Here is a 144,179-nt window from a genome sequence, read left to right as displayed (position 1 = left end):
GTCTGATACTCCTTCCATTTCAATATTATCGCTTGCACAGTGCTCCTTGGGATGTTTAAAGCTTGGGAAATCTTTTTGTATCCAAATCCGGCTTTAAACTTCTTCACAACAGTATCTCGGACCTGCCTGGTGTGTTCCTTGTTCTTCATGATGCTCTCTGCGCTTTTAACGGACCTCTGAGACTATCACAGTGCAGGTGCATTTATACGGAGACTTGATTACACACAGGTGGATTGTATTTATCATCATTAGTCATTTAGGTCAACATTGGATCAGTTTTTGATATGTTAAAAAAGTTTGAAATATCCAATAAATGTCGTTCCACTTCATGATTGTGTCCCACTTGTTGTTGATTCTTCACAAAAAAATACAGTTTTATATCTTTATGTTTGAAGCCTGAAATGTGGCAAAAGGTCGCAAAGTTCAAGGGGGCCGAATACTTTCGCAAGGCACTGTAAATAAAGGTTAAATAAAAATACCAAAAATGGCCCAATCAGCATAACTTAAAACCCAACATAAGTACATAATAGATAAATTATAGTTACAACATGAAGGCCATTCCCAGCCTGGAGACTGTGGTCAGATGGTCCTCCCTCTCTTACATCACAACATGACTCAGTCACCTATGGTAACGTTAAGAGAAATAGAGGATAGAGCTGCAAGGGTTTCATTAAGGTCACATTAATTCAACAGTTCCACTGGAATCCCTTCGGAGCTGGGTGGGGAGAAGGGATGAATTCATTCAAAATATGAGTAGAGAGGGAAGGAGGGAGGGAGAAGGACAGAGGACAGAGAAAGGGTACGGTAGGCACCTATCCTATTCTCAATGGTTTCTTTTAGGGACTGAGCTTGTGTCAGTCTATGAAATTATTAAATCAGGAAGTGAGAGAAAGAGTGGGACTGGATAATGGGGAGAAAGGAGCGTAGGAGACCTAAAGAAACTGAAAAGGGGATAAAAGAGGCAGAGAGGGAAGAATGAGAAAGAGAGCAAGAGAAAGAGAGCAAGAGAGAGAGAGAGAGCGAGCGAGAGGGAGATGCTTTCAGAGTGCTAGCTACTGTGACCCTAGTTTCAATCATAAAGTTGGACAGGTGAGGGTTTTTTAACAAGGCTGAGGTGTTTATCCTTTATTTCAACAAGCATTTGAAAATGTTCTCACAGAGAAACAATGATTACATTTTCTATCAAAAACAGCTTGAATCAAGGGCTTTAATCTCTAATTAATCTCATTCAAGCTGTTTTCCTGAAAACAGTTTGTGTATTTGGCTCTGATTTTCACAGCAGCAAAGCAGTTTAATCGATTCCTTTTCATCTCTCGCCATATACAAATTACTCATATTTGATAAATAGGCATATAAAGTGCTTGGAGGAGGGATTCATATTAAAATGGATTTTACACAGACAAAATATCAATATGCATTTCAATACACATCAATACACGGTGCTATATATCAGCAATGAGATACTGTATAACTGAAAAACAGAGTGGAATTTCAAACAGACCGGAACATTTCAGATCAGATTCATAGTTGTGACATTTACATTATCGGTAGGAATTTCAATCACCTGGTACTCTCCATATTCACTTCGCACTCTCTACGCACAGCACACACACTATCTTGAGTTACACGGCTGTCATAATAAGAATAATTTAATACGCACTTCACTCTCTGGCCTATGGCAGTCATTGACCGGCAGTCAAACATCACGAAGTGGGTATGATGCACACAGTGAGACACATAGTGAGGCACACAAGTGTGTTCCTTCATTCAGAGATCCTATCTGGCTCTGCAACTGAAGTAATTTAATGTAAATACTATATGACTGAGCTGTCTTTGAATGATGGTTCGCTGATGAAGGCACTGCATCTCAATGTGGCAGCAACCAATGAAGTCATTGTCAGTGGCAAGTAACTGCTTTGCTTTATCTTGGCCAGGTCGCAATTGTAAATGAGAACTTGTTCTCAACTTGCCTACCTGGTTAAATAAAGGTAAAATAAAATAAATAAATAAATAAATAAAGTATTAATGGATGCCAAGGGAAGCCAGGCTTCCACCAAAAATGTAACACTTTTTTTTCAGCATTTATCTTTTGTCTCTCTGTGTTTCATCATGTTCATTCAATTCACAAAAGGCTCAATGTATCTCACCGGAGAAAACATCCGATCGAGTGAAACAGTCTCAGTATGCCCCTCTGTCTCAGTATGTGTATCACATCTATCTGATGCTGTCTGGTCAAAAAGAGTATGGCATTTTTGCACCCGTAGCATTGAATGCAAGGGAAGCCAGCAAGCATTTGGCCTCTGATGATAAAATGTATATACATTTGAAGTCGGAAGTTTACATACACCGTAGCCAAATACATTTAAACTCCTGACATTTAATCCTAGTAAAAATTCCCTGTCTTAGGTCAGTTAGGATCACCACTTTATTTTAAGAATGTCAGAATAATAGTAGAGAGAATAATTTATTTCAGCTTTTATTTCTTTCATCACATTCCCAGTGGGTCAGAAATGCACTCAATTAGTATTTGGTAGCATTGCCTTAAATTGTTTAACTTGGGTCAAACGTTTCAGGTTAGCCTTCCACAAGCTTCCCACAATAAATTGGGTGAATTTTGGCCCATTCCTCCTGACAGAGCTGGTTTGTAGGCCTCCTTGCTTACACACGCTTTTTCAGTTCTGCCCACAAATGTTCTATAAGATTGAGGTCAGGGATTTGTGATGGCCACTCCAATACCTTGACTTTGCCACAACTTTGGAAGTATGCTTGGGGTCATTGTCCATTTGGAAGACCCTTTTGTGACCAAGCTTTACCTACCTGACTGATGTCTTGAGATGTTTCTTCAATATATCCACATAATTTTGCACCCTCATGATGCCATCTATTTTGTGAAGGGCACCAGTCCCTCCTGCAGCAAAGCACCCCCACAACATGATGCTGCCCCCGCCGTGCTTCACAGTTGGGATGGTGTTCTTCGGCTTGCAAGTATCCCCCTTTTCCTCCAAACATAACGATAGTCGTTATGGCCAAACAGTTCTATTTTTGTTTCATGAGACCAGAGGACATTTCTCTAAAAAGTATGATCTTTGTGTCCATGTGCAGTTGCAAACTGTAGTCTGGCTTTTATATGGCGGTTTTGGAGCAGTGGCTTCTTTCATGCTGAGCGGCCTATCAGGTTATGTCGATATAGGACTCGTTTCACTGTGGATATAGATACTTTTGTACCCGTTTCCTCCAGCATCTTCACAAGGTAATTTGCTGTTGTTCTGGGCTTCATTTGCACTTTTCGCACCAAAGTACATTCATCTCTAGGAGACAGAATGCATCTCCTTCCTGAGCGGTATGATGTCTGCGTGGACCCATGGTGTTCTATCTCAAGGCCATCAGACTGTTAAAAAGCCACCACTAACATTGAGTGGCTGCTGCCAACACACTGTGTTACGGTTTTCATCCGTCGAAAGAGAGTCAGACCAAAATGCAGCGTGGTTAGTTCGATACATCTTTAATAGGTGAAAAACCACAAACAATAAACGTAACGTGAAAACCTAAACAGTCTATCTTGTGCTAACACACACAGAGACATGAACAATCACCCACGAAACATTCAAAGAATATGGCTGCCTAAATATGGTTCCCAATCAGAGACAACGAGAATCACCTGCCTCTGATTGAGAACTGCCTCAGGCAACCATAGACTTTGCTAGAACACCCCACTAAGCCATAATTCCAAAACCTACAAAGAAAAAACATAAACACAACACAAAATAAACCCATGTCACACCCTGGCCTGACCAAATAAATAAAGAAAACACAAAATACTAAGACCAGGGCGTGACACACTGACTCAACTTCAGCCACTTTAATAATGGAAATTGATGGAAATTGATGTGAAAATATATCACTAGCCACTTTAAACAATGCTACTTAATATAATGTTTACATACCCTACATTACTCATCTCATATGTATATGTATATACTGTACTCTATATCATCTACTGCATCTTTATATAATACATGTATCACTAGCCACTTTAAACTATGCCACTTTGTTTACATACCCTACATTACTCATCTCATATACTGTACTCGATACCATCTACTGCATCTTGCCTATGCCGTTCTGTACCATCACTCATTCATAGATATTTATGTACATATTCTTCATCCCTTTACACTTGTCTGTACAAGGTAATAGTTTTGGAATTGTTAGGTTAGATTACTTGTTGGTTATTACTGCATTGTCGGAACTAGAAGCACAAGTATTTCGCTACACTCGCATTAACATTTGCTAACCATGTGTATGTGACAAATATATTTGATTTGATTTGATTTATACTTGCATACTATTGTTTGTACAGATGAACGTGGTACTTTCAGGCATTTGGAAATTGCTCCCAAGGATGAACCAGACTTGTGGAGGTCTACAATTGTTTTTCTGAGGTCTTGGCTGATATCTTTTGATTTTCCCATGATGTCAAGCAAAGAGGCACTGAGTTTGAAGGTAGGCCTTGAAATACATCCACAGGTACACCTCCAATTGACTCAAATGACGTCAATTATCAGAAGCTTCTAAAGCCATGACATCATTTTCTGGAATTTTCCAAACTGTTTAAAGGCACAGTCAACTTCTGACCCACTGGAATTGTGATTCAGTTAATTATACGTGAAATAATCTGTCTGTAAACAATTGTTGGAAACATTACTTGTGTCATGCACAAAGTAGATGTCCAAACCGACTTGCTGTAGTTTGTTAACAAGAAATGTGTGGAGTGGTTGAAAAATGAGTTTTAATGATTCCAACCTAAGTGTATGTAAACTTCAGACTTGTTGTATATATATAATAGCCAATCAGTGTTGAGCTAAACTGACTAAATTCAACTGTGAATGGTCCTGGTGCACCAATAAAAAGTGTCAAGGGAAGCCAGTTTGGATTTGGCTTCACACCAATCACATCACAGCAAAACGTAATTGACAGATTGTTTTATTTATTGTTACCCTCTTGTTGGGTCGTTGTCCTCTGGGGGCTAGCAAAAATGTTTTAATAATCAGCCCCTTCCTAAATAGCCATGGGATGGAGATAGGGTTTAACCATAAATTCATACATTGTGCCCCTGGCCTGATAGGATGGAAGTTCAACATGTAGCTAGATGTATACTGAACAACAACAAAAAAAACAAATGTGTAAAGTGTTGGTCCCATGTTTCATGAACTGAAATAAACTATCCCAGAAAATGTCCATACCCACAAAAAGCATATTTCTCTCAAATGATGTGCACAAATTTGTTTATGTCCCTGTTAATGAGCATTTTTCCTTTGTCAAGATAATCCATCCACCTGGCAGGTGTGGCATATAAAGAAGCTGATTACACAGGTACACCTTGTGCTGGGGAACATAAAAGGCCACTCTAAAATGTGCAGTTTTGTCACACAACACTATGCCACAGGTGTCTCAAGTTTTGAGGGAGCATGCAATTGGCATGCTGACTGCAGGAATGTCCACCAGAACATTTGCCATAGAGTTAAATGTTCATTTCTCTACCATAAGCTGCCTCCAACATCGTTTTAGAGAATTTAGCAGTATGTCCAACCGGCCTCAACCGCAGACCACCTGTAACCACGCCAGCCCAGGATCTCCACATCCGGCTTCTTCACCTGCAAGATCGTCTGAGACCAGCCACCCGGACAACGGATGAAACAGAAGTATTTCAGTCTGTAATAAAGCCCTTTTGTGGGGAAAAACTAATTCTGATTGGCTGGGTCTGGCTCCCAAGTGGGTGGACCTATGCCCTCCCAGGCCCATCCATGGCTGCGCCCCTACCTAGTCATATGAAATCCATAGATTAAGGCCTAATGAATTTATTTCAATTGACTGATTTCCTTATATGAACTGTAACTCAGGAAAATTTTTGAAATTGTTGCATGTTGCTTTTATATTTTTGTTCAGTAGTTCAACATGTAGTTAGACTGCCCATGAAAGGAAGTTGGGCTAGCGAGTAAGCATTTTAGTCATAGACCTTTTCAGTAACATTTTTATTTATTTATTTTACCTTTATTTAACCAGGTAGGCAAGTTGAGAACAAGTTCTCATTTACAATTGCGACCTGGCCAAGATAAAGCAAAGCAGTTCGACAGATAAAACGACACAGAGTTACACATGGAGTAAAAACAAACATACAGTCAATAATGCAGTATAAACAAGTCTATATACAATGTGAGCAAATGAGGTGAGAAGGGAGGTAAAGGCAAAAAAAGGCCATGATGGCAAAGTAAATACAATATAGCAAGTAAAATACTGGAATGGTAGTTTTGCAATGGAAGAATGTGCAAAGTAGAAATAAAAAAATAATGGGGTGCATCCTCTCATGAAAGAGAGGAGAATGGTATTGGCATTTCTCTACAAGTAGGGGGAGTCAACAAGTTTTTTCTACTTGCACACACACACACACCCTAGGGTTAAATGGCAGGAACCAGGTTATCGAGATTTACCGGGAATTAATGCCCAAAACCATTCTCTTTTCCTGGGATAAATAACTGTGAGAAACCGGTAAATTATTTATATGAACAGCATGGCGTGAATTGGAACTTTTAAATTATGTGTGATGTCTAAATCTGGCTTCTCTATGGACTCTGCATGATGAATCATCAACGCTCAGGGTGGTGGCAGACAGCCCATCTCAATATGTAGGCCTATCATCTTATGGTAACTTTTTTTTCTTGTGACAGGTAGGCCACGTTTGCTTCAGCATAGACTATGCTATAGTAATATCAATGTAAGTACCGACGCCGGGGATGAGAAGCAGGTACAGGGAGTCAAACATTTAATAGGAACAGACAGCTAACATGACAGAAACAGCATTGGCACACTGGTATACAAGGACATATGAACATTAATGCTGAAGCGGGGAACAAGACAGATATAGGGAAGGTAATGATTGAGTCCAGGCGAGTTCAATAGTTGCTGATGCTCGTGACGGGGGGAATGCAGGTGTGCGCAATGCTGGGGAGAGGAGCGGTAGCAAGCGTGACAATAAGTACAGAATGCGCCTCTAATTTACCCATCTCCATCTGGCTTTCAGGGGTCACCTTATTTGTTTATTGTAAAGATGATTATTTTTTACATTTCAGCTGCAGTTTTAAAACAGACTATCACTCAAGTATAGTTGCTTTACATCAGTGCACTCAGGAGCACTCTCTTGCAGTCTTTCTCTCTCTCTCCATCAACTCCATTGAAGTTGCATCCAAAATATATAATCCTGATCTAGCTGGATATATAGCTCTATATAGAGATGTCCTAGACTACATCTACATCAATGCAGTATTGGCCTTATATTTAGCTAATTAACAATGGGTTATGCATAATAAGCTTCTAACTTAGAGCCTCTGTCTCTAGCGCAATGTGCATGCACCTGTGCTCTTCTGGCCTCCCCTTAAAAAAATGCTTATTTTCAAGAAGATTGAATGGTTACTGGATGTGTCTGAATAAATAACTGCTATAGCCTACTGCCATTTTCTCTTCTTTCAAACTCCCCGTTAGTTTTATTGGCTGTTTTATTTAAAATTCGGCAACAGCTTGTTGATTGTTACCAATAAAACTCACGGGTAGTTTTAAAGAAGAGAAAATGGCGGTAGGCTATAGCAGTTATTTATTCAGACAGTAACCATTCAATCTTCTTGAAAATAATTGAAAGCCATCTAATTATAGTCCTATATTATTCAAGGATGTTATTAGAATGATGAAGATAAATGAAGTAAGTTTAGTTGTCCTTAACTGTTGAAAGCGATGAAGGAATAAAGCAACAATAGAGAGAGGAAGAGGAGGTAGCCTAATAACATTAGAGGAAATATTATGAACGGTATATATGCGTCAGTCTACTAATAATTCAATTAAGCACTATTTAAAAACTAGCCTATTGGGGCGGCAGGTAGCCTAGTGGTTAGAGTTTTGGGCCAGTAACTGAAATGTTGCTGGATCGAATCCCCAAGCTGACAAGGTAAAAATCTGTCGTTCTACCTCTGAACAAGGCAGTTAACCCACTGTTCCACTGTAGGCCATCATTGTAAATTAGAATTTGTTCTTAACTGACTTGCCTATGTAACCAATGTGAAATGGCTAGCTAGTTAGCGGGGTGCACGCTAATAGCGTTCCCCTTGCTCTGCAAGGGCTGTCGCTTTACTGGAGTGATGCTTCCAGGGTGACTGTTGTCTGTGTGCAGAGGGGCGAGGAGAGGGATGGAAGCTATACCATTACACCTAGTTAAATAAAGGTTACATTTAAATACTGCACAAGAATCGCACATTCTCCCCCTGCTTTACCATGGTTTGAACGATGTGCGTAATTCCAGTCCATATAATACAATACAGTAATACAGTTCACACTCAAAAAGATTAGCCTACTGGAGCTAGTTTAATTTATTTATCCAAGAGAACATATAGCTAGCTACATCTATGGGCTTGTATGTTTTTCTGTCGTGCGTAATGTGCAGTAGAATATAACATATACATATTGGATAAAGGCACAATCATTTGGGCTTTTTTTGGGGCTTGGGTTCATTAAAAATACTTTAATGTAGGCCTCATAAAACATAAAATATGTATTGCTCATCGGGCTCAGGTAGCGTTGGTATTGAATTTGTGATCAAAGCTCTAATCAAATCCAGACAGGCCTATTTAGAGTATATTCTTTATAATGCTTTTGAATGACACTTCCAGCTTTGGCGGGAAATACCAGGTTACTTGGAAGAATAGTGATTTATTCTCGGGATGGAACATTTGTAAAATACCAAGAAAATATTCAATCCTAACACACACACACACACTTCACCAGACAGATTTTGCTCACCGTCTTTGTGATGAAACAAAGGTGTGGTTGAATTTCTTATTATTGTCTCTGCCTTAGGCCTATCAAGGTATCAAGGCATATGAACTAACAGGTTATATAGCAAACAATGCAATTATCACAACACATACAGTGGGAAGAAAAAGTATGTGAACACTTTAGAATTCCCAGGATTTCTGCATAAATTGGTCATAACATTTTATCTGATCTTCATCTAAGTCACAACAATAGACAAACACAGTCTGCTTAAACTAATAACACACAAACAATTATAAATGTTAATATATTTATTGAACACACCATGTAAACATTCACAGTGCAGGGTGGAAAAAGTATGTGAACCCTCTTTACAAAACTGTTTCAGTTCAGCAATATTCTTGGGATGTCTGGTTTCAGGATCTCAATCGGGATGAGGTCAGGACTGACTGGGCCACTCCAGAAGGCGTATTTTCTTCTGTTGTTGATTTGGGTTGTTGTCCTGTTGCATCACCTAACTTCTAACACCTTCTGTTGAGCTTCAATTGGCAGACAGATAGCCTTACATTCTCCCGCAAAATGTCTTGATAAACTTGGGAATTCATTTTTCCGTCGATGATAGCAAGCTGTCCAGGCCCTGAGGCAGCAAAGCAGCCCCAAACCATGATGCTCCCTCCAACATAGTTTACAGTTGGGATGAGGTTTTGATGTTGGTGTGCTGTGTCTTTTTTTCTCCTCACATAGTGTTGTGTGTTCCTTCCAAACAACACAACTTTAGTTATCTGTCCACAGAATAATTTGCCAGTAGCGCTGTGGAACATCCAGGTGCTTTTTATGAATACCTCAGATGTGCAGCAATGTTTTTTTGGACAGCAGTGGCTTCTTCCATGGTGTCCTCCCATAAACACCATTCTTGTTTAGTGTTTTACATATTGTAGACTTGTCAACGATGTCACGACTTCCGCCGAAGTCAGTCCCTCTCCTTGTTCGGGCGGTGTTCGGCCTTCGATGTCACCGACCTTCTAGCCATCACAGATCCCTTTTTCATTTTCCATTGGTTTTGTCTTGTCTTCCTTCACACCTGGTTCCAATCCCATCAATTACATGTTGTGTATTTAACCCTCTGTTTCCCCCATGTCCTTGTCGAAGATTGTTTTGTTTGTATGTGATGTGCTATTCAGTGTTGGTGCGCGACGGGTTTTGTACCCACTTTGTTATTATGTACATTTTGGTTGTTTTGGAGTTGTCGGCATTTATTAACTTCTTGGTGACAGGGGGCAGTATTTTCACGTCCGGATGAACTGCATGCCCAAATTCAACTGCCTGCTACTCATCCCCAGAAGATAAGATATGCATATTATTAGTAGATTTGGATAGAAAACACTCTGAAGTATCTAAAACTGTTTGAATCATGTCTGTGAGTATAACAGAACTTATTTAGCAGGTGAAACCCAGAGGACAAACCATTCAGATGTTGTTTTTTAGGTCACTCTCTTTTCGATGAGTTTTCATTGGGAATCCAGATTCCTAAGGGACCTTCTTGCAGTTCCTACCGCTTCCACTGGATGTCACCAGTCTTTAGAAAGTGGTTGAGGTTTTTCCTTTGTGTAATGAAGAAGTAGCCCTGTTCAGAACGAGGTTCACTTGTAGTGTACTGTTAGATAGAGGCGCGTGTCCAGAAAGCTAGCTACAATTTGTTTTCCTCCGGTAATGAACACAGATCATCCTGTCGATTATAATTATCGATTATTTACATAAAAAAATACCTAAAGTTGTATTACAAAAGTAGTTTGAAATGTTTTGGCAAAGTTTACAGGTAACTTTTGAGATATTTTGTAGTCACGTTGCGCAAGTTGGAACCGATGTTTTTCTGGATCAAACGTGCCAAATACATGGACATTTTGGACATATATCGACAAAATTAATCGAACAAAAGGACCATTTGTGATGTTTATGGGACATATTGGTATGCCTACAAAAGAAGCTCGCCAAAGGTAAGGCATGAATTATATTTTTATTTCTGCCTTTTTTCTCTCTTTGTTTACGGAGGTGCTATCCTCAGATAATAGCATCGTTTACTTTCGCCAAAAAGCCTTTTTGAAATCGGACATATTGGCTGGATTCACAACAAGTGTAGCTTCAATTTGCTATCTTGCATGTGTGATTTAATGAAAGTTAGATTTTTATAGTAATATATTTGAATTTGGCGCTCTGCATTTTCCCAGAGAGGTTAAAAAAACTCTGCAGTTCATTCTCCTGCGCCTGACTTCCCTGCCACCAACATGCACCCCTTACAAACAAAGATGTTAGTATCTTCCAGAGATTTCTGTAAGTCTTCAGCTGACACTCTAGGATTCTTCTTAACCTCATTGAGCATTCTTGCAATCATCTTTGCAGGATGGCCAATCCTAGGGAGAGTAGCAACAGTGCTAAACTTCCTCCATTTATAGACAATTTGTCTTACTGTGGACTGATGAACATCAAGGCCTTTAGAGATACTTTTGTAACCCTTTCCATCTTTTGCAAGTCAACAAATCTTAATCTCAGGTCTTCTGAGTTCTCATTTGTTTGAGGTGTGGTTCACACGAAGCAATGCTTCTTGTGAATAGCAAAATCAAATTTTGTGAGTTTTTTTATAGGGCAAGGCAGCTCTAACCAACATCTCCAATCTCGTCTCATTGACTACAGGTTAGCTGACTCCTGACTCCAATTAGCTTTTGGAAAAGTCATTAGCCTTGGGGTTCACATACTTTTTCCAACCTACACTGTGAATGTTAAAATTATGTATTCAATATAGACAAGAAAAATACAATAATTTGTGTGTTATTAGTTGAAGCACACTGTGTTTGTCTATTGTGACTTAGATGAAGGTCAGATCAAATTTTATGTCAAATTTATGCAGAAATCCAGGTAATTCCAAAGGGTTCACATACCTTTTCTTACCACTGTAGGTTGTAATATGGCATTTTATTCCTGGCTTTGCTTCCCCGGTGATTTTACCCATGCAACGCTATTGTCAGCAGTGGACAGTTTGATTGTTTGGTTACAACTTCAAAGGAGTGTCACATTCTGACCTTAGTTCTTTTGTTATGTCTATGTTTTACTATGGTCAGGGTGTGAATTGGGTGGGTTGTCTATTTGTTTTTCTATGAGTTGGTATTTCTGTGTTTGGCCTGGTATGGTTCTCAATCAGAGGCAGCTGTCAATCGTTGTCCCTGATTGAGAACCATACTTAGGTAGCCTAAGGTAGCCCACCCCTGATTTGTGGGTGATTATTTTCTGTGTCTGTGTTCCACACGGAACTGTTTCGGTTTTTATTATTTCACATTATTTTGTATTTTTCTGTGTTCTATTAAAAGTATCATGAACACTTACCACGCTGCGCATTGGTCCTCCGATCCTTCCTTCTACTCCTCATCAGAGGAGGAAGAAGACCGTTACAGGGAGTGCATGCGAGTTTGCGGACACGCAACTCAGGACACAACACACACACAGGTACTAATGTAATGTTTCGCACACACGTACGTCAGTCTAGTTATTAGGTCATTTGTGTGTTTGCCTGGGAAGTAATGTAACACAAACCTTTTAATCGGGAAAGGTTTTCCTCTCTAATGTCTGCAGTGCTCAGCCGTTAAAAGAGGAGCTTTAACCTCACATGGTAACTATGAGATGAAAAACAGATTTACTCTCGGTCCAGATTCAAGGATCTATTGGACACTTTTCAGAAAGCAAAACAGGATAATAATTCCAATGTCCTTACATGGATAATGCTTTTACTCCTTCAAAAACACAATTTATATCTGGTATCCAGTAAACCCAGTATTAACAGTATGTACAGTATATCCAGTTAAACATCTCGGGAGCCATTTGACATGTTATAAATCATGCACTTTGGCTAAGCAGTAGTGGAGGTTATACAGAATTACTGGTATAACAATTAAGCTAGAGCAGAGCTGGGAAGAGTCTTACAATGCTGTCTTTGCTCCAAGGTCCCTCCGTATAGCCCAGTGAGGAGCCCAGCACCAGTCCAGTGACAGTCTTAAATGTCAAGAGGTTTATGAGCCCAGAGGCAAGCATCAGAGATCTGACAGGTTATTCTCTATCGTATATGTTCAACTGGCTTTGATACTCTGAATGCTCTCTTCAAAGCAGTGTTACACAACCGGTGGGTCACGGCTAGTTCCAGTCTCTGTCCCACAGCTAAAGTCTCAGGGATATATTCCTAGAAATATTGTTTTATTTATCAGTACATTTTTTTTTATTAATTGAGAAGGGTTGCAGCTTCAAAGGTTTAGGAGACCCTGCTGTAGGGGTGTCTCTTAACAAAGGTCGGTGGTTCACAAGGACTCAGCCCGTTTCATTTGTGACTCTTTTACTTGTGTGCAATCACTATGGTTATTTAAGGGATAGTTCACCCAAATGACAAAATTACACAATCATGGATTGCTGTCATTCCTTGTCCATAGACTGCTTACAGGGTATGGAAACCAATGTATAATTTTGTAATTTGGTTGAACTAATCTAATCTCCCTTTAAAGAGTCTCAAATGTTCCACCCTAGACCTTCAAATCAACATTTCTTTAAGTCTTAAATAGTTCATCAAAAAGCAATATGCTCCAAGGAGAGGATGGTCAACCATAATGAGAGCTTACCACAGCTGCGGCCCATCAAAAGCTACAACAACTGAACCAAACAGACACCAAAACAAAAGACCAATAGTACTGAGTGGGGAGTCCTAAGTGGTTTAAAAGTTTAAACAGGCTTCCTCTGTCATTGTCTCCTATCCTCCATCTCTTCACTGACATGAAAGCCCAGCCTCAGTCAAAGCAATATGGAGGATGATGTTTGTTAAAGGGAAACTCTTTGGGTTGTTTTTCCATTCGTCCTACCTAATTAAAAGTGATGAGAGGGTGATTCAGACATAATTATGCACTATAGTTTGTATTTTTCATGCCGGGAGAGTTCAACCAATGATGTCAATGGTTGATTGAGCTTGCCCTCTGATCTACAAATGAATGGAGCCACGTTTTGTAGCAATTATTGTGGCCTTTGTGTTTCGCCGATTGCACAATCACACAAGCAGTGAGTAGATATGGTTATCCTTGTTCAATAGAGCCACTGGACTTGTCTCAACGACGTCCCTATCTGCAAGGACATTACAGGATATCTAGGTTGACTAGTTTTCCCTGGCTTTGTGAAGACTACAGCCTGACGGGAGCCATACTTCCTTGTTACCAGCCTTAAAGGCAGGCTTTTCAAAACAGAGGTGTTTACAGGTTCACAGGAGCTACAGTATGTTATCGTGCACTGTCTCTCAGAGATTGCTAAATAATTAGCTACAATGACTTCTTCTGAAAAATGTTCTTTCCAAGAGGTAGACGACAAAACATTTGTTTTATGTTCTTTTACGTAGGAACATACAGCCCTATTTATTTGAGCCGGAATACACTGAAGACAAGTTGAGACTGCAAGAAAAATTATTGCAAGACCAGCAAGCAGTGGCGGCAGCCTAGACCAGCTGGACCAGGACTAAATGACAAACGAGTAAGTTGTTTTGCTGTCAGTAGCTACATATATAAGCTCTCTTTTTACACACTGTTTAGTACAGTACACTCATGTCACTCCGTATCCCCCTAGCCAACATGCGTTATGCTACTCTTCTCAGTGCATACGCACCAACGTTACCATCTGGAAATGAGGCAAAGGACTGCTTCTACCAGTCACTAGATTAGGTCCTTCACCACATTCCCAGGAATGACAAGATCTTTCTGCTGGGTGACTTCAAAGTTAGGGTGGGACAGAACAACAGGATATGGAGCGCTGGGTAGGCATGGTGTTGGCCAGTTCAATGAGAACAGCATGAGACTGCTAACTCTATGTGCCGAGCATTGTCACTAACACCTTGTTCCAGCAGAAGAACAAATATAAGACATCATGGATGCACCCACGCTCCAAACACTGGAACCTGATTGACTACATCAGGACTGGTTCGATGAGAACTCTGACACCATCACAGCCTTACTGGACAATATGCACAAAGTGCACAGGGCTACTCTCAACAGCCCCACATCTGCTACCCTTAGCAAGCAATGGCTTGCATCGTGCAAGGAAGTGCAAACAACCTTGCGTGCAATGCAGAACAAATTGTGGACAAACAAGGCACAGGAAATCCTAAATTTATGCCAACAAAAACGTCATGCACAATTTCTACAACTCAACTAAAGCTCTCTATGGCCCTAGAAGTCGCTCCATCACCCCAATGAAAACAGCTGATGGTCTGACTCTCTAGCATGGACTACTATGGGGCATTCTACTCAAATTTGGCTGTCGGGTGGCCATAGGAGGGCAGGAGTCCGTGCCCTTTGGAGTAAGCATCGGTGTGTGCTGGCTCCGGTACTCTTCAACATCTTCCTCCTATGTGTCACCCAGCTTCTCCACAAGGAGCTTGAGGACAGCAGCGGTGTTGCGATGGACTTCAGGCTGGATGGAAACCTATTTGACATCGGGAGGTTCCAAGCAACCACCAAGGTTTTGACGGAGTGGATTCTTGAGCTGCACTATGCTGATGACTGTGTTCTTGTGGCCAACACTCCGGAAGACCTTCTGCCCGTCCTTGTAGCGGCTGTGAGGGTCTATAGTAGGATGGGACTGTATCAACACCAGCAAGACAGAGGTGGTCTGCCAATGGAGATCCAGCCCTTTACTCACCATGTCTGTCTTTACCATTGAACACATATGACTGGCAATAGTTCTGTCCTTCAAATACCTGGGCATCAATCTCTCTGAGGACTGCAGCATGGACTTCGAAATTCAAAATAAGATCAAGCAAGCATCAGCTGCCTTCGGGAAACTCAGGTGCAGGGTCTTCCAAAACAGAGATCTCCACCTCCACACCAAAGTTGCCGTCTATCAAGCCGTCTGCATCACCACACTTCTTAACAGCTGTAAAGCTTTACTTACTTACTGACTTTATTGTCCCCATGGGGAAATTTTGTTGCAGTGTCAAGTATTTAAAGTGGCATTTAAATACAAAACTAAATTGACAATACAACTTTCATAACAGTTACATACCAATACATGTTGTTTTAAAGACTAGCCTGCTGGCCTTACTGAGTTGATAGGAACATTAGCCTGAGCTATTTAGGAGGGATATCACACCTGGCACAAATAATTGTCTAGTTCTGTTTTTCCTGCTGAGGGGTGCCTGGGTCACTTACAGTCACCACAACAAGCAGCTTGAGCGATTCCACATAAGATGCCTGCAGTACATCCTGGGAATCACCTGGTGCACCAAGTGCCCCATACAGAAATACTTGATAAGACCAACTGCAAGAGTATGGAGGCCATGGTCACCGAACACCAACTGCGCTGGCTTGGGCATGTCATTAGAATATCTCAGGAGCGCTTGACGTGGAGGATTCTGTATGGCCAGCTACATCTTGGCCAGCGGTCTGTAGGGGGGCAGATAAGCACTACAAGGACCAGCTGAAAACGTCGCTGAAGAAGTGCAACATCAAACCCACAGACCTGCTGCCAACCATGCCTGCCCCCGCCAACACAGACTGCATATGCTCCACCTGAAATAAAGTTTGTGGATCTCGGCTTGGACTCTACAGTTACCAAATAATTCACCATTAACTCAGAAGCGGAAGTCATCATCGAATACGATGGACTACCATAAGCAAAGTAAGCCCCTGACTATCCGCAAACAAAAAATATAAAAATATTTAGCTGTCTTCTTTTCTTAATATAAGCAATTTGACATGATTTATACTTTTACTGTTGATACTTAGGTACATTTTTGCAATTATATTTACTTTTGATACTGAAGTGTGTGTGTGTGTGTGTATGTATGTGTGTGTATATATATATATATATATATACATATATATATTAGTTGAAGTCGGAAGTTTACATACACTTAGGTTCGAGTCATTAAAACTTGTTTTTCAACCCTCCACAAATTACTTGTTATCAAACTATTGTTTGGCAAATCAGTTAGGACATCTACTTTGTGCATGACACAAGTAATTTTTCCAACAATTGTTTACAGTCAGATTATTTCACATCATTCACTGTATCATAATTCCAGTGGGTCAGAAGTTTACATACACTAAGTTGACTGTGCCTTTAAACAGATTGGAAAATTCCAGAAAATTATGTCATGACTTTAGAAGCTTCTGATAGGCTAATTGACATAATTTGAGTCAATTGAAGGTGTACTTTGGTGAGAAAAGTGAAAATCAATCCCAGAACAACAGCAAAGGACCTTGTGAAGATGCTGGTGAAAAACAGGTACGAAAGTATCTATATCCACAGTAAAACAAGTCCTATAACGACATAACCTGAAAGGCTGCTCAGCAAGGAAGAAGCCACTGCTCTAAAACTGGCATAAAAAGCCAGACTACGGTTTGGAACTGCACATGGGGACAAAGATCATACTTTTTGGAGAAATGTCCTCTGGTCTCATGAAACAAATAGAACTGCTAGGCCATGATGACCATCGTTATGTTTGTAGGAAAAAGGGGGAGGCTTGCAAGCCGAAGAACACCATCCCAACTGTGAAACACCGGGGTGGCAGCATCATGTTGTTGGGGTGCTTTGCTGCAGGAGGAATTGGTGCACTTCACAAAACAGATGGCATCATGAGGGTGAAAAATTATGTGGATATATTGAAGCAACATCTCAAGACATCAGTCAGTAATTTAAAGCTTGGTCGCAAATGGGTCTTCCAAATGAACAATGACCCCATGTCACGGGTGTCGTAAGAAGTCGACCAAAGTGTACGCTCATCACGCTGCATTTTCCTTTATTGTGGAATGAAGCCAACAAAACAAGATAAACAACCATGACACTTACGAGGGCTAATTGCCACTAACACAAGTCAGCTACCCACACTGAAAGGTGGGCAAAAGGGCTACCTAAGTAGGATTCCCAATCAGAGACAACGATAGACAGCTGTCCCTGATTGAGAACCATACCCGGCCAAAACATAGAAATAAAGAAACATAGAAAACAAAACGTATAATGACCACCCCAAATCACACCCTGACCTAACCAAATAGAGAAATAAAACGACTCTCTAAGGTCAGGGCGTGACACCCCAAGAATATTTCCAAAGTTGTGGCAAAATGGCTTAAGGACAACAAAGTCAAGGTATTGGAGTGGCCATCACAAAGCCCTGACCTCAATCCCATAGAACATTTGTGGGCAGAACTGAAAAAGCGTGTGCGAGCAAGGAGGCCTACAAACCTGACTCAGTTACACCAGCTCTGTCAGGAGGAATGGGCCAAAATTCACCCAACTTATTGTGGGAAGCTTGTGGAAAGCTACCTTAAACATTTGACCCAAGTTAAACTATTTAAAGGCAATGCTACCAAATACTAATTGAGTGTATGTAAACTTCTGACCCACTGGGAATGTGATGAAAGAAATAAAAGCTGAAATAAATCATTCTCTCTACTATTATTCTGACATTTCACATTCTTAAAATAAAGTGGTGATCCTAACTGATCCTAACCTAAAACAGGGAATTTTTACTCAGACTAAATGTCAGGAATTGTGAACATCTGAGTTTAAATGTATTTGGTTAAGGTGTAAGTACATTTGACTTCAACTGTATATATATATATATATCACATATATAAAACCAAATACTGTTAGACTTCTACTCAAATGCTGGAGTATTTTACTGGGTGACTTTCACTTTTATTTGAGTCATTTTCTATTAAGGCATCTTTACTTTTACTCAAGTATGAGAATTGGGCACTTTTTTCACCACTGAGTACAGTACAATTTGGTGGTCGATTCGGCCATAACGAGGCATGGCTAGACTCATTGCTTCTCATTAGGAGCAAAACTGGAGAAATGTTTTTATGATGATGGCGGAAAGTATAGGAATGGCTTTGGCTTGATGACTCAAATAAGTCTTGGAGTAACTGTACCTGTGTGTTTTAACTAGCTAGCCAATGTGTGTCTGTGAGACATCTCATTCTACACCATGCTGCTACAGGAGGAATAAAGACAGTACACAACGATTGCCCATGAATGTGTAATAGCGTTTTTGTCTTTCTCTCCCAGACAATACCGCTTGGATACAAAGAAGTTGATGACTCCCAAGAGGAGATGTAAAAGGTCCCATAACAACAATCTCCCCTTATATCAAAGTGACTCAGAACACCTCACTGCACCATCCAAACACACCATATGCAAGTATTCTCTTCTAGAACTGTGGTATTTATTATAAGCTTTAGAAGTATATTTTTCTTCTACTGTATATACACCGGCCAGTTTATTAGGTACACACATGTTCTGGAGGTAAAGCTCCGACTCCCCTTTGCCTCCAGAACAGCCTGAATTATTCAGGGCATTCTGAAGGTGTTGGAAACGTTCCACAGGGATGTTGGTCCATGCTGACACAATGGCATCACAGTTGCTGCAGGTCGGACGTCGGTACAGTCATGCTGCGAACAGCCCGTTCCATCTCATCCCAAAGATGCTCTATTGGGTTGAGGTCTGGGGACTATGCAGGTCACTCAAGTAAACTGAACTCGCTGTTATGTTCCAGGCAATGTTTTCCACTCCTCAATTTCACAGTGCTGGTGATTGCATGCTCACTGGAGCTTCTTCTTGTTTTAAGCTGATAGGAGTGGAACTAAGTGTGATCTCAAAAAGGATGGGCAAGTTGTGCATTCCGAGATGTCGTTTTGAACACCACTGTTGTACTGCACCGCTATTTGTCTGTTTGTGGCCCGCCTTTTAGCTTGCACGATTCTTGCAATTACCTTCAACCTCTCTCATCAACGAGCTGTTTTTGCCTACAGGACTGGCACTGACTGGATGTTTTTTGTTTGTTACACTATTTTTTGTAAATCCTATACACGGACGTGGTGAAAAACCCAGGAGGGCGGTCGTTTCTGAGATACTGGATCCGGGGCGCTTGGCACCGACGATCATACCAAGCTCAAAGTCGCCGAGGTCACTTGTTATGCCCATTCTAACGTTCAATTGAACAGTAACTGGATGCCTGCTGTAGGAGAGATCCACTTTTGTGAAAGGAGTAGTGTACCTGATAAACTGTGTATATCATAAGTGTATATCATACATTGCCATAACTGTTCCTGCATACTGCTGTGTAAACTCACTTCGGTCTCCAAAGCAAATAAACTTGTCTTTAATCAAAGCCATGACTAATTATTTTCTATATGAAGACATTCATCTACTGTTTTATTAAAACATGTTTACGTGGCAACAAATTAAATAATAAACCAACTGTCTGCATAATTTGTTTTAGCAGTAAGACTGAAGCTGTCATGCCCTGACCATAGAGAGCCTTTTTATACTCTATTTTGGTTAGGTCTGGGTGTGACTAGGGTGGTTGATCTAGTGCATTTATTTCTATGTTGGCCTGGTATGGTTCCCAATCAGATGCAGCTGTTTATCGTTGTCTCTGATTGGGTATCATATTTATGCAGCCATTTCCCCACTGGTTTTTGTGGGATCTTGTTTCGTTGTAGTTTCCTGTGAGCACTGCTTGGACTACACGTTTCGTTTGCTGTTTTTGTGAGTTTCCCTTATTAAACATGTGGAACCCAAATCACGCTGCACGTTGGTATATTTCCAGTTCGTACGACGATCGTGACAGAAGCTAGTTTATCCAAATAATTGAATGAATATCACAATGATTTGATCAAGAAGTTGAAGTTAACACTTTTTGGGGTTTCTTGTAAAAAAATATATAAAAACACCATTATACTGTATACACTGAACAAAAATATAATTTTACTGAGTTAAAGTTTATATAAGAAAATAAGTCAATTTCAATAAATGAGGCCCTAATATATGGATTTCACATGACTGGGAATACAGATTAGCATCTTGGTCACAGATAGGGGCATGGATCAATTGATCAGGCTGTTGCTTGTGGAATGTTGTCCCACTCCTCTTCAATGGCTGTGCGAAGTTGGATTTTGGCAGGAACTGGATCATGCTGTCGTACATGTCCGATTCCGGGGCATCCCAAACATGCTCAATGGGTGACATGTCTGGTGAGTATGCAGGCCATGGAAGAACTGGGACATTTTCAGCTTCCAGGAATTGTGTACAGATCCTTGTGACATGGGGCCATGCATTATCATGCTGAAACATGAGGTGATGGCGGAGGATGAATTGCACAACAATGAGCCTCGATCTCGTCATAGCATCTCTGTGCATTTAAAATGCCATTGATAAAATGCAATTGTGTTCGTTGTCCATAGCTTATGCCTGCCCATACCATAACCCCACTGCCACCATGGGGCACTCTTCAAAGTTGACACCAGCAAACAGGTCACCCATCTGCCCGGTCCAGATGAAACCAGGATTCCTCTGTAAAGAGCACACTTCTCCAGTATGCCAGTGGCCATCGAAGGTGAGCATTTGCCCACTGAAGTTGGTTACGATGCCAAACTGCTGTCAGGTCAAGACCCTGGTGAGGACAACAAGCATGAAGATGAGCTTCCCTGAGACAGTCTGACAGTTTGTGTACAAACCCACAGTTTCATCAGCTGTCCAGGTGGTTGTTCTCAGATGATCCTGCAGGTGAAGAAGCCCGTGTGGAGGTCCTGGGCTGGCGTGGTTACACATGGTTTGCGGTTGTGAGGCCAGTTGGATACACTGCCAAATTCTTTTTTTTAAATGGAGGCGGCTTATGGTAGAGAAATGGACATTCAGTTCCCTGGCAACAGCCCTGGTGGACATTTGTGCAGTTAGCATGCCAATTGCACACACCCTCAACTTGAGACAGTGGCATACTGCACATTTTAGAGCAGCCTTGTCAGATTTGAACTTTTGAGAAAAATGAGCTTTTTGTGCATATGGACATTTTCTGGGATCTTTTATTTCAGCTCATGAAACATAGGACCAACACTTTACATGTGTTTAAATATATATTTGTTCAGTATATATATATATATATATATATATATATTTGTACAACAGCTAGCACTATCTATACCAAAATTCAGTTGTGAGCATACTAGGGTTTCTATATTATACTACAATATCAGTCTGACTATGGTTGGTTGAATGTTCCAGGCAAGTTCCAGAATGTTCTTCAGCTGGTGAACCTCTTGTGTTTGGTAATGGCAACTGGTTTAGGCTGTGGTGATGTTGGCAGGGATGTTAGGATTGGGGGGCAGTGACTCTGGCTCCTTGTAGACAACCGTCTGGTCCTTTCTGCACTCCACAGCCAGGTGGACAAGCCTCTCATACACTCTTCACCACCCACTACTCAACCTCTTGCAGAAGATGTGTTTGTACTTGCAAGTCTCCTGGAAAGACATGAAGACTGATCATGAGGATGTGTAGCCATACAATAAACCATGTTAATCTGTAAACAATGGGTAGAATGTGTTTTCTTACACTCAGTCAATAATGGGGCATTGAGATGGGCTGTTTGCAAATATGTGAAAATTTGAAGGGGGCTTGACTCATAGACAGTCTAGTCATATGTGTATGAGCACCTACAGTTGAGTAGACTAGAACTGCCAGAAATAGAAGGAATAGGCTAGAAGAGTATAGTAACAGCCCCTCTCCCCCAAGCCAAATAAATGACTAAGGGTGTGAAAAGTTTGAGGAGCACTTGTCTGGTAGACAGTTTAGTGTCTACAAGACAATAGATCATGCATGCTAACCTTCACACACACACACACACACACACACACTTGCCCCAACAGACAAGTGAGTCACCCACACCATCCCCTCCCTACTAATACCTAATTTTGCATGAACAATCAATTAAAACTCCATAATAGAAAAAAAAATGACAGAAGTTGTAGCGTAGCCTTCTTGTAAACACACCAACTATGACAAGACACAGACCATGTTTATGCCTAGTTCTAGTATATTTATTTACTCATGAAGTCATGGAAAGATTAAGTAGATTTTAGAAGGTGACTTACACTAGTTCCTGGTGCTGAGCTTGTTGTTGATGCCTCTACAGATTGATGGGATCAGACTAAATAGAACAGTCACGTCGTTTGCCTCTGGCTCTGCAGTAGTTAGTTAGCTACCTAGCTAACGTAACCTAAGGAAGTGTAACAGAGATGCTGAGAGATGAGAAGCAGGTGAAACATTTAATAAAACAGCAAACGTGGAACGAGACAACATAACAGTATTGTCTATGCATAAACACAGGAAAAATACTGACTGGTGAAATAAATAACCTAAAGTAGTGCCAGATATAGGGGAGGTAATGGAGTCCATGTGTGCCTCATGATGACGTGCAGGTGTGCGTAATGATGGATCCCAGGACCGGTGGTTAGTATACCTGCGGACTTTGAATGCTGGAAGGGAGGAGCGGGAGTAGACGCGACACGAAGCCAATGCTAGATTGCAAAGTAACAAGTCACACGTTGACAGACAAGTCATACGTTGACAAGTCACACGACTTTGAATGCCGGAGGGGAGGAGCGGGAGTAGACGCGACACAAATCTAATGTTAGATTGCAAAGTAACAAGTCACACGTTGACGATCCTGCAGGTGAATCAAATCAAATCAAATGTATTTATATAGCCCTTCGTACATCAGCTGATATCTCAAAGTGCTGTACAGAAACCCAGCCTAAAACCCCAAACAGCAAGCAATGCAGGTGTAGAAGCACGGTGGCTAGGAAAAACTCCCTAGAAAGGCCAATACCTAGGAAGAAACCTAGAGAGGAACCAGGCTATGTGGGGTGGCCAGTCCTCTTCTGGCTGTGCCGGGTGGAGATTATAACAGAACATGGCCAAGATGTTCAAATGTTCATAAATGACCAGCATGGTCGAATAATAATAAGGCAGAACAGTTGAAACTGGAGCAGCAGCACAGTCAGGTGGAAGTTGAAACTGGAGCAGCAGCATGGCCAGGTGGACTGGGGACAGCAAGGAGTCATCATGTCAGGTAGTCCTGGGGCATGGTCCTAGGGCTCAGGTCAGTTGAAACTGGAACAGCAGCATGGCCAGGTGGACTGGGGACAGCAAGGAGTCATCATGTCAGGTAGTCCTGGGGCATGGTCCTAGGGCTCAGGTCCTCCGAGAGAGAGAAAGAAAGAGAGAAGGAGAGAATTAGAGAACGCACACTTAGATTCACACAGGACACCGAATAGGACAGGAGAAGTACTCCAGATATAACAAACTGACCCCAGCCCCCCGACACATAAACTACTGCAGCATAAATACTGGAGGCTGAGACAGGAGGGGTCAGGAGACACTGTGGCCCCATCCGAGGACACCCCCGGACAGGGCCAAACAGGAAGGATATAACCCCACCCACTTTGCCAAAGCACAGCCCCCACACCACTAGAGGGATATCTTCAACCACCAACTTACCATCCTGAGACAAGGCTAAGTATAGCCCACAAAGATCTCCGCCACGGCACAACCCAAGGGGGGGGCGCCAACCCAGACAGGATGACCACAACAGTGAATCAACCCACTCAGGTGACGCACCCCCTCCAGGGACGGCATGAGAGAGCCCCAGCAAGCCAGTGACTCAGCCCCTGTAATAGGGTTAGAGGCAGAGAATCCCAGTGGAAAGAGGGGAACCGGCCAGGCAGAGACAGCAAGGGCGGTTCGTTGCTCCAGAGCCTTTCCGTTCACCTTCCCACTCCTGGGCCAGACTACACTCAATCATATGACCCACTGAAGAGATGAGTCTTCAGTAAAGACTTAAAGGTTGAGACCGAGTTTGCGTCTCTGACATGGGTAGGCAGACCGTTCCATAAAAATGGAGCTCTATAGGAGAAAGCCCTGCCTCCAGCTGTTTGCTTAGAAATTCTAGGGACAATTAGGAGGCCTGCGTCTTGTGACCGTAGCGTACGTGTAGGTATGTACGGCAGGACCAAATCAGAGAGATAGGTAGGAGCAAGCCCATGTAATGCTTTGTAGGTTAGCAGTAAAACCTTGAAATCAGCCCTTGCTTTGACAGGAAGCCAGTGTAGAGAGGCTAGCACTGGAGTAATATGATCAAATTTTGGGGTTCTAGTCAGGATTCTAGCAGCCGTATTTAGCACTAACTGAAGTTTATTTAGTGCTTTATCCGGGTAGCCGGAAAATAGAGCATTGCAGTAGTCTAACCTAGAAGTGACAAAAGCATGGATAAATTTTTCTGCATCATTTTTGGACAGAAAGTTTCTGATTTTTGCAATGTTACGTAGATGGAAAAAAGCTGTCCTCGAAATGGTCTTGATATGTTCTTCAAAAGAGAGATCAGGGTCCAGAGTAACGCCGAGGTCCTTCACAGTTTTATTTGAGACGACTGTACAACCATTAAGATTAATTGTCAGATTCAACAGAAGATCTCTTTTGTTTCTTGGGACCTAGAACAAGCATCTCTGTTTTGTCCGAGTTTAATAGTAGAAAGTTTGCAGCCATCCACTTCCTTATGTCTGAAACACATGCTTCTAGCGAGGGCAATTTTGGGGCTTCACCATGTTTCATTGAAATGTACAGCTGTGTGTCATCCGCATAGCAGTGAAAGTTTACATTATGTTTTCGAATAACATCCCCAAGAGGTAAAATATATAGTGAAAACAATAGTGGTCCTAAAACGGAACCTTGAGGAACACCGAAATTTACAGTTGATTTGTCAGAGGACAAACCATTCACAGAGACAAACTGATATCTTTCCGACAGATAAGATCTAAACCAGGCCAGAACATGTCCGTGTAGACCAATTTGGGTTTCCAATCTCTCCAAAAGAATGTGGTGATCGATGGTATCAAAAGCAGCACTAAGGTCTAGGAGCACGAGGACAGATGCAGAGCCTCGGTCCGATGCCATTAAAATGTCATTTACCACCTTCACAAGTGCCGTCTCAGTGCTATGATGGGGTCTAAAACCAGACTGAAGCATTTCGTATACATTGTTTGTCTTCAGGAAGGCAGTGAGTTGCTGCGCAACAGCCTTCTCTAAAATGTTTGAGAGGAATGGAAGATTCGATATAGGCCGATAGTTTTTTATATTTTCTGGGTCAAGTTTGGCTTTTTCAAGAGAGGCTTTATTACTGCCACTTTTAGTGAGTTTGGTACACATCCAGTGGATAGAGAGCCGTTTATTATGTTCAACATAGGAGGGCCAAGCACAGGAAGCAGCTCTTTCAGTAGTTTAGTTGGAATAGGGTCCAGTATGCAGCTTGAAGGTTTAGAGGCCATGATTATTTTCATCATTGTGTCAAGAGATATAGTACTAAAACACTTGAGCGTCTCTCTTGATCCTAGGTCCTGGCAGAGTTGTGCAGACTCAGGACAACTGAGGTTTGGAGGAATACGCAGGTTTAAAGAGGAGTCCGTAATTTGCTTTCTAATAATCATAATCTTTTCCTCAAAGAAGTTCATTAATTTATCACTGCTAAAGTGAAAGTCATCCTCTCTTGGGGAATGCTGCTTTTTAGTTAGCTTTGCGACAGTATTAAAAAGGAATTTCGGATTGTTCTTATTTTCCTCAATTAAGTTAGAAAAATAGGATGATCGAGCAGCAGTAAGGGCTCTACGGTACTGCACGGTACCGTCCTTCCAAGCTAGTCGGAAGACTTCCAGTTTGGTGTGGCGCCATTTCCGTTCCAACTTTCTGGAAGCTTGCTTCAGAGCTCGGGTATTTTCTGTGTACCAGGGAGCTAGTTTCTTATGAGACATTTTTTTAGTTTTTAGGGGTGCAACTGCATCTAGGGTATTGCGCAAGGTTAAATTGAGATCCTCAGTTAGGTGGTTAACTGATTTTTGTCCTCTGGCGTCCTTGGGTAGGCAGAGGGAGTCTGGAAGGGCATCAAGGAATCTTTGTGTTGTCTGTGAATTTATAGCACGACTTTTGATGTTCCTTGGTTGGGGTCTAAGAAGATTATTTGTTGCAATTGCAAACGTAATAAAATGGTGGTCCGATAGTCCAGGATTATGAGGAAAAACATTAAGATTCACCACATTTATTCCATGGGACAAAACTAGGTCCAGCGTATGACTGTGACAGTGAGTGGGTCTAGAGACATGTTGGACAAAACCCACTGAGTCGATGATGGCTCCGAAAGCCTTTTGGAGTGGGTCTGTGGACTTTTCCATGTGAATATTAAAGTCACCAAAGATTAGAATATTATCTGCTATGACTACAAGGTCCGATAGGAATTCAGGGAACTCAGTGAGAAACGCTGTATATGGCCCAGGAGGCCTGTAAACAGTAGCTATAAAAAGTGATTGAGTAGGCTGCATAGATTTCATGACTAGAAGCTCAAAAGACGAAAATGCCATTTTTTTTTTTGTAAATTGAAATTTGCTATCGTAAATGTTAGCAACACCTCCGCCTTTGCGGGATGCACGGGGGATATGGTCACTAGTGTAGCCAGGAGGTGAGGCCTCATTTAAAACAGTAAATTCATCAGGCTTAAGCCATGTTTCAGTCAGGCCAATCACATCAAGATTATGATCAGTGATTAGTTCATTGACTATAATTGCCTTTGAAGTAAGGGATCTAACATTAAGTAGCCCTATTTTGAGATGTGAGGTATCATGATCTCTTTCAGTAATGACAGGAATGGAGGTGGTCTTTATCCTAGTGAGATTGCTAAGGCGAACACCGCCATGTTTAGTTTTGCCCAACCTAGGTCGAGGCACAGACACGGTCTCAATGGTGATAGCTGAGCTGACTACACTGACTATGCTAATGGCAGACTCCACTATGCTGGCAGGCTGGCTAACAGCCTGCTGCCTGGCCTGCACCCTATTTCATTGTGGAGCTAGAGGAGTTAGAGCCCTGTCTATGTTGGTAGATAAGATGAGAGCACCCCTCCAGCTAGGATGGAGTCCGTCACTCCTCAGCAGGTCAGGCTTGGTCCTGTTTGTGGGTGAGTCCCAGAAAGAGGGCCAATTATCTACAAATTCTATCTTTTGGGAGGGGCAGAAAACAGTTTTCAACCAGCGATTGAGTTGTGAGACTCTGCTGTAGAGCTCATCACTCCCCCTAACTGGGAGGGGGCCAGAGACAATTACTCGATGCCGACACATCTTTCTAGCTGATATGCACGCAGAAGCTATGTTGCGCTTGGTGATTTCTGACTGTTTCATCCTAACATCGTTGGTGCCGACGTGGATAACAATATCTCTATACTCTCTACATTCGCCAGTGAAGAAGCCCGTATGGAGGTCCTGGGCTGGCGTGGTTACACATGGTCTGCGGTTGTGAGGCCAGTTTTATACACTGCCAAATTCTTTAAAAAATGATGTTGGAGGCGGCTTATGGTAGAGAAATGGACATTCAGTTCCCTGGCAACAGCCCTGGTGGACATTCCTGCAGTTAGCATGCCAACTAGCAGCTGGCTATTTACATTGGTATGCTTTGGAATGTCTAGCCAACGTATTATGAAAGCTAGCTGGCTAGATTTTAGTTTAGATAAACAAATGTAGGTTCCCTAGTTAGCTACCTTACCTCAGCTTGTCCTCTTTCTGCTGCACTGATGTTGGCTGATCGGATGCCTTCCTCTTTAAAGTGAAGGGGGAAAACGATGGAATAGCATCCCTTTTCAATGTTCGACGATATGGCAACCTCATCAGTTGAGACTTCAGTTCCGTTTCAAAATCTTCTGGCTACAAACAGACATTTCGAGGTTTCTGTTCAATTGGATACACCTCCACGGGGCAGTTCTTCACATCTTGAAATCACTATGAATTCTGGATATTGGGGTCTGCTTACAACCAGAAAATGTAGCTGGCCCATTTCTACAGGTGAGATGCATGTCGTGAGGAAATTGTCCATTTTTATGATGTATATCATTTGTTAATAATATAAATTGCCATATATAGTGAAATAGAGCAGCAGTGAAATTTCCCTTTAAGAATTTGCTTTTATCTGTCAATGATTTAATGTCAGTGCAGAAGGATGAAAGGAGACAGGGAGAAGAAGCCCATTGCTGACATGGCCCCTACTTCTTCACACCAGACATGCCTACTCTAGGTCTGTCCCTTCTCATCTTCCACATCACCATCAAAGCATACACCATTCAGCAGAAGATGGTAATGACAGCTATCATACATGAAGGCATCATATACAAGCATGTGCCCAGCTGCATACTCATAAAGAAGCATATTTGACAGAGGAGAAGTGCTCTTATAATCCAAATAGCTTGACACTCGCAGATTGCATGCGTCATGCCACACTCATCAACAAAAGTGCTGGGGAATGAGTATCACTCAGCATCCGCAGCAGTGAGATAGCTGATGTCTTCTTCAAACTAGACTGCAGCCGAGCAAGGTTTATTTTGAGCTGATTGGCATTTCCATTTTGATGAGTGCGGCAACACTGTAAAACATTTTCTGTAAAATGTATAGTAATTTACTGGCAGCATTTGGCAAGTAAATAACTGTAACTTATTTTACTGTACAGCTACTGCAATCCATTCTGCAGTAATCCTTTTTACGTTACCAAATATGTTACTGTAATCTAATTTACAGTATATTACTGGAATTGCCCATGCAGCAATATATTATCCAGTGTTCTTTGCAAGTTTTCATTTTTACATTTTGGTCATTTAGCAGGCATTAGCAAATTACAGTTGGTGCATTCAACCAAGGTTGATAAAAAACACATCACTGTCATAGCAAGTAAAACATTTCTGTGACTGTTACTGAAAATGTTGTTGTAGTTAAAGATACATTGGTCTTCAAAATAATTCTAATTACAACATATCTTATGATATATCTCTGACTATCTTTGGATAGTGCCACTACAATACTAAGACATTCACGGTAACTTGATGCCAGAGCAATGAAACACAGGACAATATAGTAAAAGTGACTATTAAACTGTATGGAAATTATTTCACTATAATTACAAGGGATTAGAGCCAGCAGGTTGGCTGTAAGCATTTGCATATTAAAGATTACTAGGTGTTTTGGGTCACTTGCACTTCTAGAAGCCTAAACAAAGGCTTCCAATCTGGCCATGATTACACAGCAAAACCACAAATTAAATGTGTTAATATTTAACCATTTAAAAGGTTTAAAGACCCGTTACCCCTTTATACATGTAATTGTTAGAGTTCTACCACATACTGTATCACTTAAATTGGACTTTCACTAATGAGTGCAACAAATATGTTAATGAGCCAGCGATTCTTTCTCCTCCCACAATATTTCTCCACAATGGACCATCATTTACAGTATGCTGCAGTAAATATAGCAAAACAACAATACAGTACTTTCTTGTTAAATTGTATTGAAAATAAAATCAGCAATTGCTAATAGTGAAATTGTGATTGTATATTAGAGCAAGCCAACTGATAGTTGGTGTTATAGATCACTTACACTTCAGGCCTTAAACGGTTTTAAATTGATAGTGACTAAAGCAACCAAATGTAATTGTTGGATAACCACTACCACATATCACCTAATTTGGTACAGCACTCTCACTAACGGGTGCAACAAATATAGCCTCTTACAATACATGCCTCAATATGTTAATAAGTGAAAAGCAACAATACCATGTGCCCACTAGTGTTTATTAAAAGGTTTTTGGTGATACAAAAATGGAATATGATGTAACTGCAGACCGCAATTTGGGGCGTTTCATGATGTGGGTGTTACATGATATCAGGAAATGCCCATTTATATCTTTCATTGGTCAGTTCCGGTGTTAGGCAACTGATGGTTTCTCAACACAGATGATTAGTTTACATAGCAGTTTAGGATAACTAACTTGGCATGTTCAAATCAAATTTTATTTGTCACATGCACCAAATACAACAAGACCTTACCGTGATATGCTTACTTACAAGCCCTTAACCAACAATGCAGTTCAGGAAATAGAGTTAAGAAAATAAAGGTAAAAACTGTAATAAAAAGTAACATAATAAAATAACGAGGCTATATACAGAGGGTACCAGTACCGAGTCAATGTGCGGGGGTACAGGTTAGTCGAGGTAATTTGGACATGTATGTAGGGGTAAAGTGACCATGCATACATCAAACAGTGAGTAGCAGCAGTGTAAACACAAAGGGGGGTGGTGTCGTACCCTCTTTACGACTGTCTTGGTGTGTTTGGACCATGATAGTTTGTTGGTGATGTGGACAACAAGGAACTAGAAGCTCTTGACCTGCTACACTATAGCCCCGTTGATGTGAATGGGGGTATGTTCTGTCCTCCTTTTCCTGTAGTCCACGATCAGCTCCTTTGTCTTGCTCACGTTGAGGGAGAGGTTGTTGTCCTGGCACCACACTGCCAGGTCTCTGACCTCCTCCCTATAGGCTGTCTCATCGTTGTCTGTAATCAGGCCTACCACTGTTGTCTCATCAGCAAACTTAACGATGGCGCTGGAGTCGTGCTTGGCCACGCAGTCGTGAGTGAACAGGGAGTACAGGAGGGGACTGAGCACGCACCCCTGAGGGGCCTCCGTGTTGAGGATCAACGTGGCACATGTGTTGTTGCCTAACCTTACCACCAGTAGGCGGCCCATCAGGAAGTCCAGGATTCAATTGCAGAGGGAGGTGTTTAGTCCCAGGGTCCTTAGCTTAGTGATGAGCTTTGTGGGCACTATGGTGTGGAAAGCTGAGCTGTAGTCAATGAACAGCATTGTAACATACAGTAGGTGTTCCTTTTGTCCAGATGGGAATGGGCAATGTGGAGTGCGATTGAGATGAACTCATCTGTGGATCTGTTGGGCGATATGCGAATTGGAGTGGGTCTAAGGTTTCCGGGATGAGGGTGTTGATGTAAGCCACAACCAGCTTTTCAAAGCACTTCATGGTTACTGACATGAGTGCTACAGGGCGGTAGTCATTTAGGCAGGTTACCAACACTTTCTTGAGCACAGGGACTATGGTGGTCTGCTTGAAACATGTGGGTATTACAGCCAGTTGGTCCGCGCATACTCTCTGAGGACACGTCCTGGTAATCCGTCTTGCCCCGCGGCCTTGTGAATGTAGACCTGTTTAAAAGTCTTGCTCACATCACATTCATCCGGAACAGCTGGTGCTCTCATGCATGCTTAGGTATTGCTTTCCTCGAAGCGAGCATAAAACGCATTCCAAATTGCGGTATGGTACTGTATTCTGAATTACAGTAAATTACTGGCAGCAATTGGCCAGTAAGCTGCTGTCGAGTTTTAGGACAAAGTTTGTAGAATTCCTACAATACAGTATATTACCGTATTCTGTTGGGGTACAGCGTTCTCATTCACAGTTACAACAAATATAGCCTCTTACAAGGCACGCCTTAAAATATGTTAATGAGCCAGAGACACTTTCCCCTTCCACAACATTTTCCCACAAGGCACTATAATTAGTACGGTAAAACACAATATTTTAGTGTTGAAATTACAGAAAGGACTTAATGGCTTTAAAACAAATGTACACTTCACTGAGGAAAAGTGTACATACTATGCCTGTGATGTGGTTGCCCCACCTAGCTTTCTCAAGATGAATGCAATAACTGTTAAGTTGTTAACAGTTATTTCATTCATCTTGAGAAAGCTAGGTGGGGAGAATTCCTTTGTAGAATTCCTACAATACAGTATATTACCGTATTCTGTTGGGGTACAGCGTTCTCATTCACAGTTACAACAAATATAGCCTCTTACAAGGCACGCCTTAAAATATGTTAATGAGCAATGCAATAACTGTTAAGTTGTTAACAGTTATTGCATTCATCTTGAGAAAGCTAGGTGGGGCAACCACATCACAGGCATAGTATGTACACTTTTCCTCAGTAAAGTAGCAAAGTCAGAGCCGGGGATCGATGCTGTTATAGTCATACTGAATATTTTTTTTAACAGTGAGGCAAATTTATGTTTTTTGTTTAAAAACAATAATTTCAGTGCCTCTTAAACTTTTCTTTGACAACAACGCAACCTTTCGGTTGCATATCGACATATGCTTGAAGATTCAAGGGGCGGTATCTCCATGACGTTTCACGTCGAACCTCACGTTGGACTACTAAATCCAAGCAGCGGAGACGTAGCAGGAACCAAAGTGAAGTTATTCTTAATAATCGTGATTTAACAAGGTATGTATAGTGTAAATTAACACTTATTTGCCGTGTTTCTATGATCATGAAGTAGAAGTTATTTAGCGTCTTACGTGCAGCTTGCTTGCAGAGTATGGGTGGCTCTGGTTCGCTGGAATAAGTCAGACAGCTACACAGAAACCGATACAATGTGCCAAATTCTGCATTCTCTTGCTATGAAGGATTTATACCATTCATCGATTGATCATTAGCGATTTACAGAGGCTGCACCATGCATGCTTTCAAGTGGTTGCTTTTTGAAGATGTTACTGTTCATAAGGTAGCTAGCACAGCTGTGTTTTGGGCCTATCTTGGTCGGGTATCCTGCCCTGTGGAATGACTTTGACCAACTTTCCATTCTATTTTTGAATGCATCTGTGGATGTAACCCCTGTGTTTGCAAACATAGCCGCACGAGGGCGATGCGCGTAAATTGGTGCATGAGTCCTTGTAGAACGCCAGTAAAGAAAAAGCATATATACATGTTGCTTGTGAGTGTGCATTTCTCAGTACTTTTGGGTTATAATTGAATTATGAAATGACCTGTTTTAAAATAGTGTTTGTCTTCATTGCAAATCAACTGCATTATACTTAAACACTTCAACTTCAACCAGTAAAATGGCTCTTTGGCTAGCTTTTGCTACAGCCTAGCCTATATCAATGAGCGTTAACATTCTAGCTAACAACTGCTGCAGCCAAAATAAAGATAACCAAATAACTGTTCATTAAATAATTAAAACATCATTGTAACCGCATAGGAACCCCCAAAAGTGATTTAGTTTAGACATTTATAACGCAAGGTGCATGTTTACGCAAGGTGCATGTTGAATGGGCGCAGATGGCGATGGCTTTCTTACCGCGCACCAGTGCGTGACGTCAGTGTCGTTTACTGGAAAAGGGTCTTTGCAACAGTTTTAGCATGCTAGTAGTTGCTAGCTAAGAAAGAGAGTTTTCCAAATGCAATGTTGTCTGGTCTACGCAAAACTGTATCAGCAACATTTATGAAAGAATGTCCCTTACAATATAACTCTTTCCCTTGTGGACTTGCCAAAGGTAACCGAACTATGGCCCTCGTCCAAGTGTCATCCAACAAATGCAGTGGCGGCTACCAGAAGGTGTTCGAGCATGACAGGTGAGCTAGTCCCGTGAAACTACACTCATCTCCAGAGAGCTCATATTCTGTTTTAGCTAGCAGATTGTAACAGGCTAATGTGATGCCCCATTAGTATATGTACTGTTTGGCATAGCAGAGAATTTTCGACCAACCGTAACTTTGCGATACTATCTTCGTTCTCAATTCGGCTAAACATGTATCTTCACACGTCTTGTTCGTTTGAATTTAGAAAATGCTATTTTTTTTCATTTGCTCAATGAAATAATCCAACAATGTGTACGCCACCATCTTGTCTATTTCAAATCTCTCAATGATTCAGAACTCTGTCCACCCCAAAGTGCTGCATGTCATGGACACACCTGTCTCGATCAATGAGGGAAGATTTGAAATGGACAAGATTTTGGCGTACACATTGTTCATGGAGCAAAACAATTATTTTAATAGCAGAGCATTTTCTAAATTCAAACAAACCACCTGCAACTTAACATTTTTGGAATATATATTTTTGGCCGAATCGAGAACGAAGATGCTATTGAAAAATTATCTGTGCTACCCCAAACAGTACCGATCCTGTAACGGCTAAGTCACAGACAGTCTGTTAGCTAATTTCGGTTTCACCGTTATACATCAATGGAACACACTGCTGTTTTCCCCCCTTGGAATACACAAATTATAGTTTTACAAGTGCCCATATGGCTCGGGTGGAAACTTGATGTAAAACATTTTCTTTACCCAGCACTGAGCTGAAGTGTAAAATGAAGGTCGCTGTCTACCTGCCTCCTAAAGCTGAGAATGAGAAGTGTCCCGTGTTCTACTGGCTCTCTGGTGAGTTCTCACAGTCCATGGTCTCTCATATGTTACATAAAGACAGTGGTCACCATCCCTGCCCAGAATGGGTAGGATTTTGTTCTATCCCAAGACCAACGCACCTGATTCAACTAATCGTCAAGATCTTGCCTGTATACTTGCTCAGATCTAGAATAAATATCTGATCAACTACATAGATTTTACCTATGTGTGTGGAAAATGTTGTCCTTCATGTCTCACTGTGTGCTTCTAGGGTTGACATGCACAGAGCAGAACTTCATCACCAAGGCTGGCAGTCAGCAGGCAGCTTCTGAGCACGGAATCATCATCGTCGCCCCAGACACCAGCCCACGTACGTACGCACACGCTTTACTGATTGCATAAGTCACCCCTTACTAAATCAATGCTCATGCCCACCTTTTAATAGTAATTATAGCTCCCACCCGACCTTCCTACTCTTTGTGATGTTCAGGTGGTTGTAACATCGAGGGTGAAGATGAGAGTTGGGACTTTGGCACGGGGGCTGGTTTCTATGTTAACGCCACCCAGGAGCCCTGGAAGACCAACTACTGCATGTACACCTATGTCACTGAGGAGGTGTGTCAGTCAAATGATAATAGTAGTCATGCTGATGGTAGCTATTACTATTGTGAATCCGTTGATACTGCTATGCGCTGCTAATCACCACCTCCCAACTCTTTATTTTTTCCCTCTCTCTCAGCTCCCTCGTTTGATCAACACTAACTTCCCTGCTGACCCAGAGAAGATGTCCATCTCCGGCCACTCTATGGGGGGACACGGAGCCCTCATCTGCGCCCTGAAGAACCCTGGAAAATACAAGGCATGCAATTTGGAAGTCTTTTCATTATGATCTCAACATATTTTGAACGTATGAATGAATCCCTTTCTCTTCATCCCTTTCTCTCTGCAGGCTGTTTCTGCGTTTGCCCCCATCTGTAACCCCATCCAGTGTGCCTGGGGTCAGAAGGCCTTCTCTGGGTACCTAGGAGAAGACAAGAAGACCTGGGAGGTACAGTATGGGGTTACAGGGGGACTGGCCAAATCAATGGGATCACAAACTACAGGTCTGACCTTGAGGAGTGGAATTCCAGAATAACATGAGTTTCTTCCTCCTCTCCTTTTCCTCCTTTCCAGGCGTATGATGCCACGGTACTGGCAGCGTCATACTCCGGCCCACAGCTGGACATCCTGATCGACCAGGGTCGTGATGACCAGTTTCTGTCGGCCAGCCAGCTGCTTCCTGACAACTTGATCGCCGCCTGCTCAGAAAAGAAGATTCCTGTTGTGTTCAGGCTGCAGCCGGTGAGTGCTGCCACCCAAAGACCAACTATAGCAACTGTTTGATCTTGAAATGCCTACAGTGGTTGGTCAACTAAAAGTTTTGCCAGTACACAGTACCCTGCGTCACTACTTCATTTCTCCAGACCAGCGCAAGGGGGAGTTTGAGCAGTGATTATGCTTTTGGGTCCAAAGGTGCTACTGTGTCTCTAAAAATACACTTTTTTTGTTACTACTCATCAGTATTATTTACTAAAACTGTTGTTACACTAAGGTTTTATTCTAAGAGAAACTTAGATTATAATTAGGGTGTAGAAATGTTATTTTGCTCTTACTGTAGTACTGTAGCCTACTCCCGACCGGTCATATTGTACACGCCTGAGTGGTGCAGCGGTCTAAGACTGCATCGCAGTGCAAACTGCGTTGCTACAGATGCTGGTTCAATACCTGTGCTGGCCGCAACCGGAAGACCCATGAGGTGATGGTAGGCTTTTGAGTTCTCTCCCTCTAAAAACAGAAATAAATAATTCTAAGTAACAAACTGGCTTTATTTACAAATTAGTAACAATGTCTCACCCCATTTTCAAGAATGGCCCTTTTCTTGCTCACTTTACGTTATTTGAAAACGAAATCTCCAAAATATTATTTTCGAAACAGAGCTATTATTATTATTGCAAATTAAAATGATATAAAAGCCCCTTAGATATTCTCACAGATATTTTATTAACCCTGTGTGAATTCTGCAAACAACATTTCTAGCATGACAATATATATTGGCTCCCGAGTGGCGCACAATGGTATTGCCTTGCAATTCTCCAGCTGAATGCACCGAGATTGCGGTAGGCGCACGAGGTTCAAGGCAGGAGGCACTGGACGGGCCGCAGAGCAGTGCACAAGACGGATCTAGCCCATTGGGAAGGTGGGGGTGGACCCCCACCCCACTGGGTAGCACAGAGCAACACTTTAAGAGGCATTGCACTAATAATGGCACTGACTAGGGAAACATTCCTTATGTTATTAGTGCCTGTCTGCACATTTGTTTTAGTTAGAATGTAACTAATAAAGGTGCAGAAAATGCCCTTGGATATGAATTCGGAGGGCAGAAATGATTAAATATTAGAGCATTAGACCTCTCCCTGAAGGCGTCAGTCAAAAGTTATACTTAAATCCGAATGGGATTTAACGAAAAATGACATGAAAAGTGCACACTTGTAAATCCTAAACTCTGGAAAGGTAGATACAAATTATTTGTGACATTGTGGTTACAATAAAGAATGTAACAGGATGCTATGTTTTTATTTACATTAGTGATGGTTTGCTGGAGGCATTTTGAAAACAGGTTTTCAAACACTTGTTTTTCACAAGTGTACTGTAGTACTGTCCATGACTGATGTAATCCGAAAAAGCATTAGACAGAGTTGATGAGTACTTGAGGTCACCGAGAACAGGAGAGCAGGACATGGCCGGCTCTCCCTTATGTAAGGAATTAGCCACTTTACCATGTTTACTACAGGCTGTTTACTTGTCAGACTGCACAGTAGCCTAATAAAAATAAATGCAGGCGGCTTCTATCTTCTGAATTCTCTTTTTAAATTCTTTATTATCCAAATGTTTTAAAGTGCGTGTGGGAGACCTCATGCAACCTCAATATCGGATAAAGCATATACTGTACTGCATTTCTTTATCAGCATCTTTATGCTTTCGTTAATAAAATAATGATAAAATAAATACTCTTTCAAATGCAGATGTTTAGTTATGGATCCATAACGAATTACTATGGGAATAAATATCACTGAATTACATAAATATTTGAACAAAGTAGGCTAATGATGGTAAAGAAATGGTTTCTTACTGGAAAATACTCTTTCAAACACACACGTTGTACAGTGCTATTAGCAGGACAAGACTTGCCTAGAAGGAGAATTCTCCCCCATCTTCAAATGTATTTCTTAGTTAGGTTGGCTGTATCACAACCGGCCGTGATTGGTTGCAATTTCCGTTTAATCCACCAGAACAAATATTGTGGTTAAACTCAAATATACTAATTGATTTTTAAGAAACATTATCAATTGGAACCTTTAACATGTGCAAGGTGGAAAAAGTATCATTATTAACCCTGTTTTTCACAAGCGTATCGGGCTGTGAATTCTGCAAACAACGTTTCTAGGATGGGTTATTAGTAGGACAATATATATTGGTCATGGCTCCCGAATGGCACAGTATCTTACTGCAAGAGGCATCACTACAGTCCCTGGTTCGAATCCAGGCTGTATCACATCCTGCCGTGATTGGGAGTACCATAGGGCGGCGCACAATTGCCCCTGTGTCTTCCGGGTTAGGGGAGGGTTTGGCTGGCCGGGATGTCCTTGGTTTCTCTCCCTTTAAAAAAAAAAAAATGTATGTTGGCCTTTATTGATATTATTTTGGACTTTTTATTCAGCTTAAACGCTCAATTTCGTTTTTTGAAAACAAAATAATCTCCACTATCTATCTATATCCTACCCGCTGTGGTCAACTATTTCAGCACCGTTTCGTGCTGACTGAGACAAGCATGGAGAAATGAAAATGTTAAATTATAGTCCCTGATATTCTTAAGCTGTGTTGATGTCTGCTAAATAATCAAGTTGATGGCACAGTCATAAAGCCTCGGCACCTACATTGGGGCGGCAGGTAGCCTAGAGGTTAGAGCGTTGGACTAGTAACCGAATGGTTGCAAGATCAAATCCCTGAGCTGACAAGGTACTTTGTGAAAGGCAATTGATCAGCATTAAAAACTTTGGGTGGCGCCCCCCTGAGTGGCGCAGCAGTCTAAAACACTATCGGTGCAATCTGCGTTGCTACAGATGCTGGTTCGATACCCGTGCCGGCCGCCACCGGGAGACCCATGAGGTGGCTTTTGGTTTCTCTCCCTCTAAATAACAAACTTGCTTCATTTTCAAATTAGTGAGTGTCTCACACCATGTTCATGAATGGCCTTTTTCTCGCTCACTCTAGGTTAAATAAATGAAATCATCTCAAATATTGTTAATTTCATTATATAAAAGCCCCTTTAGATATTCTCACTGATCAGTTTTGCCCTAATGAAAAATGCCCCTTAGATATGAATTTATAATCCTCTTAGTACTGTAGCCTACTCCCGGCCGTCACGTTGTACGGCGCCATATTTTCCGTTCCAGCCTAACGGAAACCCCGATGGTTTTGTTTTTCTTGGAATAGAAACAGCATAATATTAATGAAGCTACATTTCATAATCAATCACATATACTATGTTCTCACAAAAAAGGTTTTACATTTTCTAATGTCAATCAAATGCTTGTCAAACTAGCATTGTTAAAAATGGCTGACAATGAAATAAAGTGCCATATAATTCTAGCAACATTTTAAAGGAGGAACCACTGTACTGGACTAGGGTTGGTGACCTTCCTGTGTGATTTCCCTGCTGCCAGTTCCATACAGTATGTGCTTGTTTACTGATGTAAAATGCAGTGTCAAACAGTGCCATTTGTTTCCATCAGGGCTACGACCACAGCTACTTCTTCATCTATTCCTTCATCACCGACCACATCAAGCACCACGCCAAGTTCCTCAACGCTTAAGACTGACTGCTGGACCAGAACCCTCTTCTGTGCTTTCTACCCCAACTGTGCACCTGGTATTGTCCACCTGTCCCATCCAGAGAGGCTGAGCTAAAATTAACCTGATGTGCCTTGTGAGCTGAAATGAACACACTTGCTATGTTGAGTCAACCTCAGAACAGACAATAGTGGGGCCAGGATGTTTGGTGTTAAGAGGAGCTTGCTTGCGAATCATGTGGTTACTCCAACTGTATTTCTGAAATAAAGGTTATTACTTTTGATTCCATTTTATGACCTTAGGCTTATACACGTTGACATCTGAGACCAATACAAAATACATGTAGGTGGACTATAGAACATAAGACGATGCGCTTTTTACAGATAAGGTCTTTACTGATAGTGATGAAATATATACATTATTCACAGCAGTTAAGGCAACATTAAAGGGGTGTTTCATGCAATAAAATCCAAATTGCTGTACACCAATATGACGAGGTACAAAATGGTACGTCAATTTTAAGAAACCTAAACATGAAAAAAACATTTCCTCCCAAAGTACAAAACTGAGTACAAGCTTTCAGGACTATAAACAGAGAAAGGTAGAAAAGGGCAAAACTGAGTACAAGCTTTCAGGACTATAAACAGAGAAAGGTAGAAAAGGGCAAAACTGCTCAACTCAGCAGTCAATAGTTACACTGGTAAAAACATTTAGCACATTTGTGTAGTTCAAATAAATGTCATACACATTTAAAATGGAGCTCTGAGATTTGTCAGTTGCCAAAACAGTCTCTTTAAAGTGCAGATAATTTCAGGCCTGTAGGCAGCCACACACACCTGAAGGCCCAAGGGATTGACTTGACTAATCAATGAACTAAAAGTATTGACAATTTTTAGGTTTCTAAACTGCCAGGTTTGCAGCACACGGCCCAAACCTCCATAAGGAAACTATAAGCTACAGTCACTTTCTCCTAAGAAAATATCCTTGTCATATTTCCCTTTTAGTTTATACATTATTTTCTATCAAAATATAGGAGGAAATGTTAACTGGGAGAAGAGATACTGGTAGTCAAATGTTAGCACCTGAGTAGTTCTATTTAGCTTGGTGAAAAGGAAATTACTTTGAGTATTAAAGTAGGATTACTGTGCATAATATTTTATATGTATATATATATATAGTAATTGTAAATTATATTAAATATTAGCTACATTATATACATGAATAGTAGTGTTGTAATTGTTGTTACTTTGAATTCTACATTAGAATCAGGATCTGGAGTGATCCCATTGCTAAGAGAATGTTCACTTTGCCTGAGGAGTGTGGTGGTGACTTAAAATATTCACTATGCAGAAATTGCTTTGCCATTTCCTGGTTTCAAATTTCAGTTTTGAAAAAACAAGCCAATATAGCGTAGATAATCATTGTACCTTCTAAACCGCTGTGAAATATTTTCCATAACGATTGTATTTTCAGCTGTTTGAAGCTGGTGTTAGATATTAGAACGGGATGCATAGAAATAGCGTAGATGGAACAGATCTACCTTTCAATGAGCTATACCTCACATTTCTATGTGAATTTGGTCGGGTCGCCCCATAAAGTAAGAAATATACTACTACAATACTTTCTAAATACAAAACCCACTTGCACGAACCACCACATTGGCACTTCACGTCACTACTTTTCATAACATTTACCATACGTCTAAAGACATTTAGATCATTGGAATAGTACAAACCATATTCAAAAACATTAAAGCTGGAATCATTAGTTGCTACATCCATTTTTGGACTTATAAATGAATGATATACCCATTTGATTGATTCTTGAATATAACTCATAAATGCCTCACAAGCTTAGTTAAACTGTCGTACCCCATCGGAACCCAGATTAAAAACTTGTTTTTCTCCCAATGTTTGTAAACAAACACAGTATAGCCTCAAAACATGGTTAAAACTCATTTTTATATCATGGATGGTCAGACCTTGCATTCATAGCTGTCTATGAATTTGAGAGTGGTTACATTTATTCAGGCCCATCCCTCAGCTTTTTACCAAAACAAAGTCAGGGTGGCCTCTGTCATTGTTTCAATTAAGGATTCTAGCTTTAATGAATTGCTGTCTCATAAGTGCTCTGAAAAAACAGTTTAGTTTTGGCAACTGTCAAATCTATCCAGTGAAACATTGTTTGTTTTTACTGCTAAAGTTTATGCTTTGGATACCAAGCTGTATAAAATGCATTTCTGTACAATACAAAACCCAACACCATTGCTCACACACACTTAGTATTCTTATTTTGGAGTGTTCTGCTGTTTTGTGGGATATTGGGTGCTCAAGCATCAACTCTTCAGATACTGCTAACAGTCTCTAAATCAGTGAATGTATCAGTTACTTTTAAACGCTAACATTGTAGGTCCTACATGACCACCTAGCATGGTCAGCATCACCCCACGCTTCGAGGTTATTTAGCAGTATACAATGTACTAGGGAATGCAAACCTTCTTTTTCATTCTGGCTAACTATGACTCCTGTCACTCTCTTTGACACGCACGCATGCAGTCAGGCACACACACAATGTTAGAGTAATACCATAGACCGAGAAGCAGGCTACGGAATGAAGCATGACAGTGTAGTAAGCCCACACCTACCCTGAGTTACATACCCACAACCACTCCTGATTCAACAACCAAAACACAATGTTCCCATAATGTTAAGACAATACTTCAACCCCTACAGAGGTGGTGAGAGATCCATTTAAAAGTAAAACATAATACAATATACAGAACTAAACCTAAAATATATTACCTATTAGTGAAATATTTGGGGGATTCTTTTCAATGTATACTCTCAGTCATTTTCATTGTAAATATCTTGAAATAGGGAAGCTGTAGCAGAGAGACCGCTACGCTGGAGTGTCTGGTGTTTATTCTTAATACTGAGGGTGATATACCTGGCCTTAGGAATAGAGGGGTGAAATGCATAGTCACACACGGTGCAGCATTCTAGAAGCTGTTGTAGGCAGGGTTCAAGCTACAGGAGTGTCCAAGGCTGCTGGATGCTCTCGTAAGAATTAAAAACCATCAATGTGGACACCCCTGTCAGCTTTGAATGTCAGGGTGCCCCACGCATCAATGTGTAACTTCAAACCCTGGTTGTAAGAATCACGAAAGGAAGACAGATATAGGCTACAGTCCTTTGGAAAAGGCATAATGGCAACTTGTGTTGGTTCACTTTGACAAAGTGGTGTGTCTATGTTGGTGTGTTGGTCTTCTTCCCTCTCACGTGAAGAGAGCCTGCTTGGTTGAAGTCTCATCCACGAGCGCCTGGACTGTCATGCTCACCTTTATCATACCCTTCTCCTCTAGTATGTGATGAGGCAGACACAGCTTATCCTGTGGAGGATCCACAGAGAAGAGACAAACAGAGTGGGGGGAGGAGATCGGGAATGAGTGGGACAGACAAAACACAAGTAAATCAAGACCTTTCAATGCAACGATGGTGATGAGGGAACATAGACAGTACAGGTGTGTGTAGGAGTATGTTGGATAACCATTATGAAGAATCTGAACAGCATCATCCTTCAGAGAACAGCAACACAAAATAGGAGAGGTGGTAACTACATTTATTACCAGTTCCATTCACACCATCAGATATACAAGTCATTATAAAGCCTCACAGCAATGGCTGAGTTAAAACACACAGAACTAATAGTATAATGGCGTACCAATTGCAGTCGCTGGGTAAAATAAACTTCCATCCAATGTATCTTCATGAGATTTTAAAGTAAGAAAATAAGTCTACAGTCTGAACCAAGACAATAATACAATAGTCGGCCCAAAACTTCTACATACTGTAGTCATGTAACTCCCCCAGGGTAAATCAACTATAGCGATATGAAAGTTACGTACAGGTAACTTCCAAAATAAAGGAAACGCCAACATAAAGGGTCTTAATCGGGTGTTGGGCCATCACGAGCCAGAACAACTTCAATGCACCTTGGCATAGATTCTACAACTGTCTGGAACTCTATTGGAGGGATGCGTCACCATTCTTCCACAAATAAAAGTCATAATTTGGTGTTTTGTTGTTGGTGGTGGAAAATGCTATCTCAGGCGCCGCTCCAGAATCTCCCATACGTGTTAAATTTGATTGCGATCTGGGGAGGGAGATTGCCATGGCATATGGTTTACATCGTTTTCATGCTCATCAAACCACTCAGTGATCACTTGTGCTCTGTCATCCTATGGGGACATTGCCATAGTAGCCAAAATAATGGCCTGTCTAGCCTTTTTATACATGACCCTATGGGATGTTAATTGCTTAATTAACTCAGGAACCACACCTGTGTGGAAGTATCTGCTTTCAATATATTTTGTATCCATCATTTACTCAAGCGTTTCCATTATTTTGGTAGTTACCTGTAGATGGTCGGGTGGTAAAGATGTGCAGTAGTGATGTGATTATTGAACCTTATTTAGTGGCAGTGTTCTGTAGTGACATTTTACAGTCTAGTCATAAGTGGTGTGTTTATTAGGTCCAAACTGATACACTGTTTGTTGTGTCTTTGTGTCATAGATGGCATCACTATTGAGCTTTACTATTTCCTTTGAGCAGACAGTATTGTACCTGTATTTGATGTGTCCTGAAGAGAGAAACCAATAAAAAGCGCCAAGATCCAGCTTGATAGAGGAACCCTATTAATGCTCTGTGCTTACCTGGACCCAAACTAGATAGGCTGTATGGAACCAAGAGACAGTGTATGACCCCATGCAACCCGGTCTGTGACCCCAGAGGGCATTAATAAAGACAAGAGTCCAACATGATAGGCTTGATTTGACACATTGGCCAAAGAGTTGTAAAGAGTCTTCCGGTAAACCCCTTGTATACAAGCTCCAGGATTCTTTCAACAGTTGGAATGTGCAGTATTGATGGGGACAGTATATAAATGCATGTGTGCGAGGTTGTGAGTTGGTATTTATTGGAGTTTATTGGTGTGCATCTGTAATGTGTGCATGAATAAAAGAGAGACACACTAGGTGAGTGAGTCAGCAGCTTTTTCTGGGCAGAGGAGAAGAGCACAGAAACGAGGTTGAAGAAAGAGGAGGAGGATTGCGGACGGAGATGTGTTGGCACATGCGGGAGGGGGGGCTTTGATAGGAGATTGACAGGTGGCATTACGTCAGCTCGCTCCAGCTATAGGCCACAAACAGCAGGAGGAGACAGAACACATGTACTAGGCTCGAGCCAATCAGGTCCCAGGGCTGCCAGGCGGGAGACGGAACCAAGGCGACATGTGTAGACACCTCTGGGGCAGGGCTTGGGGTTGGACTCGGGTCCTCCCCCTGTCTGTCTGAGTTCCTCCCCTCTGTGGGGGTCTCCATGGCGACCAGGGCGCACACGGTGACACGGATCGGCCGCAGGTGACACTGGATGATGTCATATGCTGAGCAGAGGGACGACTGAGGCCCCAAAGAGGAGCGGAGGAGGTAACATACAATGTAAATGAAGGTGAAGGGAGAAGGATTTGAAAAAGGAAAAGAAGTTGGAGGGATGAATGGAGAATGGGGGGGGAACATCAAATTTTGTGGATGAAGAAGAGAAATACAGCCAGATAGAAGTGGAGGAGAATAATGAGGGGGAAGAACAACACATAGGAGAAAAAATACCAGAACAAAGAAGAAGAAAATGGGAAGGGAGTGCCAAGAAAAGAGAAATAAGGGGAGGGGATTCAGGGGAGAAGAAGAGAAGGAAGATAGAGGGTGGTCCGGCAGGAAAACAGAACAGAGAGAAACAAAGCAGGATGTTAACCACTGGGAACCGAGGTCAGGGTCCAAGGTGTGTGTTTTTTGTGCGGGGCTGCGCAGGCGTGGGTTACTAGGGCAATGTGCAGGGCTGCTTTTTGAGAGAGCGTATGTGACTTACTCATTTTATCAAACTGAGACTGAACTCCATCTCTCTTTCAGAAAGCAGGCCATGCTGTGGTGTGGAGCGTTAGGAGCAATGAGGGTGCGGTCGGTGTCTGCCAGCTACACCTTCACTTGCTAGCATTAGCTTTCAATCCAGCATAAAGCATCTGTTTCAGTGAGGCAGCGACATTTCAGCCAGCAAGCAGTAGGATTACAAGTTGGCTAGGGCCAGGTTACACAAGCAAAACCAGACTAGCAACAGCAAGCAAGCAGGAGGTCTAAGGAAGCAGCCAAGAGGTCTCAGACGGTCTCACTGTTGGTAATGGTGATACTTTGCATTCTAATGTACAGTCCCATCAGGCTACTCAAACACAGTGACTGAAAGGCAACTTTTGTAGTGTGAGGTTTTGACCAGGCTCATTGAGTGGAGAGAATCCTTTAAACACAATCACAGCTGTGCTTACTATACTAGGGTATGACCAAAGAATGAGTCCCACTGCTACTGTATGTGTAATCACTGGGCGACAGAAATAATGGTCATAATTATTGAATATATTTACTAAAAGGAGCAATCACATAGCAACGAGGAGCCAGGGTCACTGGGCCAATTTGATACTCACACACAAGCACACTTATTAAAGAGCGATTGTCCCTAAAAAGAAACGTATCGTTTTGAAAATGGCCTATGTGGCATCGAAAGGAGTCAAAAACATCTATTCTAGTGTCAAAATTGACTACAAAGTGTAAACAGGATGATGTTGGTCATAAAGATGATAGGAAATAATCGTATGTCACGGAAGGAAGGGTACTGTAACAGTTGTCTGTGGGTTGGGTTTATTTTAATCCTACTCACATTCCCACAGCACCCAAGTAACCATCAATTCAGAGCGCAGCTGCACAAGAACGATCTTAATGCCCTGATGATCAATTTGGTTTGAAATTCAATATCCCTTTGGGGCTAGTTAGGGACCATCAGTAAAGTACAATGTACTTGAGACAATATTTTAAAAGGTCAATAGCTCCAAATTTCAATGACTTAAACCTCAAACCAACTATAAATTGTAAAAAGTGGTATACAAATATTGAAAGCATTCGATGAGACAACTAAAAGATGTCCAACATGAAAATATTGCCCCATTTACATTGTGTAATTATTGATGGTCCCTAACTATCCCTAGAGATAGGCTATCCAAAGGCTATCTAAAGTCAAACCAATTTTGCCACGGTTGCACACCAGCTGGCTGAAGCTAATTGGCTAAATTATTTGTCTAACTCTTCACACCTGTGAACACTCATTAAGAAATGCTAGCGACCATGACTGAATTCAAACATGAATTGGTGTGACCAAAAGCCTGTACAGTCCAGTGTAATGATGATGATGATGATGCAGCTCTAATGTTTGTGTCATAACTTTCTCTCTCTCTTTCAGAGGAGGTAGTGGGAGGTGCCAGTTCTGGGATCAAACTCTGTGCTCTGACTGGGAAGATTGTTTAAAGGTGATGATTATAAAAGGGGTTTGGTCCCAATGTCAAATACATATCCTAGAACTAACTATTACTGTATAACCTAAAGAAGTTGTAGACTTGTCAAATGGTCCAGTTTCATCCCAGCACTAGCATCTAGCCCTTTCTGATGCTCCATTCTAGTGTGTTTAGTATATGTGTCCTCTACAGGCTGTTTGCTTCACTGATCCCTAATCAGCCCACCCACGACTAGATTCCAACCCCAATGATGCACTGTAGCATTTATTCAAACTTAACAGATCAAGGATCAGTTTCCTTCAGTCAAATCCCAACTCTAACAGGTGAATCTGAAATAGAGTGGTTGATTCAGGGTCACGGTGCCACTATCTAACAGACAGGAGTGTCTCACCTCGGGAACGCCCATCTTCCTACAGGCATCCAGGAAGTTCTCCACGTTCCTCCGACACTTGGCCATGCTGAGTTTGGGCTATGGGGTCACACATAGAACACATAGCTCAACACAGACTATAACTGTCTATAACACAAATAATCACCCATTCCTACTTATCCCTCTTCAACCCCTCATTGACCCCCAGACGTACCACAGCGGACGAGGGCACATGGATGCTGGCCACGGAGCGTGGGCGAATGTGATTAGCCAGATGGCAGAGCACCACCCCGTCCATGAGGGAGGAGCCCAGGTCTTCAGGAAGAGCCACCTTCAGTCTGCTCTCTATACTCTGAGGGAAGACAGGAGGGGTCAAAACATACACCTTAACACATGCACAAACCGAGGACCTAATGCTCCTGGATAGGGAGTTCACTTCCAGATGAGAGTGAGGGAGAGAAAGAAATTGACAGAGAAGCTCACACCTCTCTGAGTTGTTCCATCAGCTCCAGCTCTTCTCTCAGCTGTTCCATCTTCCTCCTCATGGTGAACTGAGGATCCACAGACTCCAGACTCTTATGGGTCCTCAGGAACACTATCCCCATCAGGCCGGAGGAGAGAACAACAGGTCAGCCGTTAGACAGGGAGCTCAGCAACTAACACTTACACATACTGTACAGTACACTTACATTCAGACCCACGCACACATGCTAGTATGCATTTCACACCCATAAAAGCACACACTGTAGCCTAAATACACTATACTGTCAATACAAAAGTATGTGGACACCCCTTCAAATGAGTGGATTCGGCTATTTCAGCCAAACCCGTTGTTGACAGGTGTACCATGGCCGAGCAGCAGCACACAAGCCTAAGATCACCATGCGCAATGCCAAGCTTCAGCTTGAGTGGTGTAAAGCTTGCCGCCGTTGGACTCTGGAGCAGAGGAAGCACGTTTTCTGGGGTGATGAATTACGCTTCACCATCTGGCAGTCCGACGGATGAATCTGGGTTTGGCGGATGCAAGGAGAACACTACCTGCCAGAATACATAGTGCCAACTGTAAAGTTTGGTGGAGGAGGAATAATGGTCTAGTGCTGTTTTTCATGGTCCGGGCTAGGTCCCTTAGTTCTAGTGAAGGGAAATCTTAAAGCCACAGCATAAAATGACATCCTAGACGATTTTGTGCTTCCAACTTTGTGGCAACATTTGTGGCAACAGTTTCGGGAAGGCCCTTTCCTGTTTCAGCAGGACAATGCTCCTGTGCACAAAGCGAGGTCCATAAAGAAATGGTTTGTTGATCTCGGTGTGGAAGAACTTGGCTGGCCTGACCTCAACCCCATTGAACAGCTTTGGGATGAATTGGAACGCCGACTGCGAGCCATGCTTAATCACCCAACATCAGTGCCTGACCTCACTAATGCTCTTGGGGCCTTAATGGAAGCAAGTCCCCGCAGCAATGTTCCAACATCTAGTGAAAAGCCTTCCCAGAAGAGTAGAGGCTGTTGTAGCAGCAATAAGGGGACCAACTCCATATTAATGACCATGATTTTGGAATGAGATGAGCAGGTGTCCACACACTTTTGGTCATGTAGTGCAAATGCATACTGCAATATTTCACTGACACCGAAATCACACTTTCTCTTACAAATGGATATGTAGCTACTGTTACTGCATGCTTGTATAACCCCTTATTCATATCCAGATGCACTCTACAGTGCTGGGCTCTGGGCTGCCTTCATTGTCATGAAAGCAGCCATCTGCAGGAAGATTGAATGTGGAAAATTGGTTTCCCCTCAGACGTCCCACTTAGTCAATCCTGCATACCAACAGATAGCATGACCCCTCCAGGAACCACAGCAACTGACAGGAGATTTGAAGAGGCTTGACAATGGAGCATATTTATTTGTTTTGTGTTATTGTACTCATAAAAACAGAAGTCTTCTCTATTTGTAATATATACTTTTTAAACTGGTAAGCATACATATAACAAAGAAGACGCATTAGAGGAAATGAAGCATTTGTTTTAAAGTGTGGGAGGAGGAAATGTATTCAGAGGAGTGTGTGTGTGTGTGTGTGTGTGTGTAAAAGAGAAACAGCCTTGGCCTCTGATCACATGTTACAGCAATTGTTCTACAACATAGAAGTGAATCATTTGCTAAGTCTGTGGCCTATATTCTAGTCATAAATCTCCCTTGCAACAGCCTCCATATACAGCTCAGTGACACACCACTACATGGAACACATTCTGTAGCTCTGCCTTGTGGTACAAAGTCACACCACATGGGGGAGCCCAAGAGTCACTGGCCCACGCTTGGGGAAAAGGAAAGGAGAATGCATAGACTTCACACTAGACTTTAATAACGTTGGCCCTATCTGACCATCTCTTACAGGGGCAATGGCTCCTTGAGGGGCTATCCCAGTAGGAAGTTAGAGATAAACACACACACAGGCCTCATCCAGAAGCATGAAAGGCTGATATAGAGTAGAGAGGGGCGATCACTCCTCCATCGCCATAGACAGAACAGGATGTTGACTATTATAGAGGGTGTGATTGTGGCTAGGGAGGGGAACATTCAATACCAGAATGAGATGTGACCATGTAGAGAGGAAGCACAGATATGTCAATTATTGTAAACACACAGAGGTCTCATACTAGGGCAGCAGAACATTGGCCAGACGAGGGGGTTCGTAGATACAGCCAGTCACAATATAGCATGGGGGAATGATTTAACTCAACCCTCCTTCAGCTGTTCCTGGCCCTGACAATAACAATAACGGTTTATGACACCAGGGACTCATCTTAAAGCTGGTCACGCAGTGATAAAACACAGGAGTTAATTCATTAGGACATGATAAGCTCCTCCCCCTTTCTCCCCTTCTTTCCTTCCCTCCTCTCTCTGATAATGTTTGGTCCTTAGAGGCCCATACTAACAGGCTGTCAGTCACTTTTACACAGATGGAGAAACAGAGACTGCCTGGCATTCACTGACTACCCCATCAACAACTCACGCACCACACACACCAGGATTGTGCTCAATTCTGAATCTGGGAATTAACTCACATTCAACTGATGAGTTGAAAATCGAATTGAATCAATGTGAATTTGAGTAACAGGAAGTAGAATGTAATTCAGTGCAATTCAATATAATGACATGTTTGATGTTTTATGTAAAAGATGTACAAAACATTAAGAACACCTGCTCTGTCCATGACAGACTGACCAGGTGAATCCAGGTGAAAGCTACGACACATTATTGATGTCACTTGTTAAATCCACTTCAATCATTCTAGATGAAGGGGATGAGACAGGTTAAAGAAGGATTTTTAAGCCTTCAGACAACTGAGACATGGATTGTGTGTGTGCCAAAGTGCCTTTGAGCGGAGTATGGTAGTAGGTGCTAGGCACACTGATTTGTGTCAAGAACCAAAACACTGCTGCGCTCGACAGTTTCCCATGTGTATGAAGAATGGTCCACAACATAAAGGACATCCAGCCAACTTGACATAACTGTTGGGAGCATTGAAGTCAACATGGGCCAGAATCCCTGAGGAACGGTTTTGACACCTTGTAGAGTCCATGCCCCGACAAATTGAGGCTGTTCTGAGGGCAAAAGGGGGTGTGCTCAGTGTATATTCTTTCAACTAGCCAAGTCATTTAAGAACCTATTGATATTTACAATGACGGCCTACCCGGCCAAACCTTAACGATGCTGAGCCAATTGTGCGGTGTCTATGGTACTTCCAATCACGGCCGGTTGTGATACAGCCTGGAATCGAATCAGGGTCTGTAGTGATGCATCTAGCACTGAGATGCAGTGCCTTAGACAGCTGCACCACTCAGGTGTACATATACTTCACCTAATATAGAATAGAAGAGGTAGTAGAATTTCACTGAATACAATAACATTTCCTTTAATTCAAATTTGACTGTATCCTGTTTACTACCTCAGTTCAAATTCAAGAATTGAATTTACCTAGGTGTCTGGCTAGACTGCAAACTCTCCTTCCAAACTCATATTAAACATCTCCAATCCCAAATTAAATCTATTTAAATCCTATTTCGCAAACAAAGCCTCCTTCACTCACGCCTCTAAACATACCCTCGTAAAACTGACTATCCTACCGATCCTCGACTTTGGCGATGTCATTTACAAAATAGCTTCCAATACTCTACTCAGCAAACTGGATGCAGTTTTATCACAGTGCCATCCGTTTTGTCACCAAAGCCCCTTATACCAACCACCCCTGCAACCTGTATGCTCTAGTCAGCCGGCCCTCGCTACATATTCGTGGCCAGACCCACCGGCTCCAGGTCATCTATAAGTCTATGCTAGGTAAAGCGCCGCATTATCTCAGCTCACTGGGCACGACAACAACACCCACCCATTGCATGCGCTCCAGCAGGTATATCTCACTGGTCATCCCCAAAGCCAACACCTCCTTTGGCTGCCTTTCCTTCCAGTTCTCTGATGCCAATGACTAGAAAAAATTGCAAAAATCGCTGAAGCTGAAGACTTATATTTCCCTCACTAACTTTAAACATCAGCTATCTGAGCAGCTAACCAATCGCTGCAGCTGTACATAGCCCATCTGTAAATAGCCAACCCAATCTACCTACCTCATGCCCATATTGTCTTTATTTACTTTTCTGCTCTTTTGCACACCAGTATTTCTACTTGCACATCATCATCTGCTCATCTATCACTCCAGTGTTAATTTGCTAAAAAATAAACATTTTAATTTATGAGGCATTCTCAATTAAATTCTGAATTGAGAACAACCCTGACACACATGAGAGCGCCCATGATGCGGACCCCTCAGGGGTGCATGCTCAGTCCCCCTCTGTACTCCCTGTTCACCCACGACTCCAACACCATCATTAGGTTTGCTGACAACACAACAGTGGTAGGCCTGATCACCATCAACGATGAGACAGCCTGTGTGGTGCCAAGACAATAAGCTCTCCCTCAACGTGAGCAAGACAAAAGGAGCTGATCTTGGACTACAGGAAAAAGAGGACCAAGCACGCCTCCATTCTCATCGACGGGGCTGCAGTGGAGCAGGTTGAGAGCTTCAAGTTCCTTGGTGTCCACATCACCAACAAACTAACATGGTCCAAGCACACCAAGACAGTCGGGAAGAGGGCATGACAAAACCTATTCCCCCTCAGGAGACTGAAAAGATTTGGCATGGATCCTCAGATCCTCAAAAGGTTCTACAGCTGCACCATCGAGAGCAACTGGTTGCATCACTGCCTGGTATGGCAACTGCTCGGACTCCGACTGCAAGGCAGAGGGTAGTGCGAACGGCCCAGTACATCACTGGGGCCAAGCTTCCAGCCATCCAGGACATCTATACCAGGCGGTGTCAGAGGAAAGCCCAAAAAATGGTCAAAGACTCCAGTCACCCAAGTCATAGACTGTTCTCTCTGCTACCGCACGGCAAGCGGTATCGGAGCGCCAAGTCTAGGTCCTAAAGGCTCCTTAACAGCTTCTACCCTCAAGTCATAAGACTGCTGAACAATTAATCAAATGGCCACCCGGACTATTTACATTGACCCCCTTTGTGTTTACACTGCTGCTACTCGCTGTTTATTATCTATGCATAGTCACTTTACCCCTACCTACATGTACAAATTACCTCGACTAACCTGTACCCCCACACAATCACTCAGTACCCCCTGTATATAGGCTTGTTATTGTTATTTTATTGTGTTACTTTTATCTATTTTTTAATGTTTTTCGAAAATATTTTCTTAACTCTATTTCTTGAACTGCATTATTGGTTAAGGGCTCGTAAGTAAGCATTTCACAGTAAGGTCTACTTCACCTGTTGTATTCGGGCGCATGTGACAAATAGTTTGATTTGATAGTTGTGCATTTTGTTGTAATCGGAGGCTAATCCTGAGTGGTGTGGGTTCTCCTGGGTATCCTAAAGGGAGTGAATGAACAGCAGAGAGAGAAAGAGGGAGAGATTGGGAAAGCATAAAAAAGGAGCCCCTGCCTCCTCTTAGCACATTTCAGAACTTAACACTCTGGGCTCACACACAGGCACAGCACAAACTCTCAGAATATTCTGGAAGGACACAGCACAGACTCTCAGAATATTCTGGAAGGACACAGCACAGACACTCAGAATATTCTGGGAGGACACAGCACATACTCTCAGAATATTCTGGATGGACACAGCACAGACTCTCAGAACATTACAGAAGGACAAAGCACAGACATTCAGAACATTCTGGAAGGGCACAGCATGAATGTATCCTACAGGGCAACATCTCTCTCTTTCTCTCTCTCATGCTCAGGCAAGCAGACCATCTGGACAGTTTTAGCACCAAACAACGCTTCCGAATATTTCTTCACCAAACAAATTGGTCCCAAAGCGATGACACAGCAAGATCCTGTCATTGGTCCAGACAGTGTAGTCATGGAGATGACAGTTATAAAGTTAAAAACGTATACACTCTCTGTAGCTGGTTCTTCATAAAAAATTATGATAATGGACTGCAGTTAAAAAGCGCTTTTTCACATCGTCTCAAAGAAGTTAATGTCAGTGAGCCAGCCAGCCTCAGCATGTATTTCTCTCAGTAAACTGGCACAGTTCAGCCCTGCTCAGTCCAGTCTAAATAACTTGTGGTGCCATGGATGGTGGATGGATACTAAATCAAAACAGGCAGAAACTGTGACCCGGTCAGAATTTACTGCATACACTATTCATACCCAGGCAGACTGGGCAGTCTAGGAGTCTGAATTCACCTCACACCCCTATTGTTATCACATTCCAGTTCGCTCTCCTTTCCCTGCATCTGCTGTCTGCTCTGTCTACATTTTCTGTTTCCTCTCTGTTTCTCTCCCTCTGTGTCTACATTTCTCTCTATGTCCCTCCTCTTTTATTTATTTCACTCTCTCTAGGAGATTTAGGATGTAGCCTTTCAGTTGGACAGGGTCAACATTCAGCCATAAAGTGTTCTGACAAATGAAATACATTATGGAGACTGAGAACATTCCTCATCCTGCTGACAGGACTGCATTGGCTCAGAGAGAGAGAGCGAGAGAGAGCGAGAGCGAGAGCGAGAGAGAATAGAGAGGAAAATGTAATCCAAGGTGAACTTCCTTGTGTAAACAACTGTGTTTCGGTAAACAAAGGCGATAGTCAGAAAACAGGAAGTTAGAACATTGGTACTACCCCTCTCTGGCTCCAGTATAAAAACAACTCACTTCATTACTGTTAGAGAGAGAGCAGGATAAAATAATATGAAAAAGAGAGATTTATGTGAGATATGTCCTGTCAGGTTTTGACTGTGTCTTGGCAGTGCAACAAAGCTCTGGGGCATGCTTGTTGGCATTTCCCCTGTCTTCTCTTCCAGAAGGCTACACTGGCATGTTGGACACTGGCCTGCCCTGTACCAAGCCAGGCTGGGCACTGCCAAGGAAGACCCCTGGCCACAAAGTCCAGCTGGAGAAGGAGGAGGCGAGGGTCAGGGGAGAGGGTAAAGGGGTGAGGGTAAAAGAGTGGGTAAAAGGGGTCAGGTGGAGGGTTGAGTGCAGGGTAGCATTCCTCCACCAAGCTCTCAGGGGCAAAGCCAACTCTCCCAAGGTCCATTTAGCTTCAGTGGAGTAGAGATGCTTTCTCTACATCCCCCTCTCTCCATTGAAACTATTCTCCCTCCCAGCCTTCCAGAGGAATAGATAGCATCTCCTCTAAAATAGACTACTGTGTATGTAATGGCAGGGCGTTTATTTGTTCCAGTGTTATACACATTGATAGAGCCTCTGAGGGCACACACTGATTGGTGATGGGATCAGAGAAAGAGCGAGAGAGACAAGAAAAAGAAAGATAGAGGATTACATCTCTATGTGTGTCTTGCTTTCAACAACAAACCCAGTTTAACACTGTCTAATGGCCACCCAGTGGTGTTCTACCCCAAAAGGAAATCCTGTATCACAGAGGAAGTTTCCAATCCTGGTTCCTTTCTAGTCAGTCAATGCTGCTACTGTGTGACATCACCCACTCAGAGGACAGTAAAATCTCTTGGCAGCTGGTGTTGTTTACGAAGTCAAAGGTCAATAACAGCTACTACAGCACACGGGTATCAGTACAGTCATTCTGCGTCGTAGTTCTGCCCTCAGACATCCACACACAAACAGGCTAACCGTGTTACCAACAACTACTGCTGGTGGTGTGACCCTAGACACACTGATATGGAATGGTGCCCGTAGATCGGGTTCTGGGACCTGATTGGCTGTTAATGAGGTCAGACACTCCTGATCTAAACTCCTATTGGTTACTGGTGATGTCACCTCCCTGAGGCCTGACCTGTTTATTGGTGCGTGGCTATGATTGGCTCTTTATTGAAAACAAATATGCAGCTATCAACACTGTTCTCACTACTAGGATATTCCATATGATAGATTGTCCAACATTCCTTTTCAACATTACTGCTCCTTTGAAAATTTTTATTTTCTTTCTTTCATTCTTTCTTCATGTCTATGTTATTATAATACCTATTGGTCTTTTACCCTGCCATTGGCAGTTTACTCTTACACATGCATTGTAAAACCCTTTGAAAATGGTAGTAAATGAAAAGTGATATACAAATAAAATTGTTATCATTAGCAACGGGAGAGTAATAAAATGCTCATGTTGACTTTGACTCCATGCTGATGTCATAAAAACGCACCCTTAGAACATCTTAAACAATCCTGTAACATGAGTCGCCCTGGGCGGCTGCTGGCAGCTTCCGTTTTCCTCCTGATGGAAGAGGGATATCCCCAGTGAGACCATTATCTAACAGTTCAAATATAAATACAGAAATACCCTGAGCTATAGAAGGGAAGCCGGAGTAGAGCAACAGATGATAGACCAGTATGAAGCTGTATGTCAAATCAAATCGTATTTGTCACATGCTTCGTAAACAACAGGTGTAGACTAGCAGTGAAATGCTTACTTACAGGCCCTTCCCAACAATCCAGAGAGAAAAAACATATAAATACATGAGGAATAACTACACAATGAGTAGTGATAACTTGGCTATATACTGTACATGGGGTACCAGTACCGAGTCGATGTGCAGGGGTACGAGGGAATTGAGGTAGATACAGTGGGGCAAAAAAGTATTTAGTCAGCCACCAATTGTGCAAGTTCTCCCACTTAAAAAGATGAGAGAGGCCTGTAATTTTCATCATAGGTACACTTCAACTATGACAGACAAAATGAGAAAAAAAATCCAGAAAATCACATTGTAGGATTTTTTATGAATTTATTTGCAAATTATGGTGGAAAATAAGTATTTGGTCACCTACAAACAAGCAAGATTTCTGGCTCTCACAGACCTGTTTGAACTTATTATCAGTATAAAAGACACCTGTCCACAACCTCAAACAGTCACACTCCAAACTCCACTATGGCCAAGACCAAAGAGTTGTCAAAGGACACCAGAAACAAAATTGTAGACCTGCACCAGGCTGGGAAGACTGAATCTGCAATAGGTAAGCAACTTGGTGTGAAGAAATCAACTGTGGGAGCAATTATTAGGAAATGGAAGACATACAAGACCACTGATAATCTCCCTCGATCTGGGGCTCCACGTAAGATCTCACCCCGTGGGGTCAAAATGATCACAAGAACGGTGAGCAAAAATCCCAGAACCATACGGGGGGACCTAGTGAATGACCTGCAGAGAGCTGGGACCAAAGTAACAAAGCCTACCATCAGTAACACACTATGCCTACTGTGAAGCATGGGGGTGGAAACATCATGCTTTGGGGCTGTTTTTCCACAAAGGGACCAGGACGACTGATCTGTGTAAAGGAAAGAATGAATGGGGCCATGTATCATGAGATTTTGAGTGAAAACCTCCTTCCATCAGCAAGGGCATTGAAGATGAAACGTGGCTGGGTCTTTCAGCATGACAATGATCCCAAACACACCGCCCGGGGAACGAAGGAGTGGCTTCGTAAGAAGCATTTCAAGGTCCTGGAGTGGCCTAGCCAGTCTCCAGATCTCAACCCCATAGAAAATCTTTTGAGGGAGTTGAAAGTCCTTGTTGCCCAGCAACAGCCCCAAAACATCACTACTCTAGTGTAGATCTGCATGGAGGAATGGGCCAAAATACAAGCAACAGTGTGTGAAAACCTTGTGAAGACTTACAGAAAACGTTTGACCTCTGTCATTGCCAACAAAGTGTATATAACAAAGTATTGAGATAAACTTTTTTTATTGACCAAATACTTATTTTCCACCATAGTTTGCAAATAAATTTATTACAAATCCTACAATGTGATTTTCTGGATTTTTTCTCCTTATTTTGTCTGTCATAGTTGAAGTGTACCTATGATGAAAATTACAGGCCTCTCTTGTCTTTTTAAGTGGGGGAACTTGCACAATTGGTGGCTGACTAAATACTTTTTTTGCCCCACTGTATGTACATATAGTTAGGGGTAAAGTGACTAGGCAACAGGATAGATAATAAACAGTAGCAGCAGTGTATGTGATGAGTCAAGAGTGCAAAAATGGTCAATGCAGATAGTCCGGGTAGCTATTGGTTAACTATTTAGTAGTCTTATGGCTTAGTGGTAGAAGCTCTGTGTGTGTGTGTGTGTGTGTGTGTGTGTGTGTGTGTGTGTGTGTGTGTGTGTGTGTGTGTGTGTGTGTGTGTGTGTGTGTGTGTGGGAGGGAGGGAGGGAGGGAGGGAGGGAGGGAGGGAGGGAGGGAGGGAGGGAGGGAGGGAGGGAGGGAGGGAGGGAGGGAGGGAGGGAGGGAGGGAGGGAGGGAGGGAGTATGAACCCAGTCTGCTTTCCCACCCATATCAGCCCTGGCATGAAAGATCCGGTGTCTGTGCTTAATAGGTTTTCATGCAGAGCCTGTATCAGAGTAGACTTAATGGAGGATGTCTATGTGTGTTGCTAGATCTGGACTGTGGTTGTACTGGGAGTGAACATACTGAGACACATGCTGTTCTAATAACTGCAGGGGGAATGAACACGTTCTGTGTCAGACACAATGTGGTAAAACAACTTACTGTACCCAGACACAGAAACACACAAATCCGTGTGTATAAATGTGCATGTGTGTCAGAGAGTATGTGTGTTTAGAGTATGTGGATGTGTGTGTTTAGAGTATGTGGATGTGTGTGTTAGTGTTGTTACAGGAGGTACAGGAGGGCTCCAGACTTATACCTATTCAAGAAATAAGTTGTTTCATCTAACATATCCAAGTAGGAATGCATCATAAAGGTATTTTGTTGTGTAATACCTAAACCAATGATTGGCATGAATTGTTGCATGCATTTTACTGGTAAAATAGGGCTCCAGAATTGCAGATTTGCATACAAATTTTGCTAACAAATAGGCTAATCACTGAGAAGGGGAAACTCTACTTAATTTCAAAATTCTATTTTGTCTCTTCTTCTCTGCAGCTAGTCTACCAGATATAAGAGGACAATGCTCTTCTTTTGAGCCTAAAATTAAGAAAATCGGCCCAAAATTTTACGAGTGTGCCCTCACACTCCAAAGGAGTGGCAGAGTTCCCCCCCCTCCCCTCATACTAAGGTTGGGTGGTATTTAGATTTTCATACTGTCATACCGTTTCTGTATCATACCGGGGTATACATATTACCGGAAGTGCACACAAGGGGCGCAATACATTTAAAAAATGTGGATGCACAAAACAATGTAGGCAACAGGGATCTTGATCCAGGAGGGGCTTGAATGTCTCTGCTGTAACCAAGAAGCTTGATCATGACATCTAACCACTTAGATAGCAAGTTAGCAAACCAAATGCATAGCTGGATATCATGTATGTTAGATTTGTTATATTTATAAATAACTTATAGTTAGTTATAAGCAGTGGTGAAGCACACCATCCCGCGAGCTGCTGCTGTATTAACGGTATTCAAAATCATATCGTTGGTATTTCAGTATACGGTACAAACGGTATATTGCCAAGCCTAACATGCCTACCACACCGGTCGTATCGCGTGCGCGAGCATTGCAAAATAAATGTACAATTCTATCATCGTCCCCACACTGCTCGTTCGCGCCAACGAGCGTCTACGTTGCCAGGCGCTAAAATAGAAGTTGATTCTATTTGTGACGCAGAACACGTTGCAAGTCCTGCCTCTCCCATCTCCTCATTGGTTTTTAGAAGCATATACCCACCTGCCATCTTCTCATTGGATTTTAGGAACATATACCCACGTGGGTGATTGAAAGACGAACTGAGGTCGGTTGTGGTAATGCACCTTATTATGAAAATTTGTTGCCAATCGCCATATAAAGTCCAAAGAAGAAAAAGCAGCCTGGAAGGAGGTGAGATGACTAGAAACGATTCGGTTGACCGATTTATGTGTGGATTAATTTTCGGAGTAGAGGACCTTGTGATTTCAGGTAAAATAACAACTCAATGTTTATATCCCAGGACAAATTAGCGAGCAACAGCAAGCTAACTAGCTAAATAGGACAAATTAGCTAGCAACTGCAAGCTAGCTAGATCAATTTCCATAAATGTTTGATGCTTTTCGACCTGTCCCCAAATTAATATAATTACTTCAGTTTGTTTTGAAATTTCAACCTGCATGTTGTAATCACATTTGGTGTCGGGGGACAAAATCAATTTGCGCACGATCGCACGCATCCGGTTTGGGCATGGTGTAAAACACAGTCAGGGAGCGGAGTCATCAAAACAACCCAAACATGTGGTCCGAGTGTGTGATAGATAGAAAGAGAGGAAAAACATAAAAAACAAAATAAAAAAAGGAAACAGTGAGAAAAAGAGGGAGAGAAATTTAAGTCACACAAATGCACATTGTTTGCAAACATCTGAGACTCTGTCGAGTTGTTTTGTTTTCGAGGCCTCCGATTGGCCGAATAGTCGAAAGGAATGACCTACCACTGGTGTGCATGACTCCATCGCCTGGTCTAGGGGGAGTGTCTTTATCGACGGACAGGGCCTGTGTGAGGAGGGGGCGGAAACAGGGCTGGGGCGAGCAGGGCAGTGAGGCAGGGGCTAGAGGTAGAGGGGGAGGAGTGGTGTGGTGCAAGGGGGGGGGGGGGGGGGCAAGTAGAAGAAGACAGGTCCATTCCAAAACCACACCCCAAAAACACGAGACACCAGAAAAAGTCCCAGAAAAAATTGGTTTGAATTTTAAAACAGAAGGGAACGAAACAGGCAGCGGCAGTTGACAATCACATGCAAAGGCAGATTGGGTTAGATAAAGGGATGTGATTGGAGTGAGAATTGGTGTGAGAGGTCATGCAGCAGTTGGTAGAAAGATAGAAAGGGAGTAAAGGTGAGGGGGAGGAAAGGAAGAAACAAATGAAATGAGAGAAAAAAAACAACACAAAACAAAGATAAAAAAATAAATCAATATTAGTGCCATTTCACAATACAGATTTCATGACATGCTGTTAATGTTAGCAGGTAAAGCTACATTTCACACACTACAGTAGTAATGTACTGTATGTAGCAACTAGCTGGATGGATGCTAACTCTAATTCTACAAGCAGTGAACATCAGACGCTAGAGTCATTTCAGTGAACCTGCACCCAAAGCCATCTGACCATGAGGAGTACCAGACAGGATTCGCAAAGGATTGTAGAGACATTGTTTTTCTCAACCCAGAGTCTGTGGACCGGCTCTATTCCATAGGATGTAGTTAACCAGTCCGTCATTTAACTCAAAGAAGGAAGAGACTGTATGTGTGTTTGTATCCTCTTCCTCCATAGCCACTCTTTGGGATTGGGTGCAGAGTACTCACACTCACGTATTCTCAGCAAACACACATCACTTTCTCTCTGGGCCATGTTCACACAGCGTTACAGAAACATTGTGGGAGCATTGCATGTTAGTCAGGACTGGGTCAGTAGCCTCTACAGCATGACCCAACTGCTGCTGCTGATGATTATTTTGGGGACAGAGGGTGTTAATGAGATATTATGTGCCTCATTAGAAGTTGTGAATTTTAGGGTGGGATTGTGACTTTTGGGGGGGATGTTGACTATTGGACTACCTTGACTATTGGAGGAACTGAACCCATGTCTTTTTTACTTTGGGTCAATGGTATAACCCAATAAAAGTTGTATCGGGGTGTGGGAGGATTTGGGGTCTGGGGGAGAAGCAGAGCGGAGGGGATTGAGGGCATCCATGTCTTCATTTTAGAGAGAAACGCATGAATGTACTCTATCAGGGATTGTAGTCTGTGTAGACAGTTGGAGGAATTGTGCACCTATCTGACTGAGATGTGTGAAATGTATTGATTATGGAGACTATAGAGGGGTACCCGCCATCACCCACCCCTATAGCGTGCCATGCCCAGCCTGCACTCACCTGAGCGGGGCTTCAACCCGAAGGGAGGGGTGGGAGGAGTGGTAAACGTGGTACCGCTGCCTAGAACTTCTCCCTGGTAGAGAGTCAAAGGGAGTACACACATAAAGGTTAGGGACCCTCTTCTCCTGAGAGTACACTTAAACAACACACACATTATCTAGGTCTACTGGGGACAAGACAGCTGGTGGTGTATGTGTGTGAGCACTGTATATGTGTGTATGAAGATCATGTTTGTGCAGGATTCAGATTGGTGTCCTATACAATGACTATGTAACACTACAGATGACCTCTGAGATGGCTTAACTAGATCATAACTCACCCTGTCCCTTTCTCTCTGACCCTCACCCAGATTGACTGCTATGGCCAGTTGTCCTCTAGCTTGATTGTGCTGAGGTCACTGTTTCTATGGCCATGTAGCTGGTATTGGATATGGTGTTGCTATGTGGTAACAGTGCTCTCTTCAAGTGGTCAGTGTTGGATGTGTTGCCCTGTCCCCAATAGTGGGCCTTGTCTCTGTGTGTGTGTGTGACAACGCTAGAGCATTGTTGAAGATTTTGAAGGAATTGCCAGACAATAGCTGTGTTCAAATACCCATACTAACATATTATTATTATTTATTTGACCTTTATTTAACTAGGCAAGTCAGTTAAGAACGCATTTTTATTTTCAATGACGGCCTAGGAACAGTGGGTTAACTGCTTTGTTCAGGGGCAGAACGACAGATTTTTACCTTGTCAGCTCGGGGATTCGATCTTGCAACCTTTCAGTTACTAGACCAACGCTCTAACTACTAGGCTACCTGCAGCCCTAACATACTGTATACTACAAACTTAATGGGCATATACAATAAGTTAATTTTAGCATACTGTAAACGAACGGTATCCTTTCAGTTGAGCGTACTAGTGCTTTGCCTGTCTACCGGAAGTTGATGCTGTTGCTATGCAACTTCTTGCTAGCTTGTTAGCATTACAAATTACTAGCTAGACATCTTACGACTTCATTAACAATATCCATTGAGAACGCACAACAACTTAGCAAAGCTAAGAATTACATGAATAATCAAGTCAATAAACGTTGGGCAGTAAGTTAGATAGCATATAGTCCATATACTGGCAAGTTTGATGTATTAGTAGCCAACTAACGTTAGGTAGCTAGCTAACATACTGGTACATACAAGCAACTGCTGTAATGATATGCTATGTGGTTCGTAAGGCTAGAGTAGGTAACAAATTGTCATCCAAAATAACATGTAAAGTAACTTATTTGAAAAGTCATTACTTTATTACATTGCTCAACATTTTCTTAACATTTGCCATTATTAGCTAAAGCAATGAATTTGTATCAGCTCTCGTTAGACTTCGGCTGCATATTTTCCGCCATTTTCTTCAAATCTGAAAAGTTGTGAAACCACGCCCATTTTCGGAATAATTGCATTATGGGCTCTAAAAGCACAGAAATAGTGTCCACTGCTTGTACAAGTCATATTTTGGGAACTTTTGGCATACTAACTATATCCATAATATGTCCAATAAACAAACTACATACTCAATTTACGTCACAAATAGTATGGTTAGTATGAGTATTGAAACACAGCTAATGTCTTCTCCTTGTTATGTGCTATGCTGTTGTTCCTTCTTCCTTGGTCCTGGTGTTTCCACTATAGGGTTTTCAACCCTCCGGCTAGAGCTTTTTAAAGAAATTAAACCAACTTTTAAAGTTCAAAAGCATTTGGTTAGGCCTATAAAGTGTGAGCCAATCCCTGTCTTGCTCTGAAGCTCAGGACCAAACATTAGCCGGAGACTGTATCTGTGCAACAGATTCCATGGTATTGACCCAAACTGGGTCGGGGTGTTTGTTTGTAAACTATTGGTCAACTTCACATACTGCAAACTATAGAAACATGCTACACACATCACAAAACAAAATCTCACACACACACAACAAAAACATCAACACAACACATACAAGCACCTGCTTCAAATAATTCCCTTCATCTATTGTACCTCTATAAGCGTAAACAAAGGTACAATCAAAGTTACAGATATGCAAAACAGCAGACCGACACACAAGTCTAAAAGGTAATGGGTTGGCTAGCTAGGTAGCAGGATAGAGGTCACACCAGCACACCTACTGGTCACATAGTGCTGAATCCTAACTTGATGCAAGTAAACGTTCATGCACTCTTGCATTGAAGTCAATGGCATATTTTTGCAGAAACTCAATTACGCACAGATCTTGAGTTAGGATTCAACCTCTAATGCACTTAACCACATATCTAGGATGAGCTTACCCCTACTGTAGCCCTCTTTGGAACTGTAACACTTCACACAAAAACTGACTTGGGACCAGTGGTCAAGGGCATTAGTGACCACACACAAACACAAACACACCAACACTAGATGAGGGGAGTCAGAGGAAGGGATTGGCTGGTAAGCCTGAGGGTGCGTGGCCATCCATTGCTTGTTACTAGGGTTACCTGGTTGGACATATGTGTCTCATATTGTTGGTATGCAAGCTGGGCCTCCAGCCTGGCCCTCTCTAGAATCAACTCTCGTTTCTTCTGGAACTCAAAGCCTCCATCGGGAGTGTCCCACTAGATAGAACATACCAACCAGTGGAACTTATTTGTACATTTACCACACCAATTCAATCTTTACTTCCAGAAAGAATTATACTCTACAAAGGAGACAAACTTACACTCTAATACAGCTCCAAAACAACATTCACCACAACTCAAATAAGTTATACTACAAACAAGTCATCTTAACAATATCCAATTACCAACGAGCAGCAGAGCTATATTACAGCAGACAGGAATAGGACGTGCATTGCTGCTTGCTCAGGGAGGGAGACTAAACACACACCAACTCAGGAGAGGGGTCTTAGTCTGTAACACAGATGCTGATATATTTTAGTTTGACACCGTCAGACACACCCAGATGGGGCACATACTCACACAATGGTCATAGTCAGAGGTCATGCAGTATAGGTCTTTTTTTTTTTTTTTTTAAGAATCCTCATCAAGCTACACACAATACCCCATAATGACGACGCGAATACAGAATAAATTATTGCAAATAAAATAAAATAAACAGAAATACCTTATTTACATAAGTATTCAGACCCTTTGCTATGAGACTCCAAATTGAGCTCAGGTGCATCTGTTTCCATTGATCATCCTTGAGATTTTTCTACAACTTTATTAGAGTCCACCTGTGGTAAATGGACTTGATTTGGAAAGGCACACACCTTTCTATATCAAAGGTCCCACAGTTGACAGTGCATGTCAGAGCAAAAACCAAGCCATGAGGTCGAAGGAATTGTCCGTAAAGCTCCGAGACAGGATTGTGTCGAGGCACAGATCTGGGGAAGGGTACCAAAAAATGTCTGCACCAAAAACCCAGGGGCCTCCATCATTCTTAAATGGAAGAAGTTTGGAACCACCAAGACTCTTCCTAGAGCTGGCCACCGGGCCAAACTGTGCAATCGGGGGAGAAGGGCCTTGGTCAGGGAGACCCGATGGTCTCTCTGACAGAGCTCCAGAGTTCCTCTGTGGAGATGGGAGAACCTTCCAGAAGGACAACCATCTCTGCAGCACTCCACCAATCTGGCCTTCATGGTAGTGTGGCCAGACGGAAGCCACTCCTCAGTAAAAGGACTCTCAGACCATGAGAGGCAAAATTCTCTGGTCTGATGAAACCAAGATTGAACTCTTTGTCCAAGTGCCACTTCTGGAGGAAACCTGGCACCATCCCTACGGTGAAGCATGGTGGTGGCAGCATCATGCTGTGGGGATGTTTTTCAGCGGAAGGGACTGTGAGACTAGTCAGGATTGAGAGAAAGATGAACAGAGCAAAGTACAGAGAGATCCTTGATGAAAACCTGCTCAGGACCTCCGACTGGGCCAAAGGTTCACCTTTCAACAGGACAACGACCCAAAGCACACAGCCAAGACAACGTAGGAGTGGCTTGAGTGGCCCAGCCAGAGCCCGGACATGAACCCAATCTAACATCTCTGGAGAGACCTGAAAATAGCTGTGCAGCAACGCTCCCCATCCAACCTGACAGACCTTGACAGGACCTGCAGAGAGCAATGGGAGAAACTCCCCAAATACAGGTGTGCCAAGCTTGTTACGTCATACCCAAGAAGACTCAAGATTGTAATCGCTGCCAAAGGTGCTTAAACGATGTACAGAGTAAAAGGTTGGAATACCTATGTAAATGTGATATTTATGTTATTTATTTTTACTACATTTGCTGACATTTCTAAAAACTTGTTTTTGTTTTGTCATTATGGGGTATTGTGATGTCATTATGGGGTATTGTTTGTAGATTGATGAGGGGGAAAAAACAATTTAATCCATTTCAGAATAAGGCTGTAACATAACAAAATGTGGAAAAAGTCAAGGTGTCTGAATATTTTCCAAATGCATTGAAGGTGTGTACATTATGCAGTAAAACTAAATATGCGAGACTCACCTTGGGTGTGGTTTGTTCTTCACTGCCGTCACTGTCTTGGCCACTGTAGTGAGAGAGAGAGGGACAGAGAGAGAGAGTAAGAAATAACGCATGTGTGCACGCAATGCGCGCATACACAGACACACAGACACACAGTCTTACTTGAGAGAGTCTTCCACCATGACCATCTCAACAGGGTAAAGCTGAACTCCAGATAGGTCCTCTGTTTCCATACTCACTCTGAGAGCAGAGAGAGAAAGAGTGAGAAAGAAAGAGCCAGACAGAGAGTAGGGAGGTCAGACAACTACACAGATCCTCACAGCTCAATGCCCAACGAGTGTCTTTTACCTCCAGTGAGCCAGCCCTGGAGTCATTCCAGTCCCTGTACTGAACTATATTTTCACAGAACCATGTAAGACAGCCAAATGCCTTATTATTGCTACCATATACATGTTGCAGAGCAGGAGGGAGCATCATGTGGTACAGTGTGTGTGACAATGAGTGGGCTCTGACTCAACAACAACAAAAATACACAAAGACATCGTGGTAGCTACAGTGACAACATTCTGATATGGCCAAGTGGGACATTTCACCCACAATTCCTCACAACATTGACCTGAAATATGGTTAGAGGATGCATGGTGGATAATATATTCTGCAGAGTTAGTGTTGGGCTGTGTGGGAGATTTTGACTGCCTCTCTCTGCATAATATGACAATCAGCCATCTGTTGGGTTTGGGGATTTACTTGTTTAGGTCAGAAATGTAACCTCTGACTCATTAGGGACAACAGTACTCCAAAGTTTACAATGCAACTTTCCAATGTTCCTTCACATAGAGATCTGCTTATGACGATAACAATCCTTAAGATGCTCATGGCAATGACCAATTTCACCTTGAAAATTATCCTGAACATGCTGATAACAATGATTATTCAATAAGGCCAGCATGATATGCCAGCATGATAGTAAAAGTGAGAAAGGTGTAATAGTATTATAACCAGCTATAACCAGCATTATAACAGAATCGTAACAGAGCCCACCTGTTAGGGTCTTGTAGTAGCTCTACAGCCTCCTTCAGCTGGTTGATCATGGCAATGTGCGTTCCTTCTGTGACCTTTGACCTACGGGAAAGGAAACAGGAAGTGAGTCATCTTGTTTACAATTCAGAACTGTGTTTCATCAATAAAAAATGCTTTTGAATACATCATGCATTAAAACAATTGAAATGCTAACCTAATGTTGCCCTGGTATAGATAAAGGCACAAACAATACACGTGGTGTGATATGTAGCAGAACACACATAGCTTTGCTGTGGCAAGAAAATAGTATGGTGACAGTTTGTTTAAATAAAGAGCATATTTCTCAATCCAAGCCTCTTTTTGGGCCACATTCTCCTGTTCGACAGTGTGTGGGTCTCTATCTTTCACCTAAGAAAACAACAACCACAGTATAGAAGAGCCAAAAACAACTTAGGAGGAGCACAGCTTCTCAAAAGTCACCAAAGACGTTTCAAAACTAGCCAACAGTAAAGAGCTGACAGTGTACATCAATCAACTTTAATACAGATGGGCAAAGAGTACTGCCCATAGAAGCATACAGTATAAAGAGGAAAAACATCTTATAGCACAGAGAGCGATAGAGACTGATAGAGGGGACAGAAAGAGACACACAGAGACACACCCACTACAGTGGACAGAGGGAGGGAGGAGAAAAAGACAGATGAAAGGCGGATGGATGGAGGGATACTCACGTCTGTTCAGAGGCCCAGTGTGTGTCTTCCTCTATCCTGAGGGGCTCGTCGTAGTCTGGCGTCCGTCCCTGCACGAGCAGGAACACACACATACACACCGAGTTACACATACGCCATCAGCACCAGCTGCAGTCAAGTCACATGATCCAGAGAACAAGCCTGCGATTGGCTGCGGTTCACTTAAATGTTTCCTAGTGAGTGAGAGTGTATAAGCAGGCCAGTGTGCCTCCTTCCCTTCCTCCCTTAAAGATCTGCTGACACACTCCACATGGGGTTGGATATTATACCACCCTCTGCCTTTCACTGTCACACACACATGGGGCAGCAGGGGAGGGACAGGGGGAGAGAGAAAGAGAGACAAGGAGAGATAGATTGGGATAGGCCTAAACATCAGCACCACAGGTAACTTCCATAAAGCTGTGACCGATCTGAGACAAGGCAAGAAGGGCCTTCTACGCCATTAAAAGGAACATACATTTTTACATCCCAATTAGGATCTGGCTAAAAATACTGTAATCAGTTATAGAACCCATTGCCCTTTATGGTTGTGAGGTCTGGGGTCTGCTCACCAACCAAAAATTCACAAAATGGGACAAATACCAAACAGACTGTGAATGCAGAATTCTGTAACGAAAAACCCTCTAAATAAAACACCAAATAATGTAGAGCAGAATACCCGTTAACTATAAACCCTTCCATAGCAGAGCCATCACCTGCAGGAGAAGAGTCCCCTAAGCAAGCTGGTCCTGGGGCTCTGTTCACAAACACAAACAGACTCCACAGAGCCCCAGGACAGCAACACAATTAAACCCAACCAAATCATGAGAAAACAAAAAGATAATTACTTGACACATTGGAAAGAATTCACCCTAAAAACAGAGCAAACTTGAATGCTATTTGGCCCTAAACAGAGAGTACACAGTGGCAGAATACCTGACCACTGGGACTGACTTAAAACTAAGGAATGCTTTGACTATGTACAGACAGTGAAATTAGTCTTGCCATTGAGAGAGGCCGCCATAGGCAGACCTGGTTCTCAAGAAAAGACAGGCTATGTGCACACTGCCCACAAATTGAGGTAGAAACTGAGCTGCACTTCCTTAACCTCCTGCCAAATGTTTGACCATAAAGAAACATATTTCCCTCAGATTACAAAGAATTTGAGAACAAATCCAATTTTGATAAACTCCCATATTAGGTGAAATACCAGTGTGCCATCACAGCAGCAATATTTGTGACCTGTTGCCACAAGAAAAGGGAAACCAGTGAAGAAAACCATTGTAAATACAACCCATATTTATGTTTATTATTTTCCATTTTGTACTTTAACTATCTACACATCAGTACAACACTGTATATAGCCATAATATGACATTTGAAATGTCTCTATTCCTTTGGAACTTTTGGGAGTGTAATGTTTACTGTTAATTTCTGATGCTTTATTTAACTTTTGTTTATTATCTATTTCACTTGATTTGGCAAATGTAAACATATGTTTCCCATACCAATAAAGCCCTTTGAATTAAATTGAATTGATAGACAGGCAGAGAATAAAAGAGGGAGAATGGGTTATCCTGGGCTACTCTGGCATGGAATTTCCCTTTTCCTTTTGTTAAAAACACAAACTCTTTCATTATTTACAGCACAGCCATTTCCCTATGAATCTTTCCCAATACAGACAGCCTTAATGGACGTTATACTGTAATGTATAACAGGGTGCATTATTCCCTTAGTAACAGCTCCAGAGTCAGCCGAGACAGCACCTTTTTTTCCCAAGAGTGTAGCTATCTAGAACCTAAAAGGTTTCTTCGGATGTCCCCATAGGAGAACATTTGAAGAACCATTTTTGGTTCCAGGTAGAACTCTTTTGCATTCCATCTTGAACCCTTACCACAGAGGGTTCCACATGGAACCAAATAGAGTTCTACCCCAAACCATCCTATGAGGACAGCCAAATAACCATTTTGGAACCCTTTTTTCTAAGAGTGCAGCTCATAATGGATTCAGCTCAGAAAGATCAGTTATTAAAGGCATAGTTAACCCTAAATGTCCAAATGGGTGAATTCAGCACGTTGCTCGCTTAAGACAGAGAGAGAGAGGCCCTTGCCTTGATGTAGCTGCGGAAGCGGTTGCTGAGAGCAGAAGAGGAGTCTCTGTAGCCTAACTGTTCCTTCAGGTCTTTCAGGGCTTCTGTTGGGCTTTCCTCTATCAGTTGCACCCCGTCCCCGTGGGGGTCCGCTACAGGGGGGCAGACATTAAGGTCAGAAGTTAGAGGTCAGGTCAGAGAATGTCACATTTCAAAGGCATTTACTGTATGGAGACACAGTAGCATATATACGATGACCAATTCCAATATTGTGTTTGATCGCTTGTTTGTGGGATTTGGTTAGAACAACATTACAACCTCTGTGCTCTATATAAAATTATAAACTGGGTGGTTCGAGACCTGAATTCTGATTGGCTGAAATCCGAGGAAATACCATTGGGTATGACAAAAAAAAAATCAGTTTTTTTTTACTGCTCTAATTACGCTGCTAACCAGTTTATAATAGAAATAAAGCACCTTGGGGGTTTGTGGTGCACGGCTACTCCATGTTGCGCCACACCTACACCACCCGATGCTACAGGAAGGCCATAAAGATCATCAAGGACATCAACCACCCGAGCCACTGCCTGTTCACCCCGCTGTCATCCAGAAGGCGAGGTCAGTACAGGTGCATCAAAGCTGGGACCGAGAGACTGAAAAACAGCTTCTATCTCAAGGCCATCAGACTGTTAAACAGCCACCACTAACATTGAGTGGCTGCCGCCAACACACTGTCAATGACACTGACTCAACTCCAGCCACTTTAATAATGGGAATTGATGGGAAATGATGTAAATATATCACTAGCCACTTTAAACAATGCTACCTTATATAATGTTACTTACCCTACATTATTCATCTCATATGCATACGTATATACTGTACTCTATATCATCGACTGCATCCTTATGTAATACATGTATCACTAGCCACTTTAACTATGCCACTTTGTTTACATACTCATCTCATATGTTATACTGTACTCGATATCATCTACTGTATCTTGCCTATGCTGCTCTGTACCATCACTCATTCATATATCCTTATGTACATATTCTTTATCCCCTTACACTGTGTATAAGACAGTCGTTTTTTGGGGGGAATTGTTAGTTAGATTACTTGTTCGTTATTACTGCATTGTCGGAACTAGAAGCACAAGCATTTCGCTACACTCACATTAACATCTGCTAACCATGTGTATGTGACAAATAACATTTGATTTGATTTGATTTGCATAAGAACAGCCCGTAGCCATGGTACACTACATTCCCAAAAGTATGTGGACACCTGCTCGTCGAACATCTAATTTCAAAATCATGGTCATTAATATGGAGTTGGTCCTCTTATTGCTGCTATAACAGCCTCCACTCTTCTGGGAAGACTTTCCACTAGATGTTGGAACATTGCTGCGGGGACTTGCTTCCATTCAGCCACAAGAGCATTAGTGAGGTCGGGCCCTGATGTTGGGCAATTAGGCCTGGCTCACAGTTGGCATTCCAATTCATCCCACGGGGACATTGTCATGCTGAAACGGAAAGGGCCTTCCCCAAACTGTTGCCACAAAGTTAGAAGCACAGAATCGTCTAGAATGTCATTGATATAGATATCCCTAGAGATATCCCTTCACTGGAACTAAGGGGCCTAGCCCGAACCATGAAAAACTGCCCCAGACCATTATTCCTCCTCCACCAAACTTCACTTTTGGCACTATGCATTCGGGCAGGTAGCGTTTTCCGCCAAATCCAGATTCGTCCGTCGGACTGCCAGATGGTGAAGTACGATTCATCACTCCAGAGAATGCATTTCCACTGCTACAGAGTCCAATGGCGGTGAGCTTTACACCATCCAGCCGACGCTTGGCATTCCACATGGTGATCTACCTTAGGATTGTGTGCGACTGCTCGACCACGGAAACCCATTTCATGAAGCTTCAGCCAAACAGTTATTGTGCTGACGTATACCACAAAACCCCCAAGGTTCTTTATTTGAGCTGTTATTTCCATAATATGGATTTGGTATTAAACAAATAGGGCTACCTTCTGTATACCACCCCTATCTTGTCACAACACAACTGATTGGCTCAAAAGCATCAAGAAGGAAAGAAATTCCACAAATTAACTTTTAACAACTTTTTGTTTATTTTATTTATTTAACCGGGAAAGTCAGTTAAGAACAAATTATTATTTACAATGATGGCCTAGGAACAGTTTAACACTTGTTTGGTTACTACATGATTCCATATGATTGTTATTTCATAGTTTTGATGTCTTCACTATTATTCTACAATGTGGAAAATTGTACAAATAAAGAAAAACCCTGGAATGAGGAGGTGTGCCCAAACTTTTGACTGGTACTGTATATCATTTTTTGTTGTCTTTTTTATAATTTGGGTTTATCAGAGTTCTGCTGTAGGATTTAACACATGGTCTAGAAACCTACAGAGAGAATCTGCACAATCTCCCTATATTTTCTGCTGCCTCTCTGCCACTCACTCTCTGCCTGCCACTCTCTGCCTCTCACTCTCTGCCTCTCACTCTCTGCCACCTTGCCTCTCACTCTCTGCCACCTCGCCTCTCACTCTCTGCCTGCCACTCTCTGACATGATTGAGAGAGTTCGAGGTGGTCTATTAATAACCAGTCTTCTGGTCCGGGAGTGAAGGTCTATAGAGAATCCATCCGAGCTCTGCTAATATAACAGCCCAGATACTCTGACAGCTCTGGATAGAGGTAGCTGTATTCTGCTGTCCACTACTTTATTTTACAGTATGGATGAATCCAACCTTTTTGTATCAGGCCCTTGTCTTTCAATCCATTAGAGGATTTAGGGACTAAAAGGTGACGAACCCCAACTCCTCTTATCTAAGTCAGTCTGATTTAGCCTACCGTTTAACACACACATTGTGATATTCTTACGACATACTCCACCTTCACTTTCAACGCCATACCCAGTCTGAGGCCCGCCAGCCTATCAGTGACCCACCCCAGACTACTCCCTGGGTGTGCTGACATAGCCTTACTGGTGTATATCTTTATTCCCTGTCCCCACCACACACACTCCTCAGAGTTTAGCCAGAGTCAACACTCCCCCAGAGCTCCCCCCATCCCTCTCAAAAACAACAATAAGGAAAAACGACCCACTGAGCCACATAGAGAGACACCATGAAGGATCCGGAAACATCTCTTTTATCCCACTTCCTCTCTTTAGCGCAACAGTGACCATGTTTCTATCCTCTGTTTCCTCTGGTGGCAGATAGGGACATAAACCAGAGGCCTCTCTACAGAATCTGTCTGGGCTGTGTTACTGTGTTATCCCAACCTGACGATGTCTGGCATCCGGAGAGACAGAAATTGTGCCTCACACACAGGTAGCCCTGCTAGCTGGCCCCTTCTCCCAGTCAGGAGGGGCTGTTATCAGGGCTGGACGGTTACTAATTGACAAGCTGGGGTTGAGATATCCACCCTGTGTGTCTAGTCATATGTTGGACTAGGAATCATTCAGTGGTTATTTGGTTACTTTCATTTTGCGCACATCTATCAGTTACAAATACATGTCAGTACATATAACAAGTAGGTCACGTGGGAGAGGCTTTGTGCTGTGAGGTGTTGCTTTATTTGTTTTTTGAAACCAGGTTTGCTGTTCACTTGTGATTTATAAGATGGAAGATGGAAGGGAATTCCATGCACTCATGGCTCTGTATATTACTGTACATTTTCATGAATTTGTTCTGGACCCCTGGTGGCATGTCTGGTGGGGTAAGTGTGTGTCAGTACTTTGTGTAAGTTGACTATGCAAACAATTTGGAATTTCCAACACATTAATGTTTCTTAAAAAAACAAGAAGTGACGCAGTCAAGTCTTTCCTCAACTCTCAGCCAAGAGAGACTGGCTGCATAGTGTTAATATTAGCCCTCTGATTACAATGAACAGCAAGACATGCTGCTCTGTTCTGGACCAGCTGCAGCTTAACTAGCTCTTTCTTTGCAGCACTTGACCATGTGACTGGACAATAATCAAGATAAGATAAAGCTAGAGCTTGCAGGACTGGCTTTGTGGAGTGTGGTGTCAAAAAAGTGTGTGTTCGTGGGTTGGGGGGTACCTGTTAGAGTGCTGATGTGTTCGCTGGAGTCGTCTTTGCTTAGCCCCTCCTCCTCTGTGATGTGGGACATGGGGACATTGAGACTCAAGCTGTCCTCATCTGAAGGCTGAAACATCCACACAGCTCAGTTACCAGAAACACTAGCAAACATTTCTGTTCCAGAAACCAAATCAAAGCATCTCTACAACTGCTACAATGCAACCGTACGTATTTCATTCAGAATAAGACAAATGTTTCAGCTACAAAAAAAGATTTCAGACATCAAAGTGCAACATACTGCTGAACAGACACTCATAATTGCGTTCTCTTCAACAACACACCCCAAATGCATCGTTCTAGAGAACTGTCGTGTCATACCTGACAATATCCATCTTATTCATTACTTTGATCACCACAAAACACAGTGATGTCATGGTGAACATGCGTATATAAAAAAAGAATTTAAAAAAAACGAACAAATGATAGAAAGATATCCGGCTGTGGCTGTGTGCTCAACTGAGTCCAGAACGGCTTTGAAGATCTGGTGACTATTCAACATCACCAGGCTGATGTTCTTTCTTGTATAACTTTACATTAATGTCCATTTCTAAACATTCAACTTATGACGCAAAACAAAACAAAAAACAATAGTTTTTTGTTTGAGAATGCATACTGTAGAATACACAATGCATATGTTACACACATACAGTATATGCATGCAAGTGAACACACACACACAAACACCCCCTTCATCCTACCTCGGTGGCAGACAGTCTCTTGTCCCCGTTATCGCTGCCAACTCCTGAGTCAGTGTCCTGTTTCTTATTCTGGTCAATGTCCTCCGTGCTGAGAAGAGAGGGGTGAGGGGTGAGAGAGAAGGATTATGGGACGGGCAGGGTTAGGAGGTAAAAAGGCACGCGGAGGAGAGAGGAAAGAGGAGAAAATGACAGATAGCAGCGTCTAATCGCTCCGATCACACAGACACAGCAGGACTTTCACTCTCTCTTTTTCTCTCGCTCTCTCTCACACACACTCAGATGCTCTCATAAACTCTCTCTCACACACACACACGGAAGCTACCTTCAAGGGAAGTGATCTACTAATGGAGTCTCCAGACAAATGAACGGTGATGTGGTCTGAGATACACTTCTCACACACACAAATGCACACACACACACACACACAGATGCACGCACACACACACACACACACACACAGATGCACGCACACACACACACACACACACACACACACACACACACACACACACACACACACACACACACACACACACACACACACACACACCCATACCCACTCCCACACGTCTCGTTGTTTCTAGGCCACCTACATTTGCATCCCTAGGGAGCATGTTCACTGATCACTGTGAAGCATATGGCATATCTGTCCTTATCTTCATTCATATCTATCCCATTCTGGCCTCACACCTTCTCAATCATTATCATCATTCAATAAACCAGTCATAAGAGAGTCCATGTGAATGTAGTTCTACTGGAACACTGGACAAGTCTGTTGGGTTCCTGTACTGTGGGTCTCTCTATGGCTGTATTATAAATAGTTCCACTGCTCTTTTCCTCTATTGCCATGAGTGTGTGTATGTGAGAGGGATGTGAATGTGAGTCTCTAAGCTCTCCCGGACAAAAGGAACCATTTTCCTGCCCACGCGTTGCAGTGGGGTGGGTTATAGGGGTGGGGGCAGGCATTAAAAGGGAACATTCAAGGGCCCAGGTTTCCAGTCTAGAGGCACGGTTTCGACTGCTCCTACAGTCTTGCTTCGGTACTGCAATTTAACTGATGCCCAGCCCAGAAAGACAACTTCCATTGATGGCCACAAAGAGAAGTGAGATATGAAAATTCCTAATAAGACCTTTGTAATAATCACCTTTGTACACAAAACATCAATTGAATTATTCAAATAATTGTCATGAGGCAAAAAACATTTCCATCACTCACAGCCGAAGATATTAACATTTTATATTCATCCAATGTCTGCCATGCATTTGTATGATGTGATGTCGTCATCGCTGCTCAAGCTGCTCCCTGTGCACGCTGAATGCTAGTGCGCATGTGATGTTGGTCCGTGTAAACCGGATGCAACTCAGATATAGACGTCCATAAATCAGCGTATGTGAACATGAGAAGATTACCTTGAAAACAACGGTTAGGCATCTTGTAGGCAGTTCTGTATACCTCAGTAGGCACATTACAGAACATAAGATCCTCCCTCCCTGCAAAACACTCTCATACACACAGAGAGGAAGGCTCAGCCACGGCACTAAAATGGAAAACAGACCTGGGTTCAAATACATTTGTATTTGAGTATCTGGTATTTAAAATACTTTTTTCTGTGTATTGGAGTATTTTCAAATACACAGCCCAAAACAAGTACCTTTATTTGAGTATTTGAATGGTAATTATTATTATTTATTTTTTTGTTAATTTTTTTAATTATTGGGTCTTTTTTAGGGGGCAGATCAGCTTCCATCAATGTAATTGTCTGTATCATTTCCAATCCCCCATATATTTTTTTGTAAATATATACCATATATATATATAAAATATACAGTGCATTCGGAAAGTATTCAGACCACCTCCCTTTTTCCACATTTTGTTACATTACAGCTTTATTCTAAAATTGATTAAATAACTTTTCCTTCAATCTACACACAATACCATAATAACAAAGCAAAAACAGGTTTTTAGAAATGTTTGCAAATGTATAAAAAATGTTAACTTATTTACATAAGTATTCAGACCCTTTCCGATGACACTCAAAATTGAGCTCAGTTGCATCGTGTTTTCATTGATCATCCTTGAAATGTTTCTACAAATCGATTGGAGTCCATCTGTGGTAAATTCAACTCATTGGGCATGATTTGGAAAGGCACACACCTGTCTATATAAGGTCCCACAGTTCACAGTGCATGTCAGAGCAAAAACCAAGCCATGAGGTCAAAGGAATTGTCCATAGTGCTCCGAGACAGGATTGTGTTGAGGCACAGACCTGGCGAAGGGTACCAAAAAATGTCTGCACCATTTAAGGTCCCCAAGAACACAGTGGCCTCCATAATTCTTAAATAGAAGACGTTTGGAACCACCAAGACTCTTCCAAGAGCTTGCCACCCGGCCAAACTGACCAATCGGGGGAGAAGCGCCTTGGTCAGGGAGGTGACCAAGAACCTGATGGTCACTCTGAATGAGCTCCAGAGTTCCTCTGTGGAGATGGGAAAACCTTCCAGAAGGACAACCATCTCCGTAGCACTCCACCAATCAGGCCTTTATGATAGTGTGTAAAAAGGCACTCCTAAGGCACTCCGCATGACAGCCCGCTTGGAGTTTGCCAAAGGGCACCTAATGGCTCTCAGACCATGAAAAACAAGATTCTCTGGTCTGATGAAACCAAGATTGAAACCAAGAACTCTTTGGCCTGAATGCCTGGAGGAAACCTGGCACCATCCCCACAGTGAAGCATGGTAGTGGCAGCGTCATGCTGTGGGGATGTTTTTCAGTGGCAGGGACTGGGAGACTAGTCAGGATCGAGGGAAAGATTAACGGAGCAAAGTACAGAGAGATCCTTGATGAAAACCTGCTCCAGAGTGCTCAGGACCTCAGACTGGGGTGAAGGTTCAACTTCCAACAGGACAATGACCCTAAGCACACAGCCAAGACAATGCAGGAGTAGCTTTAGGACAAGTCTCTGAATGTCCTTGAGTGGCCCAGCCAGAGCCCGTACTTGAACCCAATCAAACATCTCTTGAGATACCTGAAAATAGCTGTGCAGCGATGCTCCCCATCCAACCTGACAAAGCTTGAGAGGATCTGCAGAGAAGAATGGGAGAAACTCCCCAAATACAGGTGTGCCAAGCTTGTAGCGTCATACCCAAGAAGACTCGAGGCTGTAATCGCTGCCAAAGGTGCTTCAACAAAATTCTGAGTAAAGGGTCTGAATACTTATGTAAATGTGAAATTTCAGTTTATAAAATATATATAAACTTTCGGGGCCTCCCGAGTAGCGCAGCTGTCTGAGACGTCACTACACAACCGAGTTCGATCCCGGGCTGTATCACAACCGGCCGTGATTTGGAGACCCATAGGGCGGCGCACAATTGGCCCAGCATCGACCAGGTTAGGGGAGGGTTTGGCTGGGTGGGGCTTTACTTGGCTCATCACGCTCTAGCGACTCCTTGTGATAGGCCGGGCGCCTGCAGGCTGACTGCGGTCGTCAGGTGAACACAGTGTTTCCTCTGACACATTGGTGCGGCTGGCTTCCGGGTTAATTGGATGGGTGTTAAGAAGAGCGATTTGGCGGATCATGTTTCGATTGACGCATGACTCGACCTTCTCCTCCCGAGCCTGTTGGGGAGATGAGACAAGATCGCAAAAACCATCAAACGCTATGATGAAACTGGCTCTCATGAGGACCACCACAGGAAAGAAAGACCCAGAGTTACCTCTGCTGCAGAGGATAAGTTCATTAGATTTAACCGTACCTCAGATTGCAGCCCAAATAAATGCTTCACAGAGTTCAAGTAACAGACACATCTCAACATTAGCTGTTCAGAGGAAACTGCGTGAATCAGGACTTAATCTATTTAGAATTCAGGGCACACTTAACCAGCATGGCAACCACAGCATTCTGCAGCGATACGCCATCCCATCTCATTTTCGCTTAGTGGGACTATCATTTGTTTTTCAACAGGACAATGACCCAACACACCTCCAGGCTGTGTAAGGGCTATTTTTTACCAAGAAGGAGAGTGATGGAGTGCTGCATCAGATGACCTGGCCTCCCCAATCACCCAAACTCAATCCAATTGAGATAGTTTAGGATGAGTTGGACTGCAGAGTAAAGTAAATGCAGCCAACAAGTGCTCAGCAGATGTGGGAACTCCTTGAAGACTGTTGGAAAACCGTTCCAGGTGAAGCTGGTTGAGAGAATGCCAAGAGCGTGCAAAGCTGTCATCAAGGCAAAGGGTGGCTACTATGAAGAATCTCAAATATACAATATATTTTGATTTGTTTAACACTTTTTTGGTTACTACATGATTCCATGTGTGTTATTTCATAGTTTTGATGTCTTCACTATTATTCTACAATGTAGAAAATAGTAAAAAATAAAGAGAAACCCTAGAATGAGTAGCTGTGTCCAAACCTTTGACTTGTGCTGTAAATTCTTTATATATATTTTCCTTTATTATTTTCCCCAAACCCTACCATCCATCCCCTAATTGGAGTAAACTAATGCACAACAACTCTTTGTCATCTAATCTTCTACTTCCAGCTTATACATACTATATACATTTTACTGACACAGTATAGTTTACAATTGTTATCTTTTCAAACCCTCCCATTTATCTCTGAAGACCATCGAGTTTTGATTTCTATTTGCCATATATTTTTCAACTGTGCTGTGATGTTTCACAAAAGTTCTGAACTTTCTGAACCCAATCTCATAGATTATACATATTGTACATTAAAGATAAACATTTTTGCTAAGAGTATTATTATATTATTAATCGATTGATTATGACTTTTTAAAATCACACAGCAGTGCTATTTGCAGAGTTAGCTCCGGGTAAATGTTGCAATTCTTCCGCCATTCCTGAACCTGCGACCAAAAACCACCTACATATGGACAGTACCAAAACAAATGATCTAATGATTCTGTTTCTTTCTTCAGCAAAATCTGCAGAACTGCGATTGTTGTATCCCCCATAAATATAACATTATATTGGTTGCAAGACTTTTGTATAATAATTTAAATTGAAAAACTGTTTTATTTGGTGTATTAGTTCATGGTTAGTTGAATGGTTATTTGTAAAAACCAAATAGTCTGACAAATGGTATTTGACAGAATTTTCAAATACTTATTTCAAATACTATTTTTAAACACCTGGGTTAAATGCATGGGAGTGTATATGCGTCAGTGTATTTGAGTATTTCAATAGACTTTCCAAGTGCATTTCCAAATACATTAAAATGTTCAACTACCTGTCTTTTCAAATAAAATATATCTGAATACTTACTTCAAATGTATATGAAAGTAATTGAGACGCTTGAAATAGTATTTGAACCCAGGTCTGATGAAGAATCTGGCACAATACACAGTGGTAAAACAGTGGTCCTGGAGAGCCAAAGTGTGTGCAGGCTTTTGAACCAGCCTAGCACTAACAGTTGCCTCCGTTAGGGTTGGCAGAGCAACTCACCTGCCGGTGGCGGGTCGTGATAGGCTGAGGCGCTCCATGACAGGCAGGTAGAGAGAATCAGGCATCTTGTCACTTCGACATGCCTCGATGCTCAGGTACTTAAATATGTGAACTTTGCCTTTCATGCAGATCTAGAAAACAGATCATCAATGGGTGAATTTAGAGCAAGTAGATGACAGATACAAAAGTAGAAGGTACACAAATAGCAAAAACAGAACACACAGAGACATGCCCTATGATGAATGCTACACTGCTCAAAAAAATAAAGGGAACACTTAAACAACACAATGTAACTCCAAGTCAATCACACTTCTGTGAAATCAAACTGTGCACTTAGGAAGCAAACACTGATTGACAATAAATTTCACATGCTGTTGGGGAAATGGAATAGACAACAGGTGGAAATTATAGGCAATTAGCAAGACCCCCAATAAAGGAGTGGTTCTGCAGGTGGTGACCACCGACCACTTCTCAGTTCCTATGCTTCCTGGCTGATGTTTTGGTCACTTTTAAATGCTGGCGATGCTTTCACTCTAGTGGTAGCATGAGACGGAGTCTACAACCCACACAAGTGGCTCAGGTAGTGCAGCTCATCCAGGATGGCACATCAATGCGAGCTGTGGCAAGAAGGTTTGCTGTGCTGTCAGCGTAGTGTCCAGAGCATGGAGGCGCTACCAGGAGACAGGCCAGTACATCAGGAGACGTGGAGGAGGCCGTAGGAGGGCAACAACCCAGCAGCAGGACCGCTACCTCCGCCTTTGTGCAAGGAGGAGCAGGAGGAGCACTGCCAGAGCCCTGCAGAATGACCTCCAGCAGGCCACAAATGTGCATGTGTCTGCTCAAACGGTCAGAAACAGACTCCATGAGGGTGGTATGAGGGCCCGACGTCCACAGGTGGGGGTTGTGCTTACAGCCCAACACCGTGCAGGATGTTTGGCATTTGCCAGAGAACACCAAGATTGGCAAATTCGCCACTGGCGCCCTGTGCTCTTCACAGATGAAAGCAGGTTCACACTGAGCACATGTGACAGACGTGACAGAGTCTGGAGACGCCGTGGAGAACGTTCTGCTGCCTGCAACCTCCTTCAGCATGACCGGTTTGGCGGTGGGTCAGTCATGGTGTGGGGTGGCATTTCTTTGGGGGGCCGCACAGCCCTCCATGTGCTCGCAGAGGTAGCCTGACTGCCATTAGGTACCGAAATGAGATCATCAGACCCCTTGTGAGACCATATGCTGGTGCGGTTGGCCCTGGGTTCCTCCTAATGCAAGACAATGCTAGACCTCATGTGGCTGGAGTGTGTCAGCAGTTCCTGCAAGAGGAAGGCATTGATGCTATGGACTGGCCCGCCCGTTCCCCAGACCTGAATCCAATTGAGCACATCTGGGACATCATGTCTCGCTCCATCCACCAACGCCACGTTGCACCACAGACTGTCCAGGAGTTGGCGGATGCTTTAGTCCAGGTCTGGGAGGAGATCCCTCAGGAGACCATCTGCCACCTCATCAGGAGCATTTTGACTTGTTTTAAGGACATTACATCAAAGTTGGATCAGCCAGTAGTGTGCTTTTCCACTTTAATTTTGAGTGTGACTCCAAATCCAGACCTCCATGGGTTGATAAATTTGATTTCCATTGGTAATTTCTGTGTGATTTTGTTGTCAGCACATTCAACTATGTAAAGAAAAAAGTATTTAATAAGAATATTTCATTCATTCAGATCTAGGATGTGTTATTTTAGTGTTCCCTTTATTTTTTTGAGCAGTGTATATTCCATTGCTCCGTATGTCATGCCAAGCTGTGGAGACAGTCGTAGCCCCAGACCGACCTGTGCAGGGGGGCTCTGTAAGGGGTTGTTCTCCAGCTGTAGGTTCTGGAGCTGGGCCATCTTCCTGTAGCTCACTGGGATGGTAGACACCTTGTTACAGGAAAAGTCCAATTTCACCAGGGGAAGCTCCGCCAAGTCTGAGGGACGAACACACAGGCCCTGAGTTAGAGGAGTAATTGTTGTGTGTGTGTGCATGTGTGTGTGTTTGTGCACTGGGATCATCAGACAGAACTTTTCCCCACTAGAAACCCAGAGCCCAGCAGAGGCAGCCCTGATACTTCAAGACTCCCTCACTGCCAAAGTTCAGCTAACGTGGACCTTGCCAAAAGTTAAAAATAAACTGGAGGAACGTATCCTAGGCGCTAAGCTCAGCACAAACCACTATGACCCAGTCAATATGAGAGAAGAGACATTGTTAGGAAACAGAAGAAAACCACAGACTTACATAGGAAAATACTGATAAAATAAATAACAGCTATTAGGCTGGGTGTAACTGGTGTAGCTTTGTCGTATCACATGCATTTTATGGGAAAATGGGATAAAGTATTCCTGAAATCAGATAGAGAAAATAGACAGTGAGAGGTCAATGACAGAGAGTGAGAAAGAGTAACAGAGAAATAGTAACAAAGACAGAGCGAGAGAGTCTCAGCAATTCTGTGCCAGCAACACATTCCCCAAGAGGTCGTAATTCAAGCAAAACAATTATGACTTTATCTCTCTGACAACCTTTTATAATTAAAATCCCTCTGAGAGACGACAGAGATAATCTTAGCTGGGAGGCCATGAAGGAGAGCCCCAAATATTATTTTTAAAACCAACCAGCAGAGTACACTACTTCTCTTAATTAGCTGAAATTAGAAAGTCTCTCAAGGTCATCCCTTAGAATAACTTCTATGAGGGATTTTTTTTAACCATCATTCAGTATAAAAAGGGGGAAATCTCAACAATATTTTCAGCATCCATATCACCTACTGTATAGGTAACAACAACAAGCAAAAACAAAGAAACATTTTTTGGCAGGTCAACTACAATCATTTTGTGCCTTGGTGGCCCAGGAAGGGGGTCTCTCCAAAATACATTTAAGGAGTGATGCCCCAAAGGTTCAACAAACAATCTAAAACTCTATTTCCCAACATCCCCCATCCTCCCCAGGGCTCCAATCCCCTGTCTCCACTCCTGTCCTCCACCCATGGGAGTTGAGCCGCCTGGCCAGATCCAGGCTCATCAATCAAACCCAGAGAGGATAGATGGAGCATCTGCAGCATGATCAGAAATCACCGACTGTAAATCTACTACAGAGACGCAACCGGGGAAAATATGTAGGAAGAATGTTCAGAATAATACTCGTCCACCATTCAGACAATGAGAGGTTGCCAGGTTCTGACAGACGACGGGCGACATCTCTGGAACTTAGAGAGCTCTCCTGTCACATATACGTATTTTATTCTATAGCAGTGTTTCCCAACTCCAATCCTCCAGTACCCCAACAGCACACCTTTTTGTTGTAGCCCCGGTCAGGCACACCTGATTCAACTTGTCAACCTATCATCAAGCCCTCAATGAGCACACATTTTCTGAGGGCTACAACAAAAGTGTGTGCTGTTGGAGGTACTTGAGGACTGGAGTTGGGAAACACTGCTCTGCTAGACATCTCAACTCACAAAGACTAGTACTGCTCAATACCCCTGGGCCATGAGACATACCAGGAGACTGGATCATAGACATCTTAGACACAGATACAGTTATTGTAGCTCTGTCTGGCTCTTATTTGGCTGGGCTTGCAATACAGCATGGAGTAGATTGATGTTTCCTAGATGCACATGTGGACGTTTTCCTGTTCACAAGAGGTTAAACTCTTGTGAACAGAGGTTAAACTCACCTTCAGGAAGGACACAGAGCAGGTTCCTGCGGACGTTGAGTTCTCGGAGGGCCTTGAGTCGGCCGATGTGACGGGGCAGAGCAGTGATCTCATTACAGCTCACATCCTGTAGGGGGCACAACGCACAGCGTTAACTCAAACACATATCACTTTCTGGTGCATGTGCAGGATTTTGTTCTAGTCCTACACAAACACACCGGCTTTAAACTAATCAAGGTAATGATGAGCAGCAGATTAGTAGAATCAGGTGTGTTAGAGAAGGTCTGGTCTGTAAACCCAGTAGCTCTTTAGGAGGATGGTTGGTCACCCCTGGTGTACAGGAACTAAGGTAAGGGGTTTATATGGCTCATGACACATCCCTATTACAGCCACATTGCTTCCTATTCCACTGGTCTAGCCTGCCTCCTCACATGGAGTCAAACAAAGTCTCCCCTCCTCCCCTGTTTCCTGTTTACAGGCAGCGCTAGCTCCATTAGGGCTGGTTCCATTCATTTCACCCCTCAGTGAAGAACAGTACAGTTACGTAAGGCTAAGCTTGGCCAGGAACTCACACAGGAAACTAAGAGCTGAGTCTGACACTGGCATTTTTTAGAGAGAAAGAGAGAGAGAGAGAGAGAGAGTCTTACCAGCTCCATGAGGCTCCTGAGCTGACCGATGGCCTCAGGTATACACACCAGCTTGTTGTTGCTGACATTGAGGACTCGTAGGGGCAACCCACACAGGCAGGCTGGCAGAGCACACAGCTGGTTCCGACTGTGAACACACACAGCTATATATTATTACACACAGCCTGGGACAGCATGACGACTGACACTGAGAGATGCAGATCAGAGAGATGAACGGGATGTCCAGATTGTCTACCATCTAGAGCTGACAACGATCTATTCGGATGGAAACTTCAATAAAAGGTGTTAGATGAGATGTGTGTTGGACCTTATTCATGGATATATCCAATGGGAGGAAGACTTGTTAAGCAGCTTTTGTTTACATAGGAAAATAGACATTTTAATATTTTATAAACCAATTCAACTTAAGAGAGAGAAGGCAAAGAGCACTATCTGCATTGTAACAATGTGTTGCATAATGGTATTCATATTTACATTACACGAGTCAGTGAGTCAGTGTTTATGACTGTTTGTGTCTAGTGTAGTGTAAGAAACAGAATGCCCCATGGGGACAAACTACTCATTAGCTTTCCCATAAACACTTCCTCTCCCAGCACTGTACTGTACTTATGCAAAACATAAACACAAACAACCTGAATCTCAATCTAGTTCAGTCCAGCATGACAAAACAGCCCCCAAACCCTCCAAAAACCCTTAATAAAAAGAGGATTGTGGTGTTCCCTCCCTGGCTTACACTAGCAGTTAGCCAAAATGCTTTAAAACAATCCAAGTCCTTTCGTAAACAGAGTAGAACACCTCCAAGCAGTTTAAACCTCTCATAAAACAGGCTTCTGGTGTACTGTCTCCGGCTTACAGCTGCAGTTAGCCAGCACGCGGCAGGGGGTCAGTGGCTGGGAGAGAGACCATTGACAGAGCAGAGTGGTTTACAGATGACCCCAGAGAAAATAAGTTCTCCACTCCACATCAAAGGCTACAAATGACCCTGGAAATGACCCATCGGTACACACACAAACATGCGCTTTGTTCTTCTATCCTCGTGGAGACCGAAAATTGATTTACATGCAGAATCCTACTTTCCCTAAACCCTAACCCTAACCTAACCCTAAACCTAATTGTAACCCTAACCCTATCCCCTAAGCTTAAAATAGCCTTTGTCCTCATGGGGACATGGGAAATGCCCCACGAGGGAGAATTTTCCTTGTTTTACTTGTGGGGACTTTAGGTCCTCTGACTCAGCACTGGCAGGAATATTCAGGAAATTAAATCAAATTGAGTTTATCCAGCTGTTCCCACACACACAGTGGGTTCCTGTGTGTGTGTGTGTGTGTGTGTGTGTGTGTGTGTGTGTGTGTGTGTGTGTGTGTGTGTGTGTGTGTGTGTGTGTGTGTGTGTGTGTGTGTGTGTGTGTGTTTGCTGTGGGTTCCTGTGTGTATGTTTGCGTGTGTGCCTGCATGCTTTCAAGTTTACATGCATGTGTAGTGTTGCATCATATCTAGCTGTATCACTGTGCAGTCCAGGGGCTTGCCAAAGGCTCCACAGAGCCAGAGATGTCAAACACGGTCTCCGTCTCTGATCCAAGAGATTACAGACGGAATGAGAATGTATAGACAACACTGGCTGAATCCAATAATGTTAGCTAAGTGTGATGGGTCTGCACTCAAAAAGATAAAGCTTACTTCATAGTGTACACAGACGTTTCAACTTTGCAGCCTTCTTCAATGTGTAGGTAAAAATAGTTTTCATTCAAAACAGCATTAGCTAGCGTTAGCTAACTATGTTAGCGGAATGCAACCCCCTGTGGAGTAGTAACATAACAACACACAGGCCAAGAGAGAGGAGCTAGGAGCTGTCAGCTAGGACCACACAAGAACCACATCACATCATTAGCCAAAAACACAATCATAAGGAGCACACATTACACTCCCACTACGCTGTACTGCAGCTAGCACAACAGCACAAGCTAACGCAATAGAGCAACAAGCTAGCATTACAATAGTTCACAGTAAAAGCTGACTGACTAAATAAAAGCTGACAGAATGAAAGAACATCACACTAAAACGCAGCAATAGAAATCAGCAAACTCCATGACACAACATGATAACAACAGCTGGCAGCTCCAAACAGCCTTCATCTCATTTCCTAGACAACTTCAAAAAAAGGTAGCTGTTTTTTCACAAGTGCCAAAGCTCTATCTACACTAGTGGTCTAGATACTGTAGTTACTGTACCACCAACTGAACTTTGCTCTTCCCTGGGGATATCCCTGAAGTAGACCTATGGTCTCTTGAGTCTTCTCAAGTATTTCGTGTGGATAGGGCAAGCACCCCTAGTGGTCCAAGTACCCCTGGTTGTCGAAGTACTCCTTGGTGTCCTAGTACCTCTGGTTGTCCAAGTACTCCTAGTTGTCCTAGTACCCCTGGTTGTCCAAGTACCCCTGGTTGTCGTAGTACCCCTGATTGTCCAAGTACCCCTAGTGGTCCAAGTACCCCTGGGTGTCCAAGTATCCCTAATGGTCCTAGTACCCCTGGTTTTCCTAGTACCCCTGGTTTTCCTAGTACCCCTGGTTGTCCTGGTACCCCTGGTTGCCCTAGTACCCCTAGTGGTCCTAGTACCCCTGGTGGTCCTAGTACCCCTAGTGGTCCTAGTACCCCTGGTTGTCCTAGTACCCCTGGTTGTCCGAGCACCCCTGGTTGTCCTAGTACCCCTGGTTGTCCTAGTACCCCTGGTTGTCCTAGTACCCCTGGTTGTCCGAGCACCCCTGGTTGTCCTAGTACCCCTGGTTGTCCTAGTAGTCCTGGTTGTCCTAGTACCCCTGGTTGTCCTAGTACCCCTGGTTGTCCGAGCACCCCTGGTTGTCCTAGTACCCCTGGTTGGGAACCACTGATCTAGACAACAAAGAGCTTTCATTCTCTTTCCATCATGATACAGGCCAGGAACAGAACGATCCTAAAAATAAAGCAGTCCTTTTTATGTGTTCCTGGTGCAGACATGGAGAGCGTTCTCTATTTCCTGTTTTGACTGCGATATGAAAAGCTACACATTTAAATCTGACTATCTGTCGGTGTCTCCATGGCATCCAATAACATTCCTGTCTAGTGGTGCAAAACACATCCCCTGGTGCTGTCACTGGGGCACTCACATCACATTATACTCAGACACACACGCATGCACTACATCAGCTAACGCCAACTGAGGCTCAGTGATGAGAAGATAAACTAGACTTTCTCTCCCTTCAGGTGTAGCATTTAGATAACTAATTAAATTAATCACTTATTCAATTACTAATTAACTTAACCTGAGCAATATGACACAACACAACAAGCATATATTCATGCATGTGTCTGTGTCTGTCTGTCTGTCTTAGAGATATGACTAACGCACTTGCCTCAGTTACACGGTGGTGTGAGCATGAATGAAGAGATTAGAGACATGAAGTACAGAGACTACTGAGCTTGTCTCAGGTTGATGATGCATACAGCCGGCAGTAAAAAAACAGGTTAGCACTGATATGATGACTCTTCCTCTCTCCCTTTATGTCTCTCTCCCTCTCCCTACATATCTGTCTCTCTCTCACTCCCTCTGCCCTTCATTCTCTCTCGCTCACTCTCTCATGTTCTATCTCTCTCTCTGTCGATAGCTAGATAAAGAAGGAGTGGACACTGGAGAAAGATAGAATGAAACAGTTAGAGAGACCTGGGTATGAGATCATAGCGTATTACACAAACACAGACAGACAGGATGTGTTGTTGCCTTATGGTCCTGCCATGAGGATGGAAGTGGTGACATCAGCCCGTTGAGAGGTGTCATGATGCGGAAGGCTAACAAGCATGTCGGCCCTGGGGAACAGTTGGCACCAAACACCTGGGTCTTAACAAGCCCTGGGCCAAACTGACACCTGCTAACTGTTAACCCTCTGCTGCCTATCAAATATCAACTGACATCTAATGTATTTAACCCATTACTGAACCAATAATGGCACCTCATAGGGATATCTGTGCAAACACAACTTTAAGGATCAACCACTGATATTCAGCAAAGATTGGAGGTGTTTCTAATAACATTGAAAATGAATGTGTTTCTCACTCAACACAGTCACCTGTTAACAGTAGGTCCAAGTCTTACCTGAGGTTTAAGGAGGTGAGTGACTGTAGGTTGATGATGGTGTCAGGAATAGTTTTGATACAGTTGTGATATAGGTTCAGCGATTCCAAGGCGACCAGGTGACACACCTCCGAGGGGACCTCTGCCAAACGATTCCTTGACAGGTCTGATGAGAGAGGGAGAGAGAGAAAGAAATAGGAAGAAGAGACAGATATCACCTGCAGATGTATACTAGTGCCACTAGGTGTCTCTCTCCCAAGCTCAGTACCTCCATACAACCCAGTTTACCAACAGGGAGAGAATAGCCTTGGAGGGGGACTGAGCTAAACTGTACAAGGCTACAGGTTAGTACAAGACTTCCTGTATTCTTGGCTACGGTCTCACAACAGCGAATAACAGTGATATCAGTTAGCTACTATGTTCACTGTTCAGATTAGCTCCGCTCCACTGCTGCCCATTGTTCCACGGTGATTTAGTGAATTCAACTGTGATGTCCTAAAACGCTCACGTCTATAAGGAAGCCTGTATGACGTCACAGACACCACAATGGAAGGAAGTTCAGTTAAAAACAGCAACACTCAGAATCAAAATGCTACTCATAGTTGATCTTCCGTTCAAGCAAAACAGCTTCAGTGTGACTCAAAGGCCTGCTAGCACTAGTAGCGCTGAAAGGAAATAATGAGGACTGAGGCCTGAAAATAACATCACAATGGGTGTGAGTGTGCATGTGTGCTTATATGTGTGTAGTATCTGTGTATCACAGGAGGCTGCTGAGGGGAGGATGGCTCATAATAATGGCTGGAACGGAGCAAATGGAAAGGCATCAAACACCTGGAAATGGAGTTTGATGTATTTGATACCATTCCACTGATTCTGATCCAGTCATTAACACAAGCCCGTTCTCCCCAATTAAGGTGCCACCAACCTCCTGTGGTGTGTATTTATAAAGACAAATCACCTACAGTGAATCTAGCATCACATTACGACCACCTCATACTACACTACACATCTAATGAGAGACAGCTCCTGTTACGCTACAACAACATTAACGCCTTGGATGTTACCTGAGGGTGGCTTGGTATGGGCATGACAGACAGATTAAGGCTCAAACTGAGACACATATTGGGGTGTGGGGACAGGTGTGTGTGTGTTTTTGCAGGGCAGGCATTATGGGCGATACAATGGTCATGTGATGCAACACTGATGATAACATGGCCTAGGGAAAATCCCCCCAGGGTCAATCCCGACCTCAGCTACCCCAGACTGAAGTGTTTCCAGAAAGCAGACTTTTACATCTCTCTCTCTCTCTCTCTCTCATATTTCCGCTGAACCACATCTCCCTGTGAAACAGAGAACTAACAACCCCTCCACCATCCCTCCTCATTTCCTACCTCCCACTCTCTCCTCCCTCTTTCTTGCTATCCATCGCTTTCACAAGCTCTGTCTCCCTCATTTTCCCTCTCTCTATCTCTCCCTGCAGAGTTAGCCATCAACCCTCACACACTCCGTCAGCACATAGTTTAAATACATAGGCACACATAGGGGCCTAGTTAGTTTTAGACCTACAGTATATACTTACTTATGCAGACAGACACACTCAAACACAAATGTGTTTTGAAAGTGTGTGTGTAATGTCTGAAACACACAGAAGCCAATCAGTCAATACACAGCATGCTGAAAACTTCCCCAGAACCAGTACAGGAAATGAAGTGAAGGGAACAATAATCCCCATGGGATGGATTCACCCTTAACACCATAGCTATACAATCAGATGGGCAGACACGTATACATGTAGCCTACACAAAGCCACGCAGACAGGTATCCTGGTTAGGCTCGGAGTGGCCTATTACTACGTGACTCTATAAAAGGTATAATACAAGGTGTGTGATGGGAGAGGAAGCAGTGTGTGTGTAGGCAGTAAACCGTGTCATTATGAGTTATCAGAGACCAGACCTCTTTCACTAACATCTCCCTACAGAGAGCACTCAGAAACATGTTGCTTTACATTATTTCCACTCCTCCTTTATGTGAGACATCTGTAATGTCTTTATTCTTTTGGAACTTCTGTGAGTGTAATGTTTACTGATCATTTTTGTTTATTTCACATTTGTATAATATCACAATAAATTTGTGAGTGGTTGAAAAACTAGTTTTAATGATTCCAATCTGTATATATAATTATCCCGATATTAATCAAATAATGTTTAAAAAGATGCATATCTGCTTCAGACTCAAGAATGCCTGAACAAACCAAAAGCTTTAATGTTTCTTATTTAATGTCAGAAGTAAAACTCACAGATAACATTTTAACTCCACTTTTGTTTAAGCTGTAAACCCTTACAAGTCATGAGCAATAAATAAATAAATAAATAGAGCAAGTCAATATGCATTAGAACTGTTAGCCTAATGGCACATCACCGTTTATGTTGGGGTAGTTGAGCCTAATGGCACATCACCGTTTATGTTGGGGTAGTTGAGCCTAATGGCACATCACCGTTTATGTTGGGGTAGTTGAGCCTAATGGCACATCACCGTTTATGTTGGGGTAGTTGAGCCTAATGGCACATCACCGTTTATGTTGGGGTAGTTGAGCCTAATGGCACATCACCGTTTATGTTGGGGTAGTTGAGCCTAATGGCACATCACCGTTTATGTTGGGGTAGTTGAGCCTAATGGCACATCACCGTTTATGTTGGGGTAGTTGAGCCTAATGGCACATCACCGTTTATGTTGGGGTAGTTGAGCCTAATGGCACATCACCGTTTATGTTGGGGTAGTTGAGCCTAATGGCACATCACCGTTTATGTTGGGGTAGTTGAGCCTAATGGCACATCACCGTTTATGTTGGGGTAGTTGAGCCTAATGGCACATCACCGTTTATGTTGGGGTAGTTGAGCCTAATGGCACATCACCGTTTATGTTGGGGTAGTTGAGCCTAATGGCACATCACCGTTTATGTTGGGGTAGTTGAGCCTAATGGCACATCACCGTTTATGTTGGGGTAGTTGAGCCTAATGGCACATCACCGTTTATGTTGGGGTAGTTGAGCCTAATGGCACATCACCGTTTATGTTGGGGTAGTTGAGCCTAATGGCACATCACAGTTTATGTTGGGGTAGTTGAGCCTAATGGCACATCATAGTTTATGTTGGGGTAGTTGAGCCTAATGGCACATCATAGTTTATGTTGGGGTAGTTGAGCCTAATGGCACATCACCGTTGAATTTGGGGTCGTTGTTGTCAAGCAAGAATGACAAGTCTGTCTACGGTCTCAGGCTTTAAAACTGCCCTATGGAAGGTCACTATGTTGGGGTGGGCAGGAATGCACAGGTAGCGCTTTGCCATGTGACTGACTTTGGGAAAGTTCTTTGGGTGGATCTTCCACCAGTCCAGTGGATTGGTTTCACAGTCAGCATCAGGAGACTGAAGGGCTTTTTGAAAAAACTGCCCAGTGACTTTCTCTTTTTAACTGTCAGTTGTGGTGAAGCAGCAGCAACGTCTCCCTGTGCTGGGCTTGGGTTTTCATGTCCCTCGTTGACCCACCTTCTCCTCTTTGATGTAATGTGTTTTAAACCGAGGGTCGACCAATGAGGCCATGTCCAGGAGGTCATCTGCGGCTAGATCATCATATTTCTCATTCAGATAGTCCATGACTATCGTTTTGATGGTTTGGGTGAGCTCTGTTTCACCATCATCAGGTTTCATGACCTCTGTATTGAACAGGTGTAGTACTGGCTTTAGGTAAGACACACTGACATAAGACTCACCCGACAGAGCATCTGTGAATTCTAGGAGTGGGGTCAATGTCTGGTTGATGGACTCAAGAACATCTATATCTATATCTGTATAAGTGGGAGTTAAGTGCCAGGTCTTCTTGTCACTGGACAAGACCTGTGAAATGTCTTTCTCCTGCTCCAGTACTCTTTGCACCATCTTTTGACGTGATCCCCACCTGGTAGGCGACTCTGTCACCAACTTGTTCTGGGCTAGGTTGTGTTCTTTTTGAGCAACTGCCAGGTCTCTCTTCTTTTTCCAACAAAAGGAAAAGGCACCTACCACTTTCTTACATACTCCAAATGCTCGATCCACCCATTTGTCTCTACCCACTCTCTCTAAGAGAAATCAAGAGATATTAATAAATAAAAAAAATCACAATAATGCCTTTAGTTATGTACAAATATAATATCTAACTTAATCAGTTGATGGGAAAAAAAATCACATTTAGTCCACTCTAACCAATCACTTCAATATACACAATTGACAAGGTTACTTACCAATGGCCAAGTGCAGACAATGTCCAAAACATTGTAGTCGGGTCCATTTGTTGATTTGAGCGGCCTTCACCACGTTCACACCACTATCCTTTGTTATGCAGACCTGTCTGCCTTGACTGAGTCCCCAGGAGGCGAGAGCATCAATGAGCCCCTCTGCTATAGCTTCAGTTTAACCCTTTTTATCAATCATTTCTTTGTTGGAAGCTGCTCCTTCTCCATGGCTATCACTACCACTGTTTTTGCCTACATCACTAATTTTTCGTGGTTAATAGTGGTGACTCCATCACTCGAGGTGCTAAGTGGTTTTACGTGGGCGTATACCTCTCCACGTGCATATTGTCACTTCTCCGCACGTTCCTGCTGGGTCACAGAGTTGAAATGGACTGCTGTACCTAATTACTCAATATCGACATTATTGAAAATGAATCTGAAAGGTTTTTATATCGTTATTGAGGGAAGTAATTACCTCGATAATCATTGATATTGATTTATCGCCCAGCCCTACCCAACCCCCACTATTACAGCCGCCCAAACCCCATCCTGCGACCTAAGAGGTATATATCAGATGCTCAACATGCTCTACTCACACCTACTGTGATGGTCCGGGCCTAAACCATGCAAAAACAACACTAGACATTATGGAACAGAAAGCTTTTACTATCTCATCCTGGAATATACAAGGCCTGAGGTCATCTGCCTTTGGCCTAAAGAGCAGGAACCCAGACTTCATCAAAGAAATTGGAAATTCAGACATTGTCATCCTACAAAAAAAAAATGGTATAAAGGAGACAGGCCCACTGGTTTCCCTCTAGGTTACAGAGAGCTGCTAGTCCCATCCACCACCCTACCAGGTGTGAAACAGGGAAGAGACTCAGGGCGTATGCTAATTTGGCATAGAGCAGACCTAACACACACTATTAAATTAGTCAAAAGAGGAACATTTTACAGAAATTAATAAGGAAATGATCTCAACAGAGAAAAATGTCCTCGTGTGCTAAATATATCCAATAGAATCTAAATGATGACAGCTTCTAAATCCTAGAGGGGGAGATCAACAATTTTCAAGCTCAGGGACATGTACTAGTCTGTGGTGACCTAAATGCCAGAACTGGACAAGAACCCAACACCCTCAGCGGGACAAACCCCTACCTGGAGGTGACAGCATTCCTTCCCCCATATACCCCCCTGGACACAACTACGACCACATAACCAACAAAAACGTGTCACAACTCCTGCAGCTCTGTCGGACTCTGGGTATGTACATAGTCAATGGTAGGCTTTGAGGGGGCTCCTATGGAAGGTACAACTATAGCTCATCTCTTGGCAGTAGCACTGTAGATTACTTTATCACTGACCTCAACCCAGAGTCTCTTAGAGCGTTCACAGTCAGTCCACTGACACCCCTATCAGATCACAGATCACTATCAGATCACAGCAAAATCACACTCTAATTGAACAGAGCTATGCTCAAATAACAAGAAATAAAAGCCAAAGGAACTGAATAATATTAAGAGATGGAAGGAAAATAGTGTGGAAAACGACCAAAAAACCATTAGGCAACAACAAATTCAATCCCTTCTAGACAATTCCCTGGACAAAGGTTTCACTATAATAGTGAAGGTGTAAACTTGGCAGTAGAACGCTTTCAAGCAGACAACCTAAGAAAATGAACAACAATGACAAATGGTTTGATGTATAATGCAAAAACCTAAGAAAGAAATTGAGAAACCTATCCAACCAAAAACATAGAGACCTAGAAAACCTGAGCCTACGCCTTCACTATGGTGAATCACTAAAAACAATACAGAAATACATTACGGAAAAAGAAGGAGCGGCACGTCAGAAATCAGCTCAATGTAACTGAAGAATCCATAGAATTGAACCACTTCTGGGAAAATTGGAAAACTCTAAACAAACAACAACACAAAGCGCTACCTATCCAAAACGGAGATGTATGGATAAACCACTTCTCCAATCATTTTGGCTCTATAACAAAGAACAAAGAACAAACAGCAAAAACATATACATGATCAAATGCAAATCTTAGAATCAACTATTAAAGACTACCAGAACCCACTGGATTCTCTAATTTCATTGAATGAACTACAAAATAAATGACAAACCCTTCCAACCCCAAAATGCCTGATGGTATCCTGAATGAAATTATAAAATATATAGACCACAAATTCCAATTGGCTATACTCTTTAACTTTTATGGCTGCAGGGGCAGTATTGAGTAGCTTGGATGAAAAGTGCCCATATCAAACGGCCTGCTCCTCAGTCATAGTTGCTAATATTTGCATATTATTATTAGTATTGGATAGAAAACACTCTGAAGTTTCTAAAACTGTTTGAATGATGTCTGTGAGTATAACAGAACTCACATTGGCAGGCAAAATCCTGAGTTGAAATCAAAACAGGAAGTCAGAAATCTGAGCCTGTATGTATTCACCAGAGTCCCCAATGAAATCCCCTTGAGATATGAATGATGTTGCACTGCCTATGGGTTCCACTAGATGTCAACCATCAATAGACATTATAATGAGGCTTCTATGTTGTTGTGGGAGTGAATGAGAGCAGAATATATCAGATGTCCATCAAGCAGCCATTTTGTGATTGCACTTTTTCCTCATGTCACTTGTGTTCCATTGCTCACGAAGACAAGAAGGAATACTCCGGTTGGAACTTTATTGAAGCTATATGTTAAAAACATCCTAAGTGATTGATTCTGTACTTAGTTTGAAATGTTTCTTTGACCGGTAATATCACTTTTTGCCCGATATATAACGCTGACCAGAATTAGCGTTTGGATATGTATACCAAACGCGCTAACAAAAGAAAGTATTTGGACATAAATAATGGACATTTTTGAACAAAACAAACATTTATTGTGGACCTGGGATTCCTGGAGTGCTTTCTGATGTAGATCATCAAAGGTAAGGGAATATTTATCCTGTAATTTCTTGTTTATGTTGACGCCATCTTTGCGGCTGTGCTGTTTTTACTTTTGAGCGCCATCTCAGATTATTGCATGCGTTTCTTTTTCCGTAAAGTTTTTTTGAAATCTGACACAGCGGTTGCATTAAGGAGAGGTGTATAACTTGTATTATCATCTACATTTATGTATTTCTGTTGAATGATGTGGCTATGCAAAATCACTTGTTTTTGGAACTAGTGAATCTAACACGCCAATGTAAACTCAGATTTGTTTTTTTACATAAATATTAACTTTATCAAACAAAACATGCATGTATTGTCTAACATGAAGTCCTATGAGTGTCATCTGATGAAAATAATTCAAGGTCAGTGATTCATTTTATCTTCTGTTTTTTTGTGAATGCTATATTTTGCTGGAAAATAGCTGTGCTTATTGTGGTTTGGTGGAGATCTAACATAATCGTTTGTAGTGCTTTCGCTGAAAAGCCTATTTGAAATTGGACACTTTGGTGGGATTAACAACGAGAATAGCTTTAAAATGATATAAGACACATGTTTTAGGAATTGTAATTATGAGATTTCTGTGGTTTGAATTTGGCGCCCTCTATTTTCACTGGTAGTTGCCATATCGATCCCGGTATCGGGATTGCCGCCATAACAGGTTAACATCATCCTCAGCTCTGACATCTACCACAATATTTGGAACAAAGGACTGATCACCCCAATCCACAAAAGTGGAGACAAATTTGACCCCAATAACTACCAGGGGATATGCGTCAACAGCAACCTCGGGACAATCCTCTGCATTCTCATTAACAGCAGACTCGTACATTTCTTCAGCAAAAACAATGTACTGAGCAAGTGTCAAATTGGCTTTTTACCAAACTACCGTACAACAGCCCACGTATTCACCCTGCACACCCTAATTGACAAACAAACCAAAACAAAGGCAGTCTTCTCATGCTTTGTTGATTTCAAAAAAGCTTTCAACTCAATCTGGCATGAGGGTCTGCTATCCTCCAACAAATTTCAGTGGGTGCGAGACCTGGAGAGGGCTACAAGCCACAGTGTCTCGCACCCACTATGAAATTTGGTGGAGGATCAGTGATCTGGGGGTGCTTCCGCAAGGCTTTAATCGGGCAGATTTGTCTTTGTGAATGACGCATGAATCAAGCCACGTGTACAAGGTTGTCCTGGAAGAAAACTTGCTTCCTTCTGCTCTGACAATGTTCCCCAAATCTGAGGATTGTTTTCTCCAGCAGGACAATGCTCCATTCCACACAGCCAGGTCAATCAAGGTGTGGATGGAGGACCACTAAATCAAGACCCTGTCATGGCCAGCCCAATCTCCAGACCTGAACCCCATTGAAAACTACTGGAATGTGATCAAGAGGAAGATGGACGGTCACAAGCCATCAAACAAAGCCTGAGCTGCTTGAATATTTGCTTGAATATTTGCCCAACATCAATGTGAAAGAATGGTGGAGAGTATGCCAAGACGCATGAAAGCTGTGATTAAAAATCAGGGTTATTCCACCCAATATTGATTTGTGAACTCTTCCCAAGTTAAAACATTAGTATTGTGTTGTTTAAAAATGAATATGAACTTATTTTCTTTGCATTATTTGAGGTCTGACAACACTGCATCTTTTTTTGTTATTTTGACCAGTTGTGATTTTCTGCAAATAAATGCTCTAAATGACAATATTTTTCATTGGAATTTGGGAGAAATGTTGTCAGTCAATAGTTTATAGAATAAAACCTTTTTTTTTTTTTACCCAAACACATACCTATAAATAGTCAATCCAGAGAAACTGATCATTTTTCAGTGGTCTCTCAATTATTTCCAGAGCTGTAGATCAATGAATTGGCGAGGGCACAAGAACAGTCTGCAGAACCTGGCCTCACCCTATTAGAATCTGAAGTCAAATGTCTACTGTTTGCCAATGATCTGGTGCCTCTGTCCCCAACCAAGGAGGGCCTACAGCAGCACCTAGATCTTCTGCACATATTCTGTCAGACCTGGGCCCTGACAGTAAATCTTAGTAAGACTAAAATAATGGTGTTCCAAAAAAGGTCCAGTTGTCAGGACACCATTGCCCTAGGGCACACAAAAAAAACTATACATACCTCGGCCTAAACATCAGCGCCACAGGTACCTTCACAAAGCTGTGAATGATTTGAGAGACAAGGCAAGAAGGGTCTTCTATGCCATCAAAAGGAACATAAAATTGGACATCCCAATTAGGATCTGGCAAAAAAATATGTGAATCAGTTACTTTGACCTACATGGTTGTGAGGTCTGGGGTCTGCTCACCAACCAAGAATTCACAAAATGGGACAACAAAAAAAATTGAGACTCTGCGTGCAGAATTCTACAAAAATATAATCTGCGTACAACGTAAAACACAAAATGATTTATGCAGAGAAGAATTAGGCCGATACCCGCTAATTATCAAATCCAGAAAAGATAAGTTAAATTCTACAACCACCTAAAGGGAAGTGATTCCCAAACCTTCCATAACAAAGCCATTACCGACCTGGAGAAGAGCCCCCTAAGCAAGCTGGTCCTGGGGCTCTGTTCACAAACACAAACAGACCCCACAGAGCCCAAGGACCGCAACACAATCAGACCCAAAAAGATAATGCCTTGACACATTGGAAAGCATTTACAAAAAAACTGAGCAATCTAGAATGCTATTTGGCCCTAAACAGAGAGTACCCAGTGCCAGAATACTTGACCACCATGACTGACCCAAAATTAAAGAAATCTTTGACTATGTACAAACTCAGTGAGCATAGCCTTGCTATTGAGAAAGGCTGCCAATGGCAAACTGGCTCTCAAGAGAAGACAGGCTACGTGCACACTGCCCACAAAATGGAAACTTAGCTGCACTTACTAATCTCCTGCCAAATGTATGACCATAGAGAAACATATTTCCCTCAGATTACACAGACCTACAAATCGAAAACAAATCCAATTTTGATCAACTCCCATATCTACTGGGTGAAATACCACAATGTGCAATCACAGCAGCAAGATTTGTGACCTGTTGCCACAAGAAAAGGGCAACTAGTGAAGACCAACATAATTTTAAATACAACCTATATTTATGTTTATTTATTTTCCCTATTCCCTATTTGAACTATTTGCACATCATTACAACACTCTATATATTAATATTTTGGAACTTTTGTGAGTGTAATGTTAACTGTTCATTATTTCACTTTTGTTTATTATCTATTTCACTTGCTTTGGCAATGGAAACATTTGTTTCCAATGCCAATAAAGCCCCTTAAATATCATTTGAATTGAATGAGAGAGAAGAGAGAGAGTCTGTACTTGTGTGTGTGATCCAGCACACTCATAGGCATGGAACCAAATCAAATCAATTTTTATTTGTCACATACACCTGGTTAGCAGATGATAATGCGAGTGTAGCGAAATGCTTGTGCTTCTAGTTCCGACCATGCAGTAATATCTAACAAGTAATCTGACCTAACAACTCCACAACAACTACCTTATACACACACAAGTGTAAAGGAATGAATAAGAATATGTACATAAAAATATATGAATGAGTGATGGCCGAACAGCATAGGCAAGATGCAGTAGATGGTAGAGTACAGTATATACATATGAGAAAACTCCCATTGTGAAATAATGCTGATGGAATTGAGGGAAATACCAGTCAATGTAAAAACGTTTGACTGGTCATGCTTATTGGTCTATAGGTTAATTTGCATAATTTAGTGGAATTAAATTGGCACGTTTGTACAGTATATTGTACAGTATAAAGCCTATCTTATTTATCATCACATGCTGCTGCATCTCAAACAGGAAGGCAGGCTTCATCAGCGCATCACATTTCACCATATCCGTGGAAGCAATTATTTTATATAAACTTTCTTTCATTGTCCAGTAGCCAATGGCATAATCCTAGTCATATTAGCAACCCATGCTAGTTGTTGCATATTAGATCTCCCCTCTCTCTAAATTTCTAACGGATATTTTCATCTCTGTAACATGAAACCGCTCACATGTTCGGTAAGCTTTTAACAATTTTTTTCCCACTAATTGCATTACGTAACGAACATTCGCGCATAGCCTACTGCCTTGTGTGCATTGCTTCCCTTATAATGTGAAGAAATAATAGTTTATCAACATTTTAAGCTAAGCTTTCTAATCTCTTGCATCAGACTCATTGCTCTTTACAGTTTTTTTATGTAGCCTAGGCCTACTGGTTGTACACATTTGGGATCTATCGTCCCACAACTGTCCCAGAGTCTGTTTGGAACAGGCTATTTCTTTCTAGACAAGCTGACCAATAGAATAGGTTAACATTTCTACTATGGGGGATAGTGGATTGGTATAGGCTAGTGATGTTGCTGTTCGTTACTGGTCTTATTGGATGAGGAAAAGTAAATGTGGACAGTTATTCTAACATCTTCAAAGTGCACTTCAGAATTCAGTAAGAAGGACAGCACATTGTTGCATCCTCGACTTGCATGTTCTGTTAATATGAACTACCATAATCTAAATGTGATTTCTGCCATTCTGAGCACCGTTGGTGGACGCCCTAATCAGGTTTTGCATCCAATGCACATGGGTCCGGTAAATTTCTCAAATGTCCGGTAAATAAAAATGCTGCCGGTCAAATGTCTGGCACCACATTTTCCTAAAGGAAACCCTGACACACACACACACACACACACAAAGCCTTGAGCAGTCTCTCGACCTGACACACTTCATGATTAGTGTGTGTGTGGTGTGAGTATGTAGGAGTACCATATGCTAACCCAAAAGCGTAAAAATAAAAAAACATTCCTCTTCACACACACACGCTCAAGGCCCACGCTCAAGGCCTCAAGGCCCACGCTCAAGGCCCACGCTCAAGGCCCATGCTCAAGGCCCAAGGGTGAGATGTTTCAGTATCCTACCCCACTGCCCTTTACATGACCCCATAGTGCTGGGAAACACACACAAGAACACACACACACAGGGGACTCTCCTATTTTAGCTGATTTTTAACAGGCTGTATTCAGATCAGAGCAATGAAGACAATGTGCAGTTGACATAGTGTGTACAGTCTCTGAGAGCCCTGAAATAAGTGAGAAGAAAATTGGACCAGAAGTTCAAAAGAAATCATGTTTCAGCTTTGTTTTTCTTGTCTTTCTGAAAATAACAGGTGCCAACCTTCCACAGGTGCAAAATGCTTAGTCAAAACTCTCACTCCTGCTTCCTTTACTGCCTGCAAGGAGTAAGGAGGGGATTTTACACGGTCAGCTGTGTCGTACATACCATATACCTTTCTGAACATGAATACAGTAGTAACCTAGATAATGTTCACCTGATTCCTGTGCAACTCTTGAAAACAGTTTAGCAGCTTAGCACCAACAACAACGACAGAATGATTGTGGGTTACGCAGAAATGCTTGTATGCTCAAACGGTGAAGAAAAAAACGACCTCTGACACACACTCATGTGACAAGACGCATGCACGCATCCACTCTTTACTGCTTGCTCTGTAATAGAGTAGAATTTGGATTTCAAAATAATATAAACGTGAATAATGAAACACCATTTATAATTCTCTTATTTTTTTCATTACATTGTTGAACATAATATACTCAACAGGTTATTCAAGGTTCCAAAGTGGGATCTTGGCTAGTTTTAAAGTTAGGGCCCATTTCATACAGAGAAATTGGCATAGCAGGCAATGTAACCAATCAGAGCACTCCTCTTAATTGTATCATTGCACATCCTGCAAATCACCAGCAGAGTGTGAACATTTTGAATCTATTTTCACATTCACATTGTTGGTAGTGCGTACAAACTGAATCATAACTCTGCTACTTTTAGAGATCCCACTCTGGACCTTTGATATGCCTGTTGACTATATTATTTTCAACAATATAGAGAAACATTTGCACATTTTATTTTTCAAAATTCCTATTTTAAAAAATAAATAAAAATACTACTCATATTACAGAGCAATGCTTCATATTTATGACATGATAAAGCTTCATATGACAACAGTTCTAAAGATGAAACATTATGGAGTCTTAAAGGAGGCCTAGGTAAGGCCAAAATATTGAAAGAAAAGGCCAACTTTTAATATTATTCTCATTTATGCTTTTAGATACTTTTGTATTTATAATGTATGTGGACACCCTTCAAATTAGTTGCTGACAGTTGTATTAAATCAAGCACACAGCCATGCAATCTCTATGGACAGACATTGGCAGTAGAATGGCAGCATTTTATTTTTGGGAAGGGCTCGTAAGGAGCATTTCACGGTAAAGTTGACACCAGTTTTATTCGGCGAAGGTTACACAAAACATTTGATTCTATCTTTCTATGAGCTCTTGATGTCAATTTTTTATTTGTTATCCCTCTTTCCCACTTCCTTTAATCCAAACACCACCAGCTGAATTGTTCAACTGACAGCCAACAGATACAGACCCCTGCGTTGCTGAATTAAGTCTGGCTCTTTATTGTTGGATAGATACAGTTTCGCAAGCGCACGCACGCATTCACACAAAATGGATATGAAGGTAGCCCAGATGGCATGGCTTATCATTCTAATCCCTGGCACACATTATATTGACAGAGCTGCAACTGCTCTTGCTGCAGCATGGGGCTGCATGTGTGTGTAAGATTAAGATTAAACAACTGAGACAGAAACTGAACAGGTTCCACAGACATGTGACTAACAGAAATGGAATAATGTGTCCCTGAACAAAGGGGGGGGGGGGTCAAAATCAAAAGCAACAGTCAGTATCTGGTGTGGCCACCAGCTGCATTAAGTACTGCAGTGCATCTCTTCCTCATGGACTGCACCAGATTTGCCAGTTCTTGCTGTGAGATGTTACCCCACTCTTCCACCAAGGCACCTGCAAGTTCCCGGACATTTCTGGGGGGAATGGCCCTAGCCCTTACCGAACGAACAAACAGGTCCCAGATGTGCTTAATGGGGTTCAGATGCGGGCTCTTCGCTGGCCATGGCAGAACACTGACATTCCTGTCTTGCAGGAAATCGCACACAGAACGAGCAGTATGGCTGGTGGCATTGTCATGCTGGAGGGTCATGTCAGGATGAGCCTTCAGGAAGGGTACCACATGAGGGAGGAGGATGTCTTCCCTGTAACACAGTGTTGAGATTGCCTGCAATGACAAGCTCAGTCCGATGACGCTGTGACACACCGCCCCAGACCATGACGGACCCTCCAACTCGATCCCACTCCAGAGTACAGGCCTCTGTGTAACGCTCATTCCTCATGCCTAAGGCACGTTCAAGCAGATGAGCAGGGACCCTGAGCATCTTTCTTTTGGTGTTTTTCAGAGTCAGTAGAAAGGCCTCTTTATTGTCCTAAGTTGTCATAACTGTGACCGTAATTGCCTACCGTCTGTAAGCTGTTAGTGTCAAACGACCGTTCCACAGGTGCAAGTTCATTAATTGTTTATGGTTCATTGAACAAGCATGGGAAACAGTGTTTAAACCCTTTACTAGAGGTTGACCGATTAATCGGAATGGCAGATTAATTAGGGCCGATTTCAAGTTTTCATAACAATCGGAAATCAGTATTTTTGGACACCGATTTGTCTTTTTTTTTTTTAATCTTTTTTTTTTACTAATTTATTTAATCTTTATTTAACTTGGCAAGTCAGTTAAGAACACATTCTTATTTTCAATGACGGCCTAGGAACGGTGGGTTAACTGCCTCGTTCAGGGGCAGAAAGACAGATTTTCACCTTGTCAGCTCGGGGGATCCAGTCTTGCAACCTTACCGTTAACTAGTCCAACGCAATAACGACCTGCCTCTCTCTCACTGCACTCCACAAGGAGACTGCCTGTTACGCAAATTCAGTAAGCCAAGGTAAGTTGCTAGCTAGCATTAAACTTATCTTATAAAAAACAATCAATCATAATCACTAACTACACATGGTTGATGATATTACTAGATATTATCTAGCGTGTCCTGTGTTGCATATAATCTGACTGAGCATACAAGTATCTAAGTATCTGACTGAGCGGTGGTAGGCAGAAGCAGGCTTGTAAACATTCATTCAAACAGCACTTTCGTGCGTTTTGCCAGCAGCTCTTCGTTGTGCGTCAAAAGCATTGCGCTGTTTATGACTTCAAACCTATCAACTCCCGAGATGAGGCTGGTGTAACCGAAGTGAAATGCCTGGCTAGTTAGCGTGCACTAATAGCGTTTCAAATGTCACTCGCTCTGAGCCTTCTCGTAGTTGTTCCCCGTGCTCTGCATGGGTAACGCTGTTTCGATGGTGGCTGTTGTCGTTGTGTTGTTGGTTCGAGCCCAGGGAGGAGCGAGGAGAGGGACGGAAGCTATTCTGTTACACTGGCAATACTAAAGTGCCTATAAGAACATCCAATAGTCAAAGGTTAATGAAATACAAATGGTATACAGGGAAATACTCCTATAATTCCTATAATAACTACAACCTAAAACTTCTTACCTGGGAATATTGAAGACTCATGTTAAAAGGAACCACCAGCTTTCATATGTTCTCATGTTCTGAGCAAGGAACTGAAACGTTAGCTTTCTTACATAGCACATATTGCACTTTTACGTTCTTCTCCAACACTTTGTTTTTGCATTATTTAAACCAAATTGAACATGTTTCATTATCTACTTGAGGCAAAATTGATTTTATTGATGTATTATATTAATTTAAAATAAGTGTTAATTCAGTATTGTTGTAAATGGCATTATTACAAATACCATTTTTTAAATTTATTTTTATTTTTTAATAAAATCGGCCTCCAATAATCGGTATCGGTATTGAAAAATCATAATCGGTCGACCTACAATGATAATCTGTGAAGTTATTTGGATTTTTACGAATTATCTTTGAAAGACAGGGTCCTGAAAAAGGGACATTTGTTTTTTTGCTGAGTTTACATGACCTCTGTGTAATGAACAGCATGACATACAGACAGTATGAAAGGGCAGAATTCATGATGTCACAGACTACTCTGCTTGTGTCAACCAACCTCAATCATAAACATAGCATTCCACCTACAGTACCCAAGATATACTCCAAACTCCTCAACACTACTACAACCTACTAACATTACAACTGTACCCTGAGGGCCTACCACCCCAACACAGTGTGACAAGCCTCAACCACTTACACACATCTCTCACCTCCAACCTTTATATTTCCCCAGGTCTCAAAATCTGTTACTCGGTCCTAATCCTTCTAAGAGAGTGTAACTATCCCCCTACTCTACTGAAAATGTAAACCGTTTATAGCATACGCTTCCCCTCACATCAGTTCCACCACTTTCTGTTACGGAGACAAAATGACCGCCATAGACATCAAACAATATCTAGAGCATAGATGCCTTAAATAGGCCTGTCAGCTGGCTCCAGTGTCTTAACAGCAGAGAAAGTGAGTTTACGTTACATGTGGTGCCAGTCCACTTGGCACAGGTTAGCTAACAGCTCGCTGGTAAACAAAGGTACATTAGCATTGAGCTGGTTGTCATGGCAGCAGAAAGGGCTGAGGCCTACGACGTTTATGATTCCTGGTTCCTGATAAGGGTTATTCCTGAGAAAGTTTGTCAAGGACTGATGTGGGTTACGGAGAGTTACAGAGGAGTTCTGAGAAGTTATGGATAAGACAGGGTCTTCCTCCTCTTCAGTGACTTGGCTCTGTCTTGATAGAGAGGTATGAGTTCATTATCAGTTCCAGTACGCACCCAGGACATCTCTCAGAGACAGGTTAGCCACCCAGACAGGTACAGATAGGAACACACGAAGACATAAACAAGACATGATGGGACCTTGGCTAGATCTTCCTCTCCCTCACACAGTCTATCTCCGTTTCCTCCTACTTCCTCACCCACACACTCTCTCTCTCTCCCTCAACCTTCCTCCCTCACTGTCATATGACTGAGTCAATCCTGCATCCTCTTGTGGAACGTGTACCACTTGAAGAAAGGCAGAGACACGTCCTGATATCTCCTCTGTCTCTCTGCCTGTATCTAGACCCATGGGTCTCCTCCTACAGTGTGTCCTGTTGGACAGACCTCCCAGGGTTTTCCCATCCTGAGGCCAGCTTCCAAGGAAACTCTACAGCGTTCCTACTGTCACCTCTGGGAACTGATCCAGCCAAAATGAACACTTCCTGAAACATGATACTTTCATCAAACCACAGGGAAATTTAAGAGGACTGGGGAATGAGAGAAAAACTGTTCATCTGTTCACGCACTCACAAAACACACAAAAACACCCGTTAACCTGCAACTTCCTGTGCCGTACAAAGTATCCACATCAACTCTCTACCACATGACATGAGTGTGATCTCAGACCAATCACCTGACAGTGTTTGACTGAAACAGGAAGACACATGGTACGTGTCCACCTATCAGTGTCAACACTGACCTCTGGTACAATGAAACAGCCCCAAAAAATGCCTGTCATCTGCCATGACTGTAATCTAATGATTTCTAGTGGTTATTCTGCTGATTCATAGTTGTTGATGTGTATAATTATCATTGTCAATCAAATGCTATCCAGCAAGAGAACATCTGGCACCAATAATCATCTTAAGAGTGTTAGCATCTATATCCACAGATTCACACCACTCTAAATCCCTGCTGATAAATGGTGCCCCCACACATTGACTCTGTACCGGCACCCCCTGTATATAGCCTCGCTATTGTTATTTTACAGCTGCTCTTTAATTACTTTCATTTCTTAATCTTTTTTATTTTGTATTCTTTAAACTGCATTGTTGGTTAATAAGGGCTTGTAAGTAAACATTTCACTGTAAGGTCTACTATACCTGTTCTATTCATCGCATGCGATAAATACAATTTGATGTCACATTCCTCTGCTTGAGGGCCTACCCACTTACACATAATGATTTCTGTTTCTCCTGTCTCTCTCTCTTTCACACACACACACGCGCGCACACACACACAGGTCAGGCCTGTTCATGTGAGTCCCACTCTAGTATGGTAGAGGAACAGGCTGGTCATTGAGGTCGCCACAAAGGTTAACATTATCTCTACCGTGGGCACACTGTGGCCCTCATACTGGACTGAGGAATCTGGAGAATCAGCAGCTCAGACACACACACACACACACACACACACACACACACACACACACACACACACACACTCAGATAGACACAGTATACACAAACACTGCATTCATGAACATAGCTATTCCCACTAACCTGATAACATTCGTAAACACACAGTCACATAATGTGTGTACAAAAACACATTGTTTCTGTAATATAGAATAATACAGCCATCGTTAACAGTATCCACTGGGCACACACTTGTTAAATCAACGTTGTTTCCACGTAATTTCAATGAAATTACATTGAACCAAAATGGAATATACATTGAATTGACATTTGTGCCAATGGGTATGTACCAATGTGTAGGACTACTCCCATCAGGGCCATCCAGTAAGACCCAGCTCTAAAACTCCCTGTACTGCTGTTCTGTTTAACTGTTCTGTTCCAGCTGCATCCTCAGGCCCTGCAGGAAGAGGCCTCTCCCTCAAGCTCTAATGACAGGGTCTGTGCCACACACATACACGCACAGACACACACGCATGTTCACAAACAATGTTCACAAATACACACACCACAGTGATATAAAAAGCCTATCCTGAGAACCAGTGTAGCCACACAGTACACTGCATGCAGCAGTACAGTCTGAGGGAACCATCTCATTATGAAATTACCGGAGAAGCAGAGTTCTAACTCACTGAACTGTAAGACAGCTTAGTTCAAAAAGCCTTAGCCTATCTCCACAGCCCCTAGCAGTCACATCAAAACCAGTGGCCAACATCTCCTCATCAAACAACAACACAACACTTTTCCCTAGGGAACCCATAGGGACTAGGGTCTAGGGTTGACTTACTGGTTTGGTTTATCATCAGTGTGACCGACCTATGGAAAGTACACTACCAGGCCAAGATGGGAAGAAAGAGAGGGAGAGAATGTACTGTTTGTTAATGAGTGAAGAAGGATTAAAAGGCTTGCTTCTGTATGTGACTGTGACCCTAAATGAACGCCCCACAGCACCGTGGCTGAAAGCACCCAGACGACCGACAGAGAGACCGTGCTGCGTTTCATTTCACACCAAGTGGTTTTTACTGAAAGCAGCTGAAAGACTGCCTGCCTGGGACAAAAACAGGCCCGTATGAGTCTGGAATGAGCCAGCAGCAGGATATGGGATAAAGTTCAGTGAACTGTACTACACAGGGGGAAGGCTAGACCATTACCTCATCACTAGCTCACTTTGTAGTACAAACATCAAAGGGGTGTGAGGATAGAGCTGCTAGAAACTGGTAAGATGATATGATTAGTGTGACGTCAGTTACAACATAGGATGCCTACTGTGCAGTGGAAATCAGAATATACACTCACCAACAAATGTATTAGGTACACCATCCCGTTCACGAAAATGGATCACTCCTACAGACAGTGAGTCAGATGGCCATGGCTTGTATATAAAGCAGGCAAAAGGCATCTATGCATTCAGTTACTGTTTGATTGAATGTTAGAATTACTGTCAGGCGTTTCACGCACGACAGTTTCTAGGGTTTACTGAGAACGATGCAACAAACAATAAACATCCAGTCAGCGGGAGTCCTGTGAGCAAAAAACAGCTCGTTGACGAGAGATTGAAGGAAAATGGCAAGAATCGTGCAAGCTAACAGGTGGGCCACAAACAGACAAATAACGGTGCAGTACACGAGTGGTGTGCAGAACGGAATTTCACAACACACAACTCGTCGGTCCTTGTCACGGAAGGCTAATGCCGCAGATGACCACACCGGATTCTACTCCTATCAGCTAAAAAAACAAGAAAAAGCCTCTCCAGTGGCACGCGATCACCAACACTGGACAACTGGCCTGACAAATGCTATTGTGTCATGATGGTTTTGAAGTAAGCAGCATGAGTCCATAGACCCACTGGTGTCAACAATACAGGCTGGTGGTGGTGGTTTACTGGTGTGGAGAAGGTTTTCCTGGCAAATGTTAGGTCCCTTGATACCAATTGAGCAATAAACGTTTCCGACACCTTGTGGAATCCATTCCCTGAATAAGCCATTCTGGAGCCAAAGGGTGGTCCGAACCGGTACTAGATGAGTGTGCCGGATAAACTTTCTGGTGAGTGTACATTACATGACTCCTTGTGTGGAATCCTGTGTGTAGGCGTTCATGGTACATTTTGCGTACCTTCAGATATTTTAAGTAGAAATTGTGCACCAAAATTTTAAAAAACTGTTATATTAAATTAAGTTTCATTCGATATATACCACATGGAAAATTCAATAACTTTCTAAAATGCTTCCTAATGTACGTCATTTTTTTTTTAAAAGGCTTCTAGGAAGATTTTATCCCACTTAACCCCAAAATGTATTTATGCTTTCACCATCATTGTAAAGCCCTAGTTATGTTTTTGCTTTGGCGGTCATTTCTGAAGATTGGGATTTATTTCCTGTGACCTCATTTTAAGGTCAACCCTGTTACCTGAACTGAACTCTCATTTTAATATGGTAAAACTTGTTTTAAAAAAAATAGTTTTCTCAAAAGAAACTTTGAACATAATAGTAAAACCATAGTGTATTTGTGTTTATTATGGATCCCCCATTACTCTCCCTGGGGTCCAGCAAAATGAAGGCAGTTTATACCATTTTAAAAGCATTACAATACATTCACAGACCGTGTGCCGTCAGGCCCCTACTCCACCACTACTACATATATACCGTACGACACAACAGTGGTAGGCTTGATTACCAACAATGACGAGACGGCCTACAGGGAGGAGGTGAGGGCCCTCGGAGTGTGGTGTCAGGAAAATAACCTCACACTCAACGTCAACAAAACTAAGGAGATGATTGTGGACTTCAGGAAACAGCAGAGGGAACACCCCCCCATCCACATCGATGGAACAGTAGTGGAGAGGGTAGCAAGTTTTAAGTTCCTCGGCATACACATCACAGACAAACTGAATTGGTCCACTCACACAGACAGCATCGTGAGGAAGGCGCAGCAGCGCCTCTTCAACCTCAGGAGGCTGAAGAAATTCGGCTTGTCACCAAAAGCACTCACAAACTTCTACAGATGCACAATCGAGAGCATCCTGGCGGGCTGTATCACCGCCTGGTATGGCAACTGCACCGCCCTCAACCGTAAGGCTCTCCAGAGGGTAGTGAGGTCTGCACAACGCATCACCGGGGACAAACTACCTGCCCTCCAGGACACCTACACCACCCGATGCTACAGGAAGGCCATAAAGATCATCAAGGACATCAACCACCCGAGCCACTGCCTGTTCACCCCGCTGTCATCCAGAAGGCGAGGTCAGTACAGGTGCATCAAAGCTGGGACCGAGAGACTGAAAAACAGCTTCTATCTCAAGGCCATCAGACTGTTAAACAGCCACCACTAACATTGAGTGGCTACTGCGAACACACTGTCAATGCCACTGACTCTACTCCAGCCACTTTAATCATGGGAATTGATGGGAAATGATGTAAATATATCACTAGCCACTTTAAACAATGCTACCTTATATAATGTTACTTACCCTACATTATTCATCTCATATGCATACGTAGATACTGTACTCTATATCATCGACTGCATCCTTATGTAATACATGTATCACTAGCCACTTTAACTATGCCACTTGGTTTACATACTCATCTCATATGTATATACTGTACTCGATATCATCTACTGTATCTTGCCTATGCTGCTCTGTACCATCACTCATTCATATATCCTTATGTACATATTCTTTATCCCCTTACATTGTGTATAAGACAGTAGTTTTTTTTGGAATTGTTAGTTAGATTACTTGTTCGTTATTACTGCATTGTCGGAACTAGAAGCACAAGCATTTCGCTACACTCGCATTAACATCTGCTAACCATGTGTATGTGACAAATAAATTTGATAAATTTGATTTGATATACGTGTGTGTATAGTGCGTATGCTATCGTGTGTGTATGCATGTGTCTGTGCCTATGTTTGTGTTGCTTCCCAGTCCCCGTGTAAGAACCAACGCTGGAGATGAGAAGCAGGTATGGGGAGTCAACATTTAATTAGGAATGGACATAGAACAGGACAGGACCAGCGTCAGCACCGGGTAACATTAGGTCATACAACAATTAATGCCGCAGCGAGGAACAGAGCCGGGGAACTGATAAATATAGGGGAGGTAATAAAACAGGTGATTGAGGCCAGGTGAGTCCAATGAATCGCCGATGCGCGTGACGAGGGAAGCAGGTGTGCGTAATGATGGTGGCAGCCTGGAGGGAGAGAGCGAGAGCAGGCGTGACACCTGCTGTTCCATAAGGTGTTTTTTTAAATCTGTTTTTTAAACCAAATGACTTGATATGAATAGAGTTCCATGTAGTCATGGCTCTATTTAGTACTGTGCACCTTCCATAGTGTAAAGCCAGGTGAGCTGGTTCTAATGTTACTCATAGATAGTCTAGAATGTTTTAAACAAGTTTGGTGAAGCCTGCATTCAATAGCCCCTCCCTGTTGCACACAAGCTTCTATTCCCCCTGTGACAAGAGGATGGCTGATTTAAGAAAACCTCAACCCTGTTATGTCAAACCTGTTACTTTAAATGGTACTTAATACAATATTTTTTACCCGTTAAGATGAGAAAACATGCTTTTTATGAAGTTGACCACATGTTCTTTATGACAGAATATTCAAATGAGGGGAAATTTATCGTTTTTTTGAACAAGTTACACCACCCAACATGTACTATTTATGATGTGTAGGTGTACTGTATTTGTGCATGAGGCCCTATATGGGTAAAAATGTATAGATGGTGTGATACAGCTTTTGGGAAAGGAGAGAGAAAGAGCTACAGAGTGAGAAAAAGATTGATTGAAACACTGTGTACAGTAGTAGAACTGTGTGGGTGGACGTGCTCCTGTTATCATCAACAAATATGCATCCCTGCATCCGACCATACGTGTATGCGTGCGTGTGCGTACTCCCTGTAGCTGTAACCCATAGCGGATGCCCAAAGGAATGAGTCGTACTCCCACAAGAATTCTAAATTACCTGATTGCCAGCCACGGTCCATCTGCTGCGTCTCTTCTAAAAACACTCCATACTGTAACTCAAAACACACCCTCTTTCTCGCTCTCATTCTCTCTCACACAAACTCTCTCATACCACTATGATAGCAGCATGCTAGGAGGTGACCATGTTATGTAACAGAGCAATGTCAGAACACCCACACATGCAGGCTCCCACACACTCTCTCGTAAACTATACATATACAGTGGGGTCCGAAATGATTGACACCTTTGAAATAGATGAGCAAAAATGACTATCAAATAAATAATAAAAATACTGAGCTATATGTACGCTCCAAAAAAATTGGGAAATTTAGGAGTAACAACGGCTCAGCCGCGTTGTGGTAAGCCACACAAGCTCACAGAACGAGACCGTCGAGTGCTGAAGTGCATCAAAATCGTCTGTCCTCGGTTGCAATATTTATGTTGAGTTCCAAACTGCCCCTGGAAGCAACATCAGCACAATAAATATTTGTCGGGTGCTTCATGAAATGGGTTTCCATGGCCCAGCAGCCGTGCACAAGCCTAAGACCACCATGCACAATAACAAGCATCGGCTGGAGTGGTGTAAAGCTCACCACCATTGGACTCTGGCGCAGTGGAAACACGTACTCTGGAGAAATGGATCACGTTTCACCATCTGGCAGTCCGAAGGACAAATGGGTTTGGCGGATGCCAGGAGAACACTACCTGCCTCAATGCATAGCGCCAACTGTAAAGTTTGGTGGAGGAGGAATAATGGTCTGGGGCTGTTATTCATGGTTCGGGCTATGCACCTTAATTCCAGTGAAGGGAAATTTTAACGCTACAGCATAGAAGGACATTCTAGACGATTCTGTGCTTCCAACTTTGTGTACGGGAAGGCCCTTTCCTGTTTCAGCATGACAATGCCCCTGTGCACAAAGCGAAGTCCATACAGAAATGGTTTGTCGAGATCGGTGTGGAAGAACTTGACTGGCCCGTAGAGCCCTGACCTCAACCCCATCGAACACCTTTGGGATGAATTGGAACGCTGACTGCGAGCCAGGCCTAATCGCTCAACATCAGTGCCCAACCTCACTAATGCTCTTGTGTGAAGACTTCCCAGAAGAGTGGAGGCTATTATAGCAGCAAAGGGAGGACCAACTCCATAATAAAGCCCATGATTTTGGAATGAGATGTTCGATGAGCAGGTGTCAACATACCTCTGATCATGTAGTGTATTTTGTTTAACAAGTAATACTTTTTTTCTCAAAACAAGGTAGGGGCCAAAGTATTGACACCCCTGTTTTCAATACATTTCATTACCTAACCTTGAGAGGATAAATGTCACTGAGCCTTTTTCTAAAATGTTTTTTATTTATTTGGAGAACACACTGGGGGGGGGGGGCTCTTAGAGCATTCCTCCATACAGAATCCTTCCAGATCCTTGATATCCTTCGTCTGCACTTATGGACTGCCCTCTTCAATTCAAACCACATGCTATCAATAAAATCTCTTTCTCTGAGCAATTGCATCAATATAAAATAACAATTTCCCTATTTTTTGCGTACAATATAGCTCAGTATTATTATTTATTTTATACAGTCATTTTTGCTCATCTTTATCAATGGTGTCAATAATTTCGCACCCCACTGAATTGTTGGCTACTTTATTCTACATCACAACACAGATCATATTAACTTTTCAAGACATTCTCTTATCATTTCTACCTGTATAACAATATGTGAAATAACCTCATCAGTCTTCTGTTCACCTCAAAACTCATAGACAAGGCTGAATCCAATTTGCGTGTGGAACTCTGACTTTCACGTCAATCCTACATTGATGTCAGTGAGAGATGTGCATGAAAATGTACATTTGTGCTAAGATTTTGATTCAATAGTAAACAACACAGTTTGGACTATGGTGGCACTGGCCTTTCTAAACACACAGAATATGTGGGTGCTCTAATAAGCCATCCACTGAAGGTGTCCTGGTTTAGTAAAGGTGTCCCAGTGTAGTAAACTAGGGCAGAAACCAGAAATAATATCTGACTCTAGCCTCTTCAAAGAGAATCACGTAGGCCAGGTCCCTAAAGGTACACCCAGCCTCACAGCTGATTTACTACAGACCGGGAGGGTGTTTATCTGGGCTACCGTATCTGGGTCAGTCTCTGATACACAGGACAGCCAGCAGTAAGAATCTAGGCTGGTGGAGGAGTCACACATTGCAGAATGTGAGGCATTGTCGTACTCTCTTCACAACTGTATTGATGTGTTTAGACCATTTTTTATTTCATTTGATCCCCAGTGATGTGGACACCAAGGAACTTGAAGCTCTTGACCTGCTCCACTACAGCCCAGCCAAGTAGTCCACGATCAGTTCCTTTGTCTTGCTGACGTTGAGTGAGAGTTTGTTGTCCTGACACCATACTGCCAGGTTTCTGACCCACTCCCTATAGATTGTCTCTTTGTCGTAAGTGATAAGGCCTTCCACCGTCGTGTCACCGCCAACTTAATGGTGGTGTTGGAGGCGTGAGCGGCCATGCAGTAGTGGGTGAACAGGAATAACAGTACTCACCCTTGATGGGCCACGTGTTGAGCGTCAGAGTGGCGGATGTGTTGTTGCCTACCCTCACCACCTGGCGGGTGTCCGTTCAGGAAGTCCAGGATCAAGTTGCAGAGGAAGGTGTTCAGTTCCAGGGTCCTTAGTTTATTGATGAGTTTGGAGGGCACTATGGTGTTGAACACTGAGCTCTAGTCAATGAACATTTGCACATAGGTGTTCCTTTTGTCCAAGTGGGAAATGGCAGTGTGGAGTGCAATAGTGATTGCATCATCAGTGGATCTGTTGGGGGCGGTATGTGAATTAGAGTGGGTCCAGGGTGTCTGGGATGATGTTGATGGTGTTGATGTGAGCCATGACCAGCCTTTCAAAGCCCTTCATGGCTATAGATGTGAGTGCTACGGGACATAATCATTTTGACAGGTAACCTTTGTTTTCTTGGGCAAAGGGACTATGGTGGTCTGCTTGAAACATGTAGGTATTACTGACTAGGTCAGGGAGAGGTTAAAAATGTCAGTGAACACATTTGCCAGCAGCTCTGAAAAATACATTAAACAAAATACTTCAGAGCCAAACATTTACAAACATTTAAAAAACATTCATATGTAGTTTGTGTTTCTATCTATCAGTTACAAATACACATACAACAAGTAGGTCACGTGGGAGAGGCTTTGTGCTGTGAGGTGTTGCTTTTAGCGGTCGACCGATTAATCGGCATGAACGATTAATTAGGGCTGATTTCAAGTTTTTATAACAATCGGAAATCGGTATTTTTGGGCGCTGATTTGTCGATATTTTTGATCAGTTAAGAACACATTCTTACTTTCAATGATGGCCTAGGAACGGTGGGTTAACTGCCTCGTTCAGGGGCAGAACGACAGATTTTCACCTTGTCAGCTTGGGGTTTCAATCTTGCAGCCTTACAGTTAACTAGTCCAATGCAATAACAACCTGCCCCTCTCTCGTTGCACTCCACAAGGAGACTGCCTGTTACGCGAATGCAGTAAAGCCAAGGTAAGTTGCTAGTTAGCATTAAACTTATCTTATAAAAAAACAATCAATCATAATCACTTGTTAACTACACATGGTTGATGATATTACTAGATATTATCTAGCGTGTCCTGCATTGCATATAATCTGACTAAACATACAAGTATCTGACTGAGCGGTGGTAGGCAGAAGCAGGTGTGAAAACATTCATTCAAACATTACTTTTGTGCGTTTTGCCAGCAGCTCTTCGTTGTGCGTCAAGCATTGCGCTATTTATGACTTCAAGCCTATCAACTCCCGAGATGAGGCTGGTGTAACCGAAGTGAAATGGCTGGCTAGTTAGCGTGCACTAATAGCGTTTCAAACGTCGCTCGCTCTGAGCCTTCTCGTAGTTGTTCCCCTTGCTCTGCATGGGTAACGCTGCTTCGATGGTGGCTGTTGTCGTTGTGTTGCTGGTTCGAGCCCAGGGAGGAGCGAGGAGAGGGACGGAAGCTATACTGTTACACTGGCAATCCTAAAGTGCCTATAAGAACATCCAATAGTCAAAGGTTAATGAAACATAATTCCTATAATAACTACAACCTAAAACTTCTTACCTGGGAATATTGAAGACTCATGTTAAAAAGGAACCACCAGCTTTCATATGTTCTCATGTTCTGAGCAAGGAACTGAAACGTTAGCTTTCTTACATGGCACATATTGCCCTTTTACTTTCTTCTCCAACACTTTGTTTTTTCATTATTTAAACCAAATTGAACGTTTCATTATTTACTTGAGGCTAAATTGATTTTATTGATGTATTATATTAAGTTAAAATAAGTGTTCATTCAGTAATGTTGTAATTGTCATTAAATTAAAAAAATCATCCGTTAAGTCGGTATCGGCTTTTTTGGTCCTCCAATAATCGGTATCATAATCAGTCACTTCTAGTTGCTTTATTTGTTGTTGGAAACCAGGTTTGCTGTTCATTTGTGCTTTATAATATGGAAGGGAATTCCATGCATGAATTCCAAATTCATGAATTTGTTCTGGACCTAGGGACTGTGAAAAGACCCCTGGTGGCATGTCTGGTGAAGTAAGTGTGTGTGTGTCAGTTCTGTGTGTAAGTTGCCTATGCAAATCATTTAGAATATTCAACACATTAATGTTTATTATAAAAACAAGAAGCGATGCAGTCTTTCCTCAACTCTCAGCCAAGACAGTCTGGCATGCATATTATTGATATTAGCCCTCTGATTATAATGAAGAGCAAGACATGCCACTCTGGTCTGGGCCAGTTGCAGCTTTCTTTGCAGCACTTGACCATATGACTGGGCAATAATCAAGATAAGATGAAACTAGAGCCTGCAGGACTCAACAGCCACACCATTCATTACCAGATTCAGCTGAGGTCTAAAACTTAGAGAATGATTTGTACCAAATACAATGCTCTTAGTTTTAGATATTTTCAGGACCAGTTTATTACTGGCCACCCATTCTAAAACTGACTGCAACTCTTTGTTTAGGGTTGCAGTGATTTCTCTAGCTGTGGTTGCTGTCGTGTATAGGGTTGAGTCATCAGCATACACGGACACACAGGCTTTGTTTAATGCCAGTGGCAGGTCATTGGTGAAAAATGTAATAAAGTAGAGGGCCCAGAGAGCTGCCCTGCGATATACCACACATGATTAACATTAAAGAAGTGTCCATTAAAGAAACCCCTCTGTGTTCTATTAGATACAGTGAGCTCCAAAAGTATTGGGACAGTGACACATTTTTGTCGTTTTGGCTCTGTACTTCAAAACTTTGGATTTGAAATGATACTAGGTTAAAGGGTATGTTCATTCATAGCGGGTCAACCGTTTAGAAATTACAGCACGTTTTGCACATAGTCCACCCCGTTTTAGGGTATTAAAGTAGTAAAAAGTTAAGTATTTGTTTCATAGCACACAATGACTACATCAAGCTTGTGACTTTATAAATGTGTTAGATGCATTTGCTGTTTGTTTTGGTTGTTTCAGATTATTTTGTGCCCAATAGAAATGAATGGTAAATAATGTGATGTCATTTTGGAGTCACTTTTATTGTAAATAAGAATAGAATATGTTTTTAAACACTTCTACATTAATGTGGATGCTACCATGAATATGTATAATCCTGAATGAATTGTGAATAATGATGAGTGAGAAAGTTACAGACGCACAAATATCATACCCCCAAGACATGCTAACCTCTCACCATTACAATAACAGGGGAGACTAGAATTTGGGGTGGGGGTATGATATTTGTGCATCTGTTTACATCAAGGATTTCACACAGATTATCTAGATACTGACTCTTAGGCCACAAAATGCTATAGCAACACCCTAAAAGAATAGACTTTAGATGAGGCAGGTGAACCTGCGACCACAACACTTCAATAACACTTGACATGAGATCTTCTGTAAGCATTACAGAGATATGGCTCTGAATATATACGGCAACAACATCCCCATAGGCATTCCTGTCTCTTCTGTAGATGCTATATCCTTGTATTGCTACTGCTGTATCATCAAAGGAATTATCTAAGTGAGTCTCAGAAATGTCTTATATGAATTATGTTATTGATTTCATGAACCTTATATTTAAGGCTTCATACAGTGGGGCAAAAAAGTATTTAGTCAGCCACCAATTGTCAGCCACCAAAGTTCTCCCACTTAAAAAGATGAGAGGCCTGTAATTTTCATCATAGGTACACTTCAACTATGACAGACAAAATGAGAAAAAAAATCCAGAAAATCACATTGTAGGATTTTTTAAATGAATTTATTTGCAAATTATGGTGGAAAATAAGTATTTGGTCACCTACAAACAAGCAAGATTTCTGGCTCTCACAGACCTGTAACTTCTTCTTTAAGAGGCTCCTCTGTCCTCCACTCGTTACCTGTATTAATGGCACCTGTTTGAACTTGTTATCATTATAAAAGACACCTGTCCACAACCTCAAACAGTCACACTCCAAACTCCACTATGGCCAAGACCAAAGAGCTGTCAAAGGACACCAGACACAAAATTGTAGACCTGCACCAGGCTGGGAAGACTGAATACTTTTTTGACCCACTGTATATTAATATGGGCTATTTTTAGCCCTTTCCTGGGTAGCTTATCAGAGATAGACATAATATGGAAAAAAAACATTACTCAGCATTACTCAGCATCAATCAGTTAGTGTGTGTAAGTATGTGTGTGCTGAGGGGTTGAAGCTACGAACCTACAGGCTCGGCTCTCTCAGCTTTTGGGAGGGAGGGTGGACAATGAGCCTGGCATAGCGGATGTAAACAATGTCCTCACGTGCTCTGGCAGCTTTCATGGCCGGGATAAGTTCTTTCCTCTTCTGGCGCACAGCTTCAGGATAGTCCTCATAGTTCCGTTCAAGTTCTTTACAGAACAGCTACCTTGTCCTTGAATCTCAGGAACTTGACCACTATCGGCTTGGGCCTGTCACCTGGGCCGGTTGTGGGTTTTCTAGTCCTGTGTGCGCGCCCCACCTCAATCTTCCTGTCATCCATCTTCAGTTTCTCAGTGATCATTTCCCTCACTATGTCCTCAGACTCCATCCAGATCTCATGTGGAGATTCTGCAATTCCTTCCACAACAATGTTGTTTCGACTTGATTGTCCCTCAAGATAATCTGATTTCATTGTTATCATGTATTCACATACAGAACTGAAGTCCTCTCTCAATGCCTTACAGATTGCTGTCATCCTGCTATTCTCCTGTTTAAACTCATCGAGCTGACCCTAGGAGAACAGTGTTGCTGCCTCGAAGCAAGAATAGAAGGCATTTAGCTCATCTGGTAGGCTCGTGTAACTGGGCAGCTCACAGCTGGGTTTCCCTTTGTGATCCGTGATAGTTTGCAAGTCCTGCCATATCCAACGAGCGTCGGAGCCGGTGTAGTATAATTTGATCTTAGTTCTGTATTGACGCTTTGCCTATTGGTTGGCTCGTTGGAGGGTGTAGCAGGACTTTTTATAGCCATCCGGGTTAGTGTCCCACTCAAGTTATTTTAACTTCATTTTTTATTAGTAATAGTTTAAACAAAACAAATGTTTCTATAACACCACCAATGATGTTACTGGTTACTGATGTTACTTACCAACAGTGACAAATCTTCAGACTATTCTATTAAAACCAGCAGGAACACTAACAGTAGTGACAAATCTGCAAAAAATATAGACTATCTAAAATGGCGACCACAGTAGCTCAAACCACACTTAAATACATATACACTGCTCAAAAAATAAAGGGAACACTTAAACAACACAATGTAACCTCAAGTCAATCACACTTCTGTGAAATCAAACTGTCCACTTAGGAAGCAACACTGATTGACAATAAATTTCACATGCCTTTATGCAAATGGGATAGACAACAGGTGGAAATTATAGGCAATTAGCAAGACACCCCCAATAAAGGAGTGGTTCTACAGGTGGTGACCACAGACCACTTCTCAGTTCCTATGCTTCCTGGCTGATGTTTTGGTCACTTTTGAATGCTGGCGGTGCTTTCACTCTAGCGGTAGCATGAGACGGAGTCTACAACCCACACAAGTGGCTCAGGTAGTGCAGCTCATCCAGGATGGCACATCAATGTGAGCTGTGGCAAGAAGGTTTGCTGTGTCTGTCAGCGTAGTGTCCAGAGCATGGAGGCGCTACCAGGAGACAGGCCAGTACACCAGGAGACGTGGAGGAGGCCGTAGGAGGGCAACAACCCAGCAGCAGGACCGCTACCTCCGCCTTTGTGCAAGGAGGAGCACTGCCAGAGCCCTGCAAAATGACCTCCAGCAGGCCTCAAATGTGCATGTCTGCTCAAACGGTCAGAAACAGACTCCATGAGGGTGGTATGAGGGCCCGACGTCCACAGGTGGGGGTTGTGCTTACAGCCCAACACCGTGCAGGACATTTGGCATTTGCCAGAGAACACCAAGATTGGCAAATTCGCCACTGGAGCCCTGTGCTCTTCACAGATGAAAGCAGGTTCACACTGAGCACATGTGACAGACGTGACAGAGTCTGGAGACGCCATGGAGAACGTTCTGCTGCCTGCAACATCCTCCAGCATGACCGGTTTGGCGGTGGGTCAGTCATGGTATGGGGTGGCATTTCTTGCAAGAGGAAGGCATTGATGCTATGGACTGGCCCGCCCGTTCCCCAGACCTGAATCCAATTGAGCACATCTGGGACATCATGTCTCGCTCCATCCACCAACGCCATGTTGCACCACAGACTGTCCAGGAGTTGGCGGATGCTTTAGTCCAGGTCTGGGAGGAGATCCTTCAGGAGACCATCTGCCACCTCATCAGGAGCATGCCCAGGCATGGTAGGGAGGTCATACAGGCACGTGGAGGCCACACACACTACTGAGCCTCATTTTGACTTGTTTTAAGGACATTACATCAAAGTTGGATCAGCCTGTAGTGTGCTTTTCCACTTTAATTTTGAGTGTGACTCCAAATCCAGACCTCCATGGGTTGATCAATTTGATTTCCATTGATAATTTTTGTGTGATTTTGTTGTCAGCACATTCAACTATGTAAAGAAAAAAGTATTTAATAAGAATATTTCATTCATTCAGATCTAGGATGTGCTATTTTAGTGTTCCCTTTATTTTTTTGAGAAGTGTATATAGACACAGATACACATATATTTGACACATGCTTCACAAACAACAGGTGTAGACTAACAGTGAAATGCTTACTTACAGGCCCTTCCTATCCAAATAATTAAACTGACATAAATAGATGTTGAGGCGTAATGCCCTCCTCTCTGCCTACCTATTCCATACTGATGCTGTCGAGTGATGATGAGGTCACCACATATGAGGCCCAGCAGAGTCTGCTGCTACCTGTAGAGCCGTGACAGCCTCAGAGCAGCGGGGGGGGAAACAAGCTCCTCTCCTACTGCTCTACACTGGTCAGTGCTGGTCTGGATCATGGTGTTACTGTCTGTGTGACGTCTGAGGGATGTGGCACACAGGCAGGTCTGTACCTTAGAGGTCAGAAGCCATCCCAGCCCCTCCCCGCCTGGCTCATTGTGTGGAAGGGCAGCAGCTAAAGCCATTTCCTGACTGGGAAACACAGTAACACTTCCCCCTGCATCCCCCCTACAACCCCCATACACCCAACCCTCCATCACAGCACCCTAATCCTCCCTTCCCTTACTGCAATTTGTTATCCCTCCCTCCCTGCATCGACTTAAGAGGACACGTGACTCGAAGAACAATAGGAGATAGAGTCACTGACCCTTCAAAGCGGGTTTCAGGTGACACCTTACACCAGTTGCTGAAGGAGAGGACTGTGTTCTGTTCTGTCGGTGTCTGTGCGCGTAACTCCCCCAGTTCATGGATCTTTATAGGAGGGCACTACTCCAGAGCCACTACAGTACTACTGACCAAGAGGTGATAATGTTTGTGTGTACCAGGCTAAAATAGCTATTTTATGAAGGTGCTATCTGCTGTACTCATCATCCCTCATGCCTCCATAGAACAGAGGTTTGAACCCAGCCTGTGGAGCGTGAAACACAAAAACAGACACTCATATCCGCCAGATGAGAACCTCTACCTCTCACTCTCACTATCCATCTTTCTACTGCTCTCCATCTGTCACTCTCCTTCCATTTCCCTCTGACATCATATCCTTCAAGGGGGACACGTTTTGTTATTTTCCCTAGCACTACACAGCTGATTCAAATAATCAACTCACTACTATTTTGATTATTTGAATCTGCTGTGCAATACTAGGGGGGGGGGGGGACATGTACCCATTAGAGTCCCCAGGACCAAGTTTGGGAAACACTGCATTGGAAAAATCAACATTACCCGAGTGTTGTTACGACGAGGTTGCATCATGGTTTTGGGTCGTGCTCTGGCTTGAGCCATTACCCAGGATAACTAAAATAACTTGTGATTTTCTTTCGGTCCTTTAATTTCATAGAATCCATGATATGCATATTGTACATTTACTGAAGCCATTCACATACCACACGCACATTTAGGAACCCTCCCCAAAACAGAGTTCAATATAGCAACAAACATGTTATTGAGCCTCCAAACAGCCCCAAAGACTATTTCAACATTCATAGTGTTAAAGGTACCTTAGATAGTATTTGGCACTTGCTCAGGGCTGTGGGTGGGTGTATAATGTAAAGCTGGTGGGTGTATAATGTAAAGCTCCTGAAAAGAACCCAACTTTTCAGCCCTTCTCATCCATTCCCACATACTAGAACCTCCGCAGTTACCCCCCATGTATAAGCGAGGTGATGAGAAAGAGGGGATGAAGTTAGTGTGTCAGCATCCCCCTACAGCACATCCCAGCGAGTGGCAGAGAGAGAGCAGGGCACTAATACAGAGGCAGGGGAGAGGGATAAGACACGGATCAGTGGTTGTAGGAGGGCGTGTGTGAGTATTTTGTATGTGTGAGAGGGTATTGTGTGTGTGTGTGTGTGCATGTGCCACAGCTGAACCATGACGGGGGGGTGCCAGCAAAACGGTGGGATATCACAGCCAGAGGTAATTAATCCTCTAATTGAGTTAATACCACCTATTCCTCTCTACCTTCCTAACTCACTTTCTCTCGCTCTCTCCCTCTTTATCTCTATAATTTGCACATTTCCTTGGTTGCTCACATACAAAGATAAACATGGAAAACACAGATATACCAACTACAAAAATGATATCATCTTCATTTGACCAGTCTGGAAAATAACATTATCGCCCCAGCCCCCACAAACACACCAAGCATCACAAACATACAATTAAACCCAGTCAGTCAGACAATGTCAAAGTGTGTCTGTGTAGATCTATAGGTGTCTGTCTGATGGTACCAGCACAGCAGAAGCTACCAGGGACTGACAGGCCAGAGGCGGAGGGAGGGATTACCACCACCCCCACATAATCTCGAGTCCTAATCCCCGATTGTCTGCCGCTCACTGGGTCACAGCAAAACATCTCTAGAGCAGTGTGTGTGTGTGTGTGTGTGTGTTGTTCCATAGTCATGCTCCAGACTCTTACACCAGCCCCCAAATTTAAAATCAGACGTGTTTACAAAAACAACCACCCACCCACACTCATACACTGAGGCTTATACTACAAAACATGATAACACTAGATTGAGGATCTATAAATCAATGCCAACAAAAGGAAGACAAAGGGTAGAGGCACCAAATGTAATCCCCAGGCTATTTTAAAGTTCAGACTCACCGGTAGTATTGTCAAACGTTTGCCTGCTGACAGTATTTTGCACCTCGGAACAGAGTCAGCAGTCAATCTCTTTTGTGTTCACACAGCAAAGACCTTGGAAAACATCAGCCATTCAACTTTGTTAAAATACTCCAAACCAGAAAGTGGAAGTAGCGTTGTTTGGCAATGCATATCTATGCGTAATGCCTATGGTGGAGATTCCAAGCTATCTGCGCTAATGTTGCTATTTTGTAGAAAGCCCTTGTTGATACTAGCGAGATGGCCACAGCTAGAAAACTACCTAGAAAGATGACGAAGAAACAATTTAATTCACTCTCCATAATCCCATACTGCCAGTGCCAGTCCATAGCCAAATGGTCCCGGGTGGCTCAGTTGGTAGAGCATGGCGCATGCAACGCCAGGGTTGTTTGTTTGATTCCCATGGGAGACCAATATGAAAATGTTTCCACTCACTACTATAAGTTGCTCTGGATAAGAACATCTTCTAAATGACAAATGGAAATGTTTACCTAGCTAGCTATCGTTAGCATATTTGCTATTTAGCACAATATAGCTAGCTAAGGACACTGGGTTGTGCCGTGGTGGAGATCTTCATGGGCTATACTCTGCCTTGTCTCAGGATGGTAAGTTGGTGGTTGAAGATATCACTCTAGTGGTGTGGGGGCTGTGCTTTGGCAAAGTAGGTGGGGTTATATCCTACCTGCTTGGCCCTGTCCAGGGGGTATCGTCGGACGGGGCCACAGTGTCTCCCGACCCCTCCTGTCTCAGCCTCCAGTATTTATGCTGCAATAGTTGATGTGTCGGGGGGCTAGGGTCAGTCTGTTATATCTGGAGTATTTCTCCTGTCTTATCCGGTGTCCTGTGTGAATTTAAGTATGCTCTCTCTAATTCTCTCTTTCTTTCTTCCTTTCTCTCTCTCAGAGGACCTGAGCCCTAGGACCATGCCTCAGGACTACCTGGCCTGATGACTCCTTGCTGTCCCCAGTCTGCCTGGTCATGCTGCTGCTCCAGTTTCAACTGTTCTGCTAGTGGGTATGGAACCCTGACATGTTCACCGGATGTGCTAACTGTCCCAAACCTGCTGTTTTCAACTCTCTAGAGACAGCAGGAGTGGTAGAGATACTCTGAATGATCGGCTATGAAAAGCCAACTGACATTTACTCCTGAGGTGCTGACCTCTTGCACCCTCTACAACCACTGTGATTATCATTATTTGACCTTGCTGGTCATCTATGAACATTTGAACATCTTAGCCATGTTCTGTTATAATCCACACCCGGCACAGCCAGAAGAGGACTGGCCACCCCTCATAGCCTGGTTCCTCTCTAGGTTTCTTCCTAGGTTCTGGCCTTTCTAGGGATTTATTTCCTAGCCACCGTGCTTCTACAGCTGCATTGCTTGCTGTTTAGGGTTTCTGTACAGCACTTTGTGACATCAGCTGATGTAAGAAGAGCTTTATAAATACATTTGATTTGACTGCACTAACTCGGCAGCTAACACAGGCAGCTGTTTCATGGAAACTAGCTAATCCATTGTGATTTAATTATAATGTCAATACTAGCTAAAAGTCAGGTTGTTGGCCACTGACGAGTATTGTGATTCTACCAGTAGAATTGGTATGTTTGTCGCTAACGGATTGGCATGCAGTAGGTACCGCTTTTGTTCTAGGAAGAGAAGGAACGGCCTCCCACTGTGATTAAGGGGCGACACCTTCTCTGAACAGGGTCATGAAAAGCTTTGTTAACAATGCATTATCTCCAATCCCTCCAGGACACCTACAACACCCAATGTCACAGGAGGGCCAAAAAGATCATCAAGGACAGCAACCACCCGAGCCACGGCCTGCTCACCCGCTACCATCCAGAAGGCGAGGTCAGTACAGGTACATCAAAGCTGGGGCCGAGAGACTGAAAAACAGCTTCTATCTCAAGGCCGTCAGACTGTTAAATAGCCACCTATCATAGCCAGCTACCATCTGGTTACTCAATCCTGTACCTTAGAGGCTGCTGCCCTATATACATAGACATGGAATCACTGGTCACTTTAATATTGCTTACATACTGCTTTACTAATTTCATATGTGTATACCGTATTCTATTCTACGGTATTTTAGTCAATGCCACTGCGACATTGCTCGTCCTAAAAAGATGATTAAATTTAATTCAATTGCATTCCTTTCAATTCAAATAACTTTACTGACCTAATAGAGTTTATACCCTGCATCTCTCCATAGTAAATGCTAATTTAACGAGTCATGATGTAGTAACCCAATCTCTTGCTGAACTGGCCTGTCTCTGGCCTGGTCTATCAGGGCGACACCTCCTCTGAAGAGGGCCATGAAAAGCTCCATCAACAATCCATTAGCTCATTATCTCCAATCCCCACTACCTATACTATCCTCCACCATAGCACCTGCCGTCTGGTGTTTATCCCATCACCACGGTTACCTTTGCGGGAGCTAGCCCAAGGTGTCTTGTCTGAGATCTATACGGGAGCTAGAGACATAGGGAGCTGTTATGATTAGATTCTAGAATGAGGGAGGCGGGGGATGTGTGTGTTAGAGAGAGAGAGAAAAAGACATGCTAAGGCTACACACAAGATACACAGTGAACCTTTGAAGCTAGTTTACCTATGTGGAGGCGATGATGTCTGTCTAAGATTCATATTATCCTCACCAGGATAGGATTTAACATGGATTATGTGTGTGAGAGTGAGACAGAGTCAGAATTGGAAAGAGAAATGGAAAGATGGAGACTAGTGATAGAGGCGGTGAGTGTGTGTGTTTTTGGTTTTCCTATCTTTGTCCGTACTCACAAGGATAGTAAAATGAAAATTTGCGGAACATTTCGCCTGTCTCCACAGGAAAAAGGCTATTTTAGGCTTAGGGGTTAGAATGATGCTTAGGTTTAGGAGTTAAGGTAAGGGTTAAGCTAACTGGACTGTTTAGCTACTGGACTCTTAAGCTAGGACAGATTTAAATATGTTCTGGGAGTCATCTGATAATATTGAGGAGTTTCCCCACATTTGTCACTGAGTTCATTAATAAGTGCATTGACAACATCATCCCCAGTGTGACCATACGTACAGTGCATATCCCAACCAGAAGCCATGGATTACAGGCAACATCCGCACTGAGCTAAAAGACTGGAGCTGATGCTTTCAAGGAGCGGGAACCTAATCCGGACGCTTATAAGAAATCCCGCTAAGACCTTCAACGAGCCATCAAACAGGCAATACAGGACTAAAATCAAATCCTACTGCGCCGGCTCTGATGTTCGTCAGATGTGGCAGGGCTTGCAAACTATCACGGATTACAAAAAGGTAAACACAGCCGCGAGCTGCCCAGTGACACGAGCCTACCAGACGAGCTAAATGCTTTTTATGCTCGGTTTGTGGCAAGAAACACTGAACCATGCATGAGAGCACCAGCTATTCCAGACGACTGTGTGATCTCGCTCTCTTTGGCCGATGTGAGCAAGACCTTTAAACAGGTTAACATGGCCCCGGGGCCAGATGGATTACCAAGATGTGTACTCACGCACTGATCAGCTGGCAAGTGTCTTCACTAACATTTTAACCTCTCCCTGACCCTATCTGTAATACCTACAGGTTTCAAGCAGACCCGTGCCCAAGAACACCAAGGTAACCTGTCTAAATAACTATCGCCACGTAGCACTCACATCTGTAAACATGAAATACTTTGAAAGGCTGGTCATGGCTCACATCAACACCATCATCCCAGACACACTGGACCCACTCCAATTCGCATACCACCCCAACAGATCCACAGAAAATGCTATCTCCATTGCACTCCACACTGCCCTCTTCCACCTGGATAAGAGGAACACCTATGTGAGAACGTTGTGCATTGACTACAGCTTAGTGTTCAAAACCATATTGCCCTCCAAGCTCAGGACCCGGGGACTGAACACCTCCCACCTCTACAACTGGATCCTGGACTTCCTGACGGGCCGCCTCGTGGTAAGTGGTACCGATGCACCAAGTCTGGAACCAACAGGACCCTGAATAGCTCCTACCCCCAAGCCATAAGACTGCTAAATAGTTAACCAAATACCTACCTGGAGGACTATCTGCGTTGACTCCTCTTTGCACCATCTCTTTTGACTCATCACATACGCTGCTGCTACTGCTTATTATCTATCCTGTTGCCTAGTCACTTTATCCCTACCTATATGTACATATCTACCTCAATTACCTCGTAACCCTGCACATCAACTCAGTACTGGTACCCCATGTATATAGCCATGGTATTACCTCGTAACCCTGCACATCAACTCAGTACTGGTACTCCGTGTATATAGCCATGGTATTACCTCGTAACCCTGCACATCAACTCAGTACTGGTACTCCGTGTATATAGCCATGGTATTACCTCGTAACCCTGCACATCAACTCAGTACTGGTACTCCGTGTATATAGCCATGGTATTACCTCGTAACCCTGCACATCAACTCAGTACTGGTACTCCGTGTATATAGCCATGGTATGGTTTCTCATTGTGTATTTATTCCTCGTGTTATTATCTTTCTATTATGTTTATATGTTTCTCTCTGCATTGTTGGGAAAGGCCTGCAAGTAAGCATTTCACTGTTAGTCTACATCTGTTGTTTACGAAGCATGTGACAAATAACATTTGATTTGATTTGGGGTAAAGGTTAGGATTAGGTTTAGGGTAGATAGGATTTTGAAGGGGAATGAATTGCTTGGTCGCCACAAATAGTATAGTAAAACAACGTGTGTGTGTGAGTGAGAGAAATAGATGCAGAGAAAGAGGAACAGAGAGAGGGGGAGAGAAGATTTGTGAGTTGTGGATTATGACAGTTCTCTGCTGTGGTTTTTGACAGTTCTCTGCTGTGGTTTTTGACAGTTCTCAGGTGTGGTTTTTGACAGTTCTCAGGTGTGGTTTTTGACAGTTCTCAGGTGTGGTTTTTGACAGTTCTCAGGTGTGGTTTTTGACAGTTCTCTGCTGTGGTTTTTGACAGTTCTCTGCTGTGGTTTTTGACAGTTCTCAGGTTTGGTCCGTACACATACAGGACAGACTTTCCCTCCAACACCGTGTGTGTGTGTGTGGGGGGGGGGGGGGGGGGGGGCAGGGAGAGAAATTGAAGTAGGTACAAGAGTAGATCCTGGCAGGAAAAGAACAGTGGTGGGTCTGGTCTGGGACTGAGGGTCGTAAACATAGGATCACACACTGGGAGGAAGGTGGCTCTTTAGGAACCAGGGAACCGGATCTCTGACATCACAGCACATCACCAGTGGCAGTCGGTATCGTTTAAGATGAGGGAGTACGCAAATGTATTTCATGAGTATGGCCTTATTTCTGTTACAGTATATTGGATGACTGTCATTTATATTCCATTCACCCAGCTCAATGTAACATAGGCTACTACATGATACTTGAATTTCCCTATACCCATCACCTAGCCTATGAATGAAAGTTTACAACGTAGGTGCATAGGTTGAGAGAATTTGTTTGTAATCAAGGTGACAGTAACACATTCAATACCGCCTTGCACACTCTTGCCTGCATCTATAGCTAGTCTAGGGTGTACTCATTAGTCCAACAGTGCAAACAAGAGTTTCTATTGGACAAATGCAGGTATGTTTATACCTGTTTCGTTCCGTTTGCTACGGTTTAAGAAACGGTTTTCAACAGAATTGGCAGAATTTATACACACCTGATCACACGCAAACACATTTCACTTTCATAGCAGCCACATGATCACTTTGCCCCTTGTAATTCCTTCTCGACATCTACTCGCTCTCCTCCTATATCACCGTTTCCCTTCGCTTGTGGACTTCAGTTAACAACACATCCTCTGTCTGTGACAAGGTAAAAAACCTTTCCAAGCCAAGCCTTCATATTATAACCGCTAACCGCTACACACAGCCTACATTATTGTCACCATATTATCTAAAGTCATAGTAAACATAGCTAATAGAACTAGCGCATTAGTGAACCCGCTACAATCATGCAGTAGAGTACAGTCAGCAGAGCAAGCACTTTAGCAGTTACACCGGCGTCCCCGGTGGTAATAAATTAATAAAACCAAAAGCTTACCTTGACTTGGAAGAGCTCCAATTTTGGATAGCCATAGCCAGCTAGCTAACATAGCTTCCCTCTCTGTTTGAGCTGGGTGTTTGAGTAGGCCAAACATCGCTAACTCTCCCTCTCTCTCATGCTTCGCCTTCATTTTTGAAGAAATGTTTTTGTTAAAAACTGTTCAAATATTGTCTTTCTCTCTCTTTGAGTCAACTACACACCACATTTTATTCACTGAAGTGCTAGCTAGCTGTAGCTTATGCTTTCAGTACTATTGCTACCCTACAGAGTGCTGCTGAGGCCACTGTAGACCTTCATTGCAAAGCGTGATGTTTTAATCAATAATTTTTATGTTTCACTATTAAAAAATCACTATGGTCCTGCCCTTCCTCCTCTGAGGAGCCTCCACTTATCACACACACACACTGAGGGAGAGTCTGGCTATATGATGTAGTTACAGAATGTGTATGGATGCCTTGAAACAATGCCAAAAATGCCCTTCTCTGCTGTTTAGAATAGAAAGGGAGGCTGCAGTGCAGTTTCGTTTCTTGCCCATTCCTCAGAACAGGCCAATAAAACCACTAGAACTGACTATTACAATCTGAAACATAAATAACCAAGGAGAAAAATGCTACCATCAGATACATAACATCACCAAAACATTCAGGCAACATTCATCACTAGCTGAAGAGGATGACTTTCTTACATTTCTGTATGGTTCCCATTTCCTCAAAAACCTCCCCTGGGAATCATTATGAAATCAATCAGGCTATTTCTAGAGACAGCCTAAAAAGGGCTCCTCTGGTCTGGGTGAGTTGAGCTCTGAGGTCCTGAAGGCAGAATGGTAATGTTGCTGAAGTGTCCTCCTCTACTTTCGGCTATCTGATTCGACCCATAGGACCTTTTAAGGCTAAACACTTTTAGGACCCTCATAACATCAAAGAGTAAGGAAGATCTCCAGCTGTCTACACACACTCATACACACAGTTAAACACAGTTTGAAGGCAACTACCTTAAGCTAATTTGAGAGAAACTATATTTTTTATCCAAATATAGTCATCTCCTTCATCCCAGTGCAACTTCACAATGTTGATATACCCAACAATGTTGACGTTACCCGTTAATATTATATCTATAAACAACAGAGTGAGTGACCAAACCTAACAGACGAGTTTGGGTGAAGATACTAGCCTACTGTTCCAATGTTCGCTCAATTCAACTGTAAGCACTTTGTGTGGCCCAGTGCTTGTCTGTGTGTGTTAACTGTGAGTGAAGTTTGCAGTGAGTGGACAGAGCAGTAGGGTCAATAGCTGTGTGTGTAAGGGAAAAACCTTCACAGTTACATATCAGGATATTATTTATGACAATGTATAGTATCGTTTTGACGTATTTTTGCACTAGTTGGCTATACCTGCAACAAAACTCCAGTATTTTTCCTTCATACGTGTAGCTTGTTCTCCCATCTTCTTTTTAAATAGGGAGCCAATTTGTTTACAGCACTTTTATTTACATGACTGATCAAAGCCATGAGTAAACATGGTGAGCAATATGTTTGGAACATTGAATCGCAATACACATAGAATCGTAAGAATCGCAATGCATATTGTGTCGGTACCTAAGCATGATGATAATATCGTATTGTGAGGTCCCTGGCAATTCACAGCCCTGGTGTGTGTTTGTTAACTGTGAGTAATGTTATCAGTGTGTGAACCCAGTCAGACAGTAGTAGAGCAATTGTCACCTCTAGTTATAGCTAGCAGTCCTCTGGCCCCCCTGCTGTGGCAGTCGACCAGGGCCACAGATCAATCTCAGTCAGAGTGGAACTCAATGCCAGGGAAATGAGGGCAGCGGGTTAAAAGGGCACCTACATCAGATTCAGGCCACATAATGTGGTATTGCATACCAGCATCAGTCTGTACACAGGTACTAACATGTAGGAACCGTGTAGACGTAATCTTTTGGTTTTAGGCAGATAGGAAAAGTCCCAGGCGCAGTTTCCTAAGTTTAGTAAGAACAACTGTGTGAGTGTGTATACTTTTGATACCTGACAGTGCTATCCTGTAGTGACTCGTTCTCTAGGTACAATATTACAGACGATTCATGATGTCATCACAGTTAAAGGTGCAACCGCAATCAAGGGATTTCCCATGCAAAATAACAAAGCACACTTTGGATTTGATACTTCCTCGATCAGTCATCAGTGTAGCCTGTCACCTATAGGTAGCCTTATCCCTTCCTCAGACTTGGTTATAGTGGTGCGGTGCATATAAAGAAACACTCCTTCTGACTGATTGACTGACGACAGAAGAGTAGCTAAAGGCCTGTTTGTTGCCTCTGGTGTGTGTCTGTGGGGACAAGGATGATGGAATGTTGCCAACTGTAATTTAGTATCATAAATTCAGAATGTGTCCAATGGACTGGAAGTCCCCACCTACTGCTTGCAAACCCAGGCACTCTTTAGGCCTAATGCAACGATTTATTTTACAATCCAGTTTCTCTATTCTACAGTGATGTGCATCACATAAAGCAGTTACTGTCTAATTATGTGTGCAGTCCTAAAAACATGCAGACAGGGTAGTCACACAAAGACAGGGAATTACTGTCAAACTCATTGACACACCTTATTAGGCTATAGCCTACTGACATGGCTCACAGGTCTATGGTGAATTGCTGTAGTGCTCAGTCATGCATGGCCCAACCAATCTAGAGTACAAAATAATGAAGTTCATAGTGTGACTGTTGGTTGACACAATGCAAACTTTACTGTCCAGGACATAGGTGAAATTGTCACGGGGGATGGGGGGACACATCCGCCCAATAATTTCTGGGGGGAGTTGGGGGCCCACTGGAGGTCGCCCCCCCAGATAGCATATGAACACGTCATTGGCAATGGCAGAATGTGTAGAATTGCAGGAAATTAGCTTTAAAGGAGAAATGTTACAACCAAATCTCTATTTTGATGTAAATGGCCATGTTGTAGAAGGGTCCAAACAACTTTTTTGTGATTTCACATGTTTTAGAGAAACTGAAAAAACATGAACAAGAATGTCCAAAAACAGTTCTTATTCTTTATGCTATATTCCCTTTTACGCGACTCGAGCATTCTCGAGCGGTTCTATTTACTGTGCAGCCTGCTGCTACAGGTAATTGCCAAAATAAAGTAAACACCAACACACTATAATGTCTTTAATAGGGAGTTTAGCCACCACGAGCCATCAGAACAGCTTCAATGCGTGTTGGCATAGATTCTAGAAGTGTGGAAGCACCCCATGCTTTCAATATACTTTGTATTAAAGGTCGACACAGGAGTGACTATTCATTCCTGTCAATCATTTTACCCGTACTGTCCTGATCCCGCAACCGTTCTGTAACCCCGGAACTTTCCTGTCCCATCCCAATAAAAATAACTCTGTCCCTGAATTAACTCCATCCTAGCTGCATGTCTGTCTGTCCCCGCTCTGCAACAGCATCACATTAGTGGAAACGAAGACTGTTCTCAGGGCAAGCCTTGTTGTAGCCGCATTAGGGACAATTTTAGCAAATCTATTCCTAACCTTTACCTAATTATCCTAACCTTCCACGTCAATTCGCCTAACCTGCTATGAAAAGTAACTTCTGCTAGTCAAAGATTGACGTTGAGATCAGTCTTGGTTTCCACTAACGCGATACAGCCATTCGCGTGTGAGTAGCCATAGCAACTGCTCTGTGGCTGCTGCTCAGCGTTAAGGAGACAGTTACCTGTACACAGCTGATAACCACATTACGAGATTTGGGGAATGAAGGCAGTGGGAGCACTGTTCCCGTGTCAACCTCTACTTTGTATCCCTCATTTACTCATGCGTTTCCTTTATTTTGGCAGTTATCTGTAAAATAGACGGAGGTATCGCTCGAGTCGCAACAAAATTGAATATAACGCCGCAGAAGTTCAGAATTACACAATTTCATGTGTACAACATCTAAACATGTACATCACTATACTGAGAGCTGTGCTGTTTCTAAAAGGATGTATTTGGGTGTTTTTGGAGCCTTTGTTCATGTTTGTTTTCGGGGTCCCCATACTACTGTACACAACGAGGATGACGAAGTGATTTGCTGCTTGGTGTAAGTTTCTCTGAAACGTGAAATCATAATAAAGTTGTCTCGACCCTTCAATAACTTGCTTTTTATGTTGTTGTTGTTTAGTTTTTTTACCTTTATTTAACTAGGCATATAGCATGCCATTTACATTTTTTTTAATATAGATTTGGTTGTAAAAATAAACACATTAAATAACCTGGTATGAAGGTGCATTGATCAGTTATACAGTTTAAATAGTCATTTTTGTGGCTTTACACGAAGTCAACCTTTAAAGTGACTATCCAGTTTTTCCAGATTTCTATGGAATATGAACTATAATTAATTATAATATGAGTGAAATAGTTTTATTTCCAAAAAAGGGTCATTAAGTATATTTAGAGGCAGCTTTTCTTGTGGGCATACCCCAACATTAGAATGGTGTGGGTGTATACAGGTCATTAAAAATATTAATGCGAGTAGACCCCTGATTGGCCAGCTCCCTCTTTGAGGAAATAGCAAGCATTTTTTAAACAGCCTGTTTAAGATACAAGTTTGAGGTGGGGTTTTAAAGCGTTTTCTCCAATTTATGCTTTGGCCACAAATACGAGTATAGGATGATTCAACAACATTACTTGGGTATGAGTTAACAGAACTTTAAAATGTGAGATTTTCCCTGGAAAGTTACTTTAATACAACAAAATGTTCTCTCAACCTCATGGCAAAATGTGTAAAGGAGCAGGAAATGGGCCTTAACACAGCTAAATGTTCTCGCATCCTCATTGAAAAATATGAAATATAGTATGAGATGAGCTATAAAACAGCACATTTTTCTCTCTGCCCCATGACAAACTGTGTAGAGTTGCAGGAAATTCGCTTTAAAACTGCTAAATGTTCTTTCAGACTCATGATAAAATGTTAAGAATAGCATTATAAAACTGCAAATGTTCTATCTGCCCCATGGCAAAATGTGTTAAAAAGCAGGACATTAGTTATTTCCCAAAAAATAAGAAAGAAAATTCGTAACATAAATATTTTTTGTGACATTGCACTTATACCTTATCCTGTGTTTTCTAAATACCCCTCCAATATAAAAAAGTTTACAGAAAAATAAAGCTCCCCGGACATCCATCTACTGTTCATCCTCCCCAATATCTACACCATAATTTCGCCCTAGGTCCTGCATAGGCTGCAGTCAGTGTGAAACCGAAAACAAGATTGTATGGTTCTGGGAAATAATATGGGGATTTTCCACGTCATCTTTTGGACACAATTACACAGCGTGATGTTCAGTTATTGTTTGTAATTAACATACAGTCAGAGGTAGCCTATAGTTGGAACGGTATGCCCAAGCTATCTATAATGCCCCATTATGTAGTTGCCTCTACGCACAATACTGAACATCTGGCCCAAAGCTTATTCTTCGCATCTAGAGGGGAAAGCTCAGTCGTGCGCCAGGCACAGCATGTCCATTGTCTGTCTATAAAATTCTCAATCATGTTCATTTTTGTGGAATGGAAACATAATGTAAATTCGAACAAACTTCACACAGCAAGTTATCTTCGCTTATACAGAATACAACACCATTCCTCTCAATACCTAATTTCCCAAATCCATGCACTTTGTCGGGAACCCTGGGCGCAGGAGCGGAAGAGATTTCGAAAAATTATACAGTGTTTTCTATTCTTACCTGCTTCCACTGTATCTGATAAATCAAAGTTAGATGCTGTCCCAGGGAATTCTTTGAGTTTCCTGGCGCTGAGGTTAAAAAACCCGGAGTTCGCTCCTTCTTCCAACGCTCTTTCCAAGCCACGGTTAGTTGGCACGTTATTGCCGCTAATGTTACTTTGTATAGAGGTAGACGCGAGCTGGGAATGTGGACGAGGGTCTGGTCCCAACGTCGCCATATTCGCCTCACCTTTATTGCAAATTAAATGCGCTACGACGATTGTATCCAGGCACAAACTACGGGAGAGACTTCAACGGTGCGCGAATTTCCTCTTTGACTGCCTCCGCTCCCATGCGGCTGCGCAATTCACTGTACTACAATGAACTGTAGCCAGGCCAACGGCATACTGGTAGATTAGGATTTTGCGACCCCTGCTGACTATAGACCTACATAAAACTGACATAGTTTCCCTTCAAGACCTAGAGCTACTTGTATGACACGAATGTCTGTACCGTAGGCTACATCTGTAATATATGTAGTTCATATAAACTGAGTGACACAAAACAGATATTGGGAATGCAGTCACAGGGGCTATGGATTTTGAATGATTAATAAGCCGGCAATAACAACTTCTAACTCAATTACAGAAAAACATTTATATCATACTTTTCATATCATATCTTGAATGATAATTCCTAGAGTTCAATGGGTCTACAAATGAGTAGTCTAGCCTGTTGCTAGAGAGAGAGAGAGAGAGAGAGAGAGAGAGAGTAATGTTTACTGTTAATTTTGAATGGTTTGTTAACTTTTGTTTATTACCTATTCCACTTGGCTTTGGCAATGTAAACATATGTTTCCCATGCCAATAAAGCCCATTGAGAGAGAGAGGGAGGGGGGGGGGCTCACTGCCAATGAGAGTGCTGAGTCGACCGCTTGAATAACCTTGCATCAGCAGATATGCTGTTTGCTGATCACTGATCGCACTATGGAGGCTGTACACACACATAGAGAGAGAGAGAGAGTGAAAGAGAGACAGCGAGGCGAGAGGTAGAGAATGAGAGATGCCTTCAGATACATACAGAAACAGAAAGAAAAGAGTGAGTGAGGTGGAGTGTCAGACTATGATACATGTATCATCTCTGGTGCCATCTGGAGCAGGTAAAAACCTCTTGGATTCTATTTCAGATGAACCCAGCACAACAAATAGCCTATAATTCTGCTATTTCCAATATTCATGACAGTATTACTATTTATTTTCAGCGCCTGAAAAGTCAGTCCATATCTTCATCTCACTTTTTTGTCACTTTCATCCCCTCACTTCATATTTTACTATTAGCAGAACATGAGTACAAGAAAAATAAAATGCTACTTTTTTAGTATGAGACATCTGTGGTGCCTTATCGTATACAGTGCCTTCGGAAAGTATTCAGACCCCTTGACTTTTTCCACATTTTGTTTCGTTACAGCCTTATTAAAAAAAATATATATGTAAACCTCAATACCCCATAATAATAATAAAGTGAAAACAGTTTTTTTGACATTTTTGCAAATGTATAAAAAAACAAAAACAGAAATACCTTATTTACATAAGGATTCAGACCCTTTGCTATGAGACTTGAAATTGAGCTCAGTTGCACCCTGTTTCCATTGATTATCCTTGAGATGTTTCTACAACTTCATTGGAGTCCACCTGTGGTAAATTCAATTGATTGGACAGGATTTGGAAAGGCACACACCTGTCTATATAAGGTCCCACATTTGACAGTGCATGTCAGAGCAAAAACTAAGCTAGGAGGTTGAAAGAATTGTCCATAGACCTCCGAGACAGGATTGTGTCGAGGCACAGATCTGGGGAAGGGTACCAAAAAAATGTCTGCAGCAAGAACACAGTGGCCTCCATCATCCTTAAATTAAAGAAGTTTGGTACCACCAAGACTCTTCCTAGAGCTGGCCGCTCAGCCAAACTGAGCAATCGGGGGAGAAGGGCCTTGGTCAGGGAGGTGACCAAGAACCCGATGGTCACTCTGACAGAGCTCTGGAGTTTCTCTGTGGAGATGGGAGAACCTTCCAGAAGGACAACCATCACTGTAGCACTCCACCAATCAGGCCTTTATAGTAGAGTGACCAGAAGGAAGCCACTCCTCAGTAAAAGGCACATGACAGCACGCTTGGAGTTTGCCAAAAGACACCTCAACTCTCAGACCATGAGAAACAAGATTATCTGGTCTGATGAAACCAAGATTTAAATCTTGGTCTGAATGCCAAGCGTCACGTCTGGTGGAAACCTGGCACCATCCCTACGGTGAAACATGGTGGTGGCAGCATCATGCTGTGGGGATGTTTTTCAGTAGCAGGGACTGGGAGACTAGTCAGAATCAAGGCAAAGATGAATGGAGCAAAGTACAGAGAGATCCTTGATTTAAAACCTGCTCCAGAGTGCTCAGGACCTCAGACTGGGGCGAAGGTTCACCTTCCAACAGAACAACGACCCTAAGCACACAGCCAAGACAACGCATTAGTGGCTTCGAGACAAGTCTCTGAATGTCATTGAGTGGCCCAGCCAGAGCCTTGAACCCATCTCTGGAGAGACCTGAAAATAGATATGCAGCGACGCTCCCTGTCCAACCTGACAGAGCTTGAGAGGATCAGCAGAGAAGAATGGGAGAAACTCTACAAATACAGATGTGCCAAGCTTGTAGCGTCATACCCAAGAAGACTCAATGCTGTAATCGCTGCTAAAGGTGCTTCAAGAAAGAACTGAGTAAAGGGTCTGAATACTTTTGTAAATGTGATATTTTTTTTATTTTTTATTATATATTAGCAATAATATCAACAACAAAAAATATTTGCTTTCTCATTATGGGGTATTGTGTATAGATTGATGAGGAAAATACACAATTCAATCCATTTTAGAATAAGGCTTTAATGTAACAAAATGTACTTTCCGAAGACACTGTAGATACTGTATAGGCTTGACATGCCCATTGATATTGTTTATTTGCAATATTCTAATATGATAATATTGTTTGTTTATGGATCCAGGGGCCTGTTGCACAAAAGTAGAATTAAGACATCCGGGATAAATGACTCAGCTGAGCTCAATGAAGCCAAAACATGTGCGTCCAGGCTTAATTGGTTGCACAAAGACCAAGCCAGGATGAGCAGACACGGATTCATTAAGCCAGGTGAAACCAATCCTGGATAGGTTCGCGCTCACGGCTCACTCAAATAGACCCCGCCACAGATCACAGATTAACTGATTTACCATGGCAACTAGAGCCGCGTACTTTTCCCCGTCGGAAGCACAAATCCTCATGGAGGCATACGAGGAGGTAAAATATATAATTAAGAAGAAAGGCAACACCGCCACAGTGATAAAGCAAAGAGAAAAAGCGTGGCAAAGTATTGCAGACCGCCTGAATGCGTAAGTAGTGCACAATTACACACTCACCGCTCCGCTGAAACATCACAATTACAATTCAAATATTTAATTCACATCTCCAAAAATGCAGTTGTACTGTAATTATGAAACGGTTAAATTTTTTATTGAAATGCACTGCAGATATGAGTGAAATTGTGTAAAGTAACTCCATCACACTGTATAAAGCTATGATACATTTTTTGATATTTTTACTGAAAACAAGACAAAAATACCAAGTAATTTTTTGCAGTGTGACTCCATTGTGTGTGTGTGTGTGTGTGTGTGTGTGTGTGTGTGTGTATAGATTAAACATGAACGGGCCAAAACGGACATGGCAGCAGGTCAAAATCAAATACAAGAACATTCTGCAGAATGGTATGGTCCCTGACTAATATTTAACAAAGCACAAGCATATATTGTACCCAGAAGGTGCCTGCTCACACATTGTCTGTACTGTTTTAGCAGTGAAAAAGAATACCCACAGACAAGGCACGGGTGGTGGGTCACCAAAGGCGGACCTTACCCCAGCAGAGGACATGGCCTTGGAGCTAAATAAAGGCAGGCCCGTCTTAGAGGGGATCCCTGGGGGGAAAGAGACGAGCATAGGTTCCTCCCAAGATGCCACCCGCTTCATTCAAGGTATGTCCTTCCATCTCTACATGGGATACAACCACATTCATATTGAATCAATTTGGACTGTCTGACTTTGGTTTACCTATTGCCTTGCAGTGTCTGGCAGCACTGTGTTCCTGTTAGAGCCACCAGCACAAGCACCAGACGATGCTGATCCAGTGAGTACTCCATCAAAGGCATACTGTAGGCCTGGCATGTCTTGTCTACTAGCTTCAATATGAATCCGATTAAATGTGATAGGGTGAAGGCCCCAGTGCAGCAGCAACAGCACATGATGGAGACGATGATGAGGAGGAGACCATCTCTCTGGATTCCAGAAGGCATGAGGTATCATGTTAAGACTGTGAAAGTACTATTTACTCTACAATGGTGAGGAGTCCTCATCAAAATCAAAAAATCTAATTTCTTTTACAGGACCCAGATGCTATACAGTGGGAAAACTAGCCTGGCAACATAGTGCGTATTAATAAAAGGACACCACATCCTGCCAAATTCCAGCTGCGCTAATTGTATTGTGTTCACAGAGCTCACAAGCTATCAGAAAGTTGTATGGCAACCACCTCCGGCGCCAAATAGAACTGGCAGACATAGACATTCAGTACAAGAAGAAAAAGATGGAAAATCTTGCACTGGAGTTCAAAATAAAAAAGAGGACAATTAGGAAATTGGACCTTGAAATAAAAAAACTTGAGAGGGAGGTGAGATATGCCTTCAATGTACACTGTATGCTAACTGTAACACAAATGTATTAATCATTATTTTTCTTTCCTCCCCCAGCTCCAAGAAGATGACACAGCTCAAAATAAAAATTAGGTATATTCTCGTAAAGTCAAGTGAGCCATGACATATGAGCTCTTATTGTGAGCACACAGGACGGTGGCATCTTTCTAAGGTTTTTTTTATTTTCCCAGCAATCAGTACAACCAAGTCATCGTTATAAGGCATCGCCCTCTTTTGCCCACCCCCCCAGCACCAGGTGTGGCCACTAGCCTATATGAAGGCCCAAAATTGTGTGTTCCTTTCTGCTCTGACAATGGCATGCCCATTCGTGCGAGATGTGGTGGATGAAGAAGCACTTGTGCTGAGGAGAGCCTTCAGGCGAGAAAGGGTCTTCAGGGACTGGTTGGACCCACTGGCCTTCCCTGATGACCATCTATATGAAAGATACAGGTTTTCTGCAGATGGCATCAGGTATCTATGCAGACTACTGGGTCCCAGGATTAAGCACCGCACTGCACGGAGCCATGCACTGAGTGTGGAGCAAATGGTTTGTGTGGCCTTGCGCTTTTTTGCTAGTGGAGCCTTCCTGTACTCAGTGGGGGATGCAGAACAGCTGAACAAGGCCACAATTTGCCGCACAATAAGGAGTGTGTGTCTGGCTATCAAAGCATTAGCAGATGTCTTCATCTCCTTCCCTGGCCACAGAAGACTCTGTGACATCAAAGAGGAGTTCTATAGGATTGCAGGTAAGAGGATCTACAAATTACAGGACAACTGTTAACACATAGTAGGATACTCATTACTTTGTGTGACAGGTTTCCCCAATGTCATTGGTGCAGTGGACTGCACACACATAAGGATAAAAGCCCCCTCAGGTGCCCATGAGGCCGATTTTGTGAATAGGAAATCCTTTCACAGCATTAATGTTCAGGTGAACATAACTTTTTGATATTGTCCATTGACGAACACTCTGCATTGCCAGTGATGTGCATTGATTGGTGTAATATTCCTCATCTTATGATTTCAGATGGTCTGCAATGCTGACTGTGTGATCAGCAATGTTGTGGCAAAATGGCCTGGCTCAGTCCATGACTCCAGAATCTTTCGGGCCTCTGAAATCTATCAGTGCCTATCACAAGGTAAGCCACACAACCCCTATTTATAACCATCATGGCTGTGTCAAGAATATCACTGTGTTTATGAGGTAGTAATGATGAGATTTTGTGTTGACAGGTGAATTCTCTGGTGTGTTGCTGCCAGCCTTTTCTCCTGACACCTTTCACAGACCCCCAGGAAGCACAGCAGGCCTACAACCATGCCCATGCCAGGACCAGGGCCAGAGTTGAAATGACCTTTGGCCTCCTGAAGGCACGCTTTCACTGCCTTCACAAATTAAGGGTCAGCCCTGTTAGGGCATGTGATATTACTGTGGCTTGTGCTGTCCTCCACAATGTGGCCTGCCTGAGGAAGGAGAGGGCCCCCAGAGTGCCACCAGCCATGGACTGGGACAATCCGGCAATCTTCCCTGATGACGACAGTGGTCGGCTGCTGAGGGACCAATATGTGTTGAATTATTTTAGTTAGTATGTGTGCTTTCAATTTTGGTTAAATATGTCCTGCGGTGGCAGAGGAATTTGGTTTTTTTTGGGTTCGTTTTTTGACGAATTTGGCCTCTTATGATGTTTGTGCGGTATACTGTGTGTAATACAAGGCTGCAGGGAGGCTACTGCATCCATTCATTTGTCTGTTCAGTTGATGTGTATGGATTTGTCCTGCATTTATTTTAGTGTGCAGACATGCAGGGTGTGTTATATACAGACCTTTGAATGTGTATGTATCATTTTGTATAATATGCTTGGATTCTGTGCTTTCCATCTTGTAGAGTCACTGTGACTTCAGTTTCGAAAGGAGCTGATGGTTTACCTGCTTTGTTTTGTCCTTATTCAATAAAGGAACATAATGTTACACATTGTGTTTTATTCATATGGCATGTGTATTTGTTTATATGACAGAGTACTAGGGCCACACTGAAGAAAAAGGATAAAGTCATAAATTTATGAGGCTGGTTCTTTCTGCAGAAAAGCTACATATTGTTTTTACAGTTTTGATACTTATGACAATGTGATACTTAATATTCTGGCACATCAGCATGTCTTTGTTTATGAAACCATACTGAAGTACAATTTCACGAAATGCCCCACATCTGTCATTTTAACAACTGTCCTCCTTTAAAACAACTGGTTACAATATTATGACTTGTGTTTTTTTCCCCTCTGTGGCCCTAATATTCTATCATTTTATATATAGCCTTATAGTCTATGGGAAACTGTAAATTATCTAATGATAGCAACATCATCTAAAAATCATTTTTTTATCCAAAATCATTGAAATTAATGATCACAAACGTTTAAATAATAACAATGGGTCTAGTTATATGTGATAACAATGTATAGTGAGCAGTGAAATAACTATTGGTTTCCATTTGTGGTGACTGCTGACTGACATTAGGGATGAGATTAAATAGATCCTGGAATTTAGCCTGGTCTGGAGCAGGCTAGCTCCACAGAATAAATCTCCATGGTAATTTATACCATAACATATCCTCCTGCCCCCTATCCATCTTTAGTGCAACCGGATTACGGATCAATTGAGCCAGGATCACCAAGAGATCCTGGCTTAATCCCTTATCCTAGTTTTGTGCAACAGGCCCCAGGAGACAAATTCTGTTTATGTTTGAGGAGCTCTACAAAGTCAATGTCCTCCTTCAAACAGTGAGCTCTCACACGCACTTGACTGTCCAACTCTAATATGGCCTCACATGATATCAAAAAGGTTGCTGTTCATGTGAAAACATTCCCTTCACAATAGAGATACCTATGGTTGTAATACGAATATATTCTATAACTTTCTATTGTATCTACCTTTATGGGAAGGTGTCATAAGAAGTAGCTTACTACTGCAACTGGTGATGCCTGACTGAAACTGCTAGGGACGCTTGCTCATCTGTCAAATTAACTTGTAATGTTGGAGATGAGGATATATCGTCTGTACATACTAATGCAAACAATGCCACCATGCAAATTTGTGTACTGTACATTTCATGCACACAAAAAGCTTATTCATCTCAAATTTTGTGCACAAATTAGTTTACACCCTGAGCATTTATCCTTTGCCAAGATCATCCCTCCACCTTACAGGTGTGGCATATCAAGAAGCTGATTAAACAGCATGATCATTTCACAGTTGCATCTTGTGCTGGGGACAATAAAGTGCCACTCTAAAATGTACAGTTTCAACTTTTCCTGGAAGTTGAAAATGTCCCAGTTCTGCATACTCACCAGACACGTCACCTATTGAGCGTTTGGGATGCTCTGGATCGGCAAGTATGACACCAAGTTCCAGTTTCCGCCAATATCCAGTGATTTTGCACAGCCATTGAAGAGGAGAAGTGGGACAACATTCCACATGCCACAATCAACAGCCTGATCAACTTTATGCAAAGAAGATGTATCGCGCTGCATGAGGTGTCACACCAGACACTGACTTATTTTCTGACCCACGCCCCTACTTTTTTTAAAGGTATCCATGACCACTGTAAAATGTGCAGTTTTTTTCACACAACACAATACCACAGATGTCTCAAGATTTGAGGGAGTGTGCAATTGGCATGCTGACTGCAGGAATGTCCACCAGAGCTGATGCCAGAGAATCAAAAATGAATTTATCTACCATAAGCCACCTCCAACGTCATTTTAGAGAATTTGGCAGTACGTCCAACGGCCTCACAACAGCAGACCACATGTAACCACGCAAGCCCAGGACCTCCCCATCTGACTTCTTCCCCTG

General features: G+C 42.6%; 2 protein-coding genes across 9 annotated transcripts; one reads left to right on the top strand and one right to left on the bottom strand.

Annotated features, from left to right (window-relative positions):
• The first annotated feature begins 32,453 nt into the window (after positions 1–32,453).
• LOC109870885 (S-formylglutathione hydrolase) lies at positions 32,454–39,886 on the top strand. 2 transcript variants are annotated; one of them, XM_020461570.2, is made up of 9 exons: positions 32,454–32,811; positions 33,864–33,942; positions 34,661–34,749; positions 34,985–35,083; positions 35,204–35,328; positions 35,453–35,572; positions 35,663–35,761; positions 35,887–36,054; positions 39,546–39,886. In XM_020461570.2, exons 2-9 carry the CDS (start codon positions 33,875–33,877, stop codon positions 39,624–39,626), a joined length of 849 nt encoding a protein of 282 aa, XP_020317159.1. In that variant the 5' UTR covers positions 32,454–32,811; positions 33,864–33,874; the 3' UTR covers positions 39,627–39,886. The 2 variants fall into 2 exon arrangements, with proteins under 2 accessions (XP_020317159.1, XP_031661462.1); XM_031805602.1 differs by lacking the exon at positions 32,454–32,811 and adding an exon at positions 33,263–33,301.
• LOC109870973 (leucine-rich repeat and calponin homology domain-containing protein 1) lies at positions 39,636–135,906 on the bottom strand. Of its 7 annotated transcripts, none has more exons than XM_020461700.2 (20): positions 135,581–135,906; positions 88,736–88,880; positions 84,615–84,741; positions 83,989–84,094; positions 82,110–82,246; positions 80,285–80,415; positions 74,816–74,903; positions 74,079–74,184; positions 70,004–70,134; positions 67,897–67,964; positions 67,187–67,267; positions 66,308–66,385; positions 66,167–66,209; positions 64,164–64,280; positions 61,688–61,760; positions 60,251–60,367; positions 47,842–47,951; positions 47,571–47,708; positions 47,378–47,455; positions 39,636–42,991 (listed from the first exon to the last, which is right to left on the bottom strand). In XM_020461700.2, the coding sequence occupies exons 1-20, from the start codon at positions 135,795–135,797 to the stop codon at positions 42,878–42,880; spliced, it is 2,205 nt and encodes a 734-aa protein (XP_020317289.1). In that variant the 5' UTR covers positions 135,798–135,906; the 3' UTR covers positions 39,636–42,877. The 7 variants fall into 7 exon arrangements, with proteins under 7 accessions (XP_020317289.1, XP_031661460.1, XP_031661461.1 ...); XM_031805596.1 differs by lacking the exon at positions 39,636–42,991 and adding an exon at positions 43,201–45,058; XM_031805600.1 differs by lacking the exon at positions 60,251–60,367.
• Between the last annotated feature and the right edge of the window lie 8,273 nt (positions 135,907–144,179).

This window comes from Oncorhynchus kisutch, linkage group LG26 (genome assembly GCF_002021735.2).
Source record: "Oncorhynchus kisutch isolate 150728-3 linkage group LG26, Okis_V2, whole genome shotgun sequence".
NCBI classification, from domain to species: domain Eukaryota; kingdom Metazoa; phylum Chordata; class Actinopteri; order Salmoniformes; family Salmonidae; genus Oncorhynchus; species Oncorhynchus kisutch.
Note: the sequence above shows the minus strand (reverse complement) of the source record. Positions and strands in the feature narration are given on the sequence as shown.

Coding starts and splice junctions, on each gene's coding strand:
- LOC109870973 (XM_031805596.1), bottom strand. CDS start 135,797: ATGGCGACGTTGGGACCAGACCCTCGTCCACATTCCCAGCTCGCGTCT. Junction 82,247..83,988: donor GCTCTGTGTCCTTCCTGAAG/GTGAGTTTAACC, acceptor TTCGTCCCTCAG/ACTTGGCGGAGCTTCCCCTG. Junction 60,368..61,687: donor CGGGTTGAAGCCCCGCTCAG/GTGAGTGCAGGC, acceptor CTCTACCTCTAG/CCCCTGCCTCACTGCCCTGC.
- LOC109870885 (XM_020461570.2), top strand. CDS start 33,875: ATGGCCCTCGTCCAAGTGTCATCCAACAAATGCAGTGGCGGCTACCAG. Junction 35,084..35,203: donor CGCCCCAGACACCAGCCCAC/GTACGTACGCAC, acceptor TGTGATGTTCAG/GTGGTTGTAACATCGAGGGT. Junction 36,055..39,545: donor TTGTGTTCAGGCTGCAGCCG/GTGAGTGCTGCC, acceptor TGTTTCCATCAG/GGCTACGACCACAGCTACTT.